This window comes from Schistocerca nitens, chromosome 9, assembly GCF_023898315.1.
Source record: "Schistocerca nitens isolate TAMUIC-IGC-003100 chromosome 9, iqSchNite1.1, whole genome shotgun sequence".
NCBI lineage: Eukaryota > Metazoa > Arthropoda > Insecta > Orthoptera > Acrididae > Schistocerca > Schistocerca nitens.
The window spans coordinates 300,973,714-301,117,892 of record NC_064622.1 but is presented as its reverse complement, the minus strand read 5'-3'; the positions used below and the strand labels follow the sequence as shown (position 1 = coordinate 301,117,892).

The window sequence follows — 144,179 nt, the reverse complement described above, 5'->3', positions numbered from 1 at the left end:
ATACAAACGCGAATTTTTTACAGACGAATGGAAAAACTAGTAGAAGCCGACCTCGGGGAAGATCAGTTTGGATTCCGTAGAAATATTGGAACACGTGAGGCAATACTGACCCTACGACTTATCTTAGAAGCTAGATTAAGGAAAGGCAAAGCTACGTATCTAGCACTTGTAGACTTGGAGAAAGCTTCTGACAATGTTGACTGGAATACTCTCTTTCAAATTAAGTAGGTGGCAGGGGTAAAATACAGGGAGCGAATGGCTATTTACAATATGTACAGAAACCAGATGGCAGTTATAAGAGTCGAGGGACATGAAAGGGAAGCAGTGGTTGGGAAGGGAGTGAGACAGGGTTGTATCCTCTCCCAGATGTTATTCAATCTGTATATTGAGCAAGCAGTAAAGGAAACAAAAGAAAAATTCGGAGTAGGTATTAAAATACATGGAGAAGAAATAAAAACTTAGAGGTTTGCCGATGACATTGTAATTCTGTCAGAGACAGCAAAGGACTTGGAAGGGCAGTTGAACGGAATATATAAGATGAACATCAACAAAAGCAAAACGAGGATAACGGAATGTAGTCGAATTAAGTCGGGTGATGCTGAGGGAATTAGATTAGGAACTGAGACACTTAAAGTAGTAAAGGAGTTTTGCTATTTGGGGAGAAAAATAACTGATGATGGTCAAAGTAGAGAGGATATAAAATGTAGACTGGCAATGGCAACGTAAGCGTTTCTGAAGAAGAGAAATTTGTTAACATCGAGTATAGATTTAAGTGTCAGGAAGTCGTTTCTGAAAGTATTTGTATGGAGTGTAGCCATGTATGGAAGTGAAACATGGGCGATAAATAGTTTGGACAAGAAGAGAATAGAAGCTTTCGAAATGTGGTGCTACAGAAGAATGCTGAAGATTAGATGGGTACATCATATTACTAATGAGGAGGTATTGAGTAGGATTGGGGAGAAGAGGAGTTTGTGGCACAACTTGACAAGAAGAAGGGACCGGTTGGCAGGACATCTTCTGAGGCATCAAGGGATCACAAATTTAGCATTGGAGGACAGCGTGGAGGGTAAAAATCATAGAGGGCGACCAAGAGATGAATACACTAAGCAAATTCAGAAGGACGTAGGTTGCAGCAAGTATTGGGAGATGAAGAAGCTTGCACAGGATAGAGTAGCATGGAGAGCTGCATCAAACCAGTCTCAGGACTGAAGACCACAACAACAACAATAATAAAGCATTGTGATGCAACAATTTTGCTCAACGTGGCCAGTTACTGGTAGATAACAGCGAATCAGGTGTTTTACTGTTTTCACTCTTTTACCATAATATTCAGTTTGTATTTAATGAACTGTAATGAACCAAAAACCCATTAATTGGCACTTACCTCAGTACTTGAGGTGCTTGACGGGCAAGTCGCGTAAGTGGCATCAAGTAGAGAGTCTGAAAAGGTACAGGCGGAAGTACAGCTGTGAGAAGGGGGCGTGAGTCGTGCTTTGGTAGCTCAGATGGTAGAGCACTTGCCTGCGAAAGGCGAAGGTCGCGAGTTCGAGTCTCGGTCCGGCACACAGTTTTAATCTGCTAGGGAGTTTCAAAAAGACTTGCGCCACAACTTGCCGTACAGCCTCAGATGTGGTCTCCCGGCCAGTAACGCCATACGTTCATTTCATTTTATTTCGCTCGAGATGAGAACACCTGCCTGCAAACCCCTGTGTAAAAAAAAATTGAATTGTAAGCATAATTTATTTCTTGATGTCCGTAACACACTTCAAACACTGGTATGACAAAAGCATGGGATACTTCCTAATATCGTATCAGACCTCCTTTTGCACGCCGTTGTGCAGCAACTCGACTTGGCACGGACTCAACATGCTGCATCTGTAGTCGTAACTGCCGTTGCAGGATTTTGTGCACAAACTGATCTTTCGATTATGTCCCGTAAAGGTTGGACAGGCTTCATGTCCGGCGTTGTGGATGGCCAAATTATTCCCTCGAATTGTACAAAATGTTCTTCAAACTAATCGCGAACAACTATTGCTCGATGACATGGCGCATTACCATCCATAAACATTCCGTCGTTGTTTGGGAACATGAAGTCCCTGAATGGATGCAAATAGTCTGCAAGTAGCCGAAATAACCGTTTCCAGTCCATTATCGGTCCAGTCCGCCCACAGGAACCACTCCATTTCGTGTAAATATTGTCCTCACCATTATGGAGCCATCACCAGCTTGCGCAGTGTGTTGTTGACAACTCGGGTTCATGGCTTCGTGACGTCTACGCCACACTGGAATCCTACCGTCAGCTCTTACCAACTGAAATCTGGACTCATCTGACCAGGCCATGGTTTTCTAGTCGTCTAGCGTCCAACGGATATGGTCACGAGCCCAGGAAAGGCACCGCAGCTGATGTTCTACTATCAAAGGCCCGCACGTCGATCATCTGTTGTCATTGACCATTAACGTGAAATTGATTTCTACGCTTATTTCACGCAGAGTTGCTTGCCCGTTATCACTTGACAACTCTACGCAAACGCCGCTGATCTCGGTGGTTAAGTGAAGGCCGTCGGCCACTGCGTTGTCAATGATGAGAGGTAATGCCTGAAAATTGGTATTCCCGGCACACTCTTGACACTGTGGACCTCGGAATATTGAATTCCCTGCAGATTTACAAAATACAATGTCCCATGCGTCTATCTCCAACTACCGCTCCTCGTCCAAAGTCTGTTAATTCCTGTCGAGCGACCGTAATGAAGTTGGAAACCTTTTCACATGAACCATGTGAGTACAAATGACAATTCGGGCAACGCACTGCCGTTTTATACCTTGTGCACGCGATACCATCGTTCTGTGCATGTGAATATTGCTATCCTATGATTTTTATCACCTCATTGTACGACCATGTTACAGGCAAAATTTTCTGAGAAGCAGGTGATCGCCGCGCGGGATTAGCCGAGTGGTCTAACGCGCTGCAGTCATGGACTGTGCGGCTGGTCCCGGCGGAGGTTCGAGTCCTCCCTCGGGCATTGGTGTGTGTGTTTGTCCTTAGGATAATTTAGGTTAAGTAGTGTGTAAGCTTAGGGACTGATGACCTTAGCAGTTAAGTCGCATAAGATTTCACACACATTTGAACATTTTTTGAGCAGGTGATCCACTAAGGTCGAGTTTCTAGTTTGATAATACTGACCATTCATGAGAGTTTCAATGGCTGTATGAAGCCACACAAGTATTTATTACATCCTTACTCGTTCGATGTTGGTCGAAGTACTCTACGTTAATTTATCTGGAAATGGAAGCACTTCTTCAAACATTTAGGGATAATAAACATTAGGTGTAGCTGTACGAATTAATAGAAATTCGTATGCTGAGTTGGTAATGGTTCCATGTTCCTTGCTATCTTTTAAGAATAGTACTCCAAGAATTCCTTTTGTGATTGTATATTTTCTCTGACATAAGACACCAAATCTTTCACGAGTTTAGCTACCTGAAGAGAAATGCTGGAATTATAGCGAAGCACATATGCAGTAAGGGCAGTTTTTTCGTTACGCTAACACTCGATTTCATGATTTAGGTGAATATTGTCTTAAGTGTTTCCGTCTTTTTCTTTCTAGCGAATTCGTACAAACTATAAAAGATAAAAACATGTAATTTTGAACTCTGCACATTATGATTACCAGTCTCCTAAACATTACACCACGAGAAACAGACACGTCTCCTGGAAGACATGAAATCTACGCTCGTGGAAGGTGATTTTTATGGCTTTAATCTTCATTCCAAAACGTGAGAAATTATCATTTCAATTTGGAAATGATCTGTGTAAACAAATAAATTGGTAAAATTGGTCTTTCATCCTTACTTTTCTGAATAGTAGAAACTGAGCTCTTATAAGCACATCCTTGAAAGATTTATAGCTTCTATGCCACGCAGCTCTCGGTGTACAGGTGCTATCGCTGTGTCATACAGTCAGGTCCGTAACCTGTGTCGTAAAAGTAAGCAATCCTTAAAACACGGCGCATAGCTGAATACAGGGTGAGCGCTGGGTATCCCGCATTTCCTGAGTCGATGACCCACTTCCTCTGTTTGATTTCAAGACCCGGCTCGGATTACTGACTTGTCAAATCGTCCGACTTTTCTGCCATTTTGTCTACAGTAGCCCACCTCTTTTTCTTCTGAGTGTACCTGTCTTCCCATCATGTCACAAGGATCGAGTACACCACTGGATGCTGAAAGCATGGAAAAAGCTCACCTGAGCTGAGTTGAAGTGGCACAAGTTGCTACATGCGGATGGCTCGTTACGAAGGTGTTGATAATGGCGTGTAAGGGTGCATCGCGCTTGCCAACTACACACCATCCGGATAATCCCGCTCGAAGGATATTTACTTAGGATGAAAACATGTCCCTGATTCATCTGAAATTGTTTTTCACCGAAGATCGAAACAAATATCTGCTAATAGACAAATCACGATCAATAACTGAATCAGAATGGTTTGAGAAACGCTACTCGGACTCTCTTCAATCTTCTTAACTATTAATTCGTTTATTGAGATCAAAACGACTTTCCAATGAAGTAAAAGGTAAATATCGCTGCTGTTTCTAATTCCGCTCTCATCTAATCTGAAGGCAATATGCATGCCATCTCTCATTTCATGCTGTAAACTTAGAGTTTTGGGAAGCCACCACACACGGCGCTAGAATGGAACTAATTAGCAGTGATGGACTGATGGACAAGGCAGTTACGAAGTTGGTAGTTACCAAACTTTGTTCATCATTGTTATGACCTCTATTCGAGCAGGGGAATGACCCAAGTAAGTGCTACCTGATCTTCTTTCCATTTATATCATTAGAAAGGTCACTAAACAAAGAATCCAGTAGTATAATATTTTGCAAAATAAAGGCTTTCCTTAAACATTCATTGTTTGGGAGAGTTTTCCAATTCGGCTATGTTAATAATATTGTCCACCAACGTGAGCTCAAAAATTGTTCAAATGACTCTGAGCACTATGGGACTTAACATATGAGGTCATCAGCCCCATAGAACTTAGAACTAATTAAAACTAACTAATCTAAGGACAACACACATCCATGCACGAGGCAGGATTCGAACCTGCGACCGTAACAGTCGCGCGGTTCCGGACTGAAGCGCCTAGACCCGTTCGGCCACCACGGCCGGCAACGTGAGCTCACTGTCACCTATAGGCAAAACTGGGAACATTCATGTTGGTGATTATGGGTCAATTTAACCTTGAGTTTTCGTTTGTTTGGTGTTGATTTCGTCGCTGTACTCGTAGTACATAGTCATTAATGTTTTTTAACAGGTAAGATGTCGACTGATACTACGAAATGGAAGGCAGCTGTGGTCCATTTCGAGTCGTCAAGCTGCATGTCGTGCTACACATAATAAAGAAATTGGCACAATGAACGCAGTGAAAATATTTGGAGAACCAACGATTCGGGACGATATTAGAAGCGAATCGAAGGGGAATATGAAGTAACTGCAGCTGAAAGAAAGACTCTTAGCAGAAGACCAATGCTGTCAGCTCATTTAGAAACAGTGCTTTTACATTACTGCATTTATAGGGAAAAGAATTATTTTAGCAGTACTCAGAATGACGTAATGCACATGGCTTTCGAACTACCTACAAGGAAGAATCTTCCACATATATTTCCTAAGGGAAATCAGAGTGGTGGTCGAAAATAGTTTTTCTTGTTTTTGAGGAGTAATCCAACATTGTCAGTCAGAACACCTTAGACTCTATTAAGAGGTAGGGTCTTAGGATTCACGGAACAACCTGTGAAATCTTTTTCCTCAATCCTAAAAGCCGAACCTTAAAAAATAAAGTATAATCCATCCAGGCTGTTTAGTGCTGATAACACAGGGATCACAACCATTGAATCAAAAAGCGGACAAACGAGAGAACCTGTAGTCAATGAGCTTTCCACGAGATAATGTGGAAAAACTCAGTCCAATCGTCACTTGCATGTCAGCTGCTGGTCAAATGCGTTTTCCCGAAAAAGAAAAACAAAGGAAACTAATGAAAGAAGCTCCAATGCGATTTATTTTTCAGTGGATGAAACATTTTGCTTCCTTCGCGAATCCCTCTGTCGAAGACACTGCTACTTTGATTCTAGATGCTTAACATGCACATATTAGAAACTTGGAGGTGATAAACGTTTCTGGGGAAAATCATGTAATATTGGTGTGTTCGCTAGCACGGAGCATTCACAAAATGCAGTACCCTGATGTGGCGTTTATGAAATCTTTCACAACTTCTACAACCAAGAGGTTGACATGTGGCTCTCCAGACGTAATGGCAAGTTAGTGACGCAGTATGAAGCTGCTGAACTGACGGAAAAAGCTTTTGTGAGGGTAGTGACAATGTCTAACGCCATCAGTGGATTGCGCATGTTCACTTTCAATGACGCTGTATTCACAAAAGCTGATTTCCTTGTTTCTGTTAGCAACAGCAGGCTAGGAGAAATAAACGAGGAGAGTGAACTGCCAACATGTGTGAAAATAACCCAGCTTCATCATCCATCAGCTATTCCACAATATGAAGTCAGCCAACTGGAAGGGGATGATAATATTGCATTTCCACAGTCTCCTTCTCAGTCCGGCAATGTTTCCATCCTACTCAAGGACATAAGAATAGTACCAATAGTGCAACAATCAACGAAAGGGAACATGGAGACCTCGCAGTAATAATGCCGCACAAAACAAAAAAACCTATCAACGGAAACCAGATGCGAGTTAGAGGAAAAGGTTTCCTTAGTCCTCACGCAGCAATAGTAATAAGAAAACGCTCCGCCTGACTGCTCAGTCGTGGATCGCGAAATGGATGAGGGCCCAATGGACGTCACCTGCATGATTTGTGGAGAAATATTCTCGGACGATTTCAGTGGGTATGAATGGGTAAGACGGACTTCCTGATCCAATCGGAACCATAAAATCTGTGATGCAGCCGTTGCTGAAGGAAAGAAAGAAATCTGTTTGCTCTTTTTATTTAGAATTGGCTTTATTTCATGTTTCATTAATTTAGTTTTATATAAAATTAATGACTGATAATATGTTATATTACAAGGGTGATTTGAAAAGTTCTCGGAACGGAATAGAAAAAAAGTACTTACATCATTGAAACTTTGTTTTTATTTTTCAATGTAGTCTCCTTGTAGATTAATGCATTTGGTACATCGAAGTTCCAGTGCCTTGATCCCATCTCGAAAATGAGTTTCCTCCAAGCCTGCAAAATACTCGTCCACTCTGGCTATCAGTTCCTCGTTTGAAGTGAATCTTCGTCCACTAAGAAAAATTTTCAGTTTTGGGAAGAGATGGAAGTTAGACGGAGCCATATCAGGTTAATAAGGCGGGTGTGCCAACAGTTCATACATTAGTTCGTGTAATTTTGCCATGGCGACGGCACATTTGTGCGGGCGCGCTTTGGCTTGATGGAAAATTACTTTCTTCCTTGCTAAACCTGGCCTTTTTTTGCGTATCTTTTGTTGCAATTTGTCCAGCTGGCTATCATAGTATTCTCCAGTAATTCTTTGCCCAGTGGGGAGATAATCTACAGACAGAATCCCCTTCGCATCCCAAAACACCTATTCCATGAGGACTCAACGGCTGGTCCCGGCGGAGGTTCGAGTCCTCCCTCGGGCATTGGTGTGTGTGTTTGTCCTTAGGATAATTTAGGGCCCGCATCTCGTGGTCGTGCGGTAGCGTTCTCGCTTCCCACGCCCGGGTTCCCGGGTTCGATTCCCGGCGGGGTCAGGGATTTTCTCTGCCTCGTGATGGCTGGGTGTTGTGTGATGTCCTTAGGTTAGTTAGGTTTAAGTAGTTCTAAGTTCTAGGGGACTGATGACCATAGCTGTTAAGTCCCATAGTGCTCAGAGCCATTTGAACCATTTTTTTGATAATTTAGGTTAAGTAGTGTGTAAGCTTAGGGACTGATGACCTTAGCAGTTAAGTCCCATAAGATTTCACTCACATTTGAACATTTGCACTTACGCCATGATCTTTCCCACCGAAGGAATTATTTTTGCTTTCTTTGGTGGCTGAGAATCAGCAAATTTCCACTGCTTTGACTGTTGTTTTGCCTTTGGGGTATAGTAGTGCACCCAGGTTTCATCTGTGGTCACAAACTGGTGCAAAAACTCTTGATCGTTTTTCCTAAAACGGACCAAACATTGTTCTGATATGTCGATTTTCATGCGTTTTTGTTCCAGTGTCAAGATTCGTGGCACCCATCTTGCAGATATATTTTTCATTTCTAATTCTTCAGTTAAAATATGATATACCCTTTCAGATGACATCTGGCAAGCGTGAGCAATCTCACGCACTTACAATCGGCATTCCTCCATGGCCCTTTTGGGCACTTTTGCAATGATTTCTGGAGTAGTGACGCATCTTGGCCGACCACTGCGCTAATCATCATCTAAGCTCTCCCGACCAAATTTAAATTAATTTATCCACCTGGCAACAGTTGAATATGAAGGAGTAGAGACCCCCAGTGTATTCTGGAAATCGGTACGAATGTCCTTTGCTTTCATACCTTCCCTTATGAAGTACTTAATCACTGCTTGAGTCTCGATTTTTCCCATCTTCTCAAATCACTAAGCGGGAACAACAACAGAGCCATGTCACCGATACAGCTCTTTTACAACACTGACATGGCACGTGTTAACAGGCAACAGTCCAATGAATATCACGTGAACAACTCGTTGCGCTAGTCTGACCTCTCGTGGTGATTCCGAGAACTTTTCAAACCACCCTCGTAAATCATATCTTTACGTTTTCTCAAAATTCCTATATTTATTATTTAAAACATCTTCTTAGAATTTTTTTCAGTAAAGCTGTTAAAATATTTCTTTTTGTCTTGAAAATCAGATCACATCACATAACGCAGGGAAACATTGATTTTATGATTGGTATATCTGCTGAATTTGCAACTCCTGTAAAAGATGTGCCTAATTTCACAAGGTAGGCGATGTTGGGAACAGAGATAGGCGAAGTTAAGAACACAGTTTCTGAAAATGCCAGTTCTTAAACTTGGCTCAATAAATTCTCCCAGGAAATGGTCAGAAAGGACTTTTGTTGCAGAAAACTACTGTAGGACAGTTATTTGTACTATTTATTGAGTTTCCAGCTTAGATTGCTGTCACAGGACTAGAAATAACAGAAAATAGGGTAGACGATATTTGTGACATCTACCTTACACATTTCAATAATTTTTACTGTATAATACAGTTCAAAACGGAGGAAATTACGTTGTGGGAAGCCACATTGCCTGCAATAATGACGTGATTCCTTTTTAATTATTCCCTCGTCTAGCAGTGCAAACGATAATGAACAAAACGCGAAACATGAAACTCTTTTCACTCACGTTGCGTCGGTTCATTTGGCAAAATGAGACTGACTCATTTAGCAGCCGGAAACAAAATACACGCGGCTCCCTATCAGGGAGAGATACATCGTACGGAATTGTTGCTCAGCACAGTCCAGTCCAAATATCCACTGACTTCCTTTCAGAGCTATCCGCTCCTTCCCATTTTAGTGTTCTCCAGTCCTTTCCCTTCATTGTTTTCCATTTCTTCTTTTTCCCCAATTCCCACTTCCTCTTCTTCTTTTCCCTTCTCCATCCTTATTTCAAAACTGCTCTCTTACAGGAACTGCGCCAAGGGCGCGAACCCGGCTGCCATAACACTGTTAACCAGGTCCTAGTCCTCCGGAGAGCATCTGGAATGCCATCGAGCGATACTTGGGCGCCTTGGACTGAGCTCTGACCAACCGCTGTGAGTTGTGAGCGGTGACTTCAAAATGGTTCAAATAGCTCTGAGCACTATGGGACTTAACTTCTGAGGTCATCAGTCCCCTAGAACGTAGAACTACTTAAATCTAACTAACCTAAGGACATCACATACATCCATGCCCGAGGCAGGATTCGAACCTGCGACCGTAGCGGTAGCGCGGTTCCAGACTGTAGCGCCTAGAACACCTCGCCCACTCTGGTCGGCGGGCGGTGGCTGACCTGTCGTGGATCCACAAGATTTTTGTTGCCCTAATCAGGACATAAGGTATGTGCATGTACACTCCTGGAAACGGAAAAAAGAACACATTGACACCGGTGTGTCAGACCCACCATACTTGCTCCGGACACTGCGAGAGGGCTGTACAAGCAATGATCACACGCACGGCACAGCGGACACACCAGGAACCGCGGTGTTGGCCGTCGAATGGCGCTAGCTGCGCAGCATTTGTGCACCGCCGCCGTCAGTGTCAGCCAGTTTGCCGTGGCATACGGAGCTCCATCGCAGTCTTTAACACTGGTAGCATGCCGCGACAGCGTGGACGTGAACCGTATGTGCAGTTGACGGACTTTGAGCGAGGGCGTATAGTGGGCATGCGGGAGGCCGGGTGGACGTACCGCCGAATTGCTCAACACGTGGGGCGTGAGGTCTCCACAGTACATCGATGTTGTCGCCAGTGGTCGGCGGAAGGTGCACGTGCCCGTCGACCTGGGACCGGACCGCAGCGACGCACGGATGCACGCCAAGACCGTAGGATCCTACGCAGTGCCGTAGGGGACCGCACCGCCACTTCCCAGCAAATTAGGGACACTGTTGCTCCTGGGGTATCGGCGAGGACCATTCGCAACCGTCTCCATGAAGCTGGGCTACGGTCCCGCACACCGTTAGGCCGTCTTCCGCTCACGCCCCAACATCGTGCAGCCCGCCTCCAGTGGTGTCGCGACAGGCGTGAATGGAGGGACGAATGGAGACGTGTCGTCTTCAGCGATGAGAGTCGCTTCTGCCTTGGTGCCAATGATGGTCGTATGCGTGTTTGGCGCCGTGCAGGTGAGCGCCACATTCAGGAGTGCATACGACCGAGGCACACAGGGCCAACACCCGGCATCATGGTGTGGGGAGCGATCTCCTACACTGGCCGTACACCACTGGTGATCGTCGAGGGGACACTGAATAGTGCACGGTACATCCAAACCGTCATCGAACCCATCGTTCTACCATTCCTAGACCGGCAAGGGAACTTGCTGTTCCAACAGGACAATGCACGTCCGCATGTATCCCGTGCCACCCAACGTGCTCTAGAAGGTGCAAGTCAACTACCCTGGCCAGCAAGATCTCCGGATCTGTCCCCCATTGAGCATGTTTGGGACTGGATGAAGCGTCGTCTCACGCGGTCTGCACGTCCAGCACGAACGCTGGTCCAACTGAGGCGCCAGGTGGAAATGGCATGGCAAGCCGTTCCACAGGACTACATCCAGCATCTCTACGATCGTCTCCATGGGAGAATAGCAGCCTGCATTGCTGCGAAAGGTGGATATACACTGTACTAGTGCCGACATTGTGCATGCTCTGTTGCCTGTGTCTATGTGCCTGTGGTTCTGTCAGTGTGATCATGTGATGTATCTGACCCCAGGAATGTGTCAATAAAGTTTCCCCTTCCTGGGACAATGAATTCACGGTGTTCTTATTTCAATTTCCAGGAGTGTATTTCAGTTGCGTGTTACAATCATCAGAGAATAAGAAAAGGAATTAGCTTGGAAACGGCCAGTAAATGAAGATCACATTGAAAGTCCAAAGAACGGTGGCGATCCTGTTAAGAAACAGAGAGAGAGAGAGAGAGAGAGAGAGAGAGAGAGAGAGAGAGAGAAATGTGAAACAGATAAACGTTCTCCTAATTACATTCGAGAAAACAAAGTACATAACTAAAAATTGAGCAGCACCTCATCACCTAATAACAGAATACGTGAAAGCAGAAAAAAATGAGCAGTTTTAGATACGTTTGTGAAATAGTAGAGATGAAAACTAGTGAAAAAGAAACCAAGAACAGCGAAAGAGAGAGGATGGCTGCTGCTTATCGTGAAATGCATGTTTTATACAAGCAAAACCAATTTCAACAAGAGCCAAACCGAATGTCTATACGTAAGTGAATGCCTCAGAAAACGGGGAAGGCTGAAACCGAACATACAATCCTGTGTAAAAAATGAGTTCTAAGATAATATGCGGACAGTATCGACTACGAGAAACAGAAGAATTGTACAAGGATAATGAAGGCTGATAAGTCAGTAAGCAAATTACGACTAACGTTCTACGGAAATCTGTTCAGGATAGGTGGAAGTCGAGTAATGTAAGAGATTTCTAATGTTTTGAAAAAGAGACTTAATAAATCACGAAGACATTTCTAACTGACAAAAGTACCGTTCACTGATCAGCAACTCTCCAGCGTTACATAGTCAGCAGAAGCAGAACAACGGCTGAATGAAGGAGAAAAGACAAGGCGGCCAGAGAAATAATGAAGCGTTTTTGGGCTGCAAAAGAAGGCTTCCAGAAATGCATTGTGGTCACTTTATGTTATTTAACGGCCCTAAACTAAAAAAAAAAAAACTACCAAGTCTTGACGCTGAAGCATACTACTTACCGAGCCAGGATTCGAACCTGAACACTTACTTTCCCAGGTAGTGCTCTTTCTTCCAGAAGAGTGAATCTCACAACTATTTGTCTGTGTGTGTAAAAAATGTATTGGGATCATTTTATTGTAGCTTTATTTACAGTGCATTAAGGGGATTTGGGACGCGTTTGAATCTTTTAGTCTACTTTGTTTACAAGTCAGCACTGCAATGTGGTGCAACTTCGGCTGTTTAACATCTGCTCGCTCGCAGCGCAAACAAGAGGCCCCGTGCGTGTTGACCCAGATAGCTAGGACAGTTTTGAAATCAATAAGATCCTCGTGACCGCTTTTCGAAGCTTCAGCCCTGCAGAAACGATCATTGAGTTGCGTGAGCAGCACAAGCATTCTACTTCCGGGGTGCGCCTGACAACAAGTGAATACTTAATAGTGTTTCTCTCCACCAGTGAGCCGACTAGACAAGTTTTCTTGAACTATAAGCAAGGATGAACTGCCGAGTAGCTGCCTCACTGCCAGAAAAAAACTGTTCCGAACTTTGCTGATGAGTTTTACAAATCACCATTCCCTTCATTTTACGCGAAAGCCGTCAGAATACATTTGATATTAGCCCTAGCAGTACCAACGCAGTTTTCATAACACGTGATACCACGGGCGGGGGTGGGGGGTGCGAGGAGTGGGGGAGGGGGGGGCGAGTACTTTGAGCCCGCCAAAAAAAAAAAAAAAAAAAGAGAGGAAAAACTAGTTAAATCTTTTTATCTGTTTTCCGTCTTTCCCTCAATTGCTCTAAATTCGTGGAGGTATATACCTTGTATGCAACTAAATGAAGGCAGTTTGTTTATTGCCATACGCGTTTCGCTTCTTTTATTTGGGAAGCATCAAATGGTTCAAATGGCTCTGAGAACTATGGGACTTAACATCTATGGTCATCAGTCCCCTAGAACTTAGAACTACTTAAAGCTAACTAACCTAAGGACATCACACAACACCCAGTCATCACGAGTCAGAGAAAATCCCTGACCCCGCCGGGAATCGAACCCGGGAACCCGGGCGCGGGAAGCGAGAACGCTACCGCACGACCACGAGCTGCGGACTTTGGGAAGCATCATCAGTGGCCTGAAATACATGTTTATTTTTATACGTACAATAAACGTATTACGTGATAGATGTAATATGCTGCTTTATTACTTTTGTCGTGTTTTTCTCTTGCTTTTTAGGTTAGAAGCAATTTTTGTAGCACAAGTGAATTTATCGTTCTGTGTTACATACGATTTCCAGCGCTGTTAACACATGTGTGTGGTCCTGGAGATGCATTTGTTAGTCTTCATCTTTTCCGTAACGCTTACAATGAGTGGAGCAGAACTTAATAATCACTACCAAAAACCTTAAAAGATATAGTTTTCGTTAACTATCGTTGAGTTTCATTCACAGCATACTTTCTGAAATTATAGAGACGAATAAGAAGGGCCCTGAAACTGAAAATATGACATTTGTTACGATAAGCCACATTCACTACTAAGACTTAAATTTTTGGATTAAGCTTTACTGAAAAATTTAAAGCAGTTACGAAATCATTGAAGCAACAAATGTTTTCTTTTCATAATTTTGAAATATAAAGTACCACACTAGATTACTATAATTTCAAAAGGTGGGCACAAAATCTCCATTAATCCTCCACCCCCATCACCCCCGCCCCCTGTGGTACTGCGATGGTTAGTATTTGACGGAACGGAAACTTTTGTAACATGTCAGTATGCCTTCATGCTCAACAGCTATTTAATATATGAAGTTTTCTGAAGGTCACGCAAGGGACATAAAAGGATTGTTGAAAAATCAGAGGGACATACTCAAATATTTATTGATGATAGAGAATTAACTCTCTGAAATTTATATTAAACCTAGTTATCGAGCGAATATTGGAAAACGTGTACAGCTAGTAGTATCGTTATGATACTGTGCAGCGTGGCCGAAAGTAAAAAGGGCATTGAAAATGTTCATGAGCTCGGCGAGAAATAAGTTATCGTAGTTGAGGAAGAGAACTGTGCTTTACGGAACATCCTACAAATGGCCGCCGTTGACGTTGATGCTCGCTTGGATATGTATAACACCTTCAACTGAGGGATGGCAGTGATGATTTTTTCAGTGCTCTACTGCAACACTTCCAGAGTGTAGGGATTGTCTGAGTATACCAGACAGTTGAACGTCGCCACCTTTTAAAATCGCAGGGAGAGAGATCAGGCGATCGTGTAAGGTTTACTGTCTCCGCTATCTGTCGTCTCCTCGCCGAAAACCTCATTGACTCGAACCAAGGTTCGTGATCGGGTGGTTCTGCTTTTCTATCTTTCTTCAAATATGTACGCAGTCGCTCACCTTGTCGCAACTGCTTTAAAAATGCATTAAATAGATTCCTGACATGCCACTGAGTATTAACGGTAGTAGGTGTCAGACAGGGTGATTCAGTGTCCCTGCTAATGCGTTTGATCAAGGGGAGGGAACCAAACAGCGAGGTCGTCGGTCCAGTCTAATTAAGGGTGGCTGGTGAAGGAAGTCGGCCGTGCCCATTCAAAGGAACCATCCCGGAATTTGCCTGAAGCGATTTAGGGAAATCACGAAAAACCTAAATCCCGAAAACGAGTCCAATGTGCAAATCAGTGAGGCACTTCGCTGGGTGTCGTTATATGCAACTGGCAGTGTTGCATTTGGCCTTCAAGAACCAAGCGCAAGATTTTCGTATTCTTTCGCTCGCTACGCACAAACTATTAATGCTACGGAAAAAGAGGAAACAGGATCTTTTACAGGAAATTTAACTACATTAAATTTTAGTCTAGGATACGTTTTCGTTGGCGGTCACGGTTTCTGAGTTTCTCTAGAAGAACGTACAAACGTGTCCTTCAAACGCACATCCACCCTTACATTCGTCCCCAAAAGTCAGATTTTCTAGTATTGTTGTTCGTGGCACTCCTTCATGCCACTGTACAAAAATTTCCGTTTACCCGAATAATTCCCGATATTCACCTTTTTTGGTCTCTATTAATTTGGCTACTACGCCACCAGCATAGTCGGCTACTTCGTAAACCTTATTAATTTAAACGTATACCGGAGAGTATGGAAAGAAAAACGACTTTTGTAAACGTCCCGCTAAAACTAATTACAAATGACAATTCGATCCAGACTTAACTCTTACAAGGGCAGTAGTTTCGTAGCCAGAAGGTCTGATGAATACATCTACATACATCTACATTTATACTCCGCAAGCCACCCAACGGTGTGTGGCGGAGGGCACTTTACGTGCCACTGTCATTACCTCCCTTTCCTGTTCCAGTCGCGTATGGTTCGCGGGAAGAACGACTGTCTGAAAGCCTCCGTGCGCGCTCTAATCTCTCTAATTTTACATTCGTGATCTCCTCGGGAAGTATAAGTAGGGGGAAGCAATATTTTCGATACCTCATCCAGAAACGCACCCTCTCGAAACCTGGCGAGCAAACTACACCGCGATGCAGAGCGCCTCTCTTGCAGAGTCTGCCACTTGAGTTCATTAAACATCTCCGTAACGCTATCACGGTTACCAAATAACCCTGTGACGAAATGCGCCGCTCTTCTTTGGATCTTCTCTATCTCCTCCGTCAACCCGATCTGGTACGGATCCCACCACACTGATGAGCAATACTCAAGTATAGGTCGAACGAGTGTTTTGTAAGCCACCTCCTTTGTTGATGGACTACATTTTCTAAGCACTCGCCCAATGAATCTCAACCTGGTACCCGCCTTACCAACAATTAATTTTATATAACGATGTAATTGTTTATTTTATGCCGTTAAAATCCCCGAAATTGTTCGGCAAAATTTACACACTTCAACTTTGCAATTTGTAAGTGCTCGGCTAAGCCGTTGGTGTAATAAGGCCAATCTATGAAGGCCAGAAACGGTCGAATGTGAGTAATAATTCGTGCAGTCGCAAATTTTTGTATAGTGGACGAGGGATGCCATGAACAACGTACTAGAAATAATGACCGGTAGGGCTGAGTGGTGAAGTGGGGGTGCATATGGTCATTTTTGGACACGGTTGAAAGTGTGAAGCCGAATTTCTGCACTCATACCCTGTTCGAACGACTTTACGTGTTACACAAATCACTTCCACAGCCTCTTCTCAGAAGGTCTTCTATACAACTACAGCTGACACAGGGGGCGTGTTGTGCGCATGCAACACACCTGTGTGATATGTGCCCCGATACCCATGACATCTGCTAAGTCAGTGTACTGCTCATTTCACATAAATGTGATTACACTGTAGAGGAAGTAGCTGGATAGATAGATAGATATTCAGCGATCACAGGCCCTGCAGACCACGCACTGCTTCCACAAAAGCCGGCCGAAGTGGCCTAGCGGTTCTAGGCGCTACAGTCTGGAACCGCGCGACAGCTACGGTCGCAGGTTCGAATCCTGCCTCGGGCATCGATGTGTGTGATGTCCTTCGGTTAGTTAGGTTTAAGTAGTTCTAAGTTCTAGGGGACTGATGACCTCAGATGTTAAGTCTCATAGCGCTCAGAGGCATTTGAACCATTTCGAGCTTCCACAAACTGCCTCCATTCCTTTCTGTTTTGGGCCCGGTTTCTCCAGGTGTCTTCCATTCCCAGGGCCGCTAGGTCCTTCGCCGGGTCGTCCATCTAGCGCTGCCTTGGTCGTCCAATGGGGCGTTTGGTGTTTGGTTTCCCCGCTAGTGCTATCTTCGCCTGCCTTTCATCTGGCATCAGAAGGTAGATTTCCTCGTTTTTCCTCCTCCTCGATTGTCTGTTATCTAAAACTGGTTCCCATATCTTCCTCATTACTCTTCTTTCAAATATTAATGGTTTTTTCCTTTGTCGCTTAGTCATGCTCCATGTTTCTGAACCGTAAATTACTGCTGGTCATGTCACTGTGTTGTAGATTTTCATCATAGTGTTCACTGAGATCGATTTACAGCCGAGCGTTTCTCTGAGCGAATGCATGCGTTTCATTCTCACTGCTATTCTTTCCTTGATGTCCGTTTTTATGTTGTTGTCCGTGGTAAACCAAGATCCCAAGTATCTGAACTGGTGTACTCTCTTGAACCTCTTGCCATCTATCTCATGAAATTCTTCCTGCTCTTGTCTTCTTCTTAATTGCTTGAACTCTGTTTTGTCTCGATTCATTTTGAGTCCTACCCTCTGTGCATAATTGTCCATTTTCTCGTACATGTAGTGTCAAAAATACGGCTTACTTTTCACGTGACACAGAAAAAATATTCACGAGGGAAAGTTAGTAAGAAAAGGACTCTTGACTACATAAAGAGCTGCATTTATTTTGAAAAGGTAGGTAACTTCTGGATACTGCTGTTTAGGAAGCGCCTGCTCCTGACTTCAGTTAAGTGAGTCATTATGGTTGTACGTGGTAATAAAAATTAATTATATGTAGCCACCTAATGCAAAGGTCTTCATCTTTTGGAACAAAAAATCTGACATGTTTCTTTCCTTGTTCACCATGTAATTCACAGTAAAAACTGGTATACAACATGAAGGTCCCATTTTGAGTACATGGAACACGTAACAGATGGATGTACCCTTTTCGAAAGCAACGAACGCTGCACACGAATAATTGACTACTTATAGAAGGAAAAATAACGCATTGTAAGCTAAAATCATCAAGTATTTGAAATTATCTTCGGGGAGGGAAGTGAAGAGGAAAGAAAAAAACACCGGGAGCAAAAATGAAGAAGCCAAGAAAAAGACAAGAACCTGATGTCACAAATTAGGTATTTCTCGTGGCCCTTAGTTGGCACCGGCTTCATGACGCCACGAGAGCTATCAGTCAGGCACGAGAGCCATTTGTGGATAACCACAGTCATGTTGAACATGGCTGTCACTTGAGAGGTTACGCAAGATTACACGGGATGTCTGTGACATATCGTTATGGCATCAGACATCCCTTAGTCACTACCAGCCGTGATCTGAAGTCACACCCGATGGCTCCCCACGCCACGACGATAAGAGCAACATTGCTGCATCTGCCTCTCAAAAACAGTGAAACATTGCAAGTATGAGACCTCACCCCGGGTCGCCGCCATATTCGCCAAGAACGGTCATCCAGGGTGCAGGAGCGCGATCCACCGCTGAACCCAGTACGACGCCATTCCCCGTCACAGCACTACTTCAAACGGAGGCGTTTGCGTTGTGTGTTAACGGCAGCCTGCACATGGCACAGGAATGCCCTAGTACATCGGCTGCTAACCTCCGGCCAATGGTGCGGGATGAGACAGAATGTCGCAGGGAGAGCATTACTTGTTCTAGGATGGTAAGCGCAGATGTGAAAGGGTTATGGGTGCTTCGTGTGCAATACGGAAATCTTCAACTGCGGTAGGCAGAGTTGGTCAACTGGGACCTTTACGACAACCTATCTTCTCTCACATTCCCATGCAGTCCAATATTGGGCCACTATACAGGGAGGTCCATTGATCCCGACCGGGCCAATATCTCACGAAATGAGCGTCAAACGAAAAAACTACAAAGAACGAAACTTGTCTAGCTTGAAGGGGGATACCAGATGGCGCTTTGGCTGGCCCGCTAGATGGCGCTGCCATAGGTCAAACGGATATCAACTGCGTTTTTTAAAATTGGAACCCCCATATTTTTTACATATTCGTGTAGTACGTAAAGAGATATGGATGTTTTAGTTGGACCACGTTTTTCGCTTTGTGATAGATGGCGCTATAATAGTCACAAACATATGGCTCACAATTTTAGACGAACAGTTGGTAACAGGTAGGTTTTTTAAATTAAAATACAGAACGTAGGAACGTTTGAACATTTTATTTCGGTTGTTACCGCTTCAACCGCACGCGAGCTATTTGCCGGACAACCATCATGTTGGAGGAACATCGCCATTCTGTGAAGCAGTGAAACATCTTTCAGTAACACCGGTAGAACATTACGTGGGAAATCAGCATACATTGCAGCATTTAGATTGCCATCGATAAAATGAGGGCCAATTATCCTTCCTCCCATAACGCCACACCATATATTAACCCGCCAAGGCCGCTGATGTTCCACTTGTCGCAGCCATCGTGGATTTTCCGTTGCCCAATAGTGCATATTATGCCGGTTTACGTTACCGCTGTTGGTGAATGACGCTTCGTCGCTAAATAGGACGCGTGCAAAAAATCTGTCATCGTCCCGTAATTTCTCTTGTTCCCAGTGGCAGAACTGCACACGAGGTTCAAAGTCGTCACCATGCAATTCCTGGTGCATAGAAATACGGTACGGCTGCAATCGATGTTGATGTAGCATTCTCAACACCGACGTCTTTGAGATTCCCGATTCTCGCGCAGTTTGTCTGCTACTGTTGTGCGGATTAGCCGCGACAGGAGCTAAAACACCTACTTGGGCATCATCATTTGCTGCGGGTCGTGGTTGACGTTTCACATGTGACTGAACACTTCCTGTTTCCTTAAATAACGTAACTATCCGGCGAACGGTCCGGACACTTGGATGGTGTCGTCCAGGATACCGAGCAGCATACATAGCACACGCCCGTTGGGCATTTTGATCACAATAGCCAAACATCAACGCGATATCGACCATTTCCGCAGTTGGTAAAAGGTCCAATTTAACACGGGTAATGTATCACGAAGCAAACACCGTCCGCACTGGCGGAATGTTACGTGATACCACGTACTTATACGTTTGTGACTATTACAGCGCCATCTATCACAAAGCGAAAAATGTGGTCCAACTAAAACACTAATATTTCTTTACGTACTACGCGAATATGTAATAATAATGGGGGTTTTTATTTTAAAAAAACGCAGTTGATATCCGTTTGACCTATGGCAGCGCCATTTGATTTCCCCTTCAAGTTAGACGAGTTTCTTTCTTTGTAGTTTTTTCGTTTGCTGCTTATTTCGTGAGATATTTGGTCCGGTCACTGTCAATGGACCATCCTGTATACTCTACACTGATCAGCCCGATCATTATGACCACCTACGTAATAGCCGGTATGTCTTCCTTTGGCAAGGATAACAGCGGCGACGCGTCATGGCATGGAAGCAATGAGGCCTTGGCAGGTTGCTGGAGGGAGCTGGCACCACATCTGCACGCACAACTCACATAATTCCCGTAAATTCCGGAGAGGGAGTCAGATGAGCTACGACGCTGAGTTATATCACAGCCCAGATGTGTTCTATTGGGTACAGATCTGACTAGTTTGGAGGTCCAGCACATCAGTTGGAATTCGGCCCTCTGTTCCTCAGCCCACTCCATCACATTCCTGGCGTAGTGATACGGCGCGTTATCTTGTTGAAAAATGTCACTGCTGTCAGGAAACATGATCGTCATGAAGGTTAGTACGTGGTCTGCAACCAATGTATGATACTCCTTTCCCGTCATGTTGCCTTGCACGACCTCCGCTGGATCCATGGATGCCCATGTCAATGTTCCTGAGAGCATAATGAAGCTGCCGCCATCTTGTCTCCATACCGTAGTACAGGAGTCAAGAAGCTCTTACCCTGCAAGATGACGGATTTACGCCCTCCCATCGGTATGATGAAGGAGGTATTGGGATCCATCAAGCTATGCAACGCTCTGCCACTGCGCCAACGTCCTGTGCCGACGTTCACATGTCTATGTCAGTCGTAGTTGCCGAAATCGTGGTGTAACACTGGCACATGCATGGGTCATCGGCTGTGTAGGCCCATTGTTCGGAGCGTTGTCCGCAGCTCGTGGTCGTGCGGTAGCGTTCTCGCTTCCCGCGCCCGGGTTCCCGGGTTCAATTCCCGGCGGGGTCAGGGGTTTTCTCTGCCTCGTGATGACTGGGTGTTGTGTGCTGTCCTTAGGTTAGTTAGGTTTAAGTAGTTCTAAGTTCTAGGGGACTGATGACCATAGATGTTAAGTCCCATAGTGCTCAGAGCCATTTTTTTTTTTCGGAGCGTTGTGTGTTCAGACACACTTGTACTCTGCCCGGAATTAATGTCTGATGTTAGTTTTGCCACAGTTCGTCACCGGTCCTGTTTTACCAATCTGCCTAGCCTGGGACCTCCGACATGTGTAATGAGGAGTGGCCGCCCAACCCCACGACTTGTGGACGTGGTTTTACCTTGATTTTGCCACGTGTTGAAGACACTCACCACAGCACTCCTCCAACACCCGACAGGTCGTGCAGTTTTAGAAACGCTCGTGCCAAGCCTCCGGGCCACCACAATCGGCCCTCGGCCAAACTCAGATGGATCGCGCGCCTTCCCATTTCTAAACAGACAACACACTCAGTGATACTACATGCACCGTGCGTGTGTCTGAGTAACAGTCATTGTTCGCCAGGAGACGCTACTATCGCCTGGACGGGTTTGTATCGATACTGGTTTGGTGATCTTATTGTTCTGGTTGATCACTGTATACTGTATCAGGCCTAGTGACAATACTAAACGCGAGCAACACTAATCTCGTCTGGTGGCCGTTCTACTTGTGACACATACATTCAGTTCTTCTGATTTATATACTTGCCGATTGTGTATATAATAAAGAATTTGAACCAGTTTTAAACAAATTTTCTGCTCGCACGACATCCGCTATGTTCACATGCAACAACGTCACTTTCGTCTCCATCTAGGCGACCTATTCTTGAGTACTTCTCGAGTGTTTGGGATCCGTGCCAGGTCGGATTGAAGGAAGACACCGAAGCAATTCAGAGGCGAGCTGCTAGATTAGTTACTGGTAGGTTCGAACAAAGCGCACTTATTACGGACATGCTTCGGGAACTCAAAAAGGAGTCAGTGGAGGAAAGGCGACATTCTTTTCGAGGACCAATACCGGCATTCGAAGCTGACTGGACAACGATTCTGCCACTCCAAACATACATCGCCAATAAGGACCACTAAAATAAGATACGAAAAAGTAGAGATCATATGAACGCATATAGACAGTCGTTTTTCCTGAGTGGAACAGGAAAGGAAATGACTTGTAGGAGTCGGGGTACATTCCGCCACGCGCCGTACGGTGGATTGCAGAGTATCTATGTAGATGTAGATGTGGATATATATTATTTGAGATGTGTTGGAACACTTGATGGTCCTGTATTGCTCCACTGCACGATGAGTCGAATCTCCACATTTATTACGTTCGACTGGCCACAGCAGACATCTCCATCTCATCTTATAGACATTACACCGTGCTTATAACTTACATATGTCCAGTCATCGGAATCTTGCGATACACTGTTAATTTTTAAACATGTTTATCCTAATAAATTTTATGTAATACGTTAAGTATTATGATTCTAAATTACTGGATCCTGCTGTCTTAAAATGGACGTCTTCAGATACATATGCTACACAGGAGACCGCTGTGTTGCCAGCAGTATTAGTTTGTCATAGACTGGACATGTACTTGAGGTCGTTAACAGTAAGTGTTGTTTGTGTTCTTTCTTTCAGTATGATTTTGACTGCAGTTACCTCTTCGGTCCAAGTGATTATTCTTATCGAAATTGTTGCAATAATGATGATGATAATAATAATAATAATGATAATAATAATCTGAAAACCATTAATGACGTGTAATTCACAAGGCAGAGCAGTCATTAGAATATATCGACAGTAGCGAATATCGTTGCAAGAAACAATAATAAAGGTCGTCAGTATATTTCGTCTTGTACTAGACCCTAACCACATACACGGGGAATCTTTCCTTCCCCACCTCGTCACTCATTGCGGTTTCTTTGCACATGAGAGAAAATCAGTAATTGATTTGCATATAATTTCGTTAACTTTTGTCTCCCACAGACCGTAAGTCCTCGCATTTTGCTATATTGTGTAGCGGACAGAGAGAAACGTAAACGACAGAATAATATTTAGTGAATGTGCTGTTTTGTGTAGGACGATGAGTAACTGGTGACATCTGGGAGAACAGTGGGTATAGATACTTTAGTGCTAACCGTATATCTTATTCTAATAGAATCTCATTATTCGAAAAACGTTAATGTAACGTGATTTTCAAAATGAAATACACTCCTGGAAATGGAAAAAAGAACACATTGACACCGGTGTGTCAGACCCACCATACTTGCTCCGGACACTGCGAGAGGGCTGTACAAGCAATGATCACACGCACGGCACAGCGGACACACCAGGAACCGCGGTGTTGGCCGTCGAATGGCGCTAGCTGCGCAGCATTTGTGCACCGCCGCCGTCAGTGTCAGCCAGTTTGCCGTGGCATACGGAGCTCCATCGCAGTCTTTAACACTGGTAGCATGCCGCGACAGCGTGGACGTGAACCGTATGTGCAGTTGACGGACTTTGAGCGAGGGCGTATAGTGGGCATGCGGGAGGCCGGGTGGACGTACCGCCGAATTGCTCAACACGTGGGGCGTGAGGTCTCCACAGTACATCGATGTTGTCGCCAGTGGTCGGCGGAAGGTGCACGTGCCCGTCGACCTGGGACCGGACCGCAGCGACGCACGGATGCACGCCAAGACCGTAGGATCCTACGCAGTGCCGTAGGGGACCGCACACCCACTTCCCAGCAAATTAGGGACACTGTTGCTCCTGGGGTATCGGCGAGGACCATTCGCAACCGTCTCCATGAAGCTGGGCTACGGTCCCGCACACCGTTAGGCCGTCTTCCGCTCACGCCCCAACATCGTGCAGCCCCCCTCCAGTGGTGTCGCGACAGGCGTGAATGGAGGGACGAATGGAGACGTGTCGTCTTCAGCGATGAGAGTCGCTTCTGCCTTGGTGCCAATGATGGTCGTATGCGTGTTTGGCGCCGTGCAGGTGAGCGCCACAATCAGGACTGCATACGACCGAGGTACACAGGGCCAACACCCGGCATCATGGTGTGGGGAGCGATCTCCTACACTGGCCGTACACCACTGGTGATCGTCGAGGGGACACTGAATAGTGCACGGTACATCCAAACCGTCATCGAACCCATCGTTCTACCATTCCTAGACCGGCAAGGGAACTTGCTGTTCCAACAGGACAATGCACGTCCGCATGTATCCCGTGCCACCCAACGTGCTCTAGAAGGTGTAAGTCAATTACCCTGGCCAGCAAGATCTCCGGATCTGTCCCCCATTGAGCATGTTTGGGACTGGATGAAGCGTCGTCTCACGCGGTCTGCACGTCCAGCACGAACGCTGGTCCAACTGAGGCGCCAGGTGGAAATGGCATGGCAAGCCGTCCCACAGGACTACATCCAGCATCTCTACGATCGTCTCCATGGGAGAATAGCAGCCTGCATTGCTGCGAAAGGTGGATATACACTGTACTAGTGCCGACATTGTGCATGCTCTGTTGCCTGTGTCTATGTGCCTGTGGTTCTGTCAGTGTGATCATGTGATGTATCTGACCCCAGGAATGTGTCAATAAAGTTTCCCCTTCCTGGGACAATGAATTCACGGTGCTCTTATTTCAATTTCCAGGAGTGTATTTTGTATAACATGAAATTTAGCTGCCCTATTCTATTCGGTGGATGAATGACTATTAACAACCTTGATCACGGAGTGAACATAGATCACGGCGTAATTTTCAAAGGAAGGCAGAAGGCAACCTGGGGTTGCATGCTCCTCTGGGGAGTAGATCGTCTGAGGAGAACTCGAACTCGGGATTTACAAGAATGAAAAAGAATCTACATCTACATTCACATGCACAGTCCACAAGCCAATGGAAGTGCTTGGCGGAGGGTACTTGGTACCAGTATCATGATTTTCTGACCTATTCCAATTGCTTATAGACCAAGGGTAAAATTACGCAATACATACGATGATGACAGCAGAACTGTCACACAGTCCTTGTCGGACACAGATTCTCTAAATTTTTCCAACAGGTTTCAGCGAGAACAACGTTCTGTTTTTGACAAAGATTCCCATTCAGGTTCCCCGAGCATTTCTGTTACACTTTCGTATCTTCAATACCGTCCACTTACAGTCTTAGTAGCCAAAGGCGTATTGTCACCAGTGAGTTTTACTTCGAAGGCGATTAATAATATTTTGTTTGTACTTCGTGTTTTATTCGTGTTGTGAATGGAGTAACTGACTGCTCCCCTTAATTCAGCCCAAACATCCAAGTCAGCAGAAAAATGTGTCCCTGCTACTACTGCTTAACAGTGGTCGTTACACGCTATTATAAGTAAACATGTGCTGTGACAGGGTGCGCTATGACAAAGATGTGGCAACACAATAAGAAATAACAAATAACATTTATTAAGAGTATGTCACAGCTGCAAAATACTAACGCGAATTCTTTACAGACGAATGGAAAAACTGGTAGAAGCCGACCTCGGGGAAGATCAGTTTGGATTCCGTAGAAATGTTGGAAGACGTGAGGCAATACTAACCTTACGACTTATCTTAGAAGAAAGATTAAGAAAAGGCAAACCTACGTTTCTAGCATTTGTAGACTTAGAGAAAGCTTTTGACAATGTTGACTGGAATGAAAGTGAAGCAGTGGTTGGGAAGGGAGTGAGACAGGGTTGTAGCCTCTCCCCGATGTTATTCAATCTGTATATTGAGCAAGCAGTAAAGGAAACAAAAGAAAAATTCGGAGTAGGTATTAAAATTCATGGAGAAGAAGTAAAAACTTTGAGGTTCGCCGATGACATTGTAATTCTGTCAGAGACAGCAAAGGACTTGGAAGAGCAGTTGAACGGAATGGACAGTGTCTTGAAAGGAGGATATAAGATGGACATCAACAAAAGCAAAACGAGGATAATGGAATGTAGTCAAATTAAATCGGGTGATGCTGAGGGAATTAGCTTAGGAAATGAGACACTTAAAGTAGTAAAGGAGTTTTGCTATTTAGGGAGTAAAATAACTGATGATGGTCGAAGTAGAGAGGATATAAAATGTAGACTGGCAATGGCAAGGAAATCGTTTCTGAAGAAGAGAAATTTGTTAACATCGAGTATAGATTTAAGTGTCAGGAAGTCGTTTCTGAAAGTATTTGTATGGAGTGTAGCCATGTATGGAAGTGAAACATGGTCGATAACTAGTATGGACAAGAAGAGAATAGAAGCTTTCGAAATGTGGTGCTACAGAAGAATGCTGAAGATAAGGTGGGTAGATCACGTAACTAATGTGGAGGTATTGAATAGGATTGGGGAGAAGAGAAGTTTGTGGCACAACTTGACTAGAAGAAGGGATCGGTTGGTAGGACATGTTTTGAGGCATCAAGGGATCACAAATTTAGCATTGGAGGGCAGCGTGGAGGGTAAAAATCGTAGAGGGAGACCAAGAGATGAATACACTAAGCAGATTCAGAAGGATGTAGGTTGCAGTAGGTACTGGGAGATGAAGAAGCTTGCACAGGACAGAGTAGCACGGAGAGCTGCATAAAACCAGTCTCAGGACTGAAGACCACAACAACAACAAGAGTATGTTACACTGTGATGCCACTTTATTTCCTATACCTAATACAATGATATGTAACTAATTTTGCTGTCTCTTGATAGTCTTTGCTATAGTATCGCTGATAGTAATATTCACGACACTGTGTTACTTCTCATAGTTCACAGTAAATAGAGACTGCTGCGTCGGAAGTAGTCTTCAGAGTCCTGCACTGAACTAACTGCAGGCACTGATGTCTAACTGCTGATACGGAATCCTGAGACTGTCCGTGGCGTGTCGTTTTTCAGGCCTGTCGGCGGAAGGATATCCATGTCCGTCAGTAATAGGCGGACACGAAGTAGTCTGTGGTTGACAGCGTACCCTATTGGCTGCCCACACTATCGGTGGACGTATACAACGAGCAGAAGGAAGAGGTGCGAAAGCAGGAGGAAGTCCGCGTTTGTCAACGTTATATGGAGGTTGCTGCACGGAACTGAGAGAATGTCAGGGATTAGTTGAGCCTGTGTGATGGCGGAATCTCGCGGTATTTGTTGCATATCTCTTGTGTGGTGCACAACAATTCCTTCGATGATACCGTTCATTCATTTAGTTGGCCGTTGTTTATCTGTTACTGTATTGGTATTTCGCCCATTTTCTCAAGTGTAGATGACAAAAGCTGTTGTTGTTGCTGTAGACTGGTTTGATGCAGCTCTCTATGCTACTCTATCCTGTGCGAGCTTCTTCATACCTGAATAACTATAGGAACCTACAACCTTCTGAATCTGCTTACTCTACTCATTTCTTGGTCTCCCGCTACGATTTTTACACCCACACTTCCTTCCAATACTACACACATCAAAAAAAGTTTTACACCACCTAGGTTCAGAGAGTTCCGGAACATGTACAGAAAATTGGAATAGAGATAAACATAAATATCATTTCCGCCCTTTTTACTGCTCACCAAAGCCACACATTGCATGTTGTACTACCATACAGCGTGATCTTCAGAGGTGGTGGTCCAGGTTGCTGTACACACTGGTACCCCTAATACCCAGTAGCATGTCCTCTTGCATTGATGCATGCCTGTTTTCATCGTGGAATACTATCCACAAGTTCATCAAGGCACTCTTGGTCCAGATTGTCCCACTCCTCAAAGGCCAATCGGCTTAGATCCCTCAGAGTGGTTGGTCGGTCACGCCGTACTGATCGGCGGTCGGACCCCCTGCGTCTAATAGGCGCTACTCATGCATGGTTGTTTACATCTTTGGGCGGCTTTAGTGACATCTCTGAACAGTCGAAGGGACTCTGTCTGTGATACAATATCCACAGGCAACGTCTATCTTCAGGAGGTCTGGGAACCGGGGTGATGCAAAAATGTTTTTGATGTGTGTAAATTGATCATCCCTTGATGTCTCTGAATGTGTCCTATCAACGGATCCCTTCTTTTGGTCTATTTGTGCCACAGATTTGCTGTCTCCCCATTTCTCCTCAGTACCTTCTCATGTTACGTGATCTACCATCTTATAGTCAACATTCTTATGTAGCACTACATTTCATAAGCTTCTGTTCACCTTTTTTTCTAAACTGTTCTTCGTCTCACTTTCATTTCCACACTCAAGACAAATACTTAGACGAAAGATTTATTAACACTTAAATCTGTGTTCGATGTTAATAAATTTCTATTTTTCAGAAATACTTTTCTTGCCGTTACCAGTTTACATTTTATATCCTCATTTTATATCCTCTTTATTTCGAACATCATCAGTTATTTTGCTGCTCAAATGGCCAAACTCATCTACTACATTAACTATCTCGTTTCCTGATTTAATACCCTCAGCATCAACTGATTTAATTCGACAAAATTCCATTATACTTGTTATGCTTTTGTTGAAGTTCATCTTATATCCTCCTTTCGAGACAATGTCTATTTCGTTCAACTGCTCTTCCAAGTCATTTGCTCTCTCTGACAGAATTATAATGTCACCGGCAAACCTCAAAACGTTTTTTTTTTCTTTTTTCTGAACTGTAATTCCTACTCCCATTCTTTTTAATTTCCTTTACTGCTTGTCCAGTGCACAGATTGAATAATATCTGGGATAGGCTCCAACCCTGTCTCACTCCATTCTCAACAACTACTTGCCTTTCGTGCCCATCTACATTTATGACTGCCGTCTGGTTTCTGAAGAAGTTGTAAATACACTACTGACCATTAAAATCGCTACACCAAGAAGAAATGCAGATGATAAACCGGTATTCATTGGATATATATATTATACTAGAACTGACATATGATTACATTTTCACGCAATTTGGGTGCATAGATCCGGAGATATCAGTACCCAGAACAACCACCTCTGGCCCTAATAACGGCCTTGATACGCCTGGGCATTGAGTCAAACAGAGCTTGGATGGCTTGTACAGGTACAGCTGCCCATGCAGCTTCAACACGATACCACAGTTCAAGAGTAGTGACTGGCGTATTCTGACGAGCCACTTCCTCGGCTACCATTGACCCGACGTTTTCAATTGGTGACAGATCTGGAGAATGTGCTGGCCAGGGCAGCAGTCGAACATTTTCTGTATCGAGAAAGGCCCGTACAGGACCTACAACATGCGGTCGTGCATTATCCTGCTGAACTGTAGGGTTTCCCAGGGATCGAATGAAGTGTAGAGCCACGGGTCGTCACACATCTGAAATGTAGCGTCCAGTGTTCTAAGTGCCGTCAATGCGAACAAGAGGTAACCGAGACGTGTAACCCATGGCATCCCATACCATCACGCCGGGTGATACGCCAGTATGGCGATGACGAATACACGCTTCCAATGTGCGTTAACCGCGATGTCGCCAAACACGGATGCGACCGCCATGATGCTGTAAACAGAACCATTCGCGATGTCGCCAAACACGGATGCGACCGTCATGATGCTGTAAACAGAACCATTCGTGCACCCAGGTTCGTCGTTGAGTACACCATCGCAGGCGCTCCTGTCTGTGATGCAGCGTCAAGGGTAACCGCAGCCATGGTCTCCGAGCTGATAGTCCATGCTGCTTCAAACGGTGTCGAACTGTTCGTGCAGATGGTTGTTGTCTTGCAAACGTCCCCATCTGTTGACTCAGGGATCGAGACGTGGCTGCACGATCCGTTACAGCCATGCGGATAAGATGACTGTCATCTCGACTGCTAGTGATACGAGACCGTTGGAATCCAGCACGGCGTTCCGTATTACCCTCCTGAAGCCACCGATTCCGCATTCTGCTAACAGTCATTGGATCTCGACCAACGCGAGCTGCAATAACGCGATACGATAAACCGCAATGCGATAGGCTACAATCCGTCCTTGATCAAAGTCGGAAACTTGATGGTACGCATTTCTCCTCGTTACACGAGGCATCACAACAATTGCTGTTTGTGTATGAGAAATTGGTTGGAAACTTTCCCTATGTCAGCACGTTGTAGGTGTCGCCACCGGCGCCAACCTGGTGTGAATGCTCTGAAAAGCTAATCATTTGCATATCTCAGCATCTTCTTCCTGTCGGTTAAATTTCGAGTCTGTAGCACTTCATCTTCGTGGTGTAGCAGTTTTATTGTCCAGTAGTGTAGCTTTTCTCTCCCTGTGTTTTACCCCTGCTACATTCAGATTTTCAAAGAGAGTATTCCCCTCACTCGTGCGAAAAGGTTCCTCTAAGTCTGCAAATGCTATAAACGTAGGTTTGCCTTTCGTTAACCTAGCTTCTAAGATACTTCGTAGGGTTAGCAATACCTCACGTGTTCCTACATTTCTGCGCAATCCAAACTCATCTTCCCTTTCTGTTGGTGGGGTCACTTGTGTACTTCAGCGATGTAGATAACCGTGCCGTAGGCGCAACCACAACGGAGAAGTATCTGTTGAGAGGCGAGACAAAGCGTGGTTCAGTAGTGGCAGAGGCAACAGTCTGGATGATTGACTGACCTGGCCTTGTAACATCTACCGAAACGGCCTAATTGTGCTGGTTCTGCGAACGGCTGGACGGAAAGGGAAACCTCAGCCGTAATTTTTACGGAGGTCATGCAGCTCTTCTGTATGGTTAAATGATGATGGCGTCCTCTTGGGTAAAATATTCCGGAGGTAAAATGATCCCCCGTTCGGATCTCCGGGTGAGAACTACTCAGGAAGATGTCATTAGAAGAAACAAAGCTGCCATTATACGGGTCGGAGCAGGTAGGTAGGAAAATTAAAAAGAGAAATGGGTCAATCGAAGTTAAATGTAGTGGGAATTAGTGAAATTCAGTGGCAGGGAGAGTAGGACTTCTGGTCAAGTGAATACAAGGTTGTAAACACAAAATCAATTGGGGGCAATGTAGGAGTTGTTTTAATAATGAATAAGAAAATAGGAATGTGGGTAAGCTACTATGAACAGTATAGTGAACCATTATTGTAGTCAAGATAGACACGAAGGCTACATCCACCATTGTAGTACAAATTCATATGCCAACTAGCTCCATAGATGATGAAGAGATTGAAGAAATATATGATGAGATAAAATAAATTATTTAGATACTCCAGGGAGACGAAAATTTAATAGTTGTGGGGAACTGGAATTCGATAGTAAGGAAGAGAAGGAAAAATAGCAGATGAATATAGGCTGGAGGAAAGGAATGAAACGTGAAGCCGTCTGGTACAGTTTTGAACAGAGCACAATTTAATAATCGCTAAAACTTGGTTTAAGAATCATAAAAGAAGGTTTGTATACGTGGAATAGATCTGGAGACACCAGAAGATTTCAGACTGATTATATAATGGTAAGACAGAGATTTAGGAATCAGATTTAAAATTGTAAGACATTTCGAGGGGCACATACAGACTCTGCCATAATTTATTGGTTATGAACTGTAGGTTAAATATGAAGAAATTTGATAAGGGCAGGGAATTAAGGAGATGGGACCTGGTTAAGTTGAAAGAAACAGAGGTGCTGAGTGTTTTAGGGGGAGCATTGGCAACGGTTGATTAGAAGAGGTGTAAGGAATATAGAAGAAGGCGGATGGGTGGTTTTAAGAGATGAAATAGTGAAGGTAGCAGAGGATCAAAAGTAAAAAGACAAGGCCTAGTAGAAACCCTTGGATAACACAACAGGTATTGAATTTAATTAATGAAAGGAGAGAATATAAAAATGCAGCAAGTGAAGCAGGTGAAAGAGAATACAAACGTTTAAACAATCAAATTGACAGGAACTGCAAAATGGCTAAGCAGAAATGGCTAGAGAACAAATGTGAGGATGTAGAAGTGTATATACTGAAGCATCAAAGAAACTGGTATGGGCATGCGTATTCAAATATAGAGATATGTAAACAGGCAGAGTACGGCGCTGCGGTCGCCAGCGTCAATATAAGACGTCTGGCGCATTTGTTATATCGGTTTCTGCTGCTGAAATGGCAGGTTATCAAGATTTAAGGGAGTCTGAACGTGGTGTTACAGTCGGCGCTCGAGCGATGGGACACAGTATCTCCGAGATAGCGATGAAGTGGGGATTGTTCCGTACGACTGTTTCACCGTGAATATCAGGAATCCGGTAAAACTTCAAATCTCCAACGTCGCTGCGGCCGGAAAAAGATCCTACAAGAATGGGACCAACGACGACTGAAGAGAATCATTCAACATGACAGAGGGGTAACCCTTCCGCAAATTACTGCAGATATCAATGCTGGGCCATCAACAGCCATCAACAAGTGTCAGTGTGCGAACCATTCAACGAAACATCATCGATATGGGCTTTGGGAACCAAAGGCCCACTTGTGTACCCTTGACCACGGCACAAGACAAAGTCTTACACCGCACAAGACAAAGTCTTCACCTCACCTGGGCCGTCAACACCGACATTGGGCTGTTGATGACTGGAAACATGTTGTCCGGTCGGACGAGTCTCGTTTCAAATTGTGTCGAGTGAATGGACGTTTGAGGGTATGGAGACAACCTCATGAATCCGTGGAACCTGTATGTCATCAGGGGACTGTTCAAGCTGTTGGAGGCTCTGTAATGGCGTGGGGCGTGTGTAGTTGGCATGATATCGGACCCTTGATACGTCTAGATACGACCCTGACAGGTGACACGCACGTATCACCTGCATCCATTAATGTCCATTGTGCATTTCGACGGACTTGGGCAATTCTAGCAGGTCAATGCGACACCCCACACGTCCAGATTTGCTACAGAGTGGCTCCATGAACACTTTTCCGCTGGCCACCAAACTCCCCATACATGAACATTATTGAGCATATCTGGGATGCCTTCCAACGTGCTGTTCAGAAGAGATCTCTGCCCCCTCGTATTCTTACTGATTTATGGATAGGCCTGCAGGATTCATGGTGTCAGTTCCCTCGAGCTATACTTAAGACATAAGTCAAGTCCATGCCTAGTCATCTTACGGCACTTCTGCATGCTCGCGGGGACCCTACACGATATTATGCAGGTGTATCAGTTTCTTTAGCTCTTCAGTGTATCACTAATGGTACGATGGAGGCTGCCTACAGGAAAATCAAAGAGACGCTTGGAGAAAAGAGGAGCAGTGGCATGAATATCAAGAGCTCAGATGGAAAAGCAAAGAAGGTAAAGCTGAAAAGTAGATGGAGTCTATACAAGATGGTCTATACAGGGGAGGGAAAGTGGACCTAGATGGAGATGAAGTGAGTGGTATGGTACTGAGACAACAACTACATTTACTAATTAACTCACGGTATTTCTGCGTGGTCTAATGGGTTATATAGAGAGCAAAGATCTGTTTAGCATGAAGTTTCCTCAGTTGTGTATTGGCTCCTCTCGGCAGTATCCCAATACCGTTTTAGAAGGTAGTGATGCATTTGGGTGTAACTTTGGATGAGCACCTCCAATAGGCAGTAAATACTGTCGCCACATGCAGGATGACTTCCACTTGTCTCTATGCCTTCCAGAAATATCGGAACATAGAGTATTTCTGTGTGGGATTGAGAATGTCATCTTGTGCCATCATTCTTCATACCGAGCCTCCACTACTGCGGTGTAATCACACGCGGTACGAGTGCTGAAAACTCTAGAAAATTAGGACTACCCATGAATACTTGTCTCTTTTACGCCTGCAACACTTACATGTCGGTGATCCATATGCTCAGTTAGGATGATTGTGGCTGGCCAATTTGCGTGACTATAAGTGCTTGTCATGTCATCATAATCGAACCACAAATCTCTTATCTTGCATCCTAGCCGTGCCCATCCACAGAACAACAATATCGGAACATAGAGTATTTCTGTGTGGGATTGAGAATGTCATCTTGTGCCATCATTCTTCATACCGAGCCTCCACTACTGCGATGTAATCACACGCGGTACGAGTGCTGAAAACTCTAGAAAGATTAGGACTACCCATGAATACTTGTCTCTTTTACGCCTGCAACACTTACATGTCGGTGATCCATATGCTCAGTTAGGATGATTGTGGCTGGCCAATTTGCGTGACTTTAAGTGCTTGTCATGTCATCATAATCGAACCACAAATCTCTTATCTTGTATCCTAGCCGTGCCCATCCACAGAACAACAATATTTGCGAACTCTTTCTCTGTTGCTGGTGCCCGCTTCTGGAGCAAGCCATCCAGCATCTACGCACAATTCAATGCCCAAATGCTTTTGAGTTTGCTATTTCTTTTTAAAAAATGCTGATGCACTTCCTTTCTGTCATACTCATAGCATTCCCCCAGACATTTACGTATATGGCCGTATTCGCCCTGTCAAACGGCAAAGCAAATGCTTCCGTATTCTCCCAGTTACATTTCTTTATTTCTTCATTTAAAAATCAGTGACGCTATGTACGGGATATTTCTTTCTCTTTTCATTTAAGAAAATCAGTCACGCAGCTTCCTTTCCCCCTATCTGTATCACGTATGCTTCATCGCGTTCCCCTTTCTCTTCCACTTCCAGAAATGCAGAATTACAGATTTATTCGACCTCCAGTTCTTACAAACTGCACTGTACGTCTGCGACACCAACTGGTACACTCCGGTTATGTATCAGAGGAAATGTTCGAAGTGACCTCCTTCTGCCTGAATTCGGGGTTCCGTTCGTCACCTCATTGACTTCCACACACCATCAAAAATGTCTGGTGTAGCTCGTACTACCTGAGAGGTTGTGACAATGCGTGCATGGAGAGTAGGTTCATCCACAATAGCAGTCAAATACTCGACAGATTTTACATGCTCCACAGGTGAAAGTCAAGGGAGTTTAAGTTAGGCGAACGGGGTGGCCAAGCAGTCGGTCCACATATACCTGTCCAGCGTTAAGGGGAATGTGTTTTCAGGTGCCTCTGGGCATACAGACTGAAATGTGCGCGAGCACCATTGTGCATGAAATACAGTAGTCGACACGATGCAAGTCGCATGTCATCTTAGAAGGGAAACTCAGATATAGCGGTAAGCTGATCCAATGGATAGCGCGTCAAAAACTGAAAACAGATCAAGCGTGAAAACAGGAAGGAGGTGTACTGAACTGTGGAAAAAAGAAGCAAAATAGAAATAGTGAACGGTCCCATATTAATATGTGCAATATCGAGCGATAATACCGAGCGCCGTGTCGTGGTCCTGCGGTCACGGTGTCGTACTGTACACGGGAAGAAACGGGTTCAAATCTCTCTTGTTCCCAAATTTTTTTTTCACAAAATTACGAACTGCCCGTGTCTGTTTGCTGTATACAAATTTGTTTATGTGTCGTGGTGTAACGTCTGTTAGCAACAGCGACGTCTAACGAACGGACCTCGAGATTTACGTATCTCCAATTTGTTCTAAACATGTACCACATGGTTTCCGTTTTGGAAGTTTTGGCTCTTGAATACCTTCGCTGTAACATAATTCACACCCGTTTATTTGTTGTTTTCATTTCTGTAGGAGGTCTATGGCATCTCGCCTGCTCCCACTATCAATCACAGATTATGAGTCATATGTTAAGAATATGTTACCACTGCAAGCAAATGTGATGACTAGTGAGAGCAGACGAGATGTCGCATAGACGTCTCACAGAAATGAAAACAACTAATAAAAGGGTGTGAATTATGTTACAGCGAAGGTATTAAAGAGCCAAAACTTCCAAAACGGAAATCAGGAGGCATAACATGTGGTACCTGTGTAGAACAAATGGGAGGTACATTCGCCACCAAGACACACACACTAATCTGAATACACGGACCAACACGTCAGTGACCGGACGGACAGTTCGTAATTTTGTCAAGAAAAAACCTTGGGCATGAGAGATATTTCAACCTGGATTTCCCCCTTCGCAGTCAAACACAGTGACCACATGACCACGACACGACGCTCGCTAATATCGATCGATTTTCCGCAAGTTAATTTGGGACCGTTCACTGTTTCTATTTTGCTGCTTTTTCCCACAGTTCAGTCCACCTACTTCCTGTTTTCATGCTTGATCTTGATTCGTGGTCAGTATTTGACGGGCCTTCCAATGGCCAACTTACCACTAAATCTGGGGGGAGGGGGATGGGGGAGGGGTTACGATGAGGAGTTTCCCTTGAAAGTACTCAGACAATGCAGTCTGTAAGAAATCTGTGTTGCTCAGTCCAATTAGCGACCGTAGAAGGACATAGGGCTCCAGAAAGTAATCGTCAATAATGGCTGCCCAGATGTTAATGGACAACGTGCGTTGGTGAGACAATTGGATAGTTGCATGGAGTTTTGTGTCCGTCCACACATGCTGGTTACCCAAATTCTGGATTCCGTCCCTTGTGAATGTCGCTTCATCTGTGAATAAAACAACAGCTGCGAAGTTGGGCCTCATAACACATTAACGCAGGAACCACTTGCAGTGTCGGCCGCCATCCGTTCGGCCGCACATTAACGTACGGGCGCCGCCAGTCATGCCCCCTTGTTTCTCATAGTCGCCACCGCGTCAGGAGGGCGCTGCCACGAACGCTTACGCCGCTGTCAATGATATGCAAGCATTCCGTTCCCGGAGCCCCAACGGCAGGCTACTTGAGTTCAAACATCAACGTACGAGCCCCATTTTCTGTGTCAGCCATTTCATAGCATTTAGAGATTTTCACAGCGGTCAGCGCTCGTCATCTACAGCATAGTCACTGTATTGAAGACTGACTCAATTATAAATCCTTGTATCTGTACATATTTCAACATTCAAATCTACTGTTAGCAACTGACACTGCAAGGACAGCAAGCAATGTTATATATTGCTTTTCCTATTTGATATTACACTACAGGCCATTAAAATTGCTACACCAAGAAGAAATGCAGATGATAAACGGGTATTCATTGGACAAATATATTATACTAGAACAGACATGTGATTACATTTTCACAAAATTCTGGTGCATAGATGCTGAGAAATCAGTACCTAGAACAACCAACTCGCCTTGATACGCCTGGGCATTGAGTCAAACAGAGCTTGGATGGCGTGTACAGGTACACCTGCCCATGCAGCGCTGATAAAAAGCACCGAAGCTGAAATCATTATAGTACGGAAAGCTGGCTGAAGCCAGAGATAAATTCTGCGGAAATTTTTACGAAGGCACATACGGTGTTTAGAAAGGATAGATTGCATGCAACCGGTGCTGGCGTGTTTGTCGCTGTTAGTAGTAGTTTATCCTGTAGTGAAGTAGAAGTGGATAGTTCCTGTGAATTATTATGGGTGGAGGTTACACTCAACAACCGAGCTAGGTTAATAATTGGCTCCTTTTACCGACCTCCCGACTCAGCAGCATTAGTGGCAGAACAACTGAGAGAAAATCTGGAGCACATTTCACAAAAATTTTCTCAGTATGTTATAGTCTTAGGTGGAGATTTCAATTTACCAGATATAGACTGGGACACTCAGATGTTTAGGACGGGTGGTAGGGACAGAGCATCGAGTGACATTATACTGAGTGCACTATCCGAAAATTACCTCGAGCAATTAAACAGAGAACCGACTCGTGGATATAGCATCTTGGACCTACTGATAACAAACAGACCCGAACTTTTCGACTCTGTAAGTGCAGAACAAGGAATCAGTGATCATAAGGCCGTTGCAGCATCCCTGACTATGGAAGTAAATAGGAATATAAAAAAAAGGGAGGAAGGTTTATCTGTTTAGCAAGAGTAATAGAGGGCAGATTTCAGACTACCTATCAGATCAAAACAAAAATTTCTGTTCCGACACAGACAATGTTGAGTGTTTATGGAAAAAGTTCAAGGCATTCGTAAAATGCGTTTTAGACAGGTACGTGCCGAGTAAAACTGTGAGGTACGGGAAAAACCCACCGTGGTTCAACAACAAAGTTAGGAAACTACTGCGAAAGCAAAGAGAGCCTCACAGCAAGTTTAATCGCAGCCAAAACCTCTCAGACAAACAGCAGCTAAACGATGTCAAAGTTAGCGTAAGGAGGGCTATGCGTGAAGCGTTCAGTGAATTTGAAAGTAAAATTCTATGTACCGACTTGACAGAAAATCCTAGGAAGTTCTGGTCTTACGTTAAATCAGTAAGTGGCTCGAAACAGCATATCCAGACACTCCGGGATGATGATGGCATTGAAACAGAGGATGACACGCGTAAAGCTGAAATACTAAACACCTTTTTCCAAAGCTGTTTCACAGAGGAAGACCGCACTGCAGTTCCTTCTCTAAATCCTCGCACAAACGAAAAAAATGGCTGACATCGAAATAAGTGTCCAAGGAATAGAAAAGTAACTGAAATCACTCAACAGAGGAAAGTCCACTGGACCTGACGGGATACCAATTCGATTCTACACAGAGTATGGGAAAGAACTTGCCTCCCTTCTAACAGCCGTGTACCGCAAGTCTCTAGAGGAACGGAAGGTTCCAAATGATTGGGAAAGAGCACAGGTAGTCCCAGTCTTCAAGAAGGGTCGTCGAGCAGATGCGCAAAACTATACACCTATATCTCTGACGTCGATCTGTTGTAGAATTTTAGAACATGTTTTTTGCTCGCGGATCATGTCGTTTCTGGAAACCCAGAATCTACTCTGTAGGAATCAACATGGATTCCGGAAACAGCGATCGTGTGAGACCCAACCCGCTTTAATTGTTCACGAGGCCCAGAAAATATTAGATACAGGCTCCCAGGTAGATGCTATTTTCCTTGACTTCCGGAAGGCGTTCGATACAGTTCCGCACTGTCGCCTGATAAACAAAGTAAGAGCCTACGGAGTATCAGACTCGCTGTGTGGCTGGATTGAAGAGTTTTTAGCAAACAGAACACAGCAAGTTGTTCTCAATGGAGAGACGTCTACAGACGTTAAAGTAACCTCTGGCGTGCCACAGGGGAGTGTTATGGGACCATTGGTTTTCACAATATATATAAATAACCTAGTAGACAGTGTCAGAAGTTCCATGCGGCTTTTCGCGGATGATGCTGTAGTATACAGAGAAGTTGCAGCACTAGAAAATTGTAGCGAAATGCAGGAAGATCTGCAGCGGATAGGCACTTGGTGCAGGGAGTGGCAACTTACCTTTAACATAGACAAATGTAATGTATTGCGAATACATAGAAAGAAGGATCCTTTATTGTATGATTATATTATAGCGGAACAAACACTGGTAGCAGTTACTTCTGTAAAATATCTGGGAGTATGCGTGCGGAACGATTTGAAGTGGAATGATCATATAAAATTAATTGTTGGTAAGGCGGGTACCAGGTTGAGTTTCATTGGGAGAGTCCTTAGAAAACGTAGTCCATCAACAAAGGAGGTGGCTTACAAAACACTCGTTTGACCTATACTTGAGTATTGCTCATCAGAGTGGGATCCGTACCAGATCGTGTTGACGGAGGAGATAGCGAAGATCCAAAGAACAGCGGCGCGTTTCGTCACAGGGTTAATTGGTAAGCGTGATAGCGTTACGGAGATGTTGAGTTTTCAAACTCAAGTGGCAGACTCTGCAAGAGAGGCGCTCTGCATCGCTTGCTGTCCAGGTTTCGAGAGGGTGCGTTTCTGGATGAGGTATCGAATATATTGCTTCCCCCTACTTATACCTCCCGAGGAGATCACGAATGTAAAATTAGAGAGATTCGAGCGCGCACGGAGGCTTTCCGGCAGTCGTTCTTCCCGCTAACCATACGCGACTGGAACAGGAAAGGGAGGTAATGGCAGTGGCACGTAAAGTGCCCTCCGCCACACACCTTTGGTTGGCTTGCGGAGTATAAATGTAGATGTAGATGTAGAAGAGTAGTGACTGGCGTATTGTGACGAGCCAGTTGCTAGGCAACCATTGACCAGACGTTTTCAATTGGTGACAGATCTGGAGAACGTGCTGGCAAGGGCAGCAGTTGAACATTTTCTGTATCCAGAAAGGCCCGTACAGGATCTGCAACATGCGTTCGTGCATTAAATTGCTGAAATGTAGGGTTCCGTAGGGATCGATTGAAGGGTAGAGCCACGGGTCGTAGCACATCTGAAATGTAACGTCCACTGTTCAAAGTGCCGTCGATGCGAACAAGAGGTGACCGAGACGTGTAACCAATGGCACCCCATACCATCACGCCGGGTGATGCCAGTATGGCGATGACGAATACACGCTTCCAATGTGCGTTAACCGCGATGTCGCCAAACACGGATGCGACCATCATGATGCTGTAAACAGAACCTGGATTTATCCGAAAACATGACGTTTTGCTTGCCATTCGTGTACCCAGATTCGTCGTTGAGTACACCATCGCAGGCATTGCTGTCTGTGATGCAGCATCAAGGGTAACCGCAGCCATGGTCTCCGAGCTGATAGTCCATGCTGCTGCAAACGTCGTAGAACTGTTCGTGCAGATGGTTGTCGTCTTTCAAACGTCCCCATCTGTTGACTCAGGGATCGAGACATCGCTGCAGGATCCGTTACAGCCATGCGGAGAAGATGCCTGTCATCTCGACTGCTAGTGATACGCGGCCGTTTGGGATCCAGTACGGCGTTCCATATTACCCTCCTGAACCCACCGATTCTATATTCTGCCAACTGTCATTGGATCTCGACCAACGCGAGCAGTAATGTCGCGATACGATAAACCGCAATCGCGATAGGCTACAATCCGACCTTTGTCAAAATCGGAAACGTGATGGTACGCATTGCTCCTCCTTACACGAGGCATCACAACAACTTTTCACCAGGCAACGCCGGTCAACTGCTGTTTGTGTATGAGAAATCGGTTGGAAACTTTGCTCGTGTCATCACGTTGTGGGTGTCGCCACCGGTGCCAACTTTGTGTGAATGCTCTGAAAAGCTAATCATTTGCATATCACAGCATCTTCTTCCTGTCGGTTAAATTTCGCGTCTGTAGCACGTCATTTTCGTGGTGTAGCAATTTTAATGGCCAGTAGTGTAGCTATAGAATAAATTAATATATGAATTCTCTGTCCATGAATCATATCTGTTCCTCACTCCTGTATCTACTATAGGACCAGGAAGTTACGACAATCTGCAGCAGACGAGGCCCGTATGCGCAGCAGGTGGTATGGATGGAGCACGTTTCCACGTAAACATCTCGAGATCGTCACGTGCTGCACACTACTCTGCAAGCCTAACCGTCTTGTGCTGAACCCAGGAGTTTCCTCCACAGCGTTGAGTATCCTCTGGTGTTGTACGTCCTTGCCAGTACCCCGCTGCCTGATGGACGTTTGAAACTCCCGTATTCACAGAGGTGGCGATGCATTCCTTCAAACGTCTTTCGGAAAGAGTAGCGTTCCTGGTACAAGCAACGTGCCTCCCATTCATTTCCATCCACTAAATCGTGCTTGTAATGCATGGTCGCAAGCTCTTGATTTTTTATCCAGACTCCGATGCAAGGGCACAGGCAAATACGAGTACAAACCACCCCGATACACACCTTTGCTAATGGATATGGATCCGTTCAACATTCCTAGTGCTTACGTGTCACTTCGGAACGTACTGCACACCACAATTATTAACCACGAATATTCCGACAGCTACGTATTTAACTGACGATCACTGTACTCCATCTTCACGTGCTGAAGGTTACTCAGGACCATATCGCATTGAGTTACAGAGTGATTGCTTGTGTAACACTTGTAACCGGAGTTGTACATTTTCTCCGGCTTGCGGCAATTGTCAGCGTGCACTATGTAACAGTGGATAACTTGGATAACTCAGTAACTATGCTTCCTCACTTCCTATGTTGACATTGCCTTTTTTTCCTTCTTTTTATATGAGGAATCCGTCTGTGACGTTTTGCCGTCGAGTTCCTTTATTATACGAGTGATTTATTTATTAGGAAGTACTTTCACCCTCATTTACTGAGAATATATTAAAAATTAGTTTATCTCATTTGAAGCAACACTATCAGGGGTCTAACGAAAACCTCCTGTGGAAGTAATCATTAACCAGCACAAAAAGCATGAGAAGCGGCCTATATTACTCATACGGCTACGTGAAGAAAATGTTCCGCTACCTGTGAATATTCAATTAAACAGAGAGTAGGCTAAACAGATCTCACAGCTTGCCACTGGAATTAAAAACAGTCTATGACATAAACAGGCTGCTACCCGTAACATCCCATGAACCATACAGGCGAGTACCGATTGCCGCATATCAGGCCCGCAAGTTACGCTGCCCTTACATCGACAGAAACAGCCCGGCAACAAAACGAACAGGCCGGGTTGGTTTCAACAGTATCTCCAACAACCGCCACAATGACGTATGGCGCCAGCTTCGCCGCCTGGTGGCCGTATATCGTTGTAAGCAGTGCTGCGGTTGCGGCCACTATTTCGCTTCCGCAAGATCACATGCCTGCTGAACGCTACGCCTGTAACTCCTCCACCAGGAGGGAATTCAGGACGCCACCTGGTTGCTCTACAGTTCGCACTCCGGACTCAACACCGGCCACGCCTAACAGCCCCGTCAACTAGAGTCTACATTCCCGAGCAGGACGAGAATCGTCTCGCCGTAGCACCTGGGCATCTCAGCCACCGCCGTGAGCGTCCTCCACTAACTGTCTAGCTGGGACTCCGTCCTAGACCGTTCTAGAGCTCACCATCTCGCTGGATAAATCTTTGACCGTCCATGAGCTTACCACCTCGCCGGATTTCGTCTTCAACCGTCCACAAGCTCACCTTCTCGTTGGCTGCTGGTTTCACTTCGTCCTCAAGCTGCCTACTGCTCACCTTATGGACTTTCATGTATGTAAGAAATTCCAGTGTAACATCTGCTGTTGTCTTTCAGGATGAACCAAAGGTGTGAACTAACGTACCAACCTCCGCTTACAAAATCTGTGCAGTATGAGCACCGGAGACGCCGACAAGATGCAGCGCAGCGCCGGATTCGCACCTGGTGGCCAAAATTGGAACTTATTCTTTTCCCAGCGTAAATAGGTTCCGCATTAACGCATTAGCGTATCTACTAAGCTTCGCTGCCATACGACGCTTGCAGTTAAATCTGGCCCTGCTTGAGTAGCTGCATTTTAATATTATAACAACTTGTCGGGACACCATTCCAACTTTGGACGTTAAACGTTAAATGCCAACTAATTTAAATCAGACTATAACAACAGAATAAACTAACCTCTGCTAGGCACTGTATATTGTCTTCCACAGTGTGTATGTAGATATTAATGTACTTTAAATTTTTAAAACAAGCCTACCACTGAAATAGTTATGAAATTCTGTAAAACAGTAGCAGTACTGACATTAGCATACGGAATTTAGACTTGGACAATGAGTAAAATGGAGGAAAAACGTATTCAGACGTTTGAAACACGATTCACAAGAAAAGTCAACGGTGTAAGAATTAAAACAGAGGTGGCAGAAGATAGCTTCATACAACTGCAGTTACTGACGCAATAACCATTTACAGGGAAAATAATGGATGGTTCACGTGAACAGGATGAAAAATGACAGGTTACTATTAAAGCTACATAGCTGTAGATCCCCGGCGAAATATAAAGTGTAAAGATCTTAACTACGTTGTGCGGAACAGGTCTGGAATTAAATCCATGACAGATTATGATAAAACTGAGATGATACGTGTGTTATTAATTAGAATATTTACTGATCTCACTATTCACTTGACTTGTTCTTTGCTATCTGGTCACAAGGCGACACGCTTAACATAGGCAAGTGAAGGGAAACCTAAATTTTACAGCCTAGATAATATGCGAGCCGCAGTTAGTCTTACTATTCATGGGGAATCGATGGGTATCTGCGCATTCATTACCTACGTCGGGGTTTAATGTCAGTGCGCAGGGAACACGTTATCGACCGTAACATGAAATTCGTGATCTAGTTTCCTTACAATTCTGAGACAAGACTGCTTTAAAAGCAATGAAGGATTATCTTGCAGTGACTAGACCAACCGATAAAATGAATAATAAATTAAGGCCGTGCAATCGGCTTAGGTGAAAGAAACTTACCTGACTATCAGCTATTTTGTTACTTCTTGATATCTTACATGTCTGTCACGTAGCATGATCTAAAGAGAACACGTTTGAAGGGCACACTAACGATCTTCGGTATACTAAAAAAAATTTGCAAACTAACCATGTTATTAAAAAGTGCCCCTTTCATGTTTCTTTCTCTGTGCTCCGCCTTCGTTAGCTACACGCCTCTGATTTCAAGCAATTCTGAACACAGACTGAAATATCTATTAATTTTAATGGGCAAAATAAAGATGTAGGAAGACGACTTCATAATCAGTTTAAAGTAATTTGTACAGTGAAGCTGTCTTATATGCAGTATAATCATCGAATGTAATTTTTCCAGCGAAAAGTAATCACCGCTGTCTAATGTTTTCCAACGTGTGACCTACTTACTGTCACAAATCATCTAAACTATGCTTTCCTAAGAAGCAGACTATTATTTATTTATTTATTTACACGTCAAGTTCCATAGGACCAAATTGAGGAGCAAATCTCCGAGGTCATGGAACGAGTCAGTACATGAAATTACAACGTAAAAGTAATAACAGATAAAAATAAAATGCTTATGAGCCCAAGAAAAGTCAAGCCATAAGTTTAAGAGCACGCAATCAACAATGCAACAGCTTAATTTTTCAAGGAAATCCTCGACAGAGTAGAAGGAGTGACCCATGAGGAAGCTGTTCCGTTTCGATTTGAAAGCGCGTGGACCACTGCTAAGATTTTTGAATTAATTCTTGTAGTAGCTTATGGAAAATTCGTGCAGCAGCATAAAGCAAATATTTCTGCACAAGAGTTAAGGAAGTCTTCTCCAATCGAAGGTTTGATTTCTGCCGGGTATTAACTGAGTGAAAACTGCTTATTCTTGGGAACAAGCTGATACTGCTAACAAGAAAAGAATATATATATTGAGAGGCCAATGTCAAAGTTCTCAGACTAGTGAAGAGGGGTCGAGAAGAGGTCCGTGAACTTACACCACTTATTGCCCGAATCGCCCGTTTCTGAGCCAAAAATATCCTTTTATAATGAAAAGAGTTACCCCAAAATATGATACCATACGACATAAGTGAATGAAAATAAGCAAAGTAGACTAATTTTCGTGTCGCACGGTCACTTGCTTCAGATACCGTTCGAACAGTGAAAATGGCAGCATTAAGTCTTTGAAAAAGATCCAGAATGTTTACAGTTTTCGATCTATCTGAACACCTAGAAATTTGAACTATTCAGTTTCACTAATCATGCCCATTCTGTGAAATTAAAACGCCGGGTTTTGGTGAATTGTGTGTTAAAAACTGTAAAAACTGAGTCTTACTGTGATTTAGAGTTAGTTTATTTTCTACAAGCCATGAACTTATGTCATGAAGTGTACTAATTGAAACCGAGCCAGTGTTGCACACAACATCCTTTACTACCAAGCTGGTGTCATCAGCAAACAGAAATATTTTAGAGTTACCCTTAATACTAGAGGGCCTATCATTTATGTAAATAAGGAACAGGAGTGGACCCAATACTGATACCTATGGCACCTCCATTTGACTGTACCCCACTCAGACCCTGCACTGACTTTTCCCCAAATTCCTTTCCGATTTCAGCGCATTCATATTGTCAGCGGTACTTACCTGGTGCCATGTACTTACCATTTGACATAGATATCTGCCGATGTTAATTATTTCTCATTAATTCTAAGAGCGATTAACGTATTGTTTTGTGAATCGAGTAACTCTTACATAGACTTTTATCAGCGTATTAGATCGTAAAATATACCTTCGGAGCAGAAAGATGAAATGGACCAACTCTCATTTGCAGGGTTATGGCCAAGTGGGTATAATGGTAATATGTAATGACTGTTGGTGGTGAAATATTGGTTTGGCACTGTTAGTGCGGCGCAGCCGCTCGCAGTCGTAGGACATTGTCTACAAGGAGACGTCGAGCAGTCGTACGAGTCACTTCATGCGTGCCGAGGCCCACGAGAAAGACAGGCCTTGGCACGTGCGTCTCCCCACGTGGTACGGCAGGTCTTACGAGTGCCAGCAACCCAAACGGGGAGCGAGTAACTTCACTGGTGTCCAAAATTAAAATAAGAAACGGAAATTTTGCAAGAGTGCATTTACTTTGGCACAGAACGCTTAAAAGGTTTGCGCACACATTCTGACAAATGGTTAAAGTGCTAAGTATGGGGCGTGCTTATCTCTGGCAGCAATACTGGCCTGACAATGACGCGCGTGCAGCTGACGCGGGTGGAGCAAACATCAACCACCCATGATCTATGAGGTCGAGCGTTATTGTCCTTGAATAAGAAGTCTGAACCCACAGCACTCCGCAAAAATCTCACATAGGGTCCCAAGATCTCGTCACGATACCTGACAACAGTTAAGCCTTGCCGATTGACCCGTACAATTTCATGAAGAGATTTCAGCGTGGTCAACATAATCCCTGCTATCACCATTAGGTATCATCCTCGATATCGATCTCTTTCCATAATGTTTGGCACTCAACTGTAAATAGAAAATTGGCCCTCTGTTCGACCGCCCAGGTGGCGTGTTGACGACTCCACTATAGACGTTCCCTTCTGTGAGGACGTGTCAGAGGTAAACATACAGCAGGTCTCCGACAATAAAGGCCACTCTGTCGAAGCTTTCTATACACCGTTTGCCTCGGTACCACACAGCCAGTGGGTGCTGCGAGGTCAGATACTAGTTGTAGTCCAGTACTAAGGCGGTACGTTGTGCCCTTACAGCCAAATAACGGTCCTCTCTTTCTGGTGTCACACATGCTCGGCCCTGCCCTGGTCTCCGGGATATAGTTTCGGTCTCTATAAACTGCCACAGCATCCGAGAAACAACAGTACGATTCACATTAAGCCATTGGGCCTCATCAGTATGCAACTGTCCTGCTTCCATTGTCCCTACGGCTCTCCACTGCAGAGTGACTGGTAAGCGTCTTCTCTGTGCCATACAACACCGTCTGTGACAGCGCACGCAGCGATTGTGTTTGTGTGGCTACCTGGTAAGCATTGCCCCTTTTGATAGGTGCCCTGATGTCATTGTTAGCGTGAGTGTCCGTTGAAGGGAATGCCATCTTCCGTGCAGAACACGATCGTACTGACCTATGTTGACAGTTTGTATTATTGTATTGTGAATTAGACACAGGACGGGGAAATAGTGATTTGTTGCTTTAATAATGGACACCAGTGTATTTCAGACGAGCTTAATAATTCTTGACTCTGCGTTTAAATGGATGCAAGCTCTCGATAGCACACGACAAAATAAAGACCTTCAGTGCGTACTCTTTCACTTACGTACTGATTCCCTGTCGGCCTTGCACGGAGCTGAACATTCGCGAAGTGTGGCTCCAAGGCGACTAGTGCGACATAAGTTCGTTGTGGGGCCCGTATTTCTCGTGGGACCCGATGCGTACTGGCAACATTTTCTGCTCGGAGACGTATGGGTGTTGTAATTGCAAGTATTTAGTATAGGTAACTGTCACCAGTGCGGCCAGATTACTGTGTTATTGATGACGATATGAAAGAAATGAGCTTCTCATAGTGTAGACAGAACGTGCTTCTCTCGAAGAATAAATCGCCCAAGAAGATTAATGAAATTACTGAAGCGAACTTGTCGCGTAAAAAGCTCTTGTGTTTCCAGCCCCAGATGACAGTGTTAAAACGCACCACATTTAGACGAGTGTCATATTCTCCATCTTCTGACAGAGCCTACATTACGTTATACGAACTTATTTAAGAACGTACTTAAAAAGAACCAGTTAAGCAATACAGTTTACACGGAGAAAAGTAACACAAATAATAAAAAATAATAATAGAACATCAGTCATTTCAAATTACACTCTCACACTGTTTCTTTCTTCTTTTTTCTTTCCTTCTCATTTTTTCTCTTTTCTGGAAAATATTACTCCCAAAGCTATGCAGTGTATAATACTAACACATTCTCTTTCTGAGCTCAACATCTTACTCATTATAGAGGAATGCTGACTCATTGTTTCAGGCTAGGAAATGGGAAGCTGTGGTATACAAATAGTCTTGATATCAGCTGACTGTATATGTAGTGTTACATTATGAAACAATGTGTATCTATTGTGTGCAGTGAGTGGCAGTGAGAAATGAATGGACAGTGTAGCCTTTTATGTTATTAAATAATATCTTTGCAAATCAGTGTTGTATCCTCTCTTCCTCTCTCCCCATAGGGTCGGGTTTGAGAGAGAGGAATTAGAGTTTTACAAATGTTGACCCAAATATCTGAGGAAAAAATTAATATTTGGGTCAACATTTGTAAAATACTAACTACTCTCTCTCAAATCCCACCCTATGGGGAGAGAGAGAGAGTTTTAGTTTTAGCGAAGCAAAATTTACAAAGTAAATAACAATTTTTTATTTATCCGTAACCATTTTCCACGCAAAAATGAGAACATGGATTTTCTTGAATTACAGCGCCAACCACCAAGAATCAAAACAAATGTTTAAGACAAAATGTACGTGGTTTTTTATGTAGAATCCGATTCTGCAATAAAAAATGGGGGTTCGACTTGAAATTTTAAAGATGCCTCCCGTCCCACCCCAGGGGGCAGGGGTGGTGGGCTAATTATAGCATTAGCAGATGTGACCCTCGAAAATAATCAACTTTGGATTCTTCACATTTTTTCGTGTGAAGCTTATTTTTCGAGTACTTCTGGTTTGTCAACTTAAAATTTACTCTCTGTTTAGTAGCTTTGGACGACAGTTAATGTGGTAAGCCAGAACACTGAACTGTGGGGGACTGTGCTGGAGCTGCGGCTCGTTATACACGTTATACAGTGTTTTCGCTGCAGCCGTTGAATTTTGAATTCGTGTCCTTCTGGACATTCCAATATACTGATTGACAGTGTTAATCTCACCTTATGGCCGATTCAAGTGGTCAAGGGTACACTTATTTTCTAAGTTTTTGGATCAAGAAAGAAGCTGTTTTGGCAACATGAACAAATTTTCCGCCAAGTTTAAATTTGTAGCCGCGCGGGATTAGCCGAGCGGCCTCAGGCACTGCAGTCATGGACTGTGCGGCTGGTCCCGGCGGAGGTTCGAGTCCTCCCTCGGGCATGAGTGTGTATGTGTCTGTCCTTAGGATAATTTAGGTTAAGTAGTGTGTAAGCTTAGGGACTGATGACCTTAGCAGTTAAGTCCCATAAGATTTCACACACATTTGAACATTTTTTTTAATTTGTAAAAATAGTTATAAGACTGTTCTAGTTCCCTGTGTTACTATCCACTGTGCACATTGCAGCTGATAATAAGAGCACCTATGGTAGTACCTGTCATCCCAGTTGACTAATTTCACAGAGGTCTCGCCGGCCGCGGTGGTCTCGCGGTTCTAGGCGCGCAGTCCGGAACCGTGCGACTGCTACGGTCGTAGGTTCGAATCCTGCCTCGGGCATGGATGTGTATGATGTCCTTAGGTTAGTTAGGTTTAAGTAGTTCTAAGTTCTAGGGGACTGATGACCACAGCAGTTGAGTCCCATAGTGCTCAGAGCCACAGAGGTCTCATGAAAGCTGTTTAGTGATAAGACTTCTTAAGCGGATTGATGTACAAGCAGTTACACAAAACTGTCCTTTTTTATTAAAAAAGAAGATATTGTATCTGTAGGCTAGTAGTTTTCTTTGATTATTTTATGCCTTATTCATTACTGTTAATGTTACTGTGATTTGGTCCATTGTGATTCCTTTACATGAATGTTTTTATTGACCTGAAGTTTCACTAATGTGTATCTTAAATACCAAGGAATTAAAGCTTTATTGTAATAAGGACTGTGTTAATTAATCAAATATCTTGAGAGAAGATTTAGCAGCTTCCACCAAAGGAACCCTGTTTCCTGACGTACCTGCTCAAGTGGTCTAGAGGTTTTAAAGGAATGACCATGTCAACTACTTTCCAATTTAGCAGTTGCTGTTTACGGAGAACTAGAACCAGTAAGAGTTTCTGCATAATAACACTCAGTCACAAGGACTATAACATATACTGCCTAGAGACAGCATAGTTATAAGGTTTCATTTTATTAGGTTTAGGATAAGAAGTGCCATGCATGAAACTGTACCGAAGTACCATTTGGAACGCACTCTTAATAATCGTTAATTGTTATTTCTTATTGCGCTGCAACATTTGTGGTATACAGAGCTCTGTTGAGCAAGTACTAATTAGAAAGGATGTAAAAGCTACCTTCATAGAAATATAGCAGTTTTCTGCTTCTGTGGACGTTTGGGTTGCATTAATAGTAGCTTTTAATTACTACATTTATAAAATGCGGTTGAACACTTTCTAGGAATGGAATAGAGAATACAGCATCATGTTCTGACTTATGCACGAATTCTTTACATTTTAAGTGAAAATATTTTTATATGTTTTACTTGTTCCACATCCTTGAGGACCATTTCACTTGAAATCTACAGATGATACATTTTCATATTTGTTTTTCTATAATCTAGTCTGTTTTCTATAATCTAGTCTGTTTGGTGTAAGGGATATTGTATTGTTTATATTTCTGGTAAATTGCGTGGATTGCTCCAGCGGCAAACAAGCGTTTAACAGAATAAAACAAAATAACAGTAGGTTACAACTTTTTATTACTGTTGTTACAAAACTGTATTATTACTTAAATAATGGTTTCGATGTTGAGTACATGACAGTTTAAAGCGTATTAGAATTACGTACATTCATTTGGATATTAGAACATCCGATAGCGCTGAGTTCTGTTGTAATATACGTTAATACTCGTTATCAACGTAGTCATAATGCAAAGCTTAGGTCACGAATTGCAACAAGTAGTCTGTGTAAAAGTAATAAATTAACGATTTTCAGCAACTGAACTTCAACTTTTTTCCTGGAAGGTGAACGGAAGAACGACATTTGTGGAGAATAATCTTTGCTTCCGTCATAGGACACAACGTGCGGTTGTCAGACGCCCACATTGAAGAGAAGAACTGCTTGGAAATTTGTGTTAGCCTCTATCACACAACACAGAACACTGAACATGCAGTCTTGTGTCTCGTAGATCGCAGACATTTCGTGCTCTGTACACTAAGGCATCAGTAGCTCAGGGACCACGGTAAGGGCTGGAGTAACCCCCGTAGGTGCTGCCATATCCTCTGTAGCCACCATATCCGCCGCTGTACAGACCATATCCTCCAGGTCTGTAGCCTCCATATCCACCAGAGCTACCCGATCCACCGTAGCCACCGTACCCACCTGATCCACCATAACCACTTGATCCACCATAACCGCCATACCCCCCATAGCTACCTCCATAGCCATCATATCCACCATATCCTCCATAGCCACCATATCCGCCAGTTGGTCTGTAGCCACCAGATCCTCCGTAACCACCATAGCCACCAGACGGTCTGTAGCCACCATAACCTACAGATGGCCTATACCCACCGTATCCTCCATAGCCTCCAGAGGGTCTGTAGCCACCATAGCCCCCACTGCCTCCATATCCACCGTATCCAGTGGTACCATAACCATCATAGCCTCCATATCCACTGTACCCACCATACCCACCATATCCTCCATAACCACCGTACCCTCCAGAGCCCCTGTATCCACCATAGCCTCCATAGCCACTGCTGCCATAACCTCTGTAACCACCATAGCCGCCATAACCCGTGAGGGGATAACCCCGGTAAGCGTCATAGGAATCGTAGTCCAGTGCTGTGAACAAAAAAAGAAATTTCAGTATTTCAATGTGGTACTTGCGTAAATATTTACTATCAACATAGCCATAATGTACAACTATGTTAGTATTTAATAAACAGCACTATGTACATACGAGGGCGGTTCAGAAAGTAACCTCCGATTGGTCACAGTGCGGGTTTTGGGGGGAGTAGCGACGCCATCTGTGCGTTCACGCACTCAACAGGTCAGTCGGCATCAAGCCGTGGTCGAGTGAACGTCGTACCTGCGCTAGTTTAGTTTTTGTGGCAGTTTGAAATGTGTGCTGCAATAGAAAACCCCGCCAAATGTGAAGTGCGTGCTGTCATAAAGTTTTTTACAGCCAAAGGATATTCTGCAGCAGCTATTCATCGTGAGCTTTGTGCCGTGTACGGACTAAGACTTATGAGTGAAGGAGTTGTCCGTGAATGGGTACGTTTATTTAAAAGTGGACGAGAAAACGTTCATGATGAAGAGAGGAGTGGTAGACCATCATTGGTGACTGACGAACTCGTTCAGACAGTTGATGCAAAAGTTCGTGAAAATCGACGTTTCTCAATGTCGGAGTTGTCTACTGGTTTTCCACAGATTTCTAAGACTCTCTTGTACGAGATAGTGACAGCAAGATTGGGTTACCGTAAGTTCTGTGCACGATGGGTGCCCAAAATTCTTACCGACCACCACAAAACTCAAAGTATGACCTCTGCATTAGACTTTCTGTCACGTTATGAGGACGAAGGAGAACCATTGTTAAACAGAATCGTGACCGGTGACGAAACCGGGATTAAGTACGTGAACCCTGAGACAAAAGAACAATCAAAGATGTGGGCACATTCAAATTCGCCTACCAAACCAAGAAAAGCCTCGCAAGATTTTTCTGCCAGAAAACTGATGGCAACGGTGTTTTGGGATGCCAAAGGGGTGTTGTTGGTTGAATTCATGGAACGTGGTACGACCATTAATCAAGACGTGTACTGTGAAACAATAAAAAAGTTACGACGGGCTATACAGAACAAACGCCGTGGTATGCTGACTTCCGGAATCGTTTTTTTGCACGATAACGACCGTCCTCACTCTGCTCGCAGAACAACGGCCATTCTTGAGTCCTTCAAGTGGGACGTTATCAACCATCCACCTTACAGCCCAGACCTAGCGCCAAGTGATTATCACCTCTTCATGCATTTGAAGAAATGGCTCGGGTCACAGCGGTTTGATGACGACGAAGAGCTCAAAGATGCGGTCACAGGCTGGCTCCAGGCACAAGCGGGTGATTTTTATGCAGAAGGAATTTCAAAGCTTGTGAAGAGATACGATAAGTGCCTCAATCGCTATGGAGACTATGTAGAAAAATAGTGCAAAGATGTAGTTGTAAGATGTATATACTAAAATATTTTTATTTAACTTGGTGTATTTTTTAAATCAACCGGAGGTTACTTTCTGAACGGCCCTCGTATAATGAACAGGTTTGAACACCAACCTTTTTAACCTCAGAAATATCTTATAAATTGTAGAAGTGTCTTTGATATAGAGCTAGAATGCGAAAAGCATTACTCTAAATCTAATTTCTTATTCTGCAAGGATTGCCTCAAGTATTTTGCAATAGGGGCCTCAGTATCATAGTTCAATGTTGGATCAATATGGCATTTTTTAAAAAAGTTTTAGTAGACACTAGGTCTATTGGCACATTGGTTAAGACACTAGAGTTACATCTGGGAGGACAGTGGTTCAGATCCTAGTTCATATTTCAAGATTTTGTTTTTCGTAATTTCACTAAACCGCTTAAGGTAAATGCTGAGATGGTTCACGAAACTGAGACTATGGAGACTTTCTTTTATGGCCCCGTCGTCCACGGACCGTCAATCCCTAATCTTTCTTCTCTCCTGTAAACAACGAAAGATCTTTGCCACAAGGAAGCCTTTCGAACTATTTCCGGGAATCTGCTATTTATCTCTCAATTTCTTAGTCTTGTAGAAACCCTATTGGAAATGGAACCTAGAGAATAGAGCACATCTTTCTGTCTAATACTTACGGAAGTGTTATCCAAGTGCAAGCAGTTTATATGTCGAATATTCACTGAGCTACAAACCTCGTGGGGGTGTATGTGTACAGGAGAATAAGAGTTAGAATTCCTAGACTCTTCAACAAAGGATGCACGAAGTTCGCGAGCTGACACAACAGAGCATTTTGATCCGATAACTCACCTTGGCGCGTTCCTCCACCCTTTTCCTATCTTAACTATCTTCTAACTGTGTGGATATGGACGTATTCATATTCGAATAATGTTCACATATTTCTTATAGTAGTATAACACAAAGTAGGATGATAGGAAATGAAGAAGGTCTCCGTACAAATAACGAAGAATGGAACGATTGGAAAACGGTATGTGTTAAGACAGGTGGATATAGCTTCCATGACATTTATTAAGATATGAGGGAATAACTTACATAGTACTATAGGGAGTCGCAGACGGCAAAAAATTGTAGGGGAGACGAGGATTGGAAAATATACGACAAACACACTGACTATGAGAATACAAATCAAGTTTGCTTTAAAAACACGCTGTAAAGGTCGTGAGTGTTAGTTACCTTTGAGATTGGACGTGGTGAGTTGGTGTTAGTTCAAAATGGTTCAAATGGCTCTTAACACTATGGGACTTAACTTCTAAGCTCATCAGTCCCCTAGAACTTAGAACTACTTAAACCTAACTAACCTAAGGACATCACACACATCCATGCCCGAGGCAGGACTCGAACCTGCGACCGTAGCGGCGGCGCGGTTCCAGACTGTAGCGCCTAGAACCGCTCGGCCACCTCGGCCGGCAGTTGATGTTAGTCAGGACTACCTTTAAGGCGACAAAGATGCCATTATCAACACCTCACTGAGTTTGAACGAGGTGTGTAATAGGTCTACGAGAAGGTGGACGTTCCTTCTGCGATATTGCGGAAGGACTTGGCAGGAGTACTTCAATTCGCTGACACATATATTTGGATGTTGCATAATGAATGTTAATCCAGTCAGTTATCAGTTGATGGTTGGAGTGCTGACATCACAGTTACAGATATTCTGCGTAAATTAGTTATTTTGGCCACTGATGCGGCGTATATATGGATCGTGATATCACCTTCAGCATCAAGTAAGGCCTGAAGATGGCGCACTGAAGCGTCGAAACTAGTAGCTACACAATAAATAAGATCATAAGGACGAATGTGGACGTTTCGTTTTCTAACAACAGTGAACGGCCGTAGTTCCCAAGACCTCCAGTCAAAAGGATGGATATACAAAAACAGTGGCACAGTTGTCCTAAGTACTTCAAAATTCTCTTCCCCTCATTTTCCCAACCATAATCTATGAATTGATGTTTAGAGAAATAACTGGAGTGGCAATTACAACGTTCCGAAAGGCCGCGCGCTGGTGCTAATTTTCACTCACTGATCTTTTTTTTACGACGAAATATACAGCCTGTCCCCATAACCTGTTAGCAGTGTAATTAACGGACAGTATGAGATTGAGACGAACACAGTTGTTGCACACACATTAATAAGGTAAAGCTGTAACACCAACTCTTGAACAATATATTAAGTGAAATAAAGGTATAGAGCGTCCATACATACACCACAGCAATACGGAGGATATTTCAACAAACGTGGCATAGGTTCTAAATTCTCTCACCAATAACAAATGTGACATGGTTCGTGACTTCACAAGTACAACTGGCATATCTGGAAGTTGCTTTGAGCAGAACAGAAAGGAAAACCCGCCCCCTCTAAGAAAAATAAATAATAGCCTGAACTTTCTAAGCGGAGACTAAAATCACAGAAGGATGCAATACTCCCTACGTTCATTGGCAGACAGCCTTAGTCCGCATACATGTGTGGCGAATATCCTCTCGTTCCGAGAGTTTTTTCACCTGCGCTGACCGATGCTGTCGTGCATTGTCATCCATGCAAATGACATCAAGTTCGAATGCATCTCTGAAAAGACGCACATAGGGAACGAGTACAGTGGCAAATAATGTTGACCGGTGGTTATACCATGCGATGGGGCCAAGAGCGTAGGAACTGGAACAAAGAGTAGCGGGGTCACGTGCCATTTTCCGGTGAGAGCAGGTACTGTCTGCATAGTGATTCTGGACGTACGATCGTGGGGCGAGAAGTGGGTACACGTACTACACCTAGGAACGTCGTCGATCATAATCGTTTTGGCGATCCGGTGTTATGGTATGGAAGGTTTTAATGATGCATTGACGCACTGACCAAATATCCAGAATGAGATCATCACTCTGCAGCGGAGTGTGCGCTGATATGAAATTTCCTGGCAGATTAAAACTGTGTGCCGGACCGAGACTCGAACTCGGGACTTTTGCTTTTCGCGGGCGAGTGCTCTACCAACGTGGGACGTGAATCGTGCTCTGGTAGCTCAGGTGGTACAGCAATTTCCCGCGAAAGGTAAAGGTCCCGAGTTCGAGTCTCGGTCCGGCACACAATTTTAATCTGCCAGGAAGTTTCTGACCTTCAAGTCTTTGAACACGGTACGTCCACCGGTCAAGGTTACTGTGACACTGTATTTTCATTTCCCATGCGCATCTTTTCAGAGGTGCTTTCGGCCCTGAATTCATTTTTAAGGGCGACAATGCGCGACCGCGTCAAACAGCGCAGGTTAGCTCTTGGAACGGAAGGATATCCGGCGAATGGACTGGCCTGAGAGTTCCCCCGCCTTAAATCCTTTCGACCACATGTGGACTGCGTTGGGGAAAAGTATTATACCACATCCACATGCATCTTTTTGTGGCCACTGCAGGAGCCCGTTGCAGTGCATTGCACTGCCGCCTGTAGTCATCATATACCACATTAAGAACCGTGTCCCGTCTTTTTTAATGTCCAGGAGGCCATCATAAATCGCGGCGACTTTAGTGTAATTATTGTCTTTTTATACATGTGAATTTCTGTTAGCCTCATTGTGTTACCTTCTGTAGTATAATGTAGCTATTCTTTCTACGTAAAGTACAAATTTCATCGAGCTATCAGTGGCACATCATGCGAAGTTACTTTCGTTTCTCAGTTTTGCACGCCACTGTAATTCTGAATTTAATATCATGGTACAAGTAAGACGAATTTTCCGGTCGAATATTTTTAAAATGATGCATTTTTTGAATTACATTTTCTTTCTAGTTATGCAGAAGTGATGTATTAAATCCAACTGGAAATAAATAACTTTTCTTAATGTATTAAAATATTTCACGTTTAAAATGGGATAATAGAAAATTATATTTTGGTGGGGGCGGAGGGAGAGAATGGGCACAGAACCCAGCCACGAATATGCGCCACATGTTCCCAGAGATGACAGATAGATTGTTTTCTACGAGGGGACTGCAAAAAGTAAGTTACACATTATTATGACGGGCCAAGTAACTTAAATCGAATGCTAAACTACACTTCACAGTGACACAGAAACATGGCACTATTTTTCAACATAGTCACTAAGACTCTGTTAATAACGGTCGGAAAGATCAGTTCGACGGCCGCAGTGGCCCAGCAGTTCTAGGCGCTTCAGTCCGGAACCACGCGGCTGCAACGGTCGCAGCAGTCTGGTGATTCAGGAGGAGCACATATATAATGGACAGTGGAGCTTTGTCAGCGTTCTGTTGAACACCGAGGACTCGTTAGTGCTGGCTGCGAGGGAACCATTAGGAGGAATTTGCCGGCAGTGCGCGGGAACAAACACGTCACTGTGGCAGCTAACAGCTTAATGGCGGGAAGCGGTTCGCCTCGCTGGAGGCGCTCGGCCGTGCATTACTGTGTCTGCCAACAGTCGCACGGCTTTCTACCAAGCTGTCTCCTCTAAGTCCGTGTAGCCTGCTACCTTGCCGAGCAACCTGAATGGGACTGCGTACAGCGTCGGTTTCGAACAGAGGTGACAGCAAATGAAGATAAATTAGCGCGCCATTCGTGATAGAACATCCTTGTGAAAAGAGAAAACGACCGTTATGCCATTCATCTAACATGGACTATGGAATGCTACGCCGTGTAGCCGAATTGTTGTTTTGCTACCTCCGGAACGTGACGTACAAAGTACGAGGCTAATGAAGTACTTCATGGGTAAATCAATACATAGAAATGACAGGCTGTTTGTACGCATTTCGCTCACTGCTGTCATGGATAAACGAGACAGTTTATAGAAGTTAAAAAATAAAGTATAATAATCGGCTATCAGTCCATTTTTTCTGAATCTGCCAAGTTTGTGGACTACTCGTGTGCCCCTATGGCGATGGGTATGCTGGACTAAAGACACTATTGTAAATAATAGAAAAACTAGGCAGTCGTATGCCGTTGATGTAGGGGGTGAATTAGCTATGACATTGCTTCTAAGCCAACAGATAAGTTGCGGTGGAAATGTTCAACGTCCGAATAAACTAGGGTCCATCACAACCAGCATCTACCACAACTGCTCAGTTAACTCCACTGTTTGCGGTCATTCGAAGCCTCCTCGATGCATCACTGGGAAACTCTGTAACGTACACGGCAGTAATGACAGCCACCTGCTGTTCATTGACGACAGGTTACCCTTCTTCAATTAAACGGGTGCGTCCAGAGAGAAACGTTCGAAAATAAAACACTCTGCGACTATTCCAGGCCGGCCGGAGTGGCCGAGCGGTTCTAGGCGCTACAGTCTGGAACCGCGCGACCGCTACGATAGCAGGTTCGAATCCTGCCTCGGGCATGGATGTGCGTGATGTCCTTAGGTTAGTTAGGTTTAAGTAGTTCTAAGTTCTAGGGGACTGATGACCACAGAAGTTAAGTCCCATAGTGCTCAGAGCCATTTGAACCATTTTTGAACTATTCCAGGAAGACCACAAGACGACGGGGTAGTCTTACTCCTACTATTCAAGGAGTCAACTACATACGTTGAGAATATCAATGTTCAGATAACATAGCCATGTATATTTTTATGAATGGGTGAAGTGTGAGAGCTTTCGCATATGCTAAATTGTCTGCTGAGTGTACTAATGATGCTGTTTTAAATGATCGTCAAGGGATCGTCAGGCAGGGGGAGTGAAAGCTGATGATGACATTCATAACATACGCAGATGATTCCCTGAATAGACTAACGAAAGGTACATATAGCTGCAAGTTCACTCATTACGATGGAAACAACAGATTACTCTGTCTAATTTATAACCCTCCTAAACTGCCAATTTCCACGATACCACATAAAAAGCACTCCGATTTCAGGCCACTAGTGGCCTACCGGGACCATAGGACCGCCGTGTCATCCTCGGTAGAGGCTGCGGATAGGAGGGGCTTGGGGTCAGCACACCGCACTCCCGGTCGTAAGATGGTTTCCTTTGACTGGAGCCGCTACTATTCGGTGGAGTAGCTCCTCAATTGGCATCACGAGGCTGAGTGCACCCCGAAAAATTGCAACAGCGCATGGCGGCCTGGATGGTCACCTATGCAAGGGCCGACCACGCCCGACAGCGCGTAACTTCGGTGATCTCACGGGAACCGGTGTAACCACTGCGGCAAGGCCGTTGCAACGATACCACATATAAACGTAAAAGCATCTCTCATTTCTAGTGCTAATGATTTCCATGATTTGGAAAACTTTTATTTATATTTTTGCTTTGTGGAAGGACGTCATTCCTATTGCTACAGTCATTAGTTAACCTTGTTAGTTAATCCAACGGAACCAACGAATACGTATTTTTGGCAGAATACGGTTCAACAACTCGACTAAAGAGAGTGCCTAGCCTAAGGTAGTGCTTCCACTTATAGAGTACTGCTCCGCGATGTGGGATCCTTTCTAGGTCAGACTCAGAGAGGACATCGAAAAAAATACAAAGAGGGGTAGTCCGTTTTGAATGGTCAGAAAATGGGAAAAGACCCCAACAGATATGCTGGTAAGCGAGTGGAATTCAGTAAAGGAAAGGCGTTTTTCGTTGCTGCAAGGTATGTCCAAAAAATTTCAGTATCCAACTCCTTGCATCACATGCCCAAATATTTTGTCGTCCCCCACCTACATAGTGAAAGAAAGTCCATCGTTTTCAAATAATAAGAGTCGAGGGACATCAAAGGGAAGCAGTGGTTGGGAAGGGAATGAGACAGGGTTGCAGCCTATCCCCGATGTTATTAAATCTTATATTGAGCAAGCAGGAAAGGAAGCAAAAGAAAAATTCGGAGTAGAAATAAAATCCATGGAGATGAAATAAAAAGTTTGACGGTTGCCGATGACATCGTAATTCTGTCAGAGACAGCAAAGGACGTGTAAGAGCAGCTGAACGGAATGGACAGTGTCTTGAAAGGAGGATATAAGATGAACATCAACAAAAGTAAAAGGAGGGTAATGGAATGTAGTCGAATTAAATCGGGTGATGCTGCGGGAATTAAATTAGGAAACAAGACGCTTAAAGTGGTAAAGGAGTTTTGCTATTTGGGGAGTAAAATAACTGATGATGGTCGAATTAGAGAGGATATAAAATGTAGACTGGCAATGGCAAGGAAAGTGTTTCTGAAGTAGAGAAATTTGTTAACGTCGAGTATAGATTTAAGTGTCAGGAAGTCGTTTCTGAGAGTATTTGTATGGAGTGTAGCCATGTATGGAAGTGAAACGTGGACGATAAATAGTTTAGACAAGAAGAGAATAGAAGCTTTCGAAACTTGGTGCTACAGAAGAATGATGAAGATTAGATGGGTAGATCACATAACTAATGAGGAGGTATTGAACAGAATTGGAGAGAAAAGAAATTTGTGACAAAACTTGACTAGAAGAAGGGATCGGTTGGTAGGGCATATTCTGAGGCACCAAGGGATCACCAATTTAGTATTGGAGGGCAGCTTGGAGGGTAAATTTCGTAGAGGGAGACCAAGAGATGAATACACTAAGCAGACTGAGAAGGATGTAGGTTGCAGTTACTACTGGGAGATGAAGAAGCTTGCACAGGATAGGGTAGCATGGAGTGCAGCATCAAACCAGTCTCAGGACTGAAGACCACAACAACAACAACAAGCTTAGGGACTGATGACCTTAGCAGTTAAGTCCCATAAGATTTCACACACATTTTGAACATTTTTTCACTTTCCATGTAGTCCAACATCAGGCCATTGACACATGCGAATGCCCCACAAATCTGGATATTGCACGATTCGACGAGCCGGCCAAATGGAGACCCACCATGAGGAGCCTTTCAGACTGCCAGGTGGTGATAATGGTGTCATATACGATTACGTGACATGTCCATATTTTTCAAATAATCTCTCAATATCTACGTACCGGGTCTGGTGTCAACACTAAAGATGAGCACGCTTCCAGGACCGACAGAAATCTCTATCCGTACCAGGAGTCGAGGTGCTTAACGTGGCAGCTCGTGACAAGTGGGAAATTCTGGTTCGAACCCCGATCCGGCACAAATTCTCATATTTTCCCACTAAAGTGTTCTGTAGTACTATATTCGCAATCTGCAAATACATTTCATGATTTAATACAGCTATCAGGTATCGATCGTCGATGGCCTCTACAGACACAATCAAGTACAGACATGGCACTAATGTATCTCACCGATATGCCTCTTGGACCTGGAGTTTGACACACTTTGGTGGAAGGAATCAGGTAATATATTAATGCTGAAATTATAATCTAATGTTTACGTTAATGTCGTACTGTGGCTCGCCAGTACAGTGAAAGAGCTCTGAGTTTCGTTAGTGCCTTATATCTATGATCATAGGTATGAGATGTAAAAAGCAACGTATGCAAATATCATTATAATAGTAAAAAAAAGACAGTGGGCAAATTGCTGATCGTGAACACGGAAACCACTTGCTGAAGCTTCAAAGAATGCTTAAAAGTTTTAAGAATCGCATGTAGATTGAAATTATGGTTCAGTGCGGGATAGTGTTGTACCCAGATGATAGTGTACGTGGGAAGACATGATGCTTCTCCGTCTGTACTTCAGTATCGTGACAGATTTTAGAGTCACATGAAGTGATATTGGCTGAAATGAAAGTGCTCAGTTGTTATAAGACTTTCACACATCAGATATTAACCACTCAGTAAGGTCATCATCAAGAGTGTCTTTTATCTTTCATTCCATATCAACTGTGTTTGCAATTTAACCTAAGACAATGGTGCATAAACTGGCTATCAGAAACAGTGCCGCATCACCTCTTCTGCCCCTGCTTCCCAACCTTAACGATGAAGAGTTCTGCGGTCGCGAGGTTTCTCATCTGCTAGCTCGTAACTGTATGGCACCGTGGATTAGTGCTTTCCAGCTTACGGTGTAAAATGCAAATTGTTGGTGAGAAAGTTGCATAGGTATAGCCATCTAAATAGGAAAGGTTTCGATTATTCGTGCCGGGCGGGGTGGCCGAGCGGTTCTATGCGCTGCAGTCTGGAACCGCACGACCGCTACGGTCGCAGGTTCGAATTCTGTCTCGGGCATGGATGTGTGTGTTGTCCTTAGGTTAGCTAGGTTTAAGTAGTTCTAAGTTCTGATGATCTCAGAAGTTAAGTCCCATAGTGCTCAGAGCCATTTCAACCATTTGATTATACACAGCTGTTGGGCATCTACTACACGGTCCAGTCACATTACTGTGACTGCCACCTACGTTCCACATCAAGGTGAAATAACCGCTCACAGAACGCGAGTGTCAGCACTAGCAGTGGAGGGTATGTAAAGCCTGTTGGGGGACGCGGAAAACAGTGCGTTCGTTGTCGTAATAGGGGGATGGAGCGATTTTTATGACGTCCGAAAGAGCATGATCATTGGCTTCCCGGGCAAGGGTGGAAGCATTTTCCAAACGGATAAGTTTGTAAACTGTTCCGTGCCGTCGTGGTTAAAGTATACCATGTACGGTATACTATCGAGACAACGGTGATGCACTACAGGCCGTGGATAGCAGGGATGAAAGACGGCTGCGGTGATACGTACAGCTGAATAGACGTGCATCTTCAGTGACTGTTCAGCGAACGTTGCTACGAATGGGCATCCTCATCAGGCCCTTAGTTTAGGTACCCATGCTGACTCCTGTTCATCGGCGACGAAGGCTGTAGGTTGCACACGTCCAATGAGTGGCCACAGGTTGTCTTTTCAGATGAATCACGTTTTTAGTTCAATCGGTTGGAACGTCTGAAATCAAACACACTGCAACAACCTTCGGAAGGTTCCAGGCTGGAAGAGGGAACGTTTTCATCTGATAAATGCTTTCGTGGCATTCCCTGCTTGATTTCGTCTTTCTGGAAGCCACAGTGGATCAAAATAAGTATGCGTCTATCATTGGGGACAATGTCCAGCCCTACAGGCAATTATTTTTTACACTGTACGACGGCATTTTCCAGCAGGACAATACAACGTGTCACACAGCTCGCAGTGTACGTGAGTGGTTGGAAGACACCCCTGGCCACCAAACTCCCGGGATTTGAACCGAATCAGGAGTCTGTGGGACCACTTCGGTCAGGCTGTTCACGTCATGGATCCTCTAGCGAGAAACCGAGCACAGCTGGATACGGCGCTTGAGTCGGCATGGTCTCACATCCCTGTCACTACTTTCTGGAGCCTCATTGACTCTCTTCCTCCACATCTTGCAGCAGTCCGCACTGCAAAAAGGAGGTTATTCAGGCTTTTCACACGCTGTCACATTCTTGTGGCTGGACAGTGAGTGTATTAGCGTGAATGTAGTGTCTAAAATGTAACTACACTCCTGGAAATTGAAATAAGAACACCGTGAATTCATTGTCCCAGGAAGGGGAAACTTTATTGACACATTCCTGGTGTCAGATACATCACATGATCACACTGACAGAACCACAGCCACATAGACACAGGCAACAGAGCATGCACAATGTCGGCACTAGTACAGTGTATATCCACCTTTCGCAGCAATGCAGGCTGCTATTCTCCCATGCAGACGATCGTAGAGATGCTGGATGTAGTCCTGTGGATCGGCTTGCCATGCCATTTCCACCTGGCGCCTCAGTTGGACCAGCGTTCGTGCTGGACGTGCAGACCGCGTGAGACGACGCTTCATCCAGTCCCAAACATGCTCAATGGGGGACAGATCCGGAGATCTTGCTGGCCAGGGTAGTTGACTTACACCTTCTAGAGCACGTTGGGTGGCACGGGATGCATGCGGACGTGCATTGTCCTGTTGGAACAGCAAGTTCCCTTGCCGGTCTAGGAATGGTAGAACGATGGGTTCGATGACGGTTTGGATGTACCGTGCACTATTCAGTGTCCCCTCGACGATCACCAGTGGTGTACGGCCAGTGTAGGAGATGCTCCCCATACCATGATGCCGGGTGTTGGCCCTGTGTGCCTCGGTCGTATGCAGTTCTGATTGTGGCGCTCACCTGCACGGCGCCAAACACGCATACGACCGTCATTGGCACCAAGGCAGAAGCGACTCTCATCGCTGAAGACGACACGTCTCCATTCGTCCCTCCATTCACGCCTGTCGCGACACCACTGGAGGCGGGCTGCACGATGTTGGGGCGTGAGCGGAAGACGGCCTAACGGTGTGCGGGACCGTAGCCCAGCTTCATGGAGACGGTTGCGAATGGTCCTCGCCGATACCCCAGGAGCAACAGTGTCCCTAATTTGCTGGGAAGTGGCGGTGCGGTCCCCTACGGCACTGCGTAGGATCCTACGGTCTTGGCGTGCATCCGTGCGTCGCTGCGGTCCGGTCCCAGGTCGACGGGCACGTGCACCTTCCGCCGACCACTGGCGACAACATCGATGTACTGTGGAGACCTCACGCCCCACGTGTTGAGCAATTCGGCGGTACGTCCACCCGGCCTCCCGCATGCCCACTATACGCCCTCGCTCAAAGTCCGTCAACTGCACATACGGTTCACGTCCACGCTGTCGCGGCATGCTACCAGTGTTAAAGACTGCGATGGAGCTCCGTATGCCACGGCAAACTGGCTGACACTGACGGCGGCGGTGCACAAATGCTGCGCAGCTAGCGCCATTCGACGGCCAACACCGCGGTTCCTGGTGTGTCCGCTGTGCCGTGCGTGTGATCATTGCTTGTACAGCCCTCTCGCAGTGTCCGGAGCAAGTATGGTGGGTCTGACACACCGGTGTCAATGTGTTCTTTTTTCCATTTCCAGGAGTGTATTTCCATCAGATGACGGTGATGAACGAATGTTGACTACAGATTCGTGTTTGTGTCTTTAATGACAATGACAGAGGAAAGGAAAACGGTGAAACAAAGCATTAGAACACAGACGTTTCCTTTAAAACGTAGAATGTAGCTGCTGAGTTTGATGTCCTTAACAGTGCCACATGCTCTCACTACAAGAAACTTTGAGAAGTGATTTGGAAATGAACTCGGGGCACTGATGCAGTGTCTGTGTACAAGAACATACGCTCGCTACCTCTGCTCTCCGGTGACGAAATTGTTTTCCACCAGTAGCATTCGTATTAGTCACATTTGATGCGACCGCTAAACCCCAGCATGTGGTTACGCCTTCAGCTAATAAAGCGGCCAGTTTAAGATGTGTAATTACTCGGTAACAATCTGCTACAGAATACTGATTTGTACACTAGCTGATTTTTGCCTCTTTGTCACCAAATGGCGGGATAAGAACGAAATGGCATACGTTTTGTAGCTAACTCGCCAGGTACGTGTATACATTATCGTGTGCGTTTTTCGCATATTACAACCATATGACACAGTGCCCTATTTCAGTCTTCTGCTGTTATAAAGTCATTGACTTCAGACTTTCTTACATTAAAAAATTGCGATACGGGAGATAATGGTTTCATCTGGCAACCAAACAAAGGCGTTCCTTGACATCTTTTCGGTATTTAGCTGGGATAAAATTTTTTATTTCCTCAGAAGTATGGATGTCGCAAGGTAGTGTACGTTGCGAATACCCAGACGTATGAAAATGGTTCTGTGAACCCTTTGAGAAGAACTTTGGTGTGAATTCGCGGAGGCCGGCCTTTGTGGCCGAGAGGTTATAGGCGCTTCAGTCTGGAACCGCGCGACCACTACGGTTGCAGGTTCGAATCCTGCCTCGGGGCCGGCCGGAGTGGCCGTACGGTTCTGGGCGCTGCAGTCTGGAACCGAGCGGCCCCTACGGTCGCAGGTTCGAATCCTGCCGCGGGCATGTGTGTGTGTGTGTGTGTGTGTGTGTGTGTGTGTGTGTGTGTGTGTGTGTCCTTAGGTTAGTTAGGTTTAATTAGTTATAAGTTCTAGGCGACTGATGACCTCAGAAGTTAAGTCGCATAGTGCTCAGAGCCATTTGAACTATTTGAACCTGCCTCGGGCATGGATGTGTGTGATGTCCTTAGTTTAGTTAGGTTTAAGTAGTTCTAAGTTCTAGGGGACTGATGACCTCAGATGTTGAGTCTCATAGTGCTCAGAGCCATTTGAACCATTTTTGAATTCGCGGACTAATCATGAATTACACCATGGAGACACCCATGCCGTCATTATACGGAAGCCTAAATCTCGATCACCTCACCGGTGGCGATATTCATTTGCAGGCAACTTCTGGAACACTGTTTACTTTGTCTTTAACTCACAGTAACATTTTCAGTAAAGGTTTCTTAATTATAATGGTGAAATCTTTTGCAGCATTCAGCTGCATCGAAAAATATGCGAAATGAAAAAAATGTTTCATTGCACAGGTAAAGACGTTGTACAAAAATTCGATTACATTATTCGAGATTTAGTCAGCGAATCACAGGCTGAAGCAAAGGTGTGATACCGTTACCAAGCAGATGGAAATGGTCCTTCTTTTACTGTGTTCAAATATTACGAATATAATGATAAGAGCCGTTATACATCTATCTCGTAAAAATACGTTTGGAAATTCATGCAGTATTAATTGCAAGGCTTTTCTTTTTTTCTGTTTTGTGTTCAACTCCATAACTTTAGTGTAATCTCAAAGCCTGTTACGGTTTACTCACTGATGATAAAGAAAGAATGCCCTGACTATTGCTCTGAAAAAGCAGAATTTTAAGCAAAACGACTATACATATTTCAAAACCCTTGCAGAGATATTTCCATGAGTTGCAAGTTAGGATGTATGTTCGTCCACAGATCTGAAACGCTAAGAATAACTAAGGTTTCCAGACGACAGAATGTTAGCATCTAACTCACTACGAGAGTTTTCTCTACAGCCAATGTTTTTTGATCTCTTATGCTTATTATCTAGCCCTTGATTTGAGTTTGCACTTACAAATTATGACATTAAGGTTCACGATGTACGGCGGATCTATGTTGACAGTTTCATTACTCTTTTTGTTATCCATAAACCGTTGCGTTAGATTTTTGCATCATTTGAAAATTGTGTAAGGTTAACGCTTAAGGTTAATATAATTCAATAAAATACTGTGGTCAAGACAAACTATGTTATTATAGTGCAATTAAATGTCCGCGACGTCTCATAGAGCATTTATGCAACATGTAGCTTGATATTGTTTCGGTATCTGTACTGGATGAGGTAAAAGTCACGAAATTTAGTTTTTTTTGCGTAAAAACAGGATATTATGGATAGAAAAGTAAGTCATTACTTAGGAAAGCAATATATATATATATATATATATATATATATATATATATATATATATATATATATATATATATATATATATATATAGGGTGTTACAAAAAGGTACGGCCAAACTTTCAGGAAGCATTCCTCACGCAAAAATAAAGAAAAGATGTTATGTGGACATGTGTTCGGAAACGCTTGATTTCCATGTTAGAGCTCATTTCAGTTTCGTCAGTATGTACTGTACTTCCTCGATTCACCGCCATGATTTCATACGGGATACTCTACCTGTGCTGCTAGAACATGTGCCTTTACAAGTACGACACAACATGTGGTTCATGCACGATGGAGCTCCTGCACATTTCAGTCGAAGTGTTCGTACGTTTCTCAACAACAGATTCGGTGACCGATGGATTGGTAGAGCGGACCAATTCCATGGCCTCCACGTTCTCCTGACCTCAACCCTCTTGACTTTCATTTATGGGGGCATTTGAAAGCTCTTGTCTACGCAACCCCGGTACCAAATGTAGAGACTCTTCGTGCTCGTATTGTGGACGACTGTGATACAATACGCCATTCTCCAGGGCTGCATCAGCGCCTCAGGGATTCCATGCGACGGAGGGTGGATGCATGTATCCTCGCTAACGGAGGACATTTTGAACATTTCCTGTAAAAAAGTGTTTGAAGTCACGCTGGTACGTTCTGTTGCTGTGTGTTTCCATTCCATGATTAATGTGATTTGAAGAGAAGTAATAAAATGAGCTCTAATATGGAAAGTAAGCGTTTCCGGACACATGTCCACGTAACATATTTTCTTTCTTTGTGTGTGAGGAATGTTTCCTGAAAGATTGGCCGTACCTTTTTGTAACACCCTCTATATATACACTCCTGAAAATTGAAATACGAACACCGTGAATTCATTGTCCCAGGAAGGGGAAACTTTATTGACACATTCCTGGGGTCAGATACATCACATGATCACACTGACAGAACCACAGCCACATAGACACAGGCAACAGAGCATGCACAATGTCGGCACTAGTACAGTGTATATCCACCTTTCGCAGCAATGCAGGCTGCTATTCTCCCATGCAGACGATCGTAGAGATGCTGGATGTAGTCCTGTGGATCGGCTTGCCATGCCATTTCCACCTGGCGCCTCAGTTGGACCAGCGTTCGTGCTGGACGTGCAGACCGCGTGAGACGACGCTTCATCCAGTCCCAAACATGCTCAATGGGAGACAGATCCGGAGATCTTGCTGGCCAGGGTAGTTGACTTACACCTTCTAGAGCACGTTGGGTGGCACGGGATACATGCGGACGTGCATTGTCCTGTTGGAACAGCAAGTTCCCTTGCCGGTCTAGGAATAGTAGAACGATGGGTTCGATGACGGTTTGGATGTACCGTGCACTATTCAGTGTCCCCTCGACGATCACCAGTGGTGTACGGCCAGTGTAGGAGATCGCTCCCCACACCATGATGCCGGGTGTTGGCCCTGTGTGCCTCGGTCGTAAGCAATCCTGATTGTGGCGCTCACCTGCACGGCGCCAAACACGCATACGACCATCATTGGCACCAAGGCAGAAGCGACTCTCATCGCTGAAGACGACACGTCTCCATTCGTCCCTCCATTCACGCCTGTCGCGACACCACTGGAGGCGGGCTGCACGATGTTGGGGCGTGAGCGGAAGACGGCCTAACGGTGTGCGAGACCGTAGCCCAGCTTCATGGAGACGGTTGCGAATGGTCCTCGCCGATACCCCAGGAGCAACAGTGTCCCTAATTTGCTGGGAAGTGGCGGTGCGGTCCCCTACAGCACTGTGTAGGATCCTACGGTCTTGGCGTGCATCCGTGCGTCGCTGCGGTCCGGTCCCAGGTCGACGGGCACGTGCACCTTCCGCCGACCACTGGCGACAACATCGATGTACTGTGGAGACCTCACGCCCCACGTGTTGAGCAATTCGGCGGTACGTCCACCCGGCCTCCCGCATGCCCACTATACACCCTCGCTCAAAGTCCGTCAACTGCACATACAGTTCACGTCCACGCTGTCGCGGCATGCTACCAGTGTAAAAGACTGCGATGGAGCTCCGTATGTCACGGCAAACAGGCTGACACTGACGGCGGCGGTGCACAAATGCTGCGCAGCTAGCGCCATTCGACGGCCAACACCGCGGTTCCTGGTGTGTCCGCTGTGCCGTGCGTGTGATCATTGCTTGTACAGCCCTCTCGCAGTGTCCGGAGCAAGTATGGTGGGTCTGACACACCGGTGTCAAAGTGTTCTTTTTTCCATTTGCAGGAGTGTATATTTGAGAAATCCTATGAATACTAAATGCCTGTTGCAGATGTGATAGTTCGTTTTAGGCTCCTGTGGAAGCAATACACTAAATGACTCGCAGTGCAGGGAAAACAGGAATTTACTGAAGAACTGTCTCTTCAATATTTCAAACTTTTTATTACCCTCTCCCCTGACCAAATGCAAAAGCAATAATCATCGCTTTAATGTTTGGTATTTTGGAGATATTAGGTTAACACTGCAACTACATGTGTAATACCAATACAAGAAGTCATTCAGTTGTTAAAATCAGTGTGTGATTCCAACTATAGAACAGAAGAACTGTAAATGTCGGCTCTATTTCGAATAGTATGTAGTGAGAGAAACTCGCCATTTTGCCCTCCATCACGCTACTTAGACGTTGATTTCAAACCTTAACATTGAAGAGATAGCTGCATACGTGGTGTGTACGTATCTATGGTCTAAGAATGATGTAGATGCAAATAAAACAAATTGGTCGATAGCAGTTTGAAACTGATGAATTCAAGTCCGCCATTGTCAGCTGTTTCTGTGGTAATATTGTGTAGAGATCACTTTGTCACGCCAAAGTTGGCAACATGAATAGACACCACAGACATTAATGAAGTCTCAGCGTAATCGGCAAAGAGGCGCTGTTGAAGACTACGCATCCTCTGTTAGCACAGCAGCGGCCTCACACTGTGGTCAATATAGCTCCGGGCCAGCGAGAGCTCGGCCCCAGTTCGTGGTTTCATCTGAAGGAGTCAATATCATAGCGGTGGACCAACGTGATGGTTAAAGTTTCTGATGGACTTGTTCATTTAAATGTGGAACACTGTACTACAAGAGAAGAGTTTGTTAATCTGTGCATCAAGTGATGTTTTAATAAAGTGAACTAGTGTGTGTGTGTGTGTGGATTCCTAAGGGACCGAACTGCTAAGGTCATCGGTCCCTAGATTTACACACTAGTTAAACTAATTTAAACTAAGAACGACACGCACACCCATGCCAGAGGGACGACTCGAACCTCCGTCGGGAGGGCCGCGCAATCCCTGACATGGCGCCTCAAATCGCGCGGCCACTCCGCGCGGCAAAGTGAACTAGTATTCCGTTTGTTCTAGCTTCATGTACTATCTCACTGAGCTGTCAAAGAACCGACAGTTGTGGCCGGACCATTCTAATTTCGTTTGGTCACAACAGACTCAGTTCCCAGGCAGAGAACGTCTATGTTGTAGGGTTGAAAAAGCGGGTGCAAATTGGTTAGAAGCGAATGGTGATTGTGTGGAAAAGAGAAGTAGGTTTAAAGGATACTAAAACCCCCAATAAAAGCTTTTCCTAATAGAAATACTGTTTTTAATGACGGAACGGGCCGTTCGTTTTGGAGTTCGACCGTTCGCTCGACGACAGATCCGTACCCAAAGACTGGAATGTTGCACAGGTCACATCAATATTCAAGAAAGATAGTAGGAGTAATCCACTAAATTACAGGCCCATATCGTTAACGTCGATATGCAGCAGGAATTTTGGAACATATATTGTGTTCGAACATTATGAATTACCTCGAAGAAAACGGTCTATTGACACACAGTCAATATGGGTTTAGAAAACATCGTTCCTGTGAAACACAACTATCTCTTTATTCACATGAAGTTGAGTGCTATTGACAAGGAATTTCAGATCGATTCCGTATTTCTCGATTTCCGGAAGGCTTTTGACACTGTACCACACAAGCGGCTCGTAGTGAATTTGCGTGCTTATGGAATACCGTCTCACTTATGTGACTGGATTTGTGATTTCCTGTCAGAGAGGTCACAGTTCGTAGTAATTGACGGGAAGTCATAGAGTAAAAGAAAGTGATTTCTGGCGTTCGCCAAGCAGTGTTATAGGCCCTTTGCTGTTCCTTATCTATATAAACGATTTGGGAGACAATCTGAGCAGCCGTCTTCCGTTGTTTGTAGATGGCGCTGTCGTTTATGGACTAATAAAGTCATCAGAAGACCAAAACAAACTGCAAAACGATTTAGAAACCCTAAATAACGAAAAGTGTGAGGTCATCCATATGAGTGCTAAAATGAATTCGTTCAACTTCGGTTACACGATAAATCAGTCGAAAGTAGAGCCGTAAATTCAACTAAATACCTAGGTGTCACAATAACGAACAACTTAAATTGGAAGGAACACACAGAAAATGTTGTGGGGAAAGCTAACCAAAGACTGCGTTTTATTGGCAGGGCATTTAGAAAATGTAACAGACCTACTAAGGAGACTGCCTACACTACGCTTGTGCTGCTGCGAGGTGTGGGGTCCTTACCAGATAGGACTGACGGAGTACATTGAAAAAGTTCAAAGAAAGGCAGCACGTTTTGTATTTTCGCTAAATATGGGAGAAAGTGTCACAGAAATGATACAGGATTTGGGCTGGACATCATTAAAAGAAAGGCGTTTTTCGTTGCGACGGAACCTTCTCTGGAAATTCCAATCATCAACTTTCTCCTCCGAATGCGAAAATATTTTGTTGACACCGACATACATAGGGAGGAGCGATCACCAAGATAAAATAAGGGAAACCAGAGCTCGTACGGAAAGATATAGGTGTTCATTCTTTCCGCACGCTGTACGAGATTGGAATAATAGAGAATTGTGGAGGTGGTTCGATGCACCCTCTGCCAGGCATTTAAATGTGATTCGCAAAGTATCGATGTAGATGTAGATGTAGAGTATAGCTCTTCTGGTACGGAGTTAAGGGGGGTAGGACGTCAAACAGGCCGACCTGGAGCAGGAGAGGCACCACAGGACATTTTAATTTCCATTATCTATACTTTTACATGTAAATTAATAAAACTTTGTCAGCATGACCAAGAAGGATTCAGCATTCACACTCATGGCAGCGGAAGTTCAAAAACATAACAAAATAATTTTTTTTACGTGTGAAATTTCATCAGTTTTTCACTTACTATTGGCTGCATTTGTTGCTACAAGTACACTTTTTTTCATAAGTAAGAGAGACTGTTCGACGAATTTTGCACAGCATACAAACCATACTTAGAGGTGTCTTAAACTCTAGAATCTATTTAATTTTTGAAAAAATGAATGAGCTGTTACGTTTTAAACTTTATGTTTAGAAAAAAACCTAATTTTGTAGCTAATTATCTCAATTTTTACCATAGTTTTCAATAGATTTGGAAAATTCTAGAGTTTAATACACCTGTAAGTATGGTTTGTATGCTGTGCAAAATTCATCAAAGAATCTCTCTTACTTGTGAAGAAAAATGTACCTATAGCAACAAATGCAGCCAATAGTAAGCGAAAAATAGTGAAATTTCACATGTAGAAAATATTTATTTTGTTGTGTTTTTGAACTTCCACTGCTATGAGTGTGAATCCTGAATCCTTCCTGGTCATGCTGACAAAGTTTTATGAATTTATTTGTAAAAGTATAGGCACTGGAAATTAAATTGCTCTGTGGTGCCTCTCCTGCTCCAAGTCGGCCCGCTTGACGTCCTACCCCCCTTAAGTGACATTTTCAGGTTGGGCTGCGGCCGCCAGGAGCCATTACAGGAGGGCATTGTGTCGCTGCCGGCGACCGGCGTGCACTTAACTGCTGACCTCGGCGTCGGCACCCAGCGGCTACAGCCTTGCGCTTGTGCGGTGACCTTGCCGCGCTGGGTGGCTGTCGCTGCCCCTCTGAGTCACACACTTAGTGCGGGACTCCGGTGGTCGCTCTTCTCACGCATGCCGACTTCCTTCCCCACGACATAACGCTTCCCCGAAGGCAATTGTGCTCTAGACGAGGACGCGTGCAGAGCCCATGGCCAGCGGACATTTTTAAGTGCGTTCCTCTTCCGCCTTACATACTGAAGAGGTCTTACAGCACACCAGTAAAGATTCGAACTTCCTTGTATAAAATTGCATCAAACTTGTGCTTGCTGTACAAATGAGTTAGTAAGTTAAATGTTTGACGTTAAGCGTGTAAGTAAGAACAGATTTAGAAAAAAGTCAAATTCTAAAGCAACTACGGTCAATATGGTTACACAAATGAAGTTCTTTAAAAAAAATAAAAAAAAGCTAGAAAGAAGGACCTGAGAAACCATTTGCAATTGTAGTCAAAACTCTCGATGCTTTACACTTTGCACATTGACAATGTAGTCACAGACCCAGAAGAATTTTATTGACTGGCACAATGGCCGCGAAAGCCTACGCTTAAATTCAGATAAAGTTCGAAAATAATATGGAAGCTTGTTAGAAATCCCTAAGTGATCTCATTATCAAACAATGGATGAGCATAGTGTGGATAAATTTTGCTTTTTTTCTCGCATCTCAATGTTTATGACGTAATATATCATGAACTACAAGGGTTGGATAAAAATATAGAAACCCAACGAGAAATGAATGCTTGAGCATAAATGTAAATTCCTGCCATACCTGAAGGTTTCCCTGTTGCATCGACCACGAACGGCACCTGTGCAATGCCCCTCAATACGTTGTAAGTGCAAGTTGTGGTCAGAACAGTGTTCTGTATAGCTATCAGTGCATTACGTCGGAACAAAGTGAATTCGAACGTGGGCAACTTGTTGGTGTTCCGTTGGTGGGTGTTTCCGCAACTAAGGGAGCCCAATTGTTTCGTGTTTCATGAGGCATCTATCTAAGATTTATACAGCCTACTAAGTCACAACGCAGACGAAAGTGTGTACTGATTGATGGTGACAATCTCTGAAGATAATGATGATGTTTGGTTTGTGAGGCGCTCAACTGCGCGGGTATCAGCGCCCGTACAAATTCCCAACCTTTTTTCAGTCCAATCTCGCCACTATCATGAGTGACGATGAAATGATGAGCACTGTACAAAGTCCCAGTCATCTCGAGGCAGGTGAAAATCTATGACCCTGCCGGGAATCGAACCCGGGACCCCGTCCTAGGGAAGCGAATCTCTGAAGAAGGTTGCGACGAAAACCAAGAGGACGACAGCAGCAAAAGTAACTGCAGACCCGAAAGTCGCAGTCGCGAACCCTGTCAGCACCGAAAGAGCACGTTGGGAGCTCCATGATCAGGAGATTTCAGAGAGAGCTGGAATTTCATAACCACTTATCAGCGATCCAAATGCTCCGTAACAGAAAAACGCAGTGCCGAAGCCATAACACCTGAGCTTTGGAGCGATGGAAGAAAGTCATTTGATCAGGCGAGTCTTGTTGCACGCTATTTCCAACTTCCGGAATTCACGTGCCAAGAGTCAAATATGGCAGGGGTGCGTTGCTGATTTGAGCAGCCATGTCGTGGTGTTGCATGAGTCTCATGTTTACTCTGAAAGGTCGCATTACTACCAAAGATTAAGTGACCATTTTGGCCAATCAGGTCAATACTATGGTACACTATTTGTTCTCTAATGTGATTCTGTGTACCTGTCCACACAGCTCGCATCGTCTAGGACTGATTTTGTGAGCATGTGGATGAATTGTCACATATCCCCTGGCCATTAAAGTCACCACATCTCAATATTATTGAGAGTTTGTGTTCTACTTTCGAGGGATCGGTACCCACCTCCATCACCGTTACATGCGCTTGCTACTTTTTTGCGGGAATAATGGTATAAGATTCCATGGAAGGTCATGCAAGACCCGTATTTATACATTCCAAGAGAACTGGAAGCTGTATTAGGCATGTTCATGGGTTGCGTTTTTATTGTTTCCACATTTTTGTTCAACCCCTGTATGTGACATATAAAGATATAATTTCGCAACAACATTTCGTGTTATATGTGATTACGGTCTGCAAAATGTGTTGTGAATAGAGTTAGTAACAAGGAAGTAACCAAAAATCTTATTAGGCAGTTTCACTGCAAGAATATCGAAAATGTAGCAAGCGACGCACATTTTTTCCTTTCGTAAGTTTTGGTGGCTGTATGCGAGAGATAGTTTCGTAATGCTTTGAAATTGTGTGTGAAGTTAGTTCAAGGTCATTGCGTGCTTTTCTTCTCAAATACTGGATGAATACAGTATGCGTAATTTGCGCGCTATGAGTTACACTGCGTCAAGTAATCTACCCAGCTTCTAACGATGTTACTGTCTTTAACATACGAATATACCTGTCAATAAGTAGATTATAACAGCATTTTGAATTTTTAAATTAGGTCACTAAACATATGAAATACTGAAAATAAGGCTTTCGTTGTCCCCGGAGGCAGCTTTCAACTGAGACTGGGTGCATTGAGTCGCTAAAATGGCGTTTGGCTGAAATCGGTCGGATTGGTTGTGGTGACAGACTGATTTGTAGCGTAGCCTGAGGTCTAGATTAGGTTGAAAGATCATTATTTAATTGTGAGCTGGCGCTTCCAAATAATGTGAATGCCAGATAACAGTGGTGGTAACAGGTTGAGTAGTAGCGTAACCTAATGCGTATGTTCGCTGCATATTTATCCGATCTATTTCCCCCGAACGCCAGTCGTACCGTACTCATTTTAGTTACTCGTGCGGCTGGCACGAACCTTGTTAGCCACTTAGTAACACAGAAACGAGGACTGGTGTATTGACTGCAAGGGGGGGGGGGGGGGGTAGAGGGAACTAATACTCACAGCTTAAAGCCTGGGGCGGGAGAGATCCGGTTTCTGCCACTTCCTCCTCAAATTCACAGAGTGACATACATGGCCTAGAGCAATGGTTCCCAACCTGGGGGTAATTTCAGTCTGAGGGTTAAAATGAAATTGTCTGAGGGGTAAAAATTAAACGATTTGAGTCTGTTTCAGTCAGGAACCTAAATTATTTTCGAAAGATCATTACTATTATCACAAAAATTGCAAGACTCTGATACTGATTATATAAGTTATCAATAATTACTTTTTCTCAATCAGTAGCATTAATGCGATGGAGGTTATAGGTTCCTCACATAGTACACCCACTACACACTTGCCGTGCTTTGTTACGTACATCGCTGACGGCAAAAGTGAGACGTATACGTAACAAATGCTAAATATCTCAAGAAAATGTCTTCTACAAGTTATTAATAGTACTCACAATAGTCCTGAAGACGTTTCATTACTGGCTTCGAAACAGATAAATGAATTAATTGACAGCACGACACAGCAGTAACTAGATAAGAGCTACTATAGCTTTGTGAAAAGTATTATTATTATTATTATTATTATTATTGTTATTACTATTGCTACAAATGTCTGTGGTCAGACCCAAAGCAATAACAGCCTGAAGTCTTCCAATTTCTGCCAGTTCAGAATAAAGGAGCGTTGCAATCAAGTGATTTACGAACAGTAAGTAAACTGCACAAATTTTGACTTGGTTGATTATTATGAGTTGCAGTGTGAAAGCCAAGCAAGTGCTGCAACGGAGAGGATTAATGCAGGGGAAGTATGTTTTGTAACAACTGTCTACCCTAACTGTGAATAGTCAGCTTTCTTAACTGAGAAGGAGTTGTGAGGAACACTTACGATGCATAACGAATTTCTTTGCTTGTATTCTAACACACACACACAGAAAGTAAATGTCATGCATCTTTCATCATTTTAGAAACAAAAGTGTTCCAAGGAAAATCTTTCATTCTACAGTTTAGTTAGGTGCTGAAGTTGGTGGTTGTGATGGGGGAAGGGCGGAACTACTAGCTAATGACTTACTGCACTCAGGGGTAATAGTCCAAGAAAGGTTGGAAACCGCTAACCTAGAGGCGTAGCCAGCGTCAAAAATTATCTGTAAGTCAGCAAACATGCAATTTGTATTTTGGTTGACACCAATTTTTCGGTATAACTGGATTAAACTGTCACATTTTTGAAGCTACTATCTGTCAAGCAATGTTAAATATGTTACAACCCCAACTAAATTCTTTACTGTCCTGCCGTAAGTTCACACGAAGAAATGGAAGCTCTTGTAAATTGCAAGGGACTTTGTCTCATCTGCGGTTATATTAGAAAGAAAAGAGTGACAAGACAGCATTAGATATACGAGGCCTGTTCAGAAAGTAAGCTCCGATTGATTGCCAAATTGAAACCACAGTGAACATCAGAAATGTTTTACTTGTAACAATTAGCTACACCTTTCAGCCACTTCTCTACGTAGTCGCCGTTCTGACTTAGACTTTTGTCATAGCGTTGTACCAACTTTTCAATAGCCTCATCATAGAAGGCAGCCGCCAGTGCTTTCCGCCAATTCTCCACGCTGGCCTACACCTCGTTGTCTGTGTCAAAATGTTGTCTTCAAAGACAGCGGTTCATGTGACCAGAGATGAAACTCAGGGGGAGACAATTGCGGACTGTATTGTGGGTAATCTCACATTTCCATTTGAAAACGATGCAGGAGCACCTTCATTGCCCCTGCAGAATGCGGCTGAGAATTGTCTTGAAGAAAAAACAGCACGACAGTTATGTAATGTTAGCTGCATAGCTTCAGGCGAAATTTCTCACCAGGCCCTCGTACTTGGCGGCAGACACTATTTTCTAGACATCTTTACGCACTCACTGCGAGCTCAGAAATGAGAAGAGCGACGTGATGCTAACTGGGGTTATACTAGAGACACTACCCAACACATCTGTGCAAAGCTTTATCGGATTTTCATAGTCGTTTCCATTTCGCGACCGATCGGAGCTTACTTTCTGAACGCCCCTCGTATGTCCACATATTGAGGAGTAGAGAACCACAGAAAGAAACAGTTTCTCTTAAAGGAAGGTTTTTGTAAAAAGCTACATAAGAGTTACATAAAATTTTAGACAATAAGCCGACCACTGTCACACACTAACCGACGGCCAGCACGGAGAAGACGATCCAGCCGGCGACTTCTGCCGCTCTCTGCTCTCAACTGAATTACTTAGAACAATATTATAATTGAAAAATAAATGAATATTGTTGCGTTAATTGATTAACATGTAATGAGATTATGTTTCAGTATGCTGAATGACGTCTTACTGACAAAATCTGTTGTGTAATTACTGCGTCGTAATAAAGACCACAAGAAGCGAAGATTATTTTGTTCGTCTTCTCATTTAGGAAGCGCACAGTGATTACCTTGTAAGTGTTCACAGAAAATTATTTTCCTGTTTTGATTGATGCTTTCTGCAGAAATTGAAAATCGTTTGAGATTTGTGATTTACGAAAATTTGATAGTTCAGCGACAGATTATTTACGGCGCTGCCGGTTATAGAGATAGGTTTTATCACTGACAATTTTCTATTAAGTTAACATTATTACGAAGACAACTGAAGGTGCTTTTGCTTACGTAGCTTTTGCAACATTATAACCTATTAATAGGTTACCAGAAAACTTCAGAGATTTATTGTAGCTTACACGCTGTGTAATAGAAATTTGAAGACGGTCAACAAATATTAAATCGAATATTTAGTTGAGTGCAAGGCTGATTAACTGAAAATTGAACTTCGGCTATATTGATTCATTGGAACTATGGGCTGTAGCACCGCAACGAGAAGAGCCTTTTAGTCGAAAGTCATTTGAAGTTATTCAGCAACGTGAAAATAATACACCATTGATTAGCCTTCTCTGAGAAAAGTAGAACTAATGTCTTCCGGGCAATGTGATTTCTTTTTTCAAAATGAAAGGAATAAAATTGTTTCCAAGTAGCATGGCCTGTAAAACTGATCCCATATTTACGATTTTTATTGTTAATGAACTATTATACTACTGGTGTGGGTCAGAAGGAGTCAGTATGTTGCCTGGTTGAAGCGATATGGTTTTTTGATGGCATGGGGGGGATTATTCTTTACTTGCTATATGTTTTACTAGCTTAAGTAACGTTTGGTTTCCAGTGTTTGTTTGGTCGTTTAGTATTGGTCTCTTTTCTGTGACTGCCTTTAGAATACGGAGATTTTCTTTGGAAGATGTTACTGGATATTGATGTTACTGAATATAGATTATTTTCATGTTTGTTTGTGTTGTGGTAGGGCGAAAATGATCAGACTTAGTAACAAAAAATAAAAAATCTAACACCAGAAGAAGATTTTATAATTCAAAAGGATTCGCAGGAAAGAAAAACATGCTAAATGACCAAGTAAACATTAGCAACCAAACGTTATTTAAGCTAGGAAACTAATAACCCCCTCCATCTTTCCACAACAAAAACATTATAGCAAAAAGCAGGAAACACACCCAGACACGAACAGCCACCGCAGTACCATAATAAACAGCTTTAACAAAGTAATAATTAGAAGACACACATATATATATACACCCCCGCACACACACACACACACACACACACACACACACAGAGAGAGAGAGAGAGAGAGAGAGGGAGACGGATACATAGAAACACACGTCACACGTATATGGACACACAACCCGTTGCCACATAAAAACAAAACAAAAAAACGATGGAATCCCGAGCGATCATAAAAAAGTACATGCGATGCATGAGGATATTTAAAAAAAATGCAAACGAGAAAATACTGTGTGTTAGCGCAGTGCAGCGTGCTACATATCGAACACCTCTGTATAGGGGCATCTATGGAAATAAAGCAGGAGCCAAAAAACGTGAGTGATAAAGTGAAGAAGTAATTTTAAATATGGGGACTGTTTATGATCTTGCTAAACCGGTTTGTGAAAAATCCAGAATTTTTACAGTGACCACTAAAAAAGATGCTTCAAATAAAGCGAAACGGATATGGTCCAAATGAGACTTTTTACAGTAGCAGAAGACGGAATAACTCCCATATTACATTTGTTGTATTTGGTGTATTTGCCATTCGTCTGGCATCTGGGTTGCTTGTTGCATAGCGAAATGCCGAACATGTTAGAATAGCGAGCAGTTAACTAATCTGATTTCGAGTATTCATACGAGGTAGCGAAGTATTGCAATGCGGTTATGTTAGACGAGATTTTTACCTGATTGGAGTCGTGTGTGTAGCCTCTCATGACGTATTATGTTACCCTTTTTTAACTTGCTGCTGAGCACGATGTAAGAATGCTGGTTCCATATTATACGCCAATTCTGGCGAGTATTTGGGATATTTCCCAAAAGAAACACCTTGTATTATTCTTCACGTACCCGTATGTTATCTTATTTGGTGAAATGCTGCAGAGTGCTTCAGACGAAAAACAGCCTGAGGGACGTTGAGTTCAAGTCCTTTAGGAGCTTTGTCTGGTGTTACATAAAACTGACGTGGAACACCTTGAGAACTGATGTATGAGTGAGATACCTTATTGTGTACGCGAATTATACCAATTATTCACGCTAGAGGCGTACTAGCAACTAATTAGTGAGACGCTGAAACAACTTGTTTTAAGAACGGCAGTACAAACTGAACGAGTAAGAGTTATCGATCTAGCCTTGCAAGAACTACTGGAAATCCCATTCCCGTGAGGGTGTTGCATCCTGGCTTGTTCTATGTAGCTAGCAGATCTACAGCCACAAACATTCTCGTGGAATGCACTCACATTTCACTACAGAAGATTGTATTACAACGTTTGTGCCGACCAACTGAGACTTGTGTTTCTATATAAAACGAAGACGTTCGGTGGAATTTTGTTGAGCATTGGCTACAGCGTATTGATTTGTACATCATGTTGCAAATTCAGATATTATCCCATATACGCTCAACAGTTCCTTCTTTTCCGCTGCAACATTCCATTACCAATGACACTAGATATTTAACACCATCGCTTCAGTTTTTTCTGGGGCGAACAGCCTGAACTGTGGGCAACATTTATTACAAAAGTTGTTCGTTTGAAAAGCACGTCCAGAAGCCTGATTGGAAACAATCTCTTCCTTTGAAGCTCAGTAACACTTCGTCATGTATGAGTATGATGACGAAGGAAGAAAAAGGTGCATGAAGCCCCTATTCTTTGGACGCGTTGACGACAACAGTATCAGTTGCTCGTATTCTGTGGGATACTGCGGAGATGTTTGGGATTTAACCCTGGACACTGGGACACAATCTGCGCTGACGAAGAACTCGTTGACGGCATCTGTCCGCCCCCGACATTCGAACCGGCTGCTTCGTGGCAGAACGCAACAGAAGTGGGATGAGATAGCGAGCTCAGTTGTGGTGAAGGGTAAGGAGACAATATTTAAATAACTTCGCCGCTGCTTCTTATTCCCGCGTGCAGTTACTAATAAAAGAATATGAAAGAGGGAGTTCTGCTGCTTTAAGGGGATCATCATGAAACAAGGGACCTCCTTATATATAACGTATGTATGTTTCATATTTCCCTCTAAATCACTGGATCAATTTCAGTCAAACTTGGTATACACATCACCTACTGTCTGGAAGGAACCACCGTGTGTGTAAGAACGATCTACCTCAGATGGGGTGAAAAGCTAGTGTAGATAATGACGTGCAAATAGCCAGATTAATATCAAACCTCTACGATAATTTTTCTCCTTGACATTCTAACATAATGAAGAAAGGAAAAAAGTTTCTCGCTCCCTACATTTTCGCTGTTCATTCAATAAGGTGCTGCATCAGGCAAGACATTTTAATTTATTACTTATTTACTAATAAATCTATTCACAAAAGATTTTGCAGACAGTAATCCCATATACCACTGAATGTATCTGAAAAATTATATCACTCTACACTATATCGTAAAGGAGATACGACGTCATAAACACTGAGTTTTGTGAAGACGGAACTGTGGGGCGAAATTCGCTGGAGATACCTTTCTTTCTCTGGTCCTCCAACACAGAGAGACCGGTAGGCATCTTCTCTGTGCCATACTGCACCGTCTGTGACTATGTACACAGCGATTGTGGATATGGGACTACCCGGCAAACACTACGTCGTTTCATAGATGCCCTGACGTCATCGTTGGTATGGTCGTCCGTTGATCGAAATGTCATCTTCTGTGCAGAGCACGATCGTACGGACAGCTGGTTGACAGTCTGTATGAATATATCGTGAATTAGACAGAGGAAATAACGGTTTGTTGCATTAATCTTGGACTTCAGTGTATATTAGGAAAGTAGCTTAGTGCCATAGAAGCGTGGTCTTTTCCGATTTTACTCCTGACCTAAAAGCGATACTGCTAGCTGGAATCTAAGTTTTTTTCTTAATCAAGCGTTTTGCGTCTTGTGGTGATATTTCCACAGAAACTTTCGCCTCCTAACTCAAATTTATTCATATCTAACCGAGTAATGAAATACCAATTTTCGTAGATTTAGCTTGAATTTTTTTAATATAATGACATATTTTCTTAAAAACTTTCGTTCACTATTTCACATCTTTAGGAGTTGGATATTCAAAAACAGTGAAAACTTATTTCTTCATTTCTGACACAGAAATCAAATATCAATATTCATAGATTTAGTTTTAAAAATGCTTTCACAATGAAATATTTACGTAAAACGTTTCACCCCTATTTCACCCCCTTAGGGGCTGAATTTCCAAAAACACCGAAATAAGCAATTTTTTACAAGTATCCGAGAGTTAAAATACCAGTTTCCATAGATGTAGCTTTAAAAATACTTTAGAAGTTCTTTAATAATGATTTATTTTCAAGAAAAATTTCGCCCACTCTTTCACTACCGTTGGGGTTAAATTTCTAAAAATGCTGAAATACGTATTTTTTAAATTTATTATCTAGAAACCAATACAAATTTCCGAAGTCTAGCTTCAAAATTGCCGAGAGACATGTTTTCAAAAAATCTTTCATGCTCTTTTTCATTCTCTTAGGTATGGAATGTCGAAGAATCCCTTCTTATAAGACGCCCACAGTATAAGATCGATACCCTCCGCAAATTTCAAATTTCTACCCGTAGTGGTTTGGGCAGGGCGACGATGAATTAGTGAGTCAGTCAGTCAGTCGGGACACTGCTTCTGTATACAGAGAAGATGCCTCAGTAGTAGATTAGTTGTACCATGTGGGCAGCAAAGTAACAGTCGATTGTCAAATTACAGAACATATGAAATACAAATTAGCAGCAGCAAGAACAACGTTTCCGAAGTAGAAGAATTAGTTAAATTTAAGAGTCAGAAAGTCTTTTCTGAAGGTACCTGTGTGGAGTGTTGCCTTGTACGGAAGTGGTAGTGGGCGATAAACAGTTGAGAGAAGGAGAGAATAGAATCTTTTGAAATGCGACGCTACAGAAGATTGCTGAAGATTACATGGGTTTATCGGCTCTGTGATGAAGAGATACTGAGTCGAACTAGGCAAAAAGTTAATTTATCCACAACTTGAGTAAAAGATAGGATCGGATGATAGGGTACATCCGGAGTCTCCAAGAAATGGTCGGTTTACTAAAGCAGGGAAGAGTGTGTTTGTGTGTATGAGAGAGAGAGAGAGAGAGAGAGAGAGAGAGAGAGAGAATGAGAGTGGGGAAAGGGTGTATGTAGGTGTGTCTGTGTGTGTGTGAGAGAGAGAGAGAGTGAGAGAGAGAGAGAGAGTGAGAGAGGCGGGAAGGGGGGGAGGGTGTGTGTGTGTGTGTGAGAGAGAGAGAGAGAGAGAGAGAGAGGTGGGGGGAGTGTGTGTGTGTGTGTGTGTGAGCGAGAGAGAGAGAGAGAGAGAGAGAGAGAGAGAGAGAGAGAGAGAGGTGGGAGGAGGGGGAGGGATTATAAAGGGATACTAAGACTTGACTACAGTGGACAGATTAGAATGGATGTCGATTGCAGTAGTTATTCAGAGATGAAGAGGTTTGCACAGGACAGAGCAGCATGGACAGCTGCAGGAAACCAATCTACGAACTGGAGACCACAGCAATACCGGGTAACTGCAGACATGTGTTAGAAAGTTATGACGATGGAAAGGGTTCTGTTGCGTAAGCGGAGCAGCTACGGTCAGCAAAGGCCCACTGGAGCCCCTTAGGACGTGTACTCACATCTGCTGCTGGCTTCCGTCTCCAGGTCGCTCTTCTCCTTGACGTCATCGGAGCCGGCCGCGTTGTTGACGCTCCTCTCCGTACCTACAGTGGTCGCCGTCGTCGCGACTCCCAGCACAGCTGCCAGGACCGCTAGCGCGGTCAGCGCCTGGGAAAGCAAGCAGGAAAAGCTGCTGTTTATCCTTCTCTGTCTATCTCTACTTCTTCAACAAAAGAGCTCATATTGCTTTTAAACTAAGAAAGAAGTTCTTGAGAGTGAATCTGGAGTACACCATTGTATGGAAGTGAAATGTAATAAAGACTCAGACGAAGAAACTGAATGTATTTAGCCGGCCGAAGTGGCCGTGCGGTTAAAGGCGCTGCAGTCTGGAACCGCAAGACCGCTACGGTCGCAGGTTCGAATCCTGCCTCGGGCATGGATGTTTGTGATGTCCTTAGGTTAGTTCGGTTTCACTAGTCCTAAGTTCTAGGGGACTAATGACCTCAGCAGTTGAGTCCCATAGTGCTCAGAGCCATTTGAACCATTTTGAATGTATTTAAAAGGTGGTTCTATCAAGGAAATTTAAAAATTAAGTGGGTGGGTAAAACGCAAGAGGAAGAAATACTGACAGGATGAGTTGCTGAAAGAAAGTATGGGTTAGTGGGACATCTGCTACGGCATCCAGGAATAGTTACGTTGTAGGTGGAAGAAGCAGCCGGTGGGGATAAGTATTGGGAGCAGAGAGGGACTGGGATATGTATAACACAGTAGAGAAGATGTTCGGTCTAGTAGTTATGTAGTGATGAAGCGTATAGTACAAGGTGGAAAACATCAACAAGATGGATAATATCAAACCAGTGCAGATATTGACGAGCTATAAAACTTAAGTATCTATCTCCACAGGGCGGGTATGGTGACCTATGTCTGTCCTGGTAGCCATGACTCCGTGTGATGACGTGTTATCCAAAGCAAAAAGGAAGGAGGGCTGACATGTAACGCCTTCTTAACAGTTGTTTCGGTACAACTGTGAGTCTGTCTCATTCGGAAAAAAATATGAAATAAGGAATCGACCACAACTTTGTAAAAGGAATCACTCCAATATTCGTCTGTCATGATTCAGGAGAAGCTAGATACGGCTTGTCGGCCGGATATTTGAACCCCGCTGCGCGGAGTGGCCGCGCGGTTAGAGGCGCTATGTCACTGACTGCGCGGCCCCTCCCGCCGGAGGTTCGAGTCCTCCCTCGGGCATGGGTGTATGTGTTGTTCTTAGCATAGGTTAGTTTAAATTGGTTTAAGTAGTGTGTAAGTCTAGGGACCGATGACCTCAGCAGTTTGGTCCCTTAGTAATTCACACACATTTTAACATTTTTTGAGCCCCTCGCATCTCGAACGCAAAGCCGGGTCATCAATCACTGCGTTGCTTTCCTGCGCGTAGTCTTCGGGTGTAGTCGAGGAAGGCGTCGTAAGCTTAATGATATAAACTGCCAAGGCAAAAATATGAATGGTGTCTGCAGATGTGATAAGACCACTAAGAAGTCTTTCCGTGGAACTCGTAAACTCTCAACTAGGCCACTGTCGTAGTTCGGTCCGACGAAACGCTGCAATCACATACAAAAAAACACCGACCTATGGAAGAGAGCGCCGTGCTGCAAGATATCAAAACAATATTGGCGACAAGAAATAGTACGCAGTCCTATAATTCGCTGTGTAATTAATATTTGTGATTTTTCTTACTTCTGCTTTCTTTAGTGTAACAATAAGACTTTGCTAACAAATATTTTACAAAACCACGCGCCCGGGTTCCCGGGTTCGATTCCCGGCGGGGTCAGGGATTTTCTCTGCCTCGTGATGACTGGGTGTTGTGTGATGTCCTTAGGTTAGTTAGGTTTAAGTAGTTCTAAGTTCTAGGGGACTGATGACCATAGATGTTAAGTCCCATAGTGCTCAGAGCCATTTTTGAACAAAACCACGAATAATAATCTGCATGTCTAACTAGTGCAGCTTTATTTACATTAGATTAACTAGACTGAAAGTACGCTGTGTCAGCGTACTTTGGCTATATATTTAGCACATGTAACGGAAATTTTTTGTAACATTCAGTGGAAACTTTAATTAGCGATGTATAACAGTACTTCCTTTTTCGAAAGTTACCAAGTATCGTTATAAAAAGTGGTCGTTCCGTTCCTTTTTAAATAAGATTAGCTCCATGTTGTCAAGTGCTGACTGGAATAAGTTCTTAGAAAATCTAAACATAACAGGGATAAAATACAGAAAGTGAAAGCTTATCTGCAGCTTGTACGAAAAGTAGAGTCGAAGGGCAGGAATCGAAGGCTGTAGTTGAGAAGGGGTCGAGACAGCGATGTAGCCTAGCCTATCCCCAATGTTATTCTATATGTACACTGAGCAAACTGTAAAGAAAATGAAGTAGAAATTTACAATAGGAATCAAAGTTGTTGTTGTTGTTGTGGTCTTCAGTCCTGAGACTGGTTTGATGCAGCTCTCCATGCTACTCTATCCTGTGCAAGCTTCTTCATCTCCCAGTACCTACTGCAACCTACATCCTTCTGAATCTGCTTAGTGTAATCATCTCTTGGTCTCCCTCTACGATTTTTACCCTCCACGCTGCCCTCCAATGCTAAATTTGTGATCCCTTGATGCCTCAAAACATGTCCTAACAACCGATCCCTTCTTCTAGTCAAGTTGTGCCACAAACTTCTCTTCTCCCCAATCCTATTCAATACCTCTTGATTAGATACGTGATCTACCCACCTTATCTTCAGCATTCTTCTGTAGCACCACATTTCGAAAGCTTCTATTCTCTTCTTGTCCATACTAGTTATCGTCCATGTTTCACTTCCATACATGGCTACACTCCACACAAATACTTTCAGAAACGACTTCCTGACACTTAAATCTATACTCGATGTTAACAAATTTCTCTTCTTCAGAAACGCTTTCCTTGCCATTGCGAATCTACATTTTATATCCTCTCTACTTCGACCATCAGTTATTTTACTCCCTAAATAGCAAAACTCCTTTACTACTTTAAGTGTCTCATTTCCTAATCTAATTCCCTCAGCATCACCCGATTTAATATGACTACATTCCATTATCCTCGTTTTGCTTTTGTTGATGTTCATCTTATATCCTCCTTTCAAGACAGTGTCCATTCCGTTCAACTCCTCTTCCAAGTCCTTTGCTGTCTCTGACAGAATTACAATGTCATCGGCGAACCTCAAAGTTTTTACTTCTTCTCCATGAATTTTAATACCTACTCGGAATTTTTCTTTTGTTTCCTTTACTGCTTGCTCAATATACAGATTGAATAACATCGAGGAGAGGCTACAACCCTGTCTCACTCCTTTCCCAACCACTGCTTCCCTTTCATGCCCCTCGACTCTTATAACTGCCATCTGGTTTCTGTACAAATTGTAAATAGCCTTTCGCTCCCTGTATTTTACCCCTGCCACCTTCAGAATGTGAAAGAGAGTATTCCAGTCAAAATTGTCAAAAGCTTTCTCTAAGTCTACAAACGCTAGAAACGTAGGTTTGCCTTTTCTGAATCTTTCTTCTAAGATAAGTCGTAAGGTTAGTATTGCCTCATGTGTTCCAACATTTCTACGGAATCCAAACTGATCTTCCCAGAGGTCCGCTTCTACCAGTTTTTCCATTCGTCTGTAAAGAACTCGCGTTAGTATTTTGCAGCTGTGACTTATTAAACTGATAGTTCGGTAATTTTCACATCTGTCAACACCTGCTTTCTTTGGGATTGGAATTATTATATTCTTCTTGAAGTCTGGGGGTATTTCACCTGTCTCATACATCTTGCTCACCAGATGGTAGAGTTTTGTCAGGACTGGCTCTCCCAAGGCCGTCAGTAGTTCTAATGGAATGTTGTCTACTCCCGGGGCTTTGTTTCGACTCAGGTCTTTCAGTGCTCTGTCAAACTCTTCACGCAGTATCGTATCTCCCATTTCATCTTCATCTACATCCTCTTCCATTTCCATAATATTGTCCTCAAGTACATCGCCTTTGTATAAACCCTCTATATACTCCTTCCACCTTTCTGCCTTCCCTTCTTTGCTTAGAACTGGGTTGCCATCTGAGCTCTTGATATTCATATAAGTGGTTCTCTTCTCTCCAAAGGTCTCTTTAATTTTCCTGTAGGCAGTATCTATCTTACCCCTAGTGAGACAAGCCTCTACATCCTTACATTTGTCCTCTAGCCATCCCTGCTTAGCCATTTTGCACTTCCTGTCGATATCATTTTTGAGACGTTTGTATTCCTTTTTGCCTGCATCATTTACTGCATTTTTATATTTTCTCCTTTCATCAATTAAATTCAATATTTCTTCTGTTACCCAAGGATTTCTATTAGTCCTCGTCTTTTTACCTACTTGATCGTCTGCTGCTTTCAGTACTTCATCCCTCAGAGCTACCCATTCTTCTTCTACTGTATTTCTTTCCCCCATTCTTGTCAATGGTTCCCTTATGCTGTCCCTGAAACTCTCTACAACCTCTCGTTCTTTCAGTTTATCCAGGTCCCATCTCCTTAAATTCCCACCTTTTTGCAGTTTCTTCAGTTTCAATCTGCAGTTCATAACCAAAAGATTGTGGTCAGAATCCATATCTGCCCCTGGAAATGTCTTACAATTTAAAACCTGGTTCCTAAATCTCTGTCTTACCATTATATAATCTATCTGATACCTTTTAGTATCTCCAGGATTCTTCCAGGTATACAACCTTCTTTTATGATTCTTGAACCAAGTGTTAGCTATGATTAAGTTATGCTCTGTGCAAAATTCTACAAGGCGGCTTCCTCTTTCATTTCTTAGCTCAATCCATATTCACCTACTATGTTTCCTTCTCTCCCTTTTCCTACTGACGAATTCCAGTCACCCATGACTATTAAATTTTCGTCTCCCTTCACTACCTGAATAATTTCTTTTATCTCGTCATACATTTCATCAATTTGTTCATCATCTGCAGAGGTAGTTGGCATATAAACTTGTACTACTGTAGTAGGCATGGGCTTTGTGTCTATCTTGGCCACAATAATGCGTTCACTATGCTGTTTGTAGTAGCTAACCCGCACTCCTATTTTTTTTATTCATGATTAAACCTACTCCTGCAGTACCTCTATTTTATTTTGTATTTATAACCCTGGAATCAAAGTTAAGGAAGAAGAAATACAAACTTTGAGGTGTTTGCCAGTGATAGACTTCCTAATGCGCTTGGAAGATCAGTTGAACGGAATGGATAGTGTCTTGAAAAGGGGTGTCTTGTAAGATGAATCCACGTGTTATGGAATGTAGCCGAATTAAATTAAATTATGCTGAGGGAATTAGGCTACGAAATGAGACCTTGGAGGAAATGTACGAGTTTCCATATCTGGACAGAAAATGCTATATCTGCACATTTAGCAAATATATTAAAAGTATATGAAATATTTATTTAATTATGGCCTTTCAGTGTGCCAGTATGTTAGCTTTTCATATGGTGTTAATGAGAAATTTGGGAGGATTATTTCCAGGTTTGCGAATTTCATATGCACATTTACTAAAAACATATGTTTATGGAAATAAGATAAACGTTATAAATAAATATGGCGACCTCTGAGTGACAGAAACAATCAGTTCTTGTGTTGCATTACGCGATACACAAGTACAAATTTGGGAGACGGTCAGACGAGAATCCGAATCCGATCCCTGTCGTCGAGGGCACTGCTTCCTCGATTGAGCTACCAGAGCTCGCCTCAAGGACGCATTCAAAATGTCAAGTTGCTGAAGTTGCTACTGTCTCGTCTCCATTCCATGCAGATTTCACAGGATCCGTTTCGCAGTTGTATGCGAACAGCCTCCACGAAAGAAGACTACAGCATGGATGGAGAATTTACCAAAGCCACCAGTCGAGGTGTCGCAGCGGTTAATTCACCATACTCCTATATACATCCCCGCCCTCTCATATCGATTCAACGCTCAGAGATTTCTTTCAGCCATTTCATGCGAATACCAGAATGGTTTCTTAAAGAGACCATGACCACGTCCTTGAGCGACCTATTTCTCCATCCTTAATTACCTCGAAAATGACAGAACGTTAGACTCCAACCATGTTTCATTGTAGCCTCATGGATGTGGCTAGCTTCGAAATCTTTTCACCTTTGTGGGGTATACGATTCGTTCTACAAGATATTTCGAGAGAACACGGCACTATATCACAATGACGCCAGGTGTCTCGGTTGTTCTCCGCAAACCGTGATCCCGATTTCCCTTGGTAGATGCCATGTCTTCATCCACATCTATACTCTGAAAATCAATGTGAAGTGCACGTTATAAGGTACTTACCATTGTACCACATATTTTGGTTTCGTCCCATTCACTCGCTTACGGAGCTCGGGAAGAATGACTGCTTAAATGACTCTGTGCGCGCTGCGATTAATCTAACCACGTCTTCATGGTTCCTGTGAGAGCAACAACTAGGAATGTGTAATATTCCTCACATAATATTAATTCACGAAGCTTTGTAAGCAGGCTTTCGGAGGATGCTTGATGACAATCTTCAGGTGTCTCCCACGGATCAAACAAACCTGTGCCCATTTGTGCTGCTCTTCTTTGTATAAGTTCAGTATCTCCTGTTAGACCTATTGCGTATGGGTCCCACACACTTGAAGTATACTCTAGAATAGGTGGCACGAGTGCCTTATTAGTAACCTCCTTTGCAGACTGGCTGCACTTTCTCTTTATCGTACTTACTTCACCTACGACTTTCAAAGCAATGCTGTAAGCATGTATACGTATGAATTCACTGATTCCAATTGCAATTAATTGATATTGTAGACATAAGATACTAAGTTCTTGAGTTTGTGAGGTGCACAGTTTTCGATTTCTGAAGATTTATGGCCGGCCGGTGTGGCCGTGCGGCTCTAGGCGCTTCAGTCTGGAACCGCGTGACCGTTACGGTCGCAGGTTCGAATCCTGCCTCGGGCATGGATGTGTGTGATGTCCCTAGGTTAGTTAGATTTAAGTAGTTCTATGTCCTAGGGGACTGATGACCACAGATGTTAAGTCCCATAGTGCTTAGAGGCATTTGAACCATTTTTTTGAAGATTTATGGTAAGATATCAGTATTTGCATCACTTTGAAATCTTATGAATGCCTGACTGAATTCATGTGCAGCATTTTTTAGATAAAACTCCGTCCGAACAGGCCTTGGAAGGCCCAACGGTATCGACCGGCCGCCGTATCATCCTCAGACCACAGGCGTCACTGGAGGCGGATATGGAGCGGCATGTGATCAGCACACCGCTCTCCCGGACGTATGTCAGTTTCCGAGACGGGAGCCTCTACTTCTCAATCAAGTAGCTCCTCAGTTTGCCTCGCAAGGGCTGGGTGCACCCCGCTTGCCAACAGCGCTCGGCACCCATCCAAGTGCAAGCCCAACCCGACAGCGCTTAACTTCGGCGATCTGACGGGAACCGGTGTTACCACTGCGGCAAGGCCGTTGGCATACTTTTTAGATAATGCTTCATTATCTGACTCATCTGCAAAAAATCCTGAGGGTACAATTAATATTGTCTGCCAGGACATTAAAATACAACACGAACAGCAGAGGCCCTTAACACACTTCTCTGGGACACGCTTTAAGTTACTTCTACATCTGTCAATAACTCTCCGTTCAAGATAACTTGCTGCGTCCCACCTACCAAGAAGTCGTCAATCCAGTCACAAATTTTGTTTGATACCCCATATGCTCGTAGTTTCGTTAAAAGACGCTGGTGTGGTACTGAGTGAGTTGCTTTCCGCTATTATATTTGTGAGAGTAGATGTAATGGAAATGTGCATTTGGCGTCATTGGGCGGAAGGCCTCTTACGGGGCAGGTCTGGCCGCCTTGGTGCAGGTCTTATTACATTCGACGCCACATTGGGCCACTTGCGCGCCGGATGGTGATGAAATGATGATGAAGACAGCACAACACCCAGGCCCTGAGCGGAGAAAATCCCCGACCCAGCCGGGAATCGAACCCGGGCCCGTAGGACGGCAATCCGTCATGCTGACCACTCAACTATCGGGGCGGACAGTAGATGTAATAAAGGCGCAGGAATGACCAGATTAATGTTAGGTGCCCTGGCTCTCCAGTAAATCATAAACCTCTCACCGTCTAAAGCTGACGGCTTTGGTTCATTATACCACTGTAGAAGGAAATTAATCTGCAAACCCAGATGACATTTTTTAAAGGGAATTCCGTTGTCTGTTTCAGGTCCAACTCCGTAACTGATCGGTAAGCGTATCTGACTGTCATGCTGAGAACCCGGGTTCAATACCCATCACTGCCAAAGGCTTTCGTTGGTAGGAGGACCGGGACGTGATTCCTCAGAACCCGGGTTCAATACCCGGGACTGCCAGGGGATTTTCGTTGGTGGGAGGACTGGGACGTGATTCATTGTCGTGAGGCCAACTGAGCAGCTCCCTGAATGAGAAGCAGCGGCTCCAAAGTCGGGGCGCTGACAGCGGTGGGAGAGCGGTGTGCTGTCCGCACGTTTCTCCACGCCGCATCCAAATGGAGCCATTGGCAATGGTCTTCAAGGTCTGGTGGTGCAGTTAGTTCAGGTCTCTTGTTTATACCACCTCCTATATCTTGAGGTCAGCATTGCGCCGTGTTTGTGTGTACTGCGGCTACGAACTATGCATTTGCAGCAGTTCATTGTTCAGTACAGTAGCGTTATTTCGGTCTAATAACACGAACAACGAAATTAAACGAATATCTTTGTGGTGTTAATATCAGTCAAGAGTAGAGAACAATGAAAATAATCCCAATAAACATACTTCCAGAAACCAATGGCTTCCCGGTACGACTTTAGAAGAAGCGCAGTCATGCCAATGTACAACAAATTTAAGGCTACGGTCAACTCCAACTACATCGACATACGTACTACACAAGCAACGGTACATTGTATGATGGGACGTACCTCATACAACTTAATAGTCACTCCTTTTCCCGTTGCACTCGCAAATGGAGCGATGGAAAAACGACTATCAATATGCTTCCGAACGAAATCTAATTTTTCTAATATTTTCTTCGCCGCCCTTACGAGAAATGGATGATGACGGCAGTACAATCTTTCCACAGTCAACCAAAAAATGCCGGATCACTAAACTTTCCCACCTCAATAGTGCTTTGCTGAAAGAACGTCGCCCTCCAGCCCCGGGGATTCCCAACAGACTTCATGAAATTTCAGTAATAATTGGAGCTGATCGAACCTGCCAGTAACAAATCTAACAGCACGCCTCTCAATTGCTTCGATCTCTTCCTTTAATCCGGCCTAGTGGCAATCCCAAACAATCGAGCAGTACTCAAGAATGAGTCGCACTACGGTTCTATACGCCGTATCCTTTATAAATGAGCTACACTTTCCCAAAACTTCCCACAAAACGAGATGTAACATTCGCCTTCCCGACTGACGTGCTCATTTCATTTCATATCGCTTTGCAATGTTACGCCTGGATATTTAATCAATGCGACTGTCAGACAGCACCCACTAATACTGCATTCGAACATTACAGGATTGTTTTCCTACTCATCTGCATTAGCTTAGATTTTATTTCAAGTAAAATTAGTTGCCATACATCCAACTAAATAAAATACAAATTCTCTCTAGGTCGTCCTGTATCCAACTACAGTCACTCAACGATGATTCTTCACCGTACAGTAAAATAACGTCCACAAACAGTCCCATACTTAGTTCGGGTCTCTTGTTTATACCACCCCCTTTATCTTGAGATCAGCATTGCGCCGTGTTTGTGTCTACTGCGGCTACGAAATATGGCTTTGCAACAGTTTAATGTTCAGTACAGTATTGTTATTTCGGTCTAATAACACGAACAACGTAATTAAACGAATGTCTTTGTCGGGTTGATATCAGTCAAGAGTAGAGAACAATGAAAATAATCCCAATAAACATACTTCCAGACTCCAATGGCTTGCCGGTACGACGTTAGAAGAAGGGCAGTCACGCCAATGTTACAACACTATTCAAGTTTATCTGCATCTGCATCAACATACATACTACGCAAGCAATGGTACACTGTATGGCGGAGCGTACCTCGTACAACTACTAGTCACTGCCTTTCCCGTTGCACTCACAAGTGGATGGAAGCAATAACGACTTTCTATATGCTTCCATATGACACCTAATTTTTCTTATATTTTCTTCGTCGTCTTTACAAGAAATGGATGATAGCGGCAGTATAATCTTTCTACAGTCAACCAATAATGCCGGATCTATAAATTTCCTCAATAGTGCTTCGCGGAAAGAACGTCGTCCTCCATCGCCGGGGACTCTCAATTGACTCCACGAAATTTTCGTAATACTTGGTGCTGACCGTACCTACCGGTAACAAACTTAACAGCACGCCTCTCAATTGCATCGATCTCTTCCTTTAATCCGACCTGGTGGCAATAAAAAAAAATGGTTCAAATGGCTCTGAGCACTATGGGACTTAACATCTATGGTCATCAGTCCCCTAGAACTTAGAACTACTTAAACCGAACTAACCTAAGGACATCACACACAGCACCCAGCCATCACGAAGCAGAGAAAATCCCTGACCCCGCCGGGAATCGAACCCGGGAACCCGGGCGTGGGAAGCGAGAACGCTACCGCACGACCACGAGAAGCGGGCTGGTGGCAATCCCAAACAATCGAGCAGAACTCAAGAATGAGTCGCACTACGGTTCTATACGCCGTCTCCTTCATACATGAGCTTCACTTTCCCAAAATTCCCTACAAAACGAGATGTTACATTCGCCTTCCCCACTGACGTGCTCATTTCATTTCATATCGCTTTGCAATGTTACGCCTGGATATTTAATCAATGTGACTGTCAGACAGCACCCACTAATACATTACAGGATTGTTTTCCTACTCATCTGCATTAGCTTAGATTTTATTTCGTTTAAAACATGCTGCCATACATCAAACCAAATAAAATACAAATTCTCTCTATTTCGTTCTGTATCCAACTGCAGTCACTCAACGACGATTCTTCACGGTACACTAAAATATCGTCCACAAACAGTCCCATACTGTTGCTGACCCTACATCAGATTGTTTATCTACGTAGATAACAAGAGCGGTCCTGTCACACTTCGCTGGGACACCGCTGATGACGATACCCCTGTCCATAACGAACCATCAGAAGGGAGTCGTAAATTACAAAGTGATAGAATGTCCTCGTTTGATTTTATCAGCATTCCGGATACGTAACTAATGGTAACTAACTTTTCGACAACAAGTATAACTGTCGTGTCTCGTCAATACCGTGCACTCCCTGTTCCGCGTCTTAACCTCTTGAACTTTTTCTTTATTGGGAGATTTAAAATCTTTGGTGTATTCCAATCCTTTTCAGAGTGTCGGTGAACTCCGGGAACACATTGTGGAGCTTATATTTGTTGTTCTACTGATGTGCTGTCCAGTACAATAAGAGTTCTTCATACTCAGAAGGAATATTCAGAGAGTTTTATCTCTTTCACTTCACTACAGGATCTGGAAGGAAAATTTACTCAATTGAGGACTACGTAACATGAAGAATGTTCTCAAACAGTGTTTGATAATACTAATATAATAAGAAAAAACGGAGAAGTATTTGCTCTTGTAAGGAATAAACCGGTTAAATCTGGGAGTTCTATGCTATCACAGAAAGGTAATTTAGAATACCTTTGTAGCACAGAACACAACATCGACCGTAAATGTGTTTATTGTCTCACACAGGGATTGTAATTATAAGCTTCACTCCGCTCGGGGTCTTATGAACATTATATAGCCGGTAGGACACTGAATTTAAGGGGTACTCAAACAAGAACATATTTTACGTGACTCGATCAGTGTTCTGTTTTTGTCATACAAGGAAATGAGTTGCTCTATAACGCTGTTTTGAAGGCTACCTTGTTCAGTTTGCAGATAACGCCTTTTTTAACGAGCTACACCGTTGCCTCAAAGTGGCGCATTCTACAAGAACGTGACGCGTTATCAGCCTTAGGACGACGTTGTAAGCTGCCTCGATGCTCGCCACACGTGAGATTTGTCGGCTGAGATAGAAGTATTCGACGCATTGGAGTGAATGAATGAAGTAACAAGCAGAAAATATGAAGCCAACTGCGGACTTGGTTTCTGCTATCATTTGACCTGTAAGACAGGTTATATACTGTCTTTTGCCGCTATAATAATTCAAATATTTGGGCCTGGCATATGCCATTTACAGAAATTGGTTCTGTTCTCCGTAAGTAGGGGCGGGTCGCCCATATGCTTCTGACGTCAACATGAAGACGGCACGGCAAGCGTTTGCATGGTATCCGACATAATTAGCATACACGACGGTTAGAGTATTGCAAATGCCATTATCAACAGCATACAAAGACTTGTGTAAGAAGTTGTGTGTATAGGCCAACGAGATGCAGGTGCTACAGGCATCAAACTCGATGGACAAACTTCAGCGAGAACAGTTTGCAGTGGATGTGCTAGCCGAGACTGATACAATGACTTTCCGGAAATGATTTATTTGTGCAATGACTCAACTTTCCTTTGTATCCAGCAAAGTGAATTGTCATAAAGTTCGTATATTGGGATTAGAGTGTCCTCAGATTACACGTGTGTGCGGTGTGTGTGGTGCAGAGTTAGGCACATATCATCAATCTTTTCCAGCGAGACTAACATCAGCAGTGGTGTTTACGTGGACATGTTACAAGAGTTAGCGATGCCACAATTGGAACACTTGCAACAAGAAGATACGGTACCTCCCTGAAGCCCGTAACTTTTGGGTGAAAAGCTTTCGGTTAGGTGGATTGGACGAGGTGGCCCTGTTCAGTACACGATCGCCTGGCATCACACCACCACACTTATTCCTATGGTGTTTCGTAAAGTATCAAGTGTACCGATCAAGGTTACCGGCTTACAGGATTTGAATATACATATTCACAATATGTTTTAACATGCCACCGTGAAGTTACTGAGCGTACACGGAGAGAAACTGGGTGTTGCTAGGGGTGCTTGCATTTACGTGTATGAATCAGGAATCAAAATTTATGGGTTACCTAGCCGTATGTTGAAAGCCAATTGTTATCGTCTAGTATAGTTTTAAAGTTACTGGAGTCCTAAATTGCAAGTAAAATTGGTGAACACTGTATAACTTCTACATCCTCCTATGGATAGGGAAGTGACGGTCGAGAGGTTGTGTGCTACCCATATTTGCAACTATTGGCAGCTTTCGTAAGCCAGTCAGTGTCTTTGCGGCGGTGCTGCCTTCCGCGGTGGCGAACGCGTCGCTTAGTTGGCCAGTTTGTCTTGTCGCTGGTGTGGTCCACAGTGATATCGAATCTGGCGCCTGAGTTTAATTGGGTGTTGTGCCTGGAACTGCAGGCTCCATACAGGAAAAGGCGCTAATGGGAACGTGTCGTTTCCCATGCACATCGATAAGGTTTGAAAGGCACTTGTGCTGCTGAGAATCAACAGACGAACTTCTTCCGGTGGTGGTGGTTAGTGTTTAACGTCCCGTCGACAACGAGGTCATTAGAGACGGAGCGCAAGCTCAGGTTAGGGAAGGATTGGGAAGGAAATCGGCCGTGCCCTTTCAAAGGAACCATCCCGGCATTTGCCTGAAACTATTTAGGGAAATCACGGAAAACCTAAATCAGGATGGCTGGAGACGGGATTGAACCGTCGTCCTCCCGAATGCGAGTCCAGTGTGCTAACCACTGCGCCACCTCGCTCGGTGAACTTCTTCCGTTGGGCCAGTATGTCACACAGAAAGATCGCATTCAGTGGGTACGAAACGAATACGACCTTACTCTATACGAAGTGGCGTAACAGTTAATTCAGCTTCATGACGAGAACCTCCTCATGTCTTCAGAAGTAACAAGTCGCTGTTTCTACTGATGAGGGTGTCGCACGACCTTCGGTGAGTGCCGATTACGTTTCATTGCTTTCACTCCGTCTGTAAAAGATATTCCGTGTACTGGTTAATGCGTAATATTCTGCCAGAAGGCAAGTCGTTAACGATGTAGCAACGACTGAAACTGGACGCTTATAACGGGTGCAGGAAAATGTGTCACAGAAAGGAAAAGAGCGCTATGGTCGGGGTAGAAGGAGTAGAGGGCAGCACGTAGTCAATGGCCTTGTGCAAGGAGCGATACCTTCACTTGCACGTGCTCCTAGGTCAGTAGTGGTACTGGGGGAAGTGCCAACAAAACTGTTATTCACGTGGGCGTGTAGAATGTTTGAGACTGACGGTACCCATCAGACTTTGGGTAAACATCATGCATACAATTCCCAAGATTGCAAGAGCCGACAAGTGTGAGTATCATCGCACAGTCAGTTTAATAGCTCAAGCATCCAAACTGCTGACAAGAATAATATGCAGAAGAAAGGAAAAGAGAACTGAGGATCTATTCGATGACGATCAGTTTAAGGAAGGTAAAAGGCACCAGAGAGGCAATTCTGACGCGGTTGATAATCGAAACAAGACTAAGAAAAAATGAAGACACGTTCATAGGATTCGTCAACATGGAAAAAACGTTCTTCAGTGTAAAATGGTGCAACATGTTCAAAAGCCTGAGAAAAATAAGCGTAAACTACTAGAAAAAACGGGTAATGCACATTATGTACAAGAACCAAGAGGGAATAATAAGAGTGGAAGACCAAGCACAATACTTGCATAGACAAGGGTGTAAGGCAGGGATGAATTCTTTCGCCTCTACTGTTCAATCTATACGTCGAAGAAGCAATGACGAAAGTAAAATAAAGATTGAAGAGTGGGATTAAAATTCAATGTGAAAGGATATCAATGTTTGACTCGCTGGTGACATTCCTACAAAATTTAGAGAGTAAATCGAAGAAAGATGAAAGTGATGAGAATTAGCTGAAATGACAACAGTGAGGAAATTAACATCATAATTGTTGATCACAAAGTAGAAAAAGTTACGGAATTGTGCTATCTAGGCAGCAAAGTGACTCACAGCGGACGGAACAAAGAGGACATGAAGAGCAGACTAGCACTGGCAAAAAAGACATTCTCGGCCAAGGGAAGTCTACTAGTATCGAATATAGGTCTTAATTTGAGGAATAAATTTCTGAGAATGTGCGTTTGCAGTAAAGAATTGTATGGCAGTGCGACATGGACTGCGGGAAAACCGGAACAGATGAGAATATAAGCATTGGAGATGTGATGCTAAGAAGAATGTTGAAAATTAGGTGGGCTGATAAGGTAAGGAATGACGAGGTTCTCCGTAAAATCGGCGAGGAAAGGAGTGTTTGGAAATCACTGACAAGATGAAGGAGAAGGGACAAGATGGTAGGACAACTGTTTAGACATTGGGGCTTAGCTTTCATGGTACTGGAGGGAGTTGTAGAGGATAAAAACTGTAGAAGAAGGCAGAGATTGGGATACATCCAGTAACTAACTGATTACGTAGGTTGCAAGTGCTACTCTGAGATGAAAAGGTTGGCACAGGAGAGGAATTCGTGCCGCTTCAAGCCAGTCGGAAGACATGACTGAAAAAAAAACTGTCTGATGTAAAGAGAAAGGACTTTATTGTCAGTCACGATATTCGAGATCTAAATGATATTGTTGCGTATTGACTTTTCTCTTTGGTTAGTCATTACAGCACCGTCAAAGAGAACGTTTATTCCTGAATTCTCTTCGAAGGAACCATCCTGATGTTGATTGAAGTAAGTTAAGGAAACTACGGGACGCTTAGATCATATTGTGTGGATGGGGAGCTAAATCTCCTTCGTTCCAATAAGAGTACCTTGTCCGGGTCAGGGATAAATATCTTATTCGAATTGTTAGGCTTCAGAATAATTACATTTTTTTTACTATCACAATATCATCCCAAGAGAATGGGTGCACGCTGAAGAACCGATGATAATAAACAAAGAGCTAGCAGCCAAAACACCGTTGGACTAACGTTACCGCTGTAATGTTATTCTATCAGATGATGGGCTAATGACGCGAACGTAGACCGCGGGTAAATAAACATTTATAATTTTTAAAAAGAAAAGAGCTGCAAGATAGACGTTAATGAATTGAGAAGCAAATGTTAAGAACACAAATTTACCTAAATTGGTACAGAAAACTGAAATCCTGGTTTTTACATGTAAATACCAAACTCTGAATAAATTGTCGTTAACAATCAAGTAATATATTTCAATGTAGACTGAGACACCGACGTTTCGTAACGGAATTTGAGCACTACCACCCGGAAGAAAGCCCGAGAAGTATTTCGTTAATAGAGTAATAGAACAAGTCAAATATATTTCCCGTGAAACAGTGTATGATTATCACGAAGGTATATACATAAAATGTACAAAATTTTGTAATATTTCCTAGAAATCAGCAGACATCTGAAAAATAAAACACAAACTTACGACATTGAAGTTTTAGAAGACTGCTGCTCTACCAACGCCATTAAATGGTAAAAAGGAAGGAAGAAATTCAATGGAGAGAACGCAAATGAGGTTTCTGAGAAATCTAAAGGGATGGAAAAGACCATATCAGATTAGAATTTTCTGAAAATGATGGACTATTGAAGATGTCATATTAGTCGAACGCAGTTTAGCCACTAGGTAATTCATGTTATCATTTGACTGCAATAAACTTTACTGCTACATGTCGCCCTTCTGCAGAAGATTCCTATATTTCCCTTTCATCACATTTACATTTTCGAGTGGGCTATGCCGTCCTATTCCGATATTAGACGTGCGTATTTGAATTCGGTCGATTCTTGCCGGTATGCATACTTGGTAAGGTCACCAAACACTGGAACAGTACTACAGAACTGGCCTCACAAGCGTTTTTAAACAATTTCCTTACTCATGTACTATTCTCTCCAAGAACCCTTGCAACAAATCTAAGTCTTCCATTCGTCTTTCCTATCAGAGATTTTACGCGTTCGCCCCGTTTTTTTACCGTTTTTTGATTCACTCATCAAAAATAGTTTTGCATCACCCTGGTACCCAGACCTACTGAAGATAGACGTTGACTTTGGATATTGTATCACAGACACAGTCCCTTTGACTGTTCAGATATGTCACTAAACCCACCCAAAGATGTAACCAACCATGCAAGAGCAGCGCCTATTAGACGGAGGGGGTCCGACAGCCTATCAGTTCCAGTACACGGCTTGTGTTGTCTGTAGTTCAACCATGCCTAGACGGTCAATACCGCGGTTCGATCGCGTCCGCATTGTTATTTTGTGCCAGGAAGGACTCTCAACAAGCGAAGTGTGCAGGCGTCTCGGAGTGAACCAAATTAGATTTTGTTCGGATATGGAGGAGATACAAAGAGACAGGAACTGTCAATGACATGCCTCGCTCACGCCACCCAAGGGCTACTACTGCAGCGGATGACCGCTACCTAAGGATTGTGGCTCGGAGGAAAACACAGCAACGCCACCATGCTGAATAATGCTTTTCGTGCAGCCACAGGACGTCGTGTTACAACGCAAAATGTGCGCAATGGGCTGCATGATGCGCAGCTTCACTCCCGACGTCCATGCGAGCTCCATCTTTGCAACCACGACACCATGCAGCGCGGTACAGATGGGCCCAACAACCGATGAGTGCCGCGATATGTCTTCAACTAGATAATCGTCGGAGGCGTGTTTGGAGGCAGCCCAGTCAGGCTGAAAGCCTTAGACACACTGTCCAGCGAGTGCACCAAGGTGGAGGTTCCCTACTGTATTTGGGGTGGCATTATGTGGGGCCGACGTACGCCGCTGGTGGTCATGGAAGGCGCCGTAACGGCTGTACGATACGTGAATGCCATCCTCCGACCGATAGTGCAACCATATCGGCAGCATATTGGCGAGGCATTCGTCTCGTGGACGACGATTCGCGCCCCCATCGTGCACATCTTGTGAAATGTTTTAGGATAACCACATCGCTGGACTAGAGTGTTCTCCAGACATGAACCCTACCGAACATGCCTGGGACAGATTGAAAAGGGCTGCTTATGGACGATGTGACCCACCAACCACTCTGAGGGATCTATGCCGAATAGCCGTTGAGTAGTGGGACAATCAGGAGTAACAGTGCCTTGATGAACTTGTGGATTGTATGCTACGACGAATACAGGCATGCATCAATGCAAGAGGACGTGCTACTGGGTATTAGAGGTAGCGGTGTGTACAACAGTCCGGACCACCATCTCTGAAGGTCTCGCTGTATGGTGGTACAACATGCATTGTGTGATTTTCTTGCGCAGTGAAAAGAATGGAAATGATGTTTTTGTTGATCTCTGTTCCAATTTTCTGTACAGGTTCCGGAACTCTCGGAACCGAGGTGATGCAAAACCTTTTTATGTGTGTATTACCGACACTGTCTGCTCAAAAGTATCCACCATCTCCATGTATCAGGGAATCGACTACTAGATGTGACGAGAAGTGGACCCCCCAGTATAAAAGGAGGCGACGAGTATTGCGTTGTCAGTACAGAAGCGGTGACAGCAGAGTGGATCGATCAGGAGAGCTCAGAGACTTCGAAGAGACTTGTCACTAGTCACATGAGTAACAGATCAATCAGGGAAATTTCACCCCTTCTAGAAGTGTCCCAATCGACTATTGGTGATGTGGTTGTTAAATGAATCACAGATAAACGATGATCAGGCAGACCTCTTATGCTGATGGCCAGGGGCAGTCGAGTATTGCAAAATGGTGGTTTTAAAAAGTCCCACGAAATCAGCGGAGGAAATGACTCGCGAGTTCCGAAGTGCTGCCAGCAGAACAGGTGGCACAATGACTGCGCAGGGGGCTAAAAAGAACGGCGTGCAGTGGTAGAGCAGCTCGTCCTAAGCCACTCATCTCTATAACCAGTGCTACGCCACGGCTGAACTGGTGTAAAGAGCGACGCTGTGGGTGACTGGAAACAAGTGACTTGGAGTAAAGAATCACGCTTTACCCTGTGGCAATCCGATTTAAGGGTTTGGATTTGGCGAATGCCTGGAAAACGTTGCCTTCTATTCTGTGTAGTGCCAACAGTAAACTACGGAGAAGGTGGTGTCAGAAAATGGGTGTGGATTTCGTGGTTGGAGTGTCCTTCTCTCACTGCACTTAAGAAAACGCTAAATGCGGAAGGAGATGAACACGTTTTACAACATCGTATACTACGAAGAGTAGAGGAATATTTCAGAGACGACTACTATTTGTACTGGTATGACAGTGCATCCTGTCATAAAGCATCCCATGTGAGGCAATGGTTTATGCACAATAAAAGTCCTGAAATAGACTAGCCTACCTACAGTGCCGACCTGAAGCCAGTGGAACAGCTTTGGGATGAGAATGATATTTTCACTCTGCAGTGGAGTGTGCGCTGATATGAAACTTCCTGGCAGATTAAAACTGTGTGCCGGACTGAGACTCGAACTGGGGGCCTTTGCCTTTCGCGGGCAAGTGCACTACCAACTGATTTACCCAAGCACGTCTCACGCCCCGTCCTCACAACTTTACTTATGCCAGTACCTCGTCTCCTACCTTCCAAACTTAACAGAAGCTCTCCTGCGAACCTGGAAACATCCCCCAGGCTGTGGCTAAGCCATGTCTCCGCAATATCCTTTCTTTCAGGAGTGCTAGTTCTGCCTGTTTGTTCATTTACTGGGATCAAAACAATTTTCATTTAAGTAAAACGTCAACATTTCAGTAACTATTTTATCTGTGATATAATTAAAAACATACAGTAGCATCGACAGTCGCATTATTGCAATAATAACGCGATACCTTTTACATTTTTTCGTCGCTGATCAGTAGAAAGCCCTAAAAATCACTTCCGAAACGTTTGCTCACTGAGAATAACGAACGTAGCCCAAAGGAAGAAATGAGCGTTTCCGTACTAGGGTGAGGTAGGTCTGATGGGACTGTTATTCAACACAGTCCAATTCGAGTCTCCTAATGTTTTCCTTTCACATATCTCCACCCATTCCCATTTTAATGGTCTCCAGTCCTTTCCCTTCATATCACTACTTCGCCTCCTTCTTTACCCTCCCTCTTCCCCTTTTACCTTTTCTCTTTTTTTATCGCCTGTCACAAAACTGCGCCTCCAAGGAAAGGTCGCTCAGGGCGCTCGCCCTTGCTGCCATGCCCCTGTTACATCACTGGTTGAACTGTCTTGATATTGAGTTTAACATGATGTATTTTTGTAAATCAACGGATATCAGAAAAAAATGAAACACTGGAATAGCTCGTTTCATTCGACAATGGAGACTTTTATCTTAGGCGACTGAGGAGATGCGTAATAAACGACTGAAACAAAATATACTTCGGAATACTTATGTTATAAATTTAGGTGAGGAGTACACTCCTGGAAATTGAAATAAGAACACCGTGAATTCATTGTCCCAGGAAGGGGAAACTTTATTGACACATTCCTGGGGTCAGATACATCACATGATCACACTGACACAACCACAGGCACATAGGCAACAGAGCATGCACAATGTCGGCACTAGTACAGTGTATATCCACCTTTCGCAGCAATGCAGGCTGCTATTCTCCCATGGAGACGATCGTAGAGATGCTGGATGTAGTCCTGTGGAACGGCTTGCCATGCCATTTCCACCTGGCGCCTCAGTTGGACCAGCGTTCGTGCTGGACGTGCAGACCGCGTGAGACGACGCTTCATCCAGTCCCAAACATGCTCAATGGGGGACAGATCCGCAGATCTTGCTGGCCAGGGTAGTTGACTTACACCTTCTAGAGCACGTTGGGTGGCACGGGATACATGCGGACGTGCATTGTCCTGTTGGAACAGCAAGTTCCCTTGCCGGTCTAGGAATGGTAGAACGATGGGTTCGATGACGGTTTGGATGTACCGTGCACTATTCAGTGTCCCCTCGACGATCACCAGTGGTGTACGGCCAGTGTAGGAGATCGCTCCCCACACCATGATGCCGGGTGTTGGCCCTGTGTGCCTCGGTCGTATGCAGTCCTGATTGTGGCGCTCACCTGCACGGCGCCAAACACGCATACGACCATCATTGGCACCAAGGCAGAAGCGACTCTCATCGCTGAAGACGACACGTCTCCATTCGTCCCTCCATTCACGCCTGTCGCGACACCACTGGAGGCGGGCTGCACGATGTTGGGGCGTGAGCGGAAGACGGCCTAACGGTGTGCGGGACCGTAGCCCAGCTTCATGGAGACGGTTGCGAATGGTCCTCGCCGATACCCCAGGAGCAACAGTGTCCCTAATTTGCTGGGAAGTGGCGGTGCGGTCGCCTACGGCACTGCGTAGGATCCTACGGTCTTGGCGTGCATCCGTGCGTCGCTGCGGTCCGGTCCCAGGTCGACGGGCACGTGCACCTTCCGCCGACCACTGGCGACAACATCGATGTACTGTGGAGACCTCACGCCCCACGTGTTGAGCAATTCGGCGGTACGTCCACCCGGCCTCCCGCATGCCCACTATACGCCCTCGCTCAAAGTCCGTCAACTGCACATACGGTTCACGTCCACGCTGTCGCGGCATGCTACCAGTGTTAAAGACTGCGATGGAGCTCCGTATGCCACGGCAAACTGGCTGACACTGACGGCGGCGGTGCACAAATGCTGCGCAGCTAGCGCCATTCGACGGCCAACACCGCGGTTCCTGGTGTGTCCGCTGTGCCGTGCGTGTGATCATTGCTTGTACAGCCCTCTCGCAGTGTCCGGAGCAAGTATGGTGGGTCTGACACACCGGTGTCAATGTGTTCTTTTTTCCATTTCCAGGAGTGTATATAGACAAATATGATGTCAAACAAACAAATAGGCGAAAAGATACGGCATTGTGTGATTAAATCACCTAACACTACAGTTATTTAGAATCGACAAATAGCAAGTGGTATTCATCCGGCAAGACATCAAGGTGAAACAAAAATGGTTCAAATGGCTCTAAGCACTATGGGACAACATCTGAGGTCATCTGTCCCCTAGATTTAGAACTACTTAAATCTAACTAACCTAAGTACATCACAAATATCCATGCCCGAGGCAGGATTGGAACCTGCGACCGTAGGAGCCGCGTGGTTCCAGACTGAAGCGCCTAGAACCGCTCGACCACAGCGGCCGGCTAATATGAAGCGATGAAATAAATCTGGTCATCATCAGGGTAGGTGTAGCACTGAGATTCATTGGGAGAGCAATAAGATACTGAACTAATTTAAGAAGGCGATCCTTTGCAAACCATATGTCGCTTTCGAAGTTGAAATAAAGGCAGAGACGTACAGTATTCGGAGAAGAGAAGCACAGAACGTCACTGTTTCGTCTAATCGGCATGAATGCGTCACAAATACGCTGAACAATCTCCAATAGGGGAGTGCTTAAGAGAGACATAAACATTTACTCTTAAAAGACCCAGAATGAATATACCAGAACCAATCAACAAACATATTTCCTTTTACGATATGTGATTGTCGCGACAGTAAAAGGAGGGAAATTCGAACTTATACAGAGCGGTACATACTATCTTCTTGCGCACCCTGTGCAAATGGAATAGGAAAGTGTGTGTGTGTGTGTGTGTGTGTGTGTGTGTGTGTGTGTGTGTGTGTGTGTCACCAGGTGTAACGCCTCTTCATTTTTTAAATGTGAGATTACATTAAGGATAAAGTTGTTCAGTTGACCAGTACCTGCTGTGCAAACTAGTACAGTACGGACACGACATGATGTTGAGGCGGTGACGGAACAGATGTTCGCAAATACGTGGAGAGAAACTCAGTATCGCCTGTACCTTCTAAATATAACACAAGGATCACATTTGGAAATGTATCCATTAGAAACTTTACGAGTTAAGCCACCATTTGCACCAAACCGCATAGCTGTATCTAGTATAGTTCCTTAGAAATATTTTTTTGTGATTAGGGTAAGAGTGTCTACTCTCCCTGTACAACAGCACATAACCAAAGATGTTGACACACAACTCTGTTGAATATAAAAGCAAAGTGTCAACAACCATAGAATGGAATAAGAATAAGGAGTTATCTTAGCGCACTGTGCTTGTACCCAATGCCAAACAGAAATAGTCACGTAACGTTGGTATGTCGCTGTTGTTTACATTTTGCTCTAAGATCGAAACTTGCTTGTTACAAGTGTTTGCCCTGTTTCCACTCATTTATTTACTAGTAACAGAAATAGTACTGAATTGTTGCTGCTAGGGATACACATCAAAATTCGTACGTAAGCATCACTAACGTCTAGTTATATGTGTCATACTGGTAAGAGGCGCCTTATGTGTTGATTAATATCGACACACAATGTAATGAAGTCATAAGACAGTGGATCTAACTGATGTGTCAGTACGTCAATATACTTACAAGTGTTGGATAAATTCTGTAATATGGGAGTCTGCTGCCTTTCAACCCTTTGAATCTACAAACATTTAGAGCAATTTCGACCAACAGATAACATTTGTATATGACAGTCTGAGTAATTACGTCCACACTGTACAGATCTCCAAACCGCTGCGCTCGTTTCACGGTGTCACAACAGGGAATAACAAAACTAGTACCTATGATGTGGAGAAGTTGTGTGTGCGATTGTCATTTTAGTTTCGTCAAGGATAAACGTAGATTAAATATATGGCATAGAAAAGTAAAAACGGGGAAGAATGTTGAGTCTACAAATATTTCAGGGTGTAGTAAGTCGAAATTCCAAGTTCAATGTAATTCGGGTCACTTTCACTTTTTCGTACTAGGAACACATTTCGCAATACCGCCACGGCATACTTTTAGAGTCTTGGTAATGCGATCAAATGCTACAAAAACCTTAAAAGTAGCGATGGTTATCCCTCATTTTCTTGTTTTTTTTTTTTTTTTTTTTTTTTAAAAAAAAAACTGAATACGAGAGCTGATGCTGCAATAAATCGAAGGGATTTTGCATTTATCTGCTCATAGCTTTAAGCTAAGTTCATTCCATATTTCGATTGCAAATTATTAACAAGTCTTTAAATTGCGTGTACAGAACTCACTGTGCTTTTCAACGGGATCTATATGATCTACTGATGTGATCGCATTCAAAATCTGCAGAGCCTTCGCAGACAAACGTTACGCCGTACAATAGTCACACGAGTTTTAGAGTCGATGTATGTTGGCGACAAACATTCTGCTCCGCGCACCTGAATACTCATTCCGTAGAAATTTTACTCTATGGACACAAGCAGAGCTTCAGCTACAATGTCTACGATATTTCACATATTGGTAAAACCACAGTACAAGAGAAACCGACAAAACACTTGCTGATGGCTTTTTCTATGTATTGCACTTAATCTCTGTTCGGTTGCCGCCTTTTTGCTTCTGTGCACAGCATTGTTTTGCAGAACCATTTTTGGTTGTAATGAATTGTACAATGAAACTACTGAGTAGCTCGATAATTAGGTCGCACGAGAATAAAAGTTTAGTGGATCGTAGTCTAAAGAAAAGTTTAAGTTTGTATGATTACTTTTTGTATTTAACTGGGGACTGATTGTTAAATTTCATCTCACACTGGTTGCAAAATTAGTTTAAAAATGGACGAAATTATTTTGGTGTGTTTGGAAAAAATCAGGGAATCATCGAGGAATAAAGACAAAAAAATTGGCTCTTCCACAACTCTTCCCATCCCCTCCCCTCGCCTTCTCCCCGATGAAGAAGCACAGTTGAGTGAGAGATAGCCGAAGTATGGTGTCACGCCTGCGTCGGCCCACGTACCTTGTGCAAGTGGTTGCGCTCCATGTCTGCGAGTGAGTGTTACGCCGGGCGCCGCCGGCGGGCCGGTATATATACGCTCGTAGGCGGCCAGGTACGCGTGACGTAACGTCTGGGAGGCGCCCCACCTCCTCCGAAGAAAGGGAAAACCTACCGGGCCGAACTCGTTGTCTGCCGCCGTCGCCTCCTCCGTAAATCCAAATCGCTCCAGAAGGGAGGGCGCAAGTCATTGCTCGCAGTTAGGCTTTCGTTTTCCACTCGCCCTTCCCACGTGGACGCTTCACTCGTTGTCAGCGGGCAGCAATTTCTCAGGCAGCGGCGCTCGCCTTTGATGGGCGGCACTAGCGGTCCCCTCGAAGGCGGTCAAGGTTGACCCTCTCCGCCTTAGGACGTGCGTTTCTCGGGAAACATAACAATGCACCGTGGAAGTGCTGCGTCAGGGCAGCGGCTGAAGCAGAAGCGGTCTTCACTTCCGTAGTATGGCCGTTACAAAGCACTGCGTGTTAGTTTACTGTGTTTCGACACAGTTCGCGCTTGCAAGTGTTCGTGTTCCAGCAGAGAGAGAGACATATTCCGAAAGACAAGCGACCGAAAAAATTAAAGAAGTTGTCGATTTTCGGTCAATAGTCCTGTTTAAGCACTTTTCAGGCGCTGATTTCAAAGTTCTGCGAACGGTCTTGTAATAGCAAAAGAGACAGTAACACAAAATGACAACCAAAGAGTGGCTATTAAAATTTAACACGATGGTCAGAAACAGTCTGAAAAGCTTGTAAGGGTGTTGCACGAGAGGTTGTACTAAGATATAACTGTTAAAAAGAATTCGACATGTTGCGACGTTTATGATTTGTTTACCATTGAATGTAGCCATCAGATCATCGCACGCGCAAATTCAAGCAGTCTGCCAGAAGCGGTGACGCCAAACATGTTCTTCGTTTCCTCAAACCGAAAAAACGTAGCTTTTACTCACCTAGTTTAAATTTATCACATCCGATAAAAGCAAATTTTAACTGATACTTAACATTTCAACAAATGATAAATCACGGACCCAGAGGTATCTGTGCATTAACGCATTTTAGCGAGTGCAAGTGCTTGCGTTTGCGGACACAACGATCTCATTGGCCGACATTGACGCCAAATAACTCAGAAACGAAGGGACGTATCGATTTTTTTTTCATATCAATTATTTCTCAACACAGCCTCACGTGCAACACACTTACAAGCTTTTCAGACTGTTCCTGGACACACTTTATAGACTGCCAGAAAAAATAAATACACCGAAGAGTCAATGCCTAATATAGGCATGCGTATTCAAATACAGAGATACGTAAACAGGTAGAATACGGCGCTGCGGCTGGCAACTCCTACATAAGACAACAAATGTCTGGCGCAGTTGTTAAATCGGCTACTGCTGCTACAATGGCAGGTTATCAGCTTTTAAGTGAGTTTGAACGTGGTGTTATAATCGGCGCATCTCGCTTCCCGCACCCGGGTTCCCGGGTTCGATTCCCGGCGGGGTCAGGGATTTTCTCTGCCTCGTGATGACTGGCTGTTGTGTGATGTCCTTAGGTTAGTTAGGTTTAAGTAGTTCTAAGTTCTAGGGGACTGATGACCATAGATGTTAAGTCCCATAGTGCTCAGAGCCATAGTCGGCGCACGAGCGATAGGACACACCATCTCCGAAGTAGCGATGAAGTGGCGTTTTCCCGTACGACCATTTCACGAGTGTATCGTATCAGGAATCGGGTAAAACATCAAATCTCCGACATCGCTGCGGTCGGTAAAAGATCCGGGAAGAACGGGACCAACGACGACCAAGAGAATCGTTCAGTGGGACAGGAGTGCAACTCTTCCGCAGATTGCTGCAGATTTCAATTCTGGGCCGTCAGCAACGACCAGCGGGTGAAGCACTCAACGAAAAATAATCGATATGGGCTTTCAGACCCGAAGGCCCACTCGTGTACCCTTGATGACTGCACGACACAAACCTTTACGCCTCGCCTGGGCCTGTCAGCACCGACATTGGACTATTGATGACTGGAAACATGTTCCCTGGTCGGACGAGTCTCGTTTCAGATTGTATGAAGCGGATGGACATGTACGGGTATGGAGACAACCTCATGAATCCATGGATCCTGCGCCGGCCGTTGTGGCCGAGCGGTTCTAGGCGCTTCAGTCCGGAACCGCGCTGCTGCTACGGTCGCAGGTTCGAATCCTGCCTCGGGCATGGATGTGTCTGATGTCCTTAGGTTAGTTAGGCTTAAGTAGTTCTAAGTATAGGGGACTGATGACCTCAGATGTTAAGTCCCATAGTGCTTAGAGCCATTTGAACCATGGATCCTGCATGTCACCAGGAGACTGTTAAAGCTGGTGGAGGCTCTGCAATGGTGTGAGGCGTGTGCAGTTGGAGTGATATGGGACCCCTGATATGTCTAGATACGACTCTGACAGGTGACACGAACGTAAGCATCCTGTCTGATCACCTGGATCCATTCATGTGCAATATTGCATTCCGACGGACTTGGGTAATTCCTGCAGAACAGTGCAACACAACACACGTCCAAAATTGCTACAGAGTGGCTCCAGGAAAACTCTTCTGAGTTTAAACATTTCTACTGGACACCAAACTCCCCAGACGTGAACGTTATTGTTCATATCTGGGATGCCATGGAACGTGCTGTTCAGAAGAGATCTCCACCGCTTTCTACTCTTACGGATTCGTAGTGTCAGTTCACAGCAGCATTATTTCAGACATTAGTCGAGTCAATGCGACGTCGTGCTGCAGCACTTCTACATGCTCGAGGGGGCCTAGGCGATATTAGGCAGGTGTACCAGTTTCTTTGCTTCTTCAGTGTAAATAAATAAATGTGAAGCATCCAGAAGACTTGTCTGTCTAGTAGTGTGAATGTGTGAAATCTTAAGGGACTTAACTGCTAAGGTCATCAGTCCCTAAGCTTACACACTACTTAACCTAAATTATCCTAAGGACAAACACACACACCCATGCCTGAGGGAGGACTCGAACCTCCGCCGGGACCAGCGGCTATTCCCACGCGGCTCAGTCTAATCTGGCACACTTTCACACCATAGACGGGGATGTAAATGTTTGTGTTTAGTGTTATTATTACACGTGATAGGGTGTATAAACGAGCATGAACAGTCTCAGATGTTGAATGATGCCTTTGAAGGAGACGACGATGCCGCGTGCACGTGCAAGATAGCATTATTAGCACATCGCAGAGTTTGATAGTAGCCTAATCATAGTTATCCATTTGGCTTGCTGGTCGAATCGTGTAATATCCAGATTTGTGGAGCATTCGTATGAGACAGTGTCCCGGTGTTGGACGGCATTTGGGCAGGAAGCATACTCGTCGTTAAAGTTCTGGTTGACGAAGTCTGACCATCAGAACGGAGGATCTTCTTATTGCGCACCAAACACATCATAACCCGTTCACATCTGCGCCTGTAATCCGAGAACAAGTCATGGAATCCCTGCAACATTCTACGTCATGCCACACCACTGATCAGAGTCTAGCAGCAGACGGACTAAGGCTGCCGTTAACACCACGACACAGACGGCTTCGTTTAGAGTGGCGGCGTGATCGGGAAGCATGGACTATCGATGAATGGCGTCGTCGTGAGAAGAGAGCTGACTCTTACAAGGTTTTTGAGATGCCCTGCGCTGTTTCTTCTGGCGTTATGGTGTGGGAGTCGTGGGGTGTGACTTCAGGTCATGGCTGGTGGTGATTGAGGGAATTTTGTCGGTACATTGGCACGCCACGGAATTCTGTCCTCCTGTGTTACCTCTCTATCGTGGTGCCATTTTTCAACGGGGAGATGCTGGTCCACGCAAGGCACGTGTGTCTGCGTGATGTTGACGTACTTCTGTGACACCAAAGATTCCCAGACTAGTCTCCGATAAAACATGTGTAGGACCAGTCCGGACGTCAACTTCATGCCAGTGCCAGAATCTTGGATACCTTAGACAAAACAGTTGTGGCACAGCTTGCTCCAGGAGACGATGCAACGTCTCTAAGACACCTTCCCAAAGGAAGTAGTGAATGTATCCAGGCTAGAGGGGAGGCTTACACTGGTAAGTTCTTTGCAAGATTAAAGCTGTTTTGTAAACATTGAAATAACATCACACGCCCTCTCAAACTGTGCAGGTTCATTTCTTTTCCTCCTCCTCTTCTGAGTGCTTTAGCGTTTTTGTCAGGCAGTGTAGTCGCAGCTGTCACCAAGGCAATGGTCAGAAGCACTCCTGCCTGCCACCATCATGCTATCCTCGTAATGTTATTGGAACGAAGTTTCTCATCATGATATCCTTTCATAAGCTACTCTTGGCATTCTTGCCGTTTCAGATTGGTGTAACAATTCGAGCTTTTGTCCCCATCAGCAGCATCTGCCTCTCGTCATACTGTTAGTGTCGGTATCTACGATGCTAATGGCGCCCAGTAAGATAAAGAGATGCTTGGACCAGTTGAGGACAGAGTTGGTAGCAAGTACCTTAGAATTAAGAATATCCCTTCCAATACTGAAGCAATTATATCGGCCAATCAGTTCGTGAAGTTTCCGAACGTAGTGTAGGACAACAACGAAACATTAAAAAATTATGATTTAGATAATACTGCGGTTGTTGACTACAGCTTCATGAATATTCGGAAAATTATGTATGATGAAAAAAAAATCTTGACTTATACACCAGCCCTCCGAGACTCTGCCATCAAGTACGATGTAGACTTAAGAAAGTACTATAATATCTTTAACTGGGACAGCGGCTATCATCTTAGTCGTACGTGTACCTGCGATACGTCAAGTTGTTTACAATAAATTAATGTAAACAGTACCTACCCCAAAATATGTAGGTGTGACCATACAGAATAAAGTCTTATGACCACATGAAACAAATTGTAGCAAAAGCAGATGCCAGTCTGAGATTCATAAGAAGAATCTTAAGGAAAAGCATCTCATCTACGAAAGAAGTGGTTTACGAAACATTTGTTCGACCTATGGGGGTATTCCTCGCGGAGGCTGCGTTAGCAGAAGACTCTTAGACGATCCACAGGAGAGCGGCGGATTTCGTCACTGATCGTTTAATCGGAGCGAGAGCGTCACGGATATGTTCAACCAACTCTCTCGACAGATGTTACAAGAGAGGCCATGTTTATCACAGAGAAGTCTGCTACTGAAATTCTGAAACAGTATGTTGCTATAAAAGTAGGGTAACATACTTCCTTCCACATACTTCTCGCGAAATGACTACAACGAGAAAATCCAAAAATTTAAGCCAAAACAGAGGTTTATGGCTAATCATTCTTCCGACATGTCATTCACGAATGGAACATGAAAAAGGGGGTGGGGTATAAAGGTATCAGAAGTATCCTCTGTGGCATACCATAAGGTATCTTGCGGAATATAGATGTAGCCGTAGACACATTACGAGACACATTACGACGGTGGTTCGCAGAGGAAGAAAGCATCCCAATCGCACTGACCAATATTGCCTTCTGTATTCTATTCTGATCGTCAGTCAATTTGTGAGACAATACTCTGGAATAATATTTGTAACTAATGACGTTTGCTCTCTTCTTGCCAATCTCCAATTCCCTCGATATTAATTTCAGAAACAGTCAGCGAGTTTTTGACAGCGTCTGCTGCAACATTTCGATATTGTCTGTTGTTACGCTTATTAATAGTCCAGTCGAGTGGTGCGCATCACCAATAATTTCCTTTTCATACTGCCAATAATCATGTTTTACGGTCACATCTCTTCTATACTTTAGCACCAGTATTACAAGCGTTTTCTTCGTCCTTTTTCGCAATTTGTAAGAGAAAGAAGGGCACAAAAAGTATACTTGGGGATTTGAGAAGACAGTCACATTTGCATCAGACAGCACATAATAGATGTGTGACGAGATAGACAGAACTCATCTGCCACAGCAAGACGACGATGTTGCTTCTTTGCCAATATCGGACAGAGACTCCAGATGGTTAAATCTGGACCAATCGTCGGTCTTGTTTAGTCCGTATGTGACAGGATATGGTATTTAGCCGCAATATCTGTGTAGAATTAATGATAAAAAAATCCGTGAGGATGGAGGAGGGGAAATCCTCTCTGCCGTTGTAGAATATCAAATAAATCTAATCAAGTTCTGAAACATCCTGATTTTATTCGCATTGACTGAAGTATTAATTTTGGGTGTTATGATAGATAACTTCGATGTTGTTTACAGAAAAATTTACAGTGCTAGAAACAGCACTCTTGCACGAAATACTGAAAAATTAATTAAATTTGTAAATTTTGGACATGTTTTCAGATTTCATTCTTATTTATTTATTGCACGGCGACAACAGTAAATATTAAGAAATGCATGTAGTCTGCAATTATACTTTTAAAGATTTAGACACAAAAGTAATATGTTTAAATTAATTCTGGAAATTAGTAATTCAATAATACTAAAGAAAGAACATTTAAACTACAAAATTAAGACTGTGAATTAAAACAGATACATTTAATCAGCGTTCATCATCTAATGAATGAAACCAGATGATAGGAAAGGGAGCAGCATTAACAATATCTCGAATGGGCCTGGATACTTTCTCGAAGGGCAGCCTCTAACAGCATGCTGAACAGTTGTCGCTGGGCTTCACAGTCACAGCCTGGAGAGTCTCTGAGTCCCTACTCGCGGATCATACCATTGCACTCGGTGTGGCCTGTTCTTATCGTGTTCAGTCTTTCCACAAACTTCCCTTCAGATCAAATTCTGGTAGGCTGGAAGATGGATCTTAACCACCTTGATGTTTTATTGTTGCAGTATTCCACCACACTTCTTTAATGTCAAACTTCTTGTTGTTTCTTCCATTATGCCACAGAGAAGTGTGTGACATCGAGTGGTCTGGAGGAAGATAATTTTGAGACTGTAAGAATTGGAAGGACTTCAGGGCAGTCGGGGTGATGGAGCTCCCTCCAGTCTCGATTGGTTGCTTTTTGTGGTCGCAGTTCAGATGGTGGAATGTTACTGATGCTGTGCAGCTAAGGGATCGTGTGGACTAATTGGACCCGTAACTATTCTCACTGATTTATTCAGATGGGTGTCTAGTTTCCTTTTATGAGCCACAGTTACGCAAAAACAGTTCCGCTCATGTGAAAGTATGTCAATGAGTACAGAACAAAAACAATAACTAGCTTCAGGTCACAAGCAGCTTCACACTAGAGTAATGTAAAACGAAGTCAAATGAAAAGAAAAAACTATATACCGGAATTTAAATCACTTATAAGGAATCAGAACAACATTACAGTTTACTTCATTCTAAGACTGTGGAATTCTTTTTTTCCTTTTTATTTTCCTCTTTTTATTTATATTTGCTTTTTTCTGTTCAAGAGTGAGGCTGTACTGGTAGGCCATTTCTTGTCAGAAGAGGTGACACATATAACCCCATTTTCTCCATCTTCTAATTGAAATTTCACTACATTTTTATCTAGAGCGGTGGGGTGTTGACTCTCAACTTCATTTATTCTTTCTGTAGCTTTAATTTTGCATGTTTCTTCAAAACTGAAGTGGGATCACCTTTCCTTATGCTCTTCATTTTCGATTATCTACGTAGTCTTCACTGATGCAGTGTTCATGTACAGACGACTTTGTGTCAAAACTGCAATCAGTTCTAGAGCCCCCATTGTTAATTATGTTTTGTGCGATAGTCGCGTGCTGAACAGAGTTCTCACTCACTGTTATTGAATATAATGTTTGATTTTCTGCAGGCCATGGCTGAGACGTCAAACAATAAATAGAAGAAATTCAGCAGGTCACATGCGGCTTAAGACATTGCTGTAACAAGCACTGGACGTTATATCCAAATTATTGACACAAAATAATGATCAACACTGTCCATTAAAAAATTCCGGACATTTTAAAACCAAACACTATCAGAGAACTTTCCAGAAACTCAAATCGTCACAACAGTAACTGTTACTACTAGAACACAAAGTGTTCATGCTCCCAACCATAGACCGCAATCAGACAATAGTGGATCCAATAATTTCAGTCCATAACGAAAATTTCAAAGAGCTGTCATACCTGTGAAGTAGAGATGTTAAGAGTAGGTTGAACAAAGAGTCAATAAGAAGATTGTTGTATACATGCCGTCATCAGTAAATGCCCAAATAGGGGTACTTAATCACAACAACGCCCAAGAAGCGAGAACTAAGTAGAACATGTATTAGGACAAAAACAAAAAAATCGAGTAACTCACTGATTCATGTAAAATTTCGCAACATTTCGTCAGTCGCGGTTTTGTGACAGATGAAAACGCATTTATTTTCTTGGAAAGGTAGACACCAGCACGAGTCTCACAAAGGCTTCTAATCCCCACACCATTCGTCTGTCTTCATGCCTGAAGGAGTACTTTTATCAGTATTGTTGCTATTCTGTACGTAAATATTACACATCTGAGAGTCGAACTGCTTCTACTAGAGACTGGGTGACCAACTGTGGAAGTTTTATTACTTCAGAGTAAATTAAATTATATTCTAAATTTCCATTAACAATTATTTTCACAAGTGTTTCAGCTTATCACATTATTTAAAAAAATAAATCAGTTCTCCCTGAATCCCTTCATGTATCTGAGAGATGCCTGTGACTATATTTCTAACACTTCATGTTTAATTCTCCACATACGAGGGTCGTCCACAAATTAAGTTCCGTTTCTATTTCTATCCGCGGCAGCGCTACGATTGAAGTTCAGAGCACGTGCGGCAATTAGTGTGACTCAAGGAGAAGACATGTATGCCCTTTTCAGATCGCTGCTGCCGACGTGTGCTTTGCAGTGCTTCTTTATAATGTTAACCGTAATTGAAAATGTCGCTACGTGTGAAATCAGATATGTGATTCGTTTTCTAAATGCGAAGAAAATTATACGAAAGGAAATTCATCAGCAGATCTGTGAGGTTTAGGGACAAAATGCTATGAGTGATTCAATGGTTAGAAGATGGGTCAGACTGTTCAATGAAGGACGTGATCAAGTGCACGATGAAGAACGACGTGGACGACCGTCTGTGGTTACTGATGAACTGGCTCACATAATTGAAGATAACATTAAGCACAACCGCAAGTTTACACTTAGTGCCCTTGCTGTGGAAGTTCCGCAAATCTCACGATCACTAATTAATGAAACTGTTACTGAAAAACTGAAATTTCAAAAACTTTGCTCACTTTGGATACCAAAATTCTTCCTGAAAAACACAAAAAACAACGGATGGGCAGTGCACTTCAGTTTTTGACACGCTACAATGAAGAAGGCAATGGTTTTCTTTCTCGGATAGTCATGGGGGATGAAACTTGGGTATCGTACGACACCCCTGAAACAAAACGGCAATCAATGGAATCGAGGCACACTTCATCCCCAAGAAAGATTAAGCCTAAGCAAATCTTGACACCTCGAAAAGTCATGTGGATCGTTTTTGGGACAGAAAAGGCATTTTGCTGGTTGATTTCTTACCACGAGGCCAAACAATCAATGCACATGGTTACTGCGAGACTATTAAGAAATTGCGCAGCGCAATACAGAACAAGCGCCGAGGCTTACTGTCAAAAGATGTTTTTTTCCACGATAATGCCCGACCTCACACTGCGAATGTGACCAAACAACTTTTACGGAAATTTCACTGGGACGCGTTTGATCATCCTCCGTGCAGCCCGGACCTCGCTCCAAGCGATTTTCATCTCTTCTTACACCTGAAATCTGTCCTTGGTGGTCAACTCTTTAACGATGATGACAGGCTGAAAGAACATGTTACCACATGGTTGAATACACAGGCGGCAACCTTCTATCAAGAAGGCATACAAAAACTTGTGCCACCCTATAACAAGTGGCTACAAAATTTAGGAAGCTATGTAGAAAAGTGGTTTAACAGCTGTAGATTTTTGTACAATAAATATTTTTTCTGTATCTGTACACGTTTGTTTTATATAACCAAACGGGAATTACTTTGTGGACGACCCTCGTATTATTCTTTCCTTAAATTTACATCACATGTTCATTATAAAATTGGTAGCATATCTTTCCTTTGGAACTTCAGTGAAATCAGGTCGCAAATACCTGACGAAATATCGAATACAAAAAAAGCCACGAATTACATTCAATTGTTTTCACATACGACAATGAAGGAAACAGGGTATTCTACGTACAGAAAGCAAAGAAGCGTTTCAATGTAATTTAAGGCTTGTATTTTGTTGAGACGACTGACGAAGAATGAAACCTGATGATCACATTATACAATTAAACAAAACACAGTATAGATATGGGGTAGTAAATAAGATGTGTCAAACTTACAGAGTATTCCCAAATGTAAAAAGATGACGTTGAAGCACTCAGGAGGGGCCCAGGAAACGAAATGAAACATCACGAGTTGACAAGTAAGTTGATGTTATTTCAGTGATTACAGAATCGAGTCCAAATTTACAAAAAACTTGACAGCACTATGAGCCTACCCATCTGCATGACGTTGTACCCCCACCCCCGTCTGGTCTAGATGCATGGCCTTATTCCGTTGGGAAGGGTGTCATAAAGCCATTCTATCGTCTCCTGAGGCAAAGTGGGCCACAAATATTGTAATTGGTCCTCTACATTCTGAATACTGGAGTAATCCATGTCTGTGCTGGTCGCGCCCATTTTCCATCGGGGACATATCTCGGGATCTTGCTGGCCACGAGAGCACCTCAACATCACGCAGAATGTTCAGAGAGCCACGAGCCATGTGTGGAAGAAGCATTATCCTGTTGAAACCTGGCACCGCGATGCTGTCGCAAGAGATGTAACACATGTGGGAACAGGATGCCCGTGAAATACCGTTGTGCCGTCAGAATTCCCTCAGCAGTGACCTGCATTCACGTTAGATGGCTCTTCACACCATAACACCAGGAGTAAGACCGCTGTCCCTTTTCGATACCTTGAAAGAATGAGACTTCTGTCCAGGTCGCAACCGTAGTCGTCGATGATAGTAATCTGGGATCATGATAAACTGTGATTCATCGCTGAATACAGTGCGACAAATTCATGAGCAGTTTGTGCTTTCTGCTCGCGCCACTACTCCAAATGCAGTCCTTTGTGTTGTGGTGTCAACCGCAGCCTACACGTGGGACAGTATTTCCCATGTCCGATCGCTTCTAACCTCCGAATAATGGAGCGGAATGACACAGAATCTTCACTAGTTCTCAGATGGCAGTTGAAGATATGAAGCTGTTAGAACGTGTCTGATGCACAGTGTGGCGGTGTTCTCTTGCGCTGGTAGGACGTATCGACCGGAACCATGACGTCGAGTATGCGTGCCCTCACGTTCCCGTGCTGTCTAACACCGGCCCACTTTCACATAAAAACGCCCCATAAATTTGGATATTGCACGATTCGACCAATCAGCCAAATTGAGATCCACGATGAAGCCCCTTTCAAACTCTGTCCGGTGCTGATAACGCTGTCTCATACGAGTGTGCGGCATCTCCGTGTCCTTCACAGAACCGCTCAACATATGACGCTGTTCATGTCCCTTACATACCATGCCATGTCTGACAACAACACTAAACACGAATAACTCTAATGAAGTGTGATGGTCGTTCTACCCGTCGCAGAGAACTGGACCTCTATTCACATACACCCCCACCTATTGTGTGTACGCGTACGAAGTGACATTGATATCCGATAGTGTATTCTGGGTGCCTCACTTTTCTTTTATCACGCAGTGTATGACGCAAAAATAATGAGGTGGCGAGATTGCATCGAACTCAAAGAAAAGATTTGCTACGAAATCACTTGGAGAGGAGAATTCAAGTCCGGCTTTCTTTTATTTATGCCATCTACACTTGGTGAAATTTTACAAAGTGTTGCGAAAAGGAGGGAAATCGACTCAAGTGAAACCAAGGAGAGTGATAGAAACACTTGGAAGGGTTGTAAACGGTGTCAGAAGGGAAAGAATCTGGAATGAAAAGATACACATGTAATTCGTGCGATGCTTCTCCCTGTCTCCAGCACATTAACGTGGAAAAAGGGACTGTAAAGACGAAAGGACCTATTCAAAGAATAATTATGATCCTTAAGACTACAAAAATAATTTGTTTTTATCACTGAAAACGCCGAAAATTTCCTGTGTATTGTAAAATCGCACCGTAACCACTTTTTTGTTATTTGTTGTTAGCTGTATACTTTAGCATGTATTTTGTAATGAAGAAAGGTTAATGAAGTGTGACACGGTTAACTGTATTGTTTCATTCCGCCCTAGACTACATTCATTAACGATTATGTTATACTTTAGCTGAAACAAAAGGAGTGTTTCATAGACTCTGTGAAGAATGTTGTTGGGTACGAGTAGAAGATAAAAAAAAAGGTTCATCTCTGGTCAATCCACTCGACCGGGGCCGGCCGGAGTGTCCGAGCGGTTCTAGGCGCTACAGTTTGGAACCGCGCGACCGCTACAGTCGCAGATTCGAATCCTGCCTCGGGTATGGATGTGTGTGACGTCCTTAGGTTAGTTAGGTTGAAGTAGTTCTAAGTTCTAGGGGACTGATGGCCTCAGAAGTTAAGTCCCATAGTGCTCAGAGTCATTTGAGCCATTCGCCCGTTATTTCGATGGTTGATAGATCTACGGACCTTATCCGTCAGTAACTCCAAATGTTGTACCGATAACGCGCAAACTCTGATGGAATCAGGTTAGTAAACCAGGGTACACAAACAAGCAGAGAATCCTTAATTCGACTTCGTGGCGTGTGGAAAATCGTTTCAACACTTCACAAATTGAATATTTTTCCTCTCCATAGTGGTTAGAAACTTTAACACAATATTGTCGCTGTGAAGACGATCATAGAATTTGTTGTATGACAAATGGATAAATTAAAGTTAGAATTTAACCTATTGTCGACGTCTATAACAGCAGAGAAATTGGATTACCTCGGTCTGGGGAGAAATCAAGAAAGAAAACCGACTATTGCCATTCTTAAGAAACCATATGAACATTAATCTCTAGGTGATTTAGGGAATCCACAGCGTAAATCGCCTTATCGGGGATATGAAATAATTTGCTTAAGGGAGCGAAATCAGTGTCCTGAATACTGCGCAGTGGCAAAGAGTGAACGCAATTCTCACGTCTGTTTACAGTATTTGTGTATGCTCAGGCAAAAACTACGAAACTACAGAATAGTAACAATTAGAACAGTAAATATCTCTGAAGATAATTTAAGCCGAAAAGTGCAAGTTTATTTTAAGTATTTTCAAGTAGAAATGGGAAAGATATTTCTTGCAATGACAGACTGTGAACGTAATTGTGACATGCTGTTTAGATCAGTTGTGTATGCAGCACCCAAACATGAAACCACAGAATAATAACAATAAGAAAAGTAAATAATTGTATACATATTTTAATCCGAACAATATAAGTTTACCTTAAGTATCTTGATGTGGAACTGGAAGAGATAGAATTTTCTATAGGACATTTTGGGAATGTAGGCTTAACAAACGTCGTCAATGAAATTTCGGGTTTTACGATGATAATGATTGTTATTACATGTCTGTTAACCCTCAGAAGCACTTACCGTTATTTCAATGTTACCGTCAAAGCCCGTACTCAATTATTCTTCAGCTTCGTGTCATCCATTCATCCTATATTCAGAAAATTAAATTTTTTTGATCGTAAACAAAATGCTGGTGTTTCCGATACTGTAGTTTTTTGTTCATACAATCTGTGTACTGTAGAACAGTTCTGTCAGTTATTGGCGCTATTTTGGTAGCATTCATTCTGTAAACTATAATGAGAATGAAATCTTACATTGTCATTAGATTGCCGTCATTCTGTGAAACAGACGTTTTATCTGTGTGCCCATTGTTCTGAAAATTGTTGTCCGTGAGTGTTTCGTTATACAGGGTGAACACGAATTCCGCTGACGAAACTTCGAAGATTATCCAGGGATATTTTCTGAGCATTTTGAAATGAAGGACCCGCGATCTCTGGTGGCTCGTTACGCAGTAATAATCTAATTATGATGTATTCGTTTTATTACTCCAATTATACTTGTTTTTGTGTACTTACGTACACAACAGCGGAAAGCCTGTAATATGCAATCACCGAAACGCAGAACACGAAACACAGGGCTATAACTTCCAGACAATGCGAAAGTACTGAGATGAGGTTGCCACCGCTGCGGGAAGAGTTCTGCATAGCGTAGTTGCGCCACTCTTGCGTTGCATTCAGAGGACGGATACACGAAGTGGATATCGGCCAACTCTGCACCAGTAAGTCTATACATAATGCCGCGTAATACCATTAATGTGGAATTCACACTGTCGGAAAAGCAAAACGTGGATAGGACCGAGCAGTACTGACATCAAGCTTGAGGGCGAAGAGTAAAGTGGGCTTTACCGTTATCAGCTGCACGTACCGTGAGTTAATAGGACAAATTTATTTCCAAATAAGATACACAGCGCACTGAGTGGACATTTGGCCTGCTTTCCAGATATTTTTAGCATAATAGAGATACAGAGATAAAAGGAAGTAAGAACTCAAATCAATTGCAATTACTCTGTAACGAGTCCCCGTAGATTTTGATTTCCTTACAACAAAATGCATAGAAAATATTCGTGAACAACGTTTGAAATTCTGTCGGTGTACTTCGGATGTAGAGTTAGAGGCCATGTGATGTATGTGCTCTAAGTGTCCACCCGACATTGACTACTGATTATACTGTGATATCCACTCTTACCTTCCTTGTTTCATCCATATTTGCACCACACTATACCAAATATAATACGCCATTTAGGGCGTGAAGACAGGCTAAGATTATTTACACTACTGGCCATTAAAATTGCTACACCAAGAAGAAATGCAGATGATAAACGGGTATTCATTGGACAAATATAGTATACTAGAACTGACATGTGATTACATTTTCACGCAATTTGGACGCATAGATCCTGAGAAAGCAGTACCAAGAACAACCACCTCTAGTCTAACGGCCTTGATATGCCTGGGCATTGAGTCAAACAGAGCTTGGATGGCGTGTAGCTGCGACAGCAACACAATCGTCTCAGCCAACACAAGACACTGCACCCACACCGGTACCAACACCAGCCCCCAGAAACAACACGACCCCACCCCCTGTAGCCACTGCCTGCGAACCTACACATGACACACAAGAAAACACACTAACACAAGGAACCCCAGAACCAAAAACCCAGAGAAGGCGTAGGCGAACACGTGGAAACAGGAGCGGGAACACACGTGCACCACAACAACGTACCCAGCGACAACAAAACACTGACACACAGACACACAGTCAGCAAGCCAGCGACACTACCACACACACTACCCCACCCCCGACCACGTCTGACACACAGGCACCTCATGTTCCACATAACAACAACACAAGCGCCAGCCCACACATAACGCCAACACCCGCACCAGCGGCCGCCAACACCACAACCGAGCCACAGGCCGACACACACAACACCAACACAACATTTGGGAGATTATTGGAAACAATATTCCCCCATCACACGTCCGATCAGATCTTTAGCAAGATCACGACGGCCGTCACCACACTCATCATGCAGCTCTTTACTGCTCAACCTGGGCAGCACTGGGCCGCCATACAAACAGCGTACACCACACTGTTTACACCCATACATGGATAACACGCCACACCCCGCCCCCATCGCAAACAACCAGACACTGACACAGATCCTGTTCTGGAATGCAGACGGGATCAACAACAAAAGGGCGGAATTCGCCGCGCTCATGGAGCGTAAGGGTATCCTTATCGCACTGTTGAGCGAAACTAAGCTCAAACCACGCAACCAACTAAACTTCACCGGCTACTGCGTCTATCGTACCGACCGACCGGACGGCTCCGGTCACGGCGGAACAGCCATCATCATACACAAAGACATAGAACACACAAACATAGTGCTCCCTGAACTTGAAAAACTAGAGGCAACCGCCGTCAGGGTCATGTTCAACGGAGCCTACACTACACTGGTGTCAGTATACAACAGCCCTAAAAACATCAAAACACGCGACATCAGCACAATACTCAACATATCACCGCGCGTAATAGCCGCTGGAGATCTTAACGCAAAACACCCGGACTGGAACTCACGAATACGAAACTCCAACGGCAAGAAACTATACGAACACGCACTAGGACGAAACTACATCACACTAGCGCCGACCGAACCGACGCACATTCCCTACCGGAGGGGACACAGACCAGACGTGTTAGACATGGCCCTCATCAAGGGCATAACAACGACACTCAACGTTGCCGTTGAAAACGATCTGCCCTCAAATCACCAACCCGTTATACTATACATTGAAGAAACACTGCAGCACATGGAACAACGCAGGATGTTAGACTACAGGCGCGCGAATTGGACCCAGTTCAAGGAAACGCTTGACAGTCGCATCCCACCAACCCACGCGATTAACGATACAGCCCAAATTGACGAGGCAGTCGAAACCCTCACCGGCGCCGTCCAGGACGCAATAGCCGACACCATACCAATCCGCACGCCACAACAACACAGTGCTGCCCTGCCCCAGGAAATCCTGGGCCTAATCTCAATGAGGAACCGCCTCAGGAGACACTGGCAGCGTACCAGGCGCCAGCACTTCAAACGGCACATTAACAGGCTCCAGGGTATAATCCGGGAAAAAAATACAAACATTCAAGACACAACAGTGGGACCAGAAACTCGAAGGGCTAGACACCACGCGACCTGGCGTGTGGCAGCTAGCCCGACACTTCACCAGGGATAAACTGTACACCCCCACGCTACAAGGGCCAGACGGACCAGCATATTCTGCGGAAGAAAAAGCGGAACTGATGGCCCTCACACTCGCAGCGTCATTCACACCGAACCTGGATCCTTCAGACCCAGCGTTCACACTTGCTACGGACCAGGAGGTCACACGCATCCTGGCCCAACCGGCGCGCAACAACATCCGACAAGCTAGCACAGCAGAAGTCAAATGGGCCATCATGCATACCACCGCTAGGAAGGCCCCTGGTCACGATGGCATTCAAAACCGTGTCCTCCAGGAGTTCACGGACAAAGCTGTAGATTACCTAGCACACATTACGAATGCCATACTCAAGCACCAACACTTCCCCGCCTTTCGGAAGACGGCCAAGGTCCTGATGTTCAGGAAGCCGGGGAAAGACCACTCCCTCCCACAAAATTACCGACCCATCAGTCTGCTGAGCGCGCTCAGCAAGATCTTTGAGAAGGTAATATTAAAACGACTCACCAGGCACTGCATAACAAACGAGGCCCTGAGACCGGAGCAATTCGGTTTCAGGAATCACCACTCAACAACACAACAACTCCTCCGCGTCGTTGAATACATAACACACGGATACAACACAAGCAAGGCAACAGGGGCAGTGTTCCTGGACATCGAAAAGGCTTTCGATCGTCTATGGCACAACGGCCTAATACGCAAACTTAGTGACGCAGGGTTCCCCGACGGGCTCGTACGTCTCATGCACTCATATCTCACGGACAGGAGTTTCAACACTGACGTGCAGGGCAAACAATCGACACGACATGGTATACAGGCAGGAGTACCCCAAGGAAGTATCCTAGGGCCCTTACTGTTTAACCTCTACATTAACGACCTCCCAGCTACACATAACACGACGGTAGCAATCTACGCGGATGACACTGCCATCCTTGCGCAAGATTGGAAGCCGTCTAACATTAACTCACGACTACAGACCGCACTCAGAACCGCGGAGCCTTGGCTGGTGAAATGGCGTGTTAAAGTAAACGTCGACAAGTGCGAGGCCGTTCTGTTCACTAGAAGACCGAAGCAACTGCGCAAACATCAGCACTGCAACCCAATAACACTACACACACGCCCAATACGTTTCCGCGAGAAGGTCAAATACCTCGGTGTCTGGCTGGACAGGAAACTACTCTGGGGGGACCACATTCAAGACGTGACCAACAAAGCTAACGCGAGGCTCAAACAACTCTACCCTATGCTTAACAGGCGTAGCACACTGAACAGGAGGGTGTCTAGGTCCATGTACATAACACTTATTAGACCCCTGATGACGTACGCAGCCCCTGTCTGGGGATACGCTGCGCCAACTCGCCTGCGCCGTCTGCAGCTCATACAGAACAAAGTACTCAAAATCATAAGCAACGCTCTGCGCTACACACGCATCGCGGACCTTCACCGGGAATACCGGCTAGATACTATCTTGCAGGTATTCCAAAAACTCTCCACACGACTGTACAATAACACGAGACACTCGCGCAACCCGTTTATCCTTTTTCTGGGTAACTACGACCACAACCATAGATGGAAGCATAACAGACCAAAGACACTACTGGCTAGGAACTGAACATCTATGGTCCATAGAACGCTAACACGACAGCACTGGCGAGCCCCTGCAACACAGTTATTACTGGAAACCCAGATGTGCGACTAGCCGAAATACAGGCAACCGCAGGGAAACCGTACTGTACACAGCACGCAAACCAGCCACACACACCCCCTACACCGTCTGTGAGTCGATCTATGACCGATCGCCCACAACGACCTTGAACTGTTGCAGGGACGCAGCAACTGCAGCGAGCGACGCAACAGGCTCCAACACCGACAAAGGTAACGATGCACGATACCTCGAACTAACTCAACCACACCTTGCATGCACTGTCACAGATAGCAAGCCGCTACTGCCCTTACTACCCGTCCTACTGTCGCAGAGGTTTTTTCCCTTGGCGCTAGCCTTGGCACTTTTTTTCCTCTGGTCTTAAAACCGCTACCCTTCGATCGTTTTCGACCACTTCTATCTCCTGATGGACCATGTTAATGAGTAGTCTTACCCAGACGCATGGATAACATCACAGCCCGCATCCTGTGACGCCTGATTCAAAAACTAACATGTTTACGGAGGTGACAGTAGAACTTTTGTGTTGGTCACCACGTTGGTGTGGGCGTGGAGGGGCCCCATCCTCGCGAAAAAAAAAAGTGTACAGGTACAGCTGCCCATGCAGCTTCTACACGACAACACAGTTCATCAAAAGTAGTGACTGGCGTATTGTGACGAGCCAGTTGCTCGGCCACTATTGACCAGAAGTTTTCAGTTGGCGATAGATCTGGATAATGTGCTGGCCAGGGCAGCAGTCGAACATTTTTTGTATCGAGAAAGGCCCGTACAGGACCTGCAACACGCTTCCAATGTGCGTTCACCGCGATGTCGCCAAACACGGATGCGAGAGTCATGATGCTGTAAACAGAACCTGGATTCATTCGGAAAAATGACGTTTTGCCATTCGTGCACCCAGGTTCGTCGTTGAGTACACCATCACAGGCGCTCCTGTAGGTGATGCAGCGAAAGGGTAACCGCAGCCATGGTCTCCGAGCTGATAGTCCATGCTGCTGCAAACGTCGTCGAACTGTTCGTGCAGATGGTTGTTGTCTTGGAAACGTCCCCATCTGTTGACTCAGGGATCGAGACGTGGCTGCACGATCCGTTACAGCGATGCGGATAAGATTGGTTGGTTGGTTTTGGGGAAGGAGACCAGACAGCGTGGTCATCGGTCTCATAGGATTAGGGAAGGAAGTCGGTCGTGCCCTTTCAGAGGAACCATCCTGGCATTTGCCTGGAGTGATTTAGGGAAATCACGGAAAACCTGAATCAGGATGGCCGGACGCGGGATTGAACCGTCGTCCTCCCGAATGCGAGTCCAGTGTCTAACCACTGCGCCACCTCGCTCGGTGCGGATGAGATGCCTGTCGTCTCCACTGCTAGTGATACGAGGCCGTTGGCATCCAGCACGGCGTTCCGTATTACCCTCCTGAACCCACCGATTCCATATTCTGCGAAGTCATTGGACATCGACCAACGCGAGAAGCAATGTGGCGATACGATAAACCGCAATCGCGATAGGCTACAATCCGACCTTTATCAAAGTCGAAAACGTGATGGTACGCATTTCTACTCCTTACACGAGGCATCACAACAACGTTTCATCAGGCACCGCAGGTCAACTGCTGTTTGTATATGAGGAATCGGTTGGAAACTTTCCTCATGTCAGCACGTTGTAGGTGTCGCCACCGGCGCCAACCTTGTGTGAATACTCTGAAAAGCTAATCATTTGCATATCACAGCAGCTTCTTCCTGTCTGTTAAATTTTGCGTCTGTATCACGTCATCTTCGTGGTGTAGCAATTTTAATGGCCAGTAGTGTATAACTGTGTGACTCTAAACTATAGACAGGAGCTCCCGAAATCACAGTTCCAGCGTATTAGTACGAAAAGAGACGTTGTGCACTTTTTAATAGCTTACAGTTTCAAATTTTGCCTTATTTGAACGTTGGTGAATTCATGTGCAATAATCATTTGCTACCTGGAACCTATTAGGCCGAAAAAAAATGTTAGTAATAAATAAAATACTAGTACAACAGCAGGATGTTCTGCATTCTTCACCTCGTAAAGGAAGTTGTGGAAAGATCACAAGGAAGAATTTAGTAAATGAACAAATCTCAAGTTATTCACTGTAAGTGAGAGGTTTTTCATGTATGTCCGTTTCTGACGTAAAATATAAATACCAAGCAGACGTTCTGGATGTGAAATCTTTAGTGAATAGTGAGAGGAAGATCATGACGCCGTTAGAAATATGTTTCCACCCCGATCTGCGTGTGGTCTTCCGGCCCGCCTGATGAAACCTGTGGTTAGGAGGGGGGAGGAAGGCCGCCCCTTCAGGATCAGACACGCAGTGAGGGCAGGCCCTCCAAACCCGTCCAGGACCACAACTGCCCGCTCTCCAGGTTGAGCTCATTCTCTTTCTTCTTTGTGGAGCATAACGTGGACAGGATTGATGCCATAAATATAAGTAAGGTTATCCCCGTAAAAAGATACAGAAAGAACTCAATAGTACCTGATTGCAAAATCAACGACAAATTTCTAGACCCCGTTACATCGAGCAACAGTAATATGGAGGCGTATGAAATGCGGCAAACACATGCAGTAGGAATGGTGTGTGGATAACATATTGTCGGAGGTTTCTGAGAATGTGCACTGTATCTACACTATATGATCAAAAGTACCCGTACACCTATTAGTGAACATGGAAATGGTGTTATTTGTTTTGTTTATTCATTTATTATCGCTTGCAATTTCGGCACTCTCCATTTGGAACCATACGAGTCGTAATTTTACAGAGCTACAGAATGCGGTATACAGGGTGTTACAAAAAGGTACGGCCAAACTTTCAGGAAACATTCCTCACACACAAATAAAGAAAAGATGTTATGTGGACATGTGTCTGGAAACGCTTAATTTCCATATTAGAGCTCATTTTAGTTTCGTCAGTATGTTCTTCCACCTACGCTCAATGGAGCACGTTATCATGATTTCATACGGGATACTCTACCTGTGCTGCTAGAACATGTGCCTTTACAAGTACGACACAACATGTGGTCCATGCACTTCAGACGAAGTGTTCGTACGCTTCTCAACAACAGATTCGGTGACCGATGGATTGGTAGAGGTGGACCAATTCCATGGCCTCCACGCTCTCCTGACCTCAACCCTCTTGACTTTCATTTATGGGGGCATTTGAAAGCTCTTGTCTACGCAACACCGGTACCAAATGTAGAGACTCTTCGTGCTCGTATTGTGGACGGCTGTGATACAATATGCCATTCTCCAGGGCTGCGTCAGCCCATCAGGGATTCCATGCGACGGAGGGTGGATGCATGTATCCTCGCTAACGGAGGACATTTTGAACATTTCCTGTAACAAAGTGTTTGAAGTCACGCTGGTACGTTCTGTTGCTGTGTGTTTCCATTCCATGATTAATGTGATTTGAAGAGAAGTAATAAAATAAGCTCTAACATGGAAAGTAAGCGTTTCCGGACACATGTCCACATAACATATTTTCTTTCTTTGTGTGTGAGGAATGTTTCCTGAAAGTTTGGCCGTACCTTTTTGTAACACCCTGTATAACTGCAGTTAAGATTCAGTTCAACATTTGTAACGTAATAGCTAAATCAAATATAAACAGAAGATTTATAAAATAATAAATTACAAAAAAAAAAAACACCCAAAACCCTTAACAATGATTTTGCATTTGATGATCCTTTGGACTGCCAACGCAGCAGATGGTTTACCGGCAATTCCTAATCTTAATCACTGGGACACATCAGGATTAAAGAAGACATATTCTTGAGGAAGCCCCTGTTGAGGAACTCTACACCCACGGTCTCTGCTGCTATTACTTACTTCTATGTCTACGTGTACGTCTACTTGATTACTCTGCTATTCACAATAAAGTGCCTGTCAGATGGTTCAATGAACCACCTTCAAACCGTGTCTCCACCGTTCCACTCACGAACGTCGTGCGGAAAAAGGAGCATTTATTTTATCGTGATGATCATTTATCCCTATGTAGGTGGGTGCCAAAAGAATGTCTTTGCAATCGGAGGAGAAAACTGGTGATTAAAATTTCATGAGAAGGTCCCGTCGCAACGAGAAACGCCCTTGTTTTATTGATTGCCACTCCAGTTCACGTATCATGTATATGACACTCTCTCTCCTATTTCAGGATAATACAAAACGAGCAACCCTTCTTTGAACTTTTTCTGTGTCATCAGTCAGTCCCACCTGATGCGGGTCCCACACCGCACAGCAATACTCCAGAATATGGCGGACGAGCGTGGCGTAAGCAGCCTCTTTAGAAGACCTGTTGCACCTTTTAAGTGTTCTGCCAATGAATCGCAGTCTTTGGTTTGCTCTACCCACAAACCTATCTATATTTAGATTATTTGTAATTGTAATCCCTAAGTATTTAGTTGAATTTACAGCCTTGAGGTTTGTGTGACTTATCGTGTAATCGAAATTTTGCTGATTTCTTTTATTACTCATGTGAATAACTTCACACTTTTATTTATTCAGGGTCAATTGCCACTTTTCGCACCATATATATATCTAAATAATTTTGCAACTCGTTTTGGTCATCTGATGATTTTACAAGACGGAAAAAGACAGTATAATCGGCAAACAAGCTAAGAGGGCTACTGAGATTGTCTCGTATCTCGTTAATATAGATCAGCAACAATAAAGGGCCTATAACACTTCCTTGGGCAACACCGGATATTACTCCTGTTTTACTCAATGACTTTCCGTCTAATACTACCAACTGTGAGCTTTCTGACAGGGAATCACGAATCCAGTCGCTCAATTGAATCAATTTGACATCCCCTGTCGATAGCACTCATTACTTTATAGGTATAAAGAGCTAGTTGTGTTTCACAAGAACGATATTTTCGGAATCAGTGCTGACTACGTGTCAATAAATCGTTTTCTTCGAGGTAATTCATGATGTTCGAACACAGTATACGTTGCAAAACACTACTGCAAATCGACGTTAGTGAAATGGGCCTGTAATTCAGAGGATTACTCCTGTTTTCCTTTTTGGGTATTGGTGTGACCTGAGCAATTTTCCAATCTTTAGGTACGGAACTTTCCGTGAGCGAGCGGTTGTATATAATTGCTAAATATGGAGCTATTCTATCAGCATACTCTGAAAGGAACCTGACTGGTATACAAACTGGACAAGAGGCCTCGCCTTTATTAAATGATTGAAGCTGCTTTGCTACACCGAGGATATCTATTTCTATTTCTCACCTTAGTAGTTGTTCTTAATTTGAATCCAGGAATATTTACTTCGTCTTCTTTGGTGAAAGAGTTTCGGAAAACCGTGTTTAATAACTCTGCTTTAGTGGCGCTGTCATCAGTGACCTCACCGTTATTATCGCGCAGTGAAGGTATTGATGGCGTCTTGCCGCTGGCGTGCTTTATGTATGACCAGAATCTCTTTGGGCTTTCTGCCAGATTTCGAGACAGAGTTTCGTTGTGGAAATTATTAAAAGCATCTCGCATTGAAGCACGCGCTATTTTTCGAATTTCTGCAAAACTTTGCCAATCTTGGGGCTTTTGCGTTCTTTTAAATTTGGCATCCTTTTTCCGTAGCTTCTGCAACAACGATCTGACACGTTTTGTTTACCATGGGGGATCAAAACCACCATTTATTAATTTTTGTGGTTTATATATCTCTCAATTGCCGTCGATACTATCTCTTTGAAATCATTCCACATCTTTTCTACCCTCACATAATCAGAAAGGAAGGAGTGGAGACTGTCTCTTAAAAAGCGTTAAGTGCGTTTTCATCAGCTTTTTTAAACAGATGTACTTTGCTTTTCTTTTTGATGGTTGTAGGTGTTGCAGTATTCGGCCTAGCAACAACTGCCTTGTGGTCGCTAATCTCTCGATCCGTCATGATACTCCCTGTTTGTCCAGGATTATTTGTTGCTAAGAGGTGAAGTATGCTATTGCAACCATTTACGTTTCAAGTGGGCTAATGAACTAATTGTCCAAAATAATTTTCTGAGAACGCATTCAGTACAATTTCGGATGACGTTTTATGCCTGCCGCCGGCTTTAAACGTATAATTTTTCCAGCATATCGAGGGTAGATTGAAGTCACCACCGACTGTAAATATATGATTGGGGTATCTATTTGAAATTAGACTTAAGTTTTCTTTGAACTGTTCAGCAGCTATATTTTCTCAGTAAGGGGTCAGTAAAACGATCCAATTAACAGTTTAGTCCGATTGTCAAGTATAGCCTCTACCCATACTATTTCGCAGGAACCATATACATCAATTTCACTACAAGGTAAAGTACTTCTAATAACAATAAATTCTCCACCACCAACTGCATTTAATTTATCCTTTCTGAGCACTGTTAAGTAGTGTGAAAAAAAATTGGCTGAACTTATTTCCGGCTTTAGCCAGCTTTCCGTACCTATAACTATTTGAGCTTTATTACTTTCTATTAGGTCTTGGAGCTGTGGTTATTTCCCAACACAGGTACGGCAATTTACAACTACAAGACAGGTTGTTTTTACAATTACCTTAGTGTGTTTTATCTGCCCCCTTTTAGTCGGACGTCCTTCTTGTGGTTTCCTGAGACCATCTAACCTAAAAAACAGTCCAGTCCCTTCCACGCAGCCCCCGCTACCCGTGTAGACGATTCCTGTGTGTAGTGGAGTTCTGACCTATTAAGCGAAAGTCAAGGAATCTGCAGCCTATACGGTCACAGAACCGCCTGAGCCTTTGATTCAGACCCTCCACTCGGCTCTGCCCCAAAGGACCACAGTCCATTCTATCGACGATGCTGCATATGATAAGCTCCGCCTTAATCTTACAAGCAAGACTGGTAGTCTTAACCATTTCCGCCAGCCGCCCGAGAACAGAGAGAAGGCCGAACGGTTCTAGGCGCTACAGTCTGGAACCGCGCGACCGCTACGGTCACAGGTTCGAATCCTGCCTCGGGCATGGATGTGTGTGATGTCCTTAGGTTAGTTAGGTTTAAGTAGTTCTAAGTTATAACATCAGAAGTTATGTCCCATAGTGCTCAGAGCCATTTGAACCATTTTTGAACAGATAGAATCTCCTCCGATGCAAAGCAACACATGTCATTAATACCGACATGAGCCACCATCTGCAGTTGGCTGCACCCTGTACTCTTCATGGCATCCTGGCATTCGGAAGCACCCTTTCCGCATCCGGACTGACCTCCTCCTCCTCCCCCCCCCTTCCACGGTATGCACACATGAGTCCACAATAGCTTCCTTCTCCTCCTTGGCAGCCATGTTCTAATCAAGCGAGCCCCCAATGGCTTGTGAGAGCACATTAAATCTCTAGAACAGGACTTCCAGGAAACCAATACCACTCCCAAACAACCTCGATCCCATCGCCTGTCAGCCCTGAGATAGGGCAACAGAGGAACTAACGCTATTGTTTGTAGTCCCAGTGTAGTCAACTAATGGGACCTAACTGTCCCACCACACCAAACCACCGTAGCCTGCTCTTGCTGGAAGACACACATAAGTCACCCATAAAATCCCATTGATTCTGACAGTTCTTTTACCGGACGAGCGGCTCTATGCCGTTTAGTCCGGAACTGCGCTCCTGCTACGGTCACAGGTTCGAATCCTGCCGCGGGCATGGATGCGTGTGATGTCCTTAGGTTAGATAGGTTTAAGTAGTTCTAAGTCTAGGGGACTGTTTGCCTCAGATGTTAAGTCCCATAGTGCTCAGAGCCATTTGAACCATTTTGAGTTCTGCCACAGCTGCACGTTGGTGTTCATGTATCCACTTGTTCTGGTCGTCATCTGCGTAGGACTTGATTTCGGCGTCCTTGAAGCCTCGGTGATATTCAGCCACTCACTCACTCATCATAGTTTTTAGTTCATCATTATCACTTATAATGGAGTTTCTCTCATACTCTAAATATTTTTAAGTAACCTCTGAGATATATTATTTAATACTCTCTTCACCAACTGCCATTTGTCTTTGTCTCTAACGATGTCAGTGCAACAATTCGAGCTATATGAGTCTGTAAAACTTCGTAGCCTGGGGACTCTGTACGATATTCTTGAATAATGATAATTGAAACCAACAGCTGTACTGTAATACGACGTCGTTTATTCAAAACATTCTACCAATTTCGACATTAAAAAGTGTCATCTTAACGTAGAGTTAACGTGGTCTTCAAACGGAAACAGGACAACTTATGAAGTATGTTATGCCAGCATCTGCAACTAGCAGTTGTCGTCTGAGCTTGTTAGCAGAAGATATGGAATCCGTTTAATTTGGGCCCACTGCTCTCGACTTTGTTGGTTATACATGCTGGCGTAACATGCTTAACAAGTTTACATTTGAAGGCTCCATTGGTCTTTGTCATTGTGGTTCATACATTGATGAAAGATTACGATTGCGGCCTGAATAGGACACTTTTGGGCGTCGAAACTGCTAGCGTGTTTTGAATAGACGACGCTGGATTACAAACCGCTGTTGCTTTCAGTTATCATTAATCAAGTATTTCATGTCTAGCTGCTGTTCTATTATCCTCGATGGATTACCAGAGACTAGTACGAAATGGCCTGATGTAATAATGTTGCCACATACGCACATATTCGTCGTACGTTTCTTTATACTATATCAATATTCAGGGTATGGTCTATGGCCTGTCAGGAATTTAATTATGCCTGTAGTTGCATTTGTGCAGGTCATAAGCATCCTCTTCTTGATGTCTGGAAATAAGCTAGGTACTCCACGACCTGTCGTGGTGTTGTCGTAGTCTGTTTGCCACTCATGCGCTGTTCACAATTTTGGCTCTTCTTTGCTTGTTATTTTCTGACTTTATTTCTCTCAGGCCGGCCGGTGTGGCCGTGCGGTTCTAAGCGCTTCAGTTTGGAACCGCGTGACCGCTACGGTCGTAGGTTCGAATCCTGCCTCGGGCATGGATGTGTGTGATGTCCTTAGGTTAGTTAGGTTTAAGTAGTTCTAAGTTCTAGGGGACTGATGACCTCAGAAGTTAAGTCCCATAGTGCTCAGAGCCATTTGAACCATTATTTCTCTCACCTTTGGAAGATATCGTTTCTGATGTCAGCAGAGAGAGATCCTCTTATGTGGCACTGATATTTATGAGGGACACGCTTAGTAAGAGTAACAGGGCCTCCACCGGTGTTGTCTCCGAGGCTCCTGTGAGCCTCAGCAGCACACTCCTCCGTGTACACCTTACCATTCCGATCGTATTACACCTCATATACCATGACGTTTCCGGCAAATCTTACCATAGCAGTGAGGATTGCATCACGATAGAGTCTAGGCAGTCGCAGTGGGAGCCTAGAGTCAATGATGCCCGGTCTTGCCAATTTGCCCATAACCTTGGTAGCTAGAATGGCAACGGCCTTGCCGCAGTGGATTCACCGGTTCCCGTCAGACCACCGCAGTTAACCGCTGTCCGGCGTGGCCGGCACCTGGTTGGGTGACCATCCGGGCCGCCATGCGCTGTTGCCATTTTTTGGGGTGCACTTAGCCTCGTGATGCCAATTGAGGAGCTACTCGACCGAATAGTAGCGGCTCCGGTCAAATAAAACCATCATAACGACCGGGAGAGTGGTGAGCTGACCACACGACCCTCCTATCTGCATCCTCATCTGAGGATAACAAGGCGGTCGGAGGGTCCCAATGGACCACTTGTGGTCTGAAGACGGAGTGTTGCTTTGGTAGCTAGAGATCCGAATGTTAAAGTTACAATGGGGGGTGTGTACCAAAAAAACAGACATCATTTATATATAATTATGGCGAGGACCACCAGTGATCTCTTCAATTCGGGTGCACACCAGACTCGAACTCTTACGGGAATCGGCGAAATGTCATGAGTAATGAGGATAATAGGTAAGGGGCACTACATTTGTAATGTGCGGGTTTGGGGCTGACAAGAGGCTTATAATGGGCAAGGGGCATTACATTTGTAGTTTGTAGGTTGTTGAAAATTTGGATCTGACGGGAGGGTTGTCAGGGTAGATGACTTAGTGATCAGAGCATGTGCCTAATAAGCTACAGACACGGGTTCGAATCCCGATCCGGCACAAATTTTCAACTTTGTCCGTTGATTTAAATCAATGCCGACTAGCAGCCAATGTTTGTAGTTCCTTAGTGTCTTAGGTGTCTAAAAGTCTGTGGAGGAATGGCAGGCCACTCTTCCTCAAGAGCCAAAACCACGGAAGATAGTATTGTTGGAAGCTGGAGTGTGGAGTGAAGCCCAGGTCCTAACTCATTCCATAGGCGTTCCATTGGGTTCAGGTCGGCACTCTGGTCAGGTCTGTTATAGTGCAGAAACCATTGTCTCACAGGTGCTACTTTAAGACAGGGTGCCTTGTGGCACTGATAACAAACAGTAATCGTCATCGAACTCTTCCTCTACTCTACGTAGTATGCAATACTGTAAAATACGTTAATATCATTCCAGATTTAGCGTTTTCTTAAGCGCAATGAGGGGATCACATCCCAGTCACAGAAACACGTACCTCTACCGTTACTCCACTTCTCCTGTACTTCAGTGAAGGTACTACACATGACGGCATTAACGTTCTTCAGGTAGTAGTCAAATCCAAACCCTTCTGTCGGATTGTCTCACGATGTAACGTGATCCATCACATCCGCTCCCTTTCATCCACTGTAAAGTGGCATCGCTCTTTGCAGCAGCTCTTGCGTCGCTTCGCACTGACTTCAGAAATGTGTGGCTTACGAGGAGTTACTCGACCATGGTGCACCATTCTTTTTAACTCCGCAAGCGCAGTCATTGTGCTATTTGGACTGCTGGTAGCACTTTGGAACTAACAAGAGATTTCATGTTATTTTTTACAACCCCCTTCCGCAATGATCTACGGTCCCTGTCCGTCAGTATATGAAGTCAACCTGATTTTGGATTAGTTGTCACTGAGCTCGCATGATCGACCTGGTTCAAATGGCTCTGAGCACTATGGGACTTAACATCTGAGGTCACCAGTCCCCTAGGACTTAGAACTACTTAAACCTAACTAACCTAAGGACATCACACACATCCATGCCCGAGGCAGGACTCGAACCTGCGACCGTAGCATAATCGACCTGTTCTACTGTTACTGCTACTCTATCGATAGCACTACTCCTTTTACACCGGCGGGTCCGCTTCCCGACATCTTGTGACCAAGTCCGAATTGCATAGTGGTTTCCGGTTACTTTTGATCAGATAGTGTGTTTAAACTTAAAAAGGCCGAATATCACTTACCAATTGGAAAATGTGTATAAATCGTATAGATCGGTATTAGAGTCGAATCAATGGGTTCCTGAATTACAAGAATGATTCCTGATATTCACGTGGATTTGTCCAGAAAAAAGAAAACGAGCAAAGTCCGGCTCAATGGTTGCCATCCTAACACTTAAAGGGGAAATGCAATTACGTTACTAAAGGACCTCGACCTGCCTAGATCTTGTAACGTATCAGCATGCTGTTTGTAAAGAAGTTACTGGCTAATACAACTGACGTGAATATTATATTACATACGGGAGAGAATAAAGCGGTTTTCATTACACGGATACCACAGGTTCACTTCTTTTTCCGTTAACTACGGACTATTGTAATTTCCAACGAGCCGAATGTTTCAGATTGATCGTGAACAATTACCTAAGTACTGCAGTGTAGTGGAATTCGCAAGTCTCTTTTGTGGACACTTTTATGTTGCTTGCTCCAAGCAATAACACATTTATTCTCGCGTTTAAGGGGAAACCAATTTTGTTTATAATCACGTTTTGTGTTTATATCAAGTTATAGTGAATCTTCAAAAGATTTTATCTTACAATTCGTACAATGCACTTTTAAAAACGTTTAAATAAAACTTCTTTGATCTTACGCTTTAAATTGATTAGATTCCATTTCCTTTCTAATAGACGATTGGTATAAGTGAGTAACAGGGCAACAATAGCTAATGAGGTAGTAAGTGAAGATGATAGACGATTCGTACCGGCTTCGGGCGTAAACGTAGTCACCAACTTTTGGAATAATCTCCCATGTCTCCATTCTTCGCTAAGCTCCCGAGTCGCCTGAAAGCGTTTCTCGCAATCTACCAGTTGCCCTACTGATCTCCCTGTGAACTCGAATTAATTTTCTCCAGGTGCTAGAACATCGACCAAAAAGTTATCACACGCATTACGAATGTGTTGAGAATTGTCACAACTTCTCCAGTCTCTGCTGATGTTTCGTAACAGTTTCCCTGCTTAACGGAGAAGTCAGTCGTGATAAATTATTGCCGACCCCGGGACGGTGTCGACGATCGACGCCTGTCAGGGAAAAGTTCTCCTTCGTAGCGTGAATAATTCTCATGATTCTCTCTGAGTGCTTGCTAGCGGATGAGGATGGGAAGGTGAAATTAAACAAATTTTTGTGAGTAATGAATAAAGTGTGTTGCCTTTTAGTCTTACTACAGCATCTGTGTTTAGTATTAGGTTGCGATGAAAGAGATATCGACGACGGTCGCCAGATGTCGTCGCCAGAGGTCGTCCGATAATATCGGTCGACGGCTTGGTGACTCTGCATTCCATCGTCGTCTGTTTTTGGAATGGTGGACCGCAAGGCACTTTCGGATGAGTCCTAGATTGCGACTTTTGCTGTTCAAACGATGCCGAGTGCATGTGTATAAGCTACAGTATATCCGTCTGGAGAAAAATTTAGCCAATAGCATACATTCTTTCCTCAGTCAGTGGAACAACCAGACACGTGTTACGAATATGTGAGAATGAAGAGACAAACGGTCTTTTACGTACTCGATATAATTCGTGGTGACATTGAAAAGCAACCCAACACCAGAAAACCCATTTTAGCGGAAGACAGGTCAGTTGTAAACATACAGTAACTTTATTTTTAGTCGTTCCATTTAATACCTTGTCCAGGAAATTGAGGTCGTTGTATATGTGTTATGAACTCCAATTCTACCAGAGTATTACTCAGTAGAGTATCTCACAGATAATGAGCAGGGCACTATTTTAACGGAATCCGCTCACAAATCATCTGCATCCTTCATTTTATGCAATAAGTTTATTGCTGTCGAATAATTCTAACTTATCTATGGTTAAAATATGTTTCATAGTTAATATTTCAAGTTTAAAATGGCAAAGGATTTACATTTTACAACTGATTTCACAATGTAGGAAAAAGGTATCCCTCGAATTAAAGAAATGTACTATACCGTCAGAATCAGGATTTTCAACTTCATATAATGCAATGCGACGTTTGTCGCTATTCTCATTTCTGCTGCTCCTCATTGCTTTCGTATTTTTTCGTTTCACTCTCAGTTCCATTCAACAGACCCGGTAATTCTTCTTACTTTGACTGAGGACAGCAATGTCATCAGCGAATCTTATCATTGATATTCTTTCACCCTGAATTTTAATCCTTATTTTGAACTTTTCTTTTTGTTTCCGTCATTGCTCCTTCGATGAAGAGATCGAACACTAAGGGAGAAGTTAGCATCCCTGCCTTATTCCCGTTATAATGCGAGCGCTGCATTCTTAGTCCTCCAGTCTTACTGTTCTCTATTGGTCCTTGTACATATTGTATGTTATTCGTGTTTCCCTACAGCTTACAGCTACTTTCTCAGAATATCGAACATCTTGCATCATTTTACATTGTCGGACGCCTTTTCCATGTCGACAAATTGTATGAAGGTGTCTTGAATGCTGCTGAGTCTTGTTTCCGCTATTAAGCGCAACGTCAGGTATGCCACTCTGGTGTCTTTAATTTTCTTAAACCGAAACTGTTCGTCATCTAACGGGAACATACGGGGGTTGGAACTTTAATAGTGGCAACTACACTCCTGGAAATTGAAATAAGAACACCGTGAATTCATTGTCCCAGGAAGGGGAAACTTTATTGACACATTCCTGGGGTCAGATACATCACATGATCACACTGACAGAACCACAGGCACATAGACACAGGCAACAGAGCATGCACAGTGTCGGCACTAGTACAGTGTATATCCACCTTTCGCAGCAATGCAGGCTGCTATTCTCCCATGGAGACGATCGTAGAGATGCTGGATGTAGTCCTGTGGAACGGCTTGCCATGCCATTTCCACCTGGCGCCTCAGTTGGACCAGCGTTCATGCTGGACGTGCAGACCGCGTGAGACGACGCTTCATCCAGTCCCAAACATGCTCAATGGGGGACAGATCCGGAGATATTGCTGGACAGGGTAGTTGACTTACACCTTCTAGAGCACGTTGGGTGGCACGGGATACATGCGGACGTGCATTGTCCTGTTGGAACAGCAAGTTCCCTTGCCGGTCTAGGAATGGTAGAACGATGGGTTCGATGACGGTTTGGATGTACCGTGCACTATTCAGTGTCCCCTCGACGATCACCAGTGGTGTACGGCCAGTGTAGGAGATCGCTCCCCACACCATGATGCCGGGTGTTGGCCCTGTGTGCCTCGGTCGTATGCAGTCCTGATTGTGGCGCTCACCTGCACGGCGCCAAACACGCATACGACCATCATTGGCACCAAGGCAGAAGCGACTCTCATCGCTGAACGACACGTCTCCATTCGTCCCTCCATTCACGCCTGTCGCGATACCACTGGAGGCGGGCTGCACGATGTTGGGGCGTGAGCGGAACACGGCCTAACGGTGTGCGGGACCGTAGCCCAGCTTCATGGAGACGGTTGCGAATGGTCCTCGCCGATACCCCAGGAGCAACAGTGTCCCTAATTTGCTGGGAAGTGGCGGTGCGGTCCCCTACGGCACTGCGTAGGATCCTACGGTCTTGGCGTGCATCCGTGCGTCGCTGCGGTCCGGTCCCAGGTCGACGGGCACGTGCACCTTCCGCCGACCACTGGCGACAACATCGATGTACTGTGGAGACCTCACGCCCCACGTGTTGAGCAATTCGGCGGTACGTCCACCCGGCCTCCCGCATGCCCACTATACGCCCTCGCTCAAAGTCCGTCAACTGCACATACGGTTCACGTCCACGCTGTCACGGCATGCTACCAGTGTTAAAGACTGCGATGGAGCTCCGTATGCCACGGCAAACTGGCTGACACTGACGGCGGCGGTGCACAAATGCTGCGCAGCTAGCGCCATTCGACGGCCAACACCGCGGTTCCTGGTGTGTCCGCTGTGCCGTGCGTGTGATCGTTGCTTGTACAGCCCTCTCGCAGTGTCCGGAGCAAGTATGGTGGGTCTGACACACCGGTGTCAATGTGTTCTTTTTTCCATTTCCAGGAGTGTATTTATTTGCAGCTCGTACAAAATAGATACGTGTTTCTAAGTTTTATTGACCTTCAAAGTAATCACCAGTATTGTGTGTAACCTGTTGCCAGCGATGTGGAAGTCGTATGTTACTCTTAGCAGCGCCAGTTGTGTTGACAGTTCGAACGGCGCGGTCTATTGCCCGACGAATTTGTAGCATTTCTGAAGCGAATGCTGTGAAATTTATCTTTCAGTTTAGAAATCGAGTTGAACTTACAAGGGTTTAAGTCATGGGAGTCTAAGAGGTGGTATAGCACTTAGCTGCCCCATCAGTCAAACACATCATTAATAGTTTGCACTGTACGTGCTCGAGCATTGTCCTGCAAAATGATGGTCAGGTCCTGCAGAAAGTGTCATCACTTCTGTCTCTAAGCTGGTCGTAGGTTGTGTTCGAAAAATGAACTGACAAAAAAGCGAATCCGGTCGTTGCAGTCGTAGGTCTTTTTTTAATCCTGCCTTTTGAGTCCTTGTAGTGATATTTCGATAGAAAATTTCATTCCCTAACACGAAAACTTTCATCTCCTATTTCACCCCCTGAGAGACTGAATTTGCAAACACATTGAAAGACGTGTTCAAAAAAATGGTTCAAATGGCTCTGAGCACTATGGGACTTAACTTCTAAGGTCATCAGTCCCCTAGAACTTAGAACTACTTAAACCTAACTAACCTAAGGACATCACACACGTAGTAGATAGTGTCGGAAGTTCCATGCGGCTTTTCGCGGATGATGCTGTAGTATACAGAGAAGTTGCAGCATTAGAAAATTGTAGCGAAATGCAGGAAGATCTGCAGCGGATAGGCACTTGGTGCAGGGAGTGGCAACTGTCCCTTAACATAGACAAATGTAATGTATTGCGAATACATAGAAAGAAGGATCCTTTACTGAATGATTATATGATAGCGGAACAAACACTGGTTGCAGTTACTTCTGTAAAATATCTGGGAGTATGCGTGCGGAACGATTTGAAGTGGAATGATCATATAAAATTAATTGTTGGTAAGGCGGGTACCAGGTTGAGATTCATTGGGAGAGTGCTTAGAAAATGTAGTCCAGCAACAAAGGAGGTGGCTTACAAAACACTCGTTCGACCTATACTTGAGTATTGCTCATCAGTGTGGGATCCGTACCAGATCGGGTTGACGGAGGAGATAGAGAAGATCCAAAGAAGAGCGGCGCGTTTCGTCACAGGGTTATTTGGTAACCGTGATAGCGTTACGGAGATGTTTAATAAACTCAAGTGGCAGACTCTGCAAGAGAGGCGCTCTGCATCGCGGTGTAGCTTGCTCGCCAGGTTTCGAGAGGGTGCGTTTCTGGATGAGGTATCGAGTATATTGCTTCCCCCTACTTATACCTCCCGAGGAGATCACGAATGTAAAATTAGAGAGATTAGAGCGCGCACGGAGGCTTTCAGACAGTCGTTCTTCCCGCGAACCATACGCGACTGGAACAGGAAAGGGAGGTAATGACAGT

At 44.0% G+C, this 144,179-nt stretch overlaps 1 protein-coding gene across 1 annotated transcript; it reads right to left on the bottom strand.

Annotated features, from left to right (window-relative positions):
• Nucleotides 1-50,689: 50,689 nt before the first annotated feature.
• On the bottom strand, nt 50,690-109,142 carry LOC126203148 (uncharacterized). Its single transcript, XM_049937391.1, has 3 exons — nt 109,022-109,142; nt 84,343-84,490; nt 50,690-51,793 (listed from the first exon to the last, which is right to left on the bottom strand). Exons 1-3 carry the CDS (start codon nt 109,043-109,045, stop codon nt 51,177-51,179), a joined length of 789 nt encoding a protein of 262 aa, XP_049793348.1. The 5' UTR covers nt 109,046-109,142; the 3' UTR covers nt 50,690-51,176.
• Nucleotides 109,143-144,179: the final 35,037 nt, after the last annotated feature.

Bases quoted from the DNA above. Each gene is read 5' to 3' on its own strand.
- LOC126203148 (XM_049937391.1), bottom strand. From the start codon at position 109,045: ATGGAGCGCAACCACTTGCACAAG. The intron at 84,491-109,021 runs GTACGTGGGCCG...TTGCTTTCCCAG, and splicing joins AGCGCAACCACTTGCACAAG to GCGCTGACCGCGCTAGCGGT. The intron at 51,794-84,342 runs GTGAGTACACGT...TTTTGTTCACAG, and splicing joins GACGGAAGCCAGCAGCAGAT to CACTGGACTACGATTCCTAT.